Source organism: Seriola aureovittata, chromosome 8 (assembly GCF_021018895.1).
Source record: "Seriola aureovittata isolate HTS-2021-v1 ecotype China chromosome 8, ASM2101889v1, whole genome shotgun sequence".
In the NCBI taxonomy this organism is placed as follows: domain Eukaryota; kingdom Metazoa; phylum Chordata; class Actinopteri; order Carangiformes; family Carangidae; genus Seriola; species Seriola aureovittata.
In genome coordinates, this window is record NC_079371.1 from 15,977,622 (window position 1) to 16,099,517 (window position 121,896).

The 121,896-nt window shown below is 41.2% G+C and overlaps 2 protein-coding genes across 5 annotated transcripts; one reads left to right on the forward strand and one right to left on the reverse strand.

The window, feature by feature from the left end:
- The first annotated feature begins 17,528 nt into the window (after positions 1-17,528).
- Positions 17,529-105,788, forward strand: LOC130173718 (testican-1-like). Of its 3 annotated transcripts, none has more exons than XM_056383174.1 (12): positions 17,529-17,707; positions 18,319-18,453; positions 63,411-63,456; positions 72,968-73,048; positions 83,353-83,467; positions 85,874-86,006; positions 88,568-88,688; positions 100,034-100,153; positions 100,544-100,765; positions 101,889-101,951; positions 102,641-102,778; positions 104,350-105,788. In XM_056383174.1, exons 2-12 carry the CDS (start codon positions 18,322-18,324, stop codon positions 104,544-104,546), a joined length of 1,368 nt encoding a protein of 455 aa, XP_056239149.1. In that variant the 5' UTR covers positions 17,529-17,707; positions 18,319-18,321; the 3' UTR covers positions 104,547-105,788. The 3 variants fall into 3 exon arrangements, with proteins under 3 accessions (XP_056239149.1, XP_056239150.1, XP_056239151.1); XM_056383175.1 differs by having other exon boundaries at positions 18,322-18,453; XM_056383176.1 differs by lacking the exon at positions 72,968-73,048.
- A 3,761-nt stretch (positions 105,789-109,549) lies between these two features.
- On the reverse strand, positions 109,550-121,166 carry bicc2 (bicaudal C homolog 2). 2 transcript variants are annotated; one of them, XM_056383177.1, is made up of 19 exons: positions 120,361-121,166; positions 119,175-119,221; positions 118,697-118,766; positions 118,466-118,545; positions 118,122-118,283; positions 117,962-118,015; positions 117,481-117,696; positions 117,117-117,368; positions 116,767-116,898; positions 116,281-116,470; positions 115,384-115,517; positions 115,068-115,276; positions 114,344-114,449; positions 113,707-113,746; positions 111,893-112,062; positions 110,888-111,107; positions 110,630-110,787; positions 110,305-110,404; positions 109,550-110,190 (listed from the first exon to the last, which is right to left on the reverse strand). In XM_056383177.1, exons 1-19 carry the CDS (start codon positions 120,638-120,640, stop codon positions 110,060-110,062), a joined length of 2,751 nt encoding a protein of 916 aa, XP_056239152.1. In that variant the 5' UTR covers positions 120,641-121,166; the 3' UTR covers positions 109,550-110,059. The 2 variants fall into 2 exon arrangements, with proteins under 2 accessions (XP_056239152.1, XP_056239154.1); XM_056383179.1 differs by having other exon boundaries at positions 111,899-112,062; positions 120,361-121,159.
- Positions 121,167-121,896: the final 730 nt, after the last annotated feature.

Genomic DNA, 121,896 nt, shown 5'->3' on the forward strand with positions numbered 1-121,896 from the left:
TGTTGAGTGATGCAGAGATGATGAGCCAAATTTCCCCATGGGGATTATGAACAATTCATGTTGTTTTATCTATATTCATATTATTTCATCTTTTCTTATTTTTATCTTATAAGCTCATGAATATGTATTCTGTTTTGATAGGATGTTCTCTGCATTTTAAGGACATCTATCTATCTATCTATCTATCTATCTATCAAGTGTATTCCCCTCCTCCTAGACATTTCGATGCAAATGACAACAATACATGATCCTCATTTTTAAAAAGTTGGTGCAATATGATTGAATTACATTACATCTTTAATAAAATAGATTTTATTTAAAAAATGTATTATCTCCTTTTTATTTCACATACTCAATATGAAACCCCTCAGAAATGTATGTCTTCTGTCACACAAACAATAGTAAACATGGGCAGCTATGCAGCGCATAACATTTTGGCCAGCTTTGTACACAGCAGTCCCAACATTTCTTTCAGTGTGGGATTTTTTTTTTTCATTGGACAGCTAGAAACAGCGTGTGATTGGACAATGTATATCTGCCATTAACTAAATCACAATCGCTTAACTTCAATGTGTCAATACTTATGATATTTAGGGAATCTGAGATTAATAAATACAGCAAAGGGGCTATTAAAAGCATGTTAATGTTATGTTGGGATACAGCAATTACTAATCCAACACCATATGTGGCTGAGATTCAACACACACACACACACACACACACAATGTCACACTGGTATTCTGCCCAGAAGGGTCTTTTCTAATAACCCTCTGATAAGAAAGCGTTTATATGGATCCTGAAGTTCATCGACACGTTTAATACAAAAGAAAAGCCTCTGCCAACTAATGACAACTGCCTCTTGATCTAATCCACTCCTTCATTAGTTAAGGGCTGAATGAAGGAGGAAACAGAGAGCGACACTGTAATGGAGAAGTGTTTTACCAACTTGACTGATGCCTAATTAATTTCTCCCCATCTTTGTTCAATAGAAACTATAATTATGTGTTTGGTTTATTAAGAGCTCGGCCGTGGGAGTTAAGGGAGTGGATGAGTGTGTATGGAGAGAATCAAGATGTATTTTCAGATCTTAGGACTGTGTCGACAGCTTTACACTGATTTCCATTATTGGCTCTCTGTTTCCTGTTTGTGTCAAATATACGAAAGCATTTCTCTCTATCCATGTCTTTTTTTCAAGTATCAATGTATTTAAAAACAACTTCCTCTGCTGACTTGAGAGTGTACCTATTGGGTGGTTGTATCACCGTGTGCATCTAATGAATATCTTTGTTTCTCTTCTATTCAACCACCCATCTTCTGCCCCTTTTCGATGCTTTACGGTCATCTTTGATAAGAAGTTAAAGTTAAAATGCCCCACAATGTCCAGTATGCTCTCTCTTAACTTTCACTCTGTAACTTTTTCCTTTTTTTTACCCTCCGTTTTGACTGCATGTCTACTGCAAATAAACTTCATATAATGCACAGGGATGCAGGATTTCTCAGGGCAGAGCTGATGCTGTCAAATATCATGCAGATTAGGTATTTCTGCCTCACGCTTGCTGACAACACCAATTTTCTTATTGTCTGTGTGTGTGTGCGTGTGTTTGTATGTCTGTGTGTGTGTGTGTGTGTGTGTGTGTGTGTGTGTGTGTGTCTGTGTGTCTGTGTGTGTGTGTCTTATATCTTATCTTTTACACGCACTTCTCTCTCTTTGCTCTATCTCTCACCCATATTATGTGCTGTCAACAACCTTCATATCCATCATTGCCCAGTCCAACTATCTCCCTTTCTGGCTCCTCTGCCTTTCTCCTATTTCTTTTGTTTACCTTGCCTTCTTCAGGCTGGCTGTCACAGGAGAATATGCAAAGATGACCCGCTGACCTTTAAAGGAAGGCATGCCAAATTCATTGAATGACCATAAACTAGGCCTTGGCAATATGGCTAAAATTGTTATGACGGTAAAAACTACATATCAGCCGTTAATGATAATTATTGATAATATTTAATGACCTATCATTAAACTAAATTATATAACAATACAATTAGCCCAGGACGAAATGGTTGAAATCCATACCACAATGTAAATAAAAATATGTTCTGTTCTGAAATTGATGCAATAGGACTAATGAGGCAACATTACATATAAAATACTCAATTGTTAGACATGTAATATACTCTCTGCTATATTTCATATATTATTCTGTTTCCTCTATTCTCTCCAGCTTCTTCCTCATAATGGAAGTCTTAAACTCATGAAGTTTAACCTCATCACACACACAAGCTGCAGAAATGTACCAGTCAAAACACACACACACACACACACTCACTCTCTCACACTCACACACACACACACACACACACACACACACACACACACACACACACACACCTCAAGGAAATACAGATGCATGGGAGGGAGAAAGTTGGAGGCCACCAACAACAGCATGATAGAGCTACACACAAAAAATAATGAGGCTGTGTTAAGGACAGAACAAATGAAGGGGTGTGAAGGCTAGAAAGATTTGAATCGATGAAAGACACTGTGGGACAACACAGCTGAAACTGCAGCCAGTGGCTGAATAGGCAGTGGCTGCTATGCCAGATTTCCTCCCAAATGTTGATTGATAACTCGATGATTTTGATACAGAATGCTGCCACTTACAGTTATAGCTTATACTGAGAAAAAAAATCTATACAGTCTATTCTGTGTGATACATAATAATGCATAACAAGTCTTGCTGAAAAATAGCAAGCTGTTACATTTATTGCCAGAAGTTTCCCCAAAACAGCAAGAAAATGAGAAAAATGGCTCCTTTACAGGCAAATGCCTCCTTTAAAGACCAAAAATTATAATAGCATATATCATGTACAACATATTATGGATTTCCTTTCCAATTACTTAATCTCTAAATAATTAGATGACCCTGGTTCAATCAATATGCTATGGACACACTGTCACAAGCATTTGGGCTAAACAGACTGCAGACTATAAATAAACATATGGTATAATGTGAATAAAAGTTCTTCACTTTGTAGTTGGCCCACTGCGAAGAGCTACATGACTTCACTACAAATTGATTTATCCATATGCATCATATCACATCCAGATAATGACAACACAGTGCTATAGTGTGTCGGAGGCTAATCACAACAGACTCTGTAAGCACTGAATTACAGAGCAGTGTCACACGTTTTGGAGGTCACAGCTTTAGGCACGGTACATTAATGTGGCAACACAACTTAAATGCGAAACCGCGACAGCAAAACCATGCAAATGAAGAATGATTTGCACTTACCGTTTGTACTTGAAAGTCATTTTCGTCCGTGTTGGGCTGAGAGTCGTCCTTGACGAATCTTATTCCGACTGTAAGGATGAAAAATGTCCTGCCTACTTGTCACAGTATCCGGCTTCAGTGGAGAGGCCGCTGCTGGTGGAGAACAGCGGCTAAAGCTAAGCAGTGAAGCTAAGCAGGCTAACGCTGACACAACGGCGTGTCCCTCAAAAGTTAACTTTATGTCACAGTAATTTGCTTCTTCTTATGCAGGTGACTCCTGATGATGAGGGTGTTTCCTCTATTTCGAAAACGAAGTTTTTCCACTTGTCTTTCAGTTTTGCAACCACGGCATTAATGCAATGTAGCCAGAAGGTTACAGGTGTGTCGATGTCTGTTTCCCTCGGGGGCCAGTGTTTCCCGTCACGCCCTCCTCCGCTGCTGGGGTCTGAGTTGGCTTGGTTAAACCATGGACGGATTATGAGACGATGGTCGCCTGAGCACAAACAGGTAGGCCCCTCACCCTTCCTGTAGGACCCCCAAACTGAAAGAAAAACAAAGTTGTTGTTAGTTTTTTTTGTGGTGGTTTTGCATCTCTTCTGGATTGTTATGCATCACTTTGTGGTCACTTTGTCTTTTAACTGAGCTCTGTGACTTCAGTCGTCACTTCATATGAGGCACTGGTTCAGAGGCCCCCTGTCCTCTCAGGCCCCTGGGCCTGGCCGTGGTATGCCCGTTCGCTACTCCAACAACAGGTCAGGCGCAGCAGAGATAACAGGTTGGGGTTACAGTAAGGTGAAGGGAATAAGGCATTGACAGGGAAATTGATTTTGACACAACTCCTGGTTTCATAGCAACAACATATTCAGGTTCAAATGCAGAGAAGGGGCAAGAAAAGCACAATGGCATGCTGGGAGCTCTCCTCTTGTGTAAATTTGGGAACATATCATTTCAGCATAAAGTATATTCATTATTTCTATCATGCACTTTTCTTTCAGATACACTTCCCAATCAGACACTGTGCAGCGTCCCATGAGGCTGACAGTTACCTATGGTTTGAAAGAGGACGCTTTTACTGGAATTGCTTGCTATGATTTTCCCAAAAAAAAGAACAAAGCAAAGATTGCTGATATCAGAATACAAAGTTTGCAAGTTTATGCAATAAATATCATCAGGACTGTTGGATTCTGTGATATCCTTCGGACTCATTGAAAACACACAGTTCACATATTTCCATGAGAAATAATGAGACAATTTAATTTCACTGTTCTACACCGAAACCTAATGGGACCATCTGATCTTACCAAACTTGTCTTTTTAATTTCTTCCAAAAACAACAGGTTACCAGGGCAACAGCTGCAGGAGTATTTGATTCTTTCCGAAATGCCTGACTATGGTAACACTTAAAAACATAAGATTTTAGGCTACATATCTATACATCATTTTCTTCAAATGTCTTTTACAAGTTTGAAATCCAAGCAAAGTCAATTTTGATGTTTACCAAGCGGGGGACTGTGTGAGGGACAGTGTTGTTATCAAGGCTGGATTACCAACCACTCAATGTTGGCAAGGACAGAATCAACTAAAATGGATCCAGTTTTAAATCCTCATGTCTTATCCCTGTCTTGTGGAGGGACCCTGTTTCATCTAGTTTTAAAACCCTAATGTGGTAACATGTTTCAAAATGCAACTATGTTCAGTCAAATTACTGTAGTATATTTAACACAACATGATTCCAGCATTGAGTACTGCTCAGTCTTTGGAGTATAATTATGCTGCAACAGGATACAATACGCAGAAAGAACACAATGTACTTTAGTACAGTACAATGAGTACTGTAGGTGTAGTGAGTGGTTAGTAGGGGCCCAACAATGACGTTTTTGCCCCAGGTCCTCCTAATAGTTTACTGTAATCCAGCAGTGGTTGTTGAGCCGTAACAGTTCTTCTCAGCAGAATACCCAGGTGACAATGTCTTCATTATTATTCTGTCTGAGAACAGTGCAACATGTCATGATAAACCCGAATCATACAGTAGCATAATCAGACACACATCGCCTCTGTTGACAATATTATCTATCTTGTCACTTCAGTGTTTTCTGAGTGTCTCTGAAAAACTGATGACCTTTATGATTTTTTTTTCTACTCTGTCATTCTAATTGAATCTGAATTAAACATAATCCAGTGTTTGATATTTGACCTATGGCCCAGATCAATCTGCTGAGACACACACACACACACACATACGACAATACAGAATAGCCTTTATGTCAGGCCTTAAATTTTAGTTTTGCCACTTTGTGCTCAGTCTACCAAATCAAAGATAAAGAGTGGACAGTGAAATTTGTCTACAAAGTCAGAATTCGACATCAGTCCCAATCTATATATGTTGACTTGTTCAAGCTCAGCCGATGGATCCACTCTCTATGGTTTACCATGTATTCAAACGTGGCCTTGACTTTCTCATAAGCACCACCATTAAGCGTCTGTTATGGGTTTAAAAGTGATAAGTCTCTACTCTCTCTTTCTGCTTCTGAAACTATTGACAAGGCCAGCAACACATTGATCAAGGATATCTCAATGGTAATTTTTTAAATGAGATTTCATTCACCATCACAATCCAAATCCAGAGAATTTGAACAAACTCCTTGTCAAAAACTTTATAGACTTCTGAAGCTCTATCCCCTGATGTTGTAGCCTGACCCTATTCCTCTAGTGAGTGCTGTTGCAGCCTCCCTGTCAGACGCTCGCTTTTTCGTCCTTCATGCTGCTTGCTTTTTATTACCCACTCTTATGGCCACTGCCTTTATGGGTAGAATCATTATTTCATTTGAGTTACAGAAACACCTCCAGTGTAGATTGCAATAACTTCTTTCAAAAGCCATTGAAAGGTGATTGGAAATGATGACCTTCCAGTTACAGTCTTATTTCTTTAGCCTTTCACATTCCAACAATTCATTCTGTAATGTAGTTTATATTTAAACTGCAGGTTTGCTTTAGTTATAGGCTGTTTTACTGCAGTTTGATCTGTGCAGCCATCCACCACTATATTCCAAGGGTGATAAACCCACCTTGTACTTGTGTTGAAACCACCGTGGTTTGTGGTAATTTGTTGTTTTTTATCAGTTTGACCTGTTGCATTAGGTTTCTGTACCTCCCTGCAAAAGGGTTAGTGATATTTACTCCATTTATTGGATTAATTTATTACTATATATGACATTGTTAGATCTTTAACACTGATGCATCAGTGGGTATGTAGCCCTCCTGCCTCCTCCAAAGGGTCAGACAATAAATCTGAGGGGTCATGATAAGACTAATAAAGAACAGAAGAAAAATAAGGTACTGCAAAAGTTCTAAATTTCTGTCTGAAGTGTTGTGCGGTAGAAGTATTAAGTTGTACAAAACTGAAATACTTGAGTAGTGTAAAGTACAATCATCTGAAAATAACAGTACTTGACTTCATGTGCTGAGTTACTTTCCACCTGCCTTGTATGAACTACTGTGTAGCTTCTACAGTGTTTCCTACATAACAGTCACACTTGTTTGTCTTTGTTTTAACAGTTGCTTTACTATCATATGTATTGTCTTTTTCCTGCCTCATGTGTTGTTTTGAAGTTACTAGATGCTCATAAACCGCCAGTGTGGCACCCCTGGCTGTGTTTCATTTGTTTTCCTCTACTCTCCTTTTCTCTCCTCTCCCTTCACCGGTGATTCATTTGTTTTTCTGGTGAAAGAGATGAGGGCAGGAGAGGAAGGCGTCTTCACGGGTGGCTGCTGTGGTAACAGAAGTTGGGGATTAGATTTCACACTGTGTGTGTTTGCACATGTGTAAAAAGTTATTTCCAGGTGTGTGTGATAAGAGAATGTGAAAGATCTAAGTCAGGGCCCCAGGTAGAGTTTATCACTGCCTCTACGTCTGGCTAACACACGATATTCATAGAGCATAACAGATCCTGTCAGGCTCCACTCCTCACCTGGTCAATTATTTCTCTGTTTGTCATTGAGCTTCTTTATCTTTTATTACTTTAACCAGGTCATACACATTTTATCCCAGAGAAATCTAATCTTTCATTTTGCCATGAGACCCTGCTGTTTGCTAATTTCAAAAATAATCAGAAAACTATCTGAGCTTTTTACTATTCAGGGATGTTTTCTTTGCTGACAGCACCAGTATAACTGAAGTGCTGCTGTAACCATGCAAACCATTTAACCTGTCCAATGCCCTTGTAGAGAGGCTTTGATGCTGTTTGTGTCTGTGTGACATGTAATGTATAAACCTGCCTGACCCTGCTGCGGAGCTCCTAGAGAGACAGTTAACAGGCTGTGTTGTCTTCCGATGTTGTATCCCTCTATCTGCGTGCCTCTCAGTGCGTGAATGTTTTCAACTTACAGCTTTCTGAATCGTTGCCCAACAAAAGGACCTCTGGCAGAAGCAGCCATGTTGTGCCTGTCCAAAACAATTTGGGTCACACCCAGAGAAACAGATAAGAAGGGTGCTCTGAGACTCATCCTGAGCTCATGATGCAAAGTCTGAAGAGAGTTGAGGAGGAGCAACCGAGTGAAGGGGCAGTAGAAGTGATATAAAGTCAGAGGATGAATAAGTGCAGGGACTGAACTAGAGATGTAATTCAGCATTTTAAAGCTGTAAGGGAAGTGAAGAGTGGGATGAGAGAGGAAGCTTGCAGTCACAACAGGTTTGGGTTGTGGGAGCAAGAAAAAATGAGAAAATCTGACAAAGACAGAAAGCGCCAAAGAGAAAGAATAAAGTAAAAGAAGAGCGAGAGTGAGCATGACAGGCTGGATGAGCAGACCCTGGGATGAATTGAGCCCAAGTAAGACCAAGTGAGAAGTGGGAGCAAAACTGAAGTTTGTGTAGGTTTACATGTGGAGGGAAAGTGAGAAAATATATTAGTAACACGTGACTTGGTCAAAGAAGGGATGGGAGAAAGTCAGAAAGAGACATAATGACACTGCCTGCAGAGACCCTACAAAATATCATGCACCTTTAAATTTGATGTTTTTTTTAGTTCTCAATAAGTTGAAAACTTTAGGGGTTGAGCTGACCCCCAATTTCAATTCTATGCAAATTAGTATGGTAGTGATAAAGTATAAACAAAGGTGTTCCACCACTAAAAATACACCGGAGTGGAATCTGCTATCACTCCCAAACTTGTTGATTAAATGTTTTACACTGTAAAAGGGAGATTATATTATTGAATAGGCCGAAAAGCAGTTGATGAGCTTAGCAAAAGTTCAATCAGGAAAACTATCTTTATGCTTACTCTATTTATTACATGTTTTTCTCTCTCTATTTCCATCTCTGCTACCAATCTTATCATCTGACTTATATGGGGCGATTACACTTTTCAATTCAAGCATTCAGATTTTGCCTCGACCTCAGAGAGCCAGTCATCTCCTTGCTGTCAAACCGTTCCTGTCTCTGCTGCTGTCTGCTGTCACTTTAGTGTCAGACTGATGCAACCGCCTCCACCAGTTTCCATTAGAACCAGCTGTTCAATGGTTCCTTCCAGTGGGTTTATCAGAAACGCTGCTCCACATGACATCCATCCAGATATTCAGCTGTTCTTCAAGACACCATCCGCAGTATATTCCTTTACAGCTCATGGCGAGACTCCCCCTGTGAAACGATGGTGTCACAATGGCGTCTAATCGCCACCATCTTGTAGTCCTGTTGCGCACTCTGAGTCAAATGTATTCATTTAATTACCCCTGTTATAGAAATATAATTATATGATGTGAAAAGAGCAGAGACTCATTTGCCAGAATTGTGGACAATTACAAGCTGCTGGGCAGGCAGCAAAGACAACTGAGTTTCCTGTGTGGTTCAGCTGTATGCAGCAGGACTCAGGCATGAATCTACAACACTAACCATCCCCTGAAACCTGAATTTGAGTTTTCTCCTCTCTCTCTATTGCTGCAAAATTCAAAAAGAAAGCAAAAGATTCTGTCTCCCTTGTGCAAAAGACCTCCTCAAGTAGACTTAGTGGGCTCTTTATATGTGCACCTTTTTTATATGTTGGATTTTCCTTGTGTGTTGTATTTCTTATATCATACTCGAGTTCAAGGGCGGTTTTCAAGCCTTGGGTAAAGCTTTTACACAGGGATCAATCTTCTCTACAGGCTCATTCTACTAAATAACTCACATACTGACAATTGTTGCCTCTTTTATCGTTGAAGTGCCAATCATTCCAAATACTGTAAAATATAGTTTTGTAGAAATATACATACCAGTTGTCTTGGCATAACAATTGGTGTGTCAGGCTGCACTTGAACTTTAAGAAGCTGCCGGCTGAATGCTAAATGCTTCCTTGTGGAATATTAATACATTTTTGATCAGGCATGCCAAGAATCCATCTTTTAGATTGACTGTTTTGGTATGAGGCAGGGTGTGCTCTTTGGGGATTATTTTGACCTGCACCAAAGAAAATGAAGGGAACACATATAGAGATGGATTGATAGATAGAGAGGGGGGAGTCTTCTTAATTGGCAGTCAGAGACTGTCAGTGTCAAATGTTTGAAAGAATGAGTGATTTGTTCAGGAGAGAAAGAGACTGATTTAGACTGACAGTATCCGCAAATATGAGACAAATTTTGAGGAGCTGTGTTGGAGCATTAATTTGATCATATTAAACCGTCTCGCTGCAGGGTTAATGTGTTGGCTGCTCACACTTTGGGAACCTTATGTCCTCCATTCTTTACTTACCTTCTTTCTTCCTGTTATAATGGGGGGTAAGAGCACTAAATCCATTATAATGTCCCCAAATTTTGCTCTTAGTATATATGAAGGCGACATATACAGTACATGCTACCACAGACCACATAATATGATCACAGGCAAAATAGAACAACAAGTAACAATTTGTGCACATATACCTGTCAGCAAAGTTCAGAGATAATAAAATGTAAGGGATGAGTGGGTTTTTTTTTTATAGTCATTCTCTGCGGATCCAAAGTGTAATTAGCTTTCATGGCTTCAACTTCCCTTTGAGAAAACCTCGATAAGGGTAATCTATTTCCTCCCATTCTGAGGCAGCTGCGAGCCCACCACTGTGGTCATTTAAAGAATTTCCTCTCTGTCACCGTGGGTAGAGAAGGCCCTGTATCTTATCAAGCTGGGAAGCAGTAATGACCATGGATACGTTCACACCTTTACTCTGGATCATCCGCCAAAACAGAAAATAACACCCTGGCATCATTTTATGTCCTTATGTCTTCACTCTGCCTTATTACAACAAACAAACAAACAAACAAACAAACTGACTCGCCATTGATTCCTGATTGGACAGTTTCAGTGACCTATCATCCTTCTACCTTGGCACCAAATCATGTGCTCAATATGTTTTTCTTCTCTGCTGAACTAAGAAGCAAAGAAAAAAAGACACACTTATATGTGATCATTGGTCAAGGCTGAAACATGGTTTCTTCTATCATAAAAAAACAGACGCTTGTGTTCAATTTTTGCTGGCTTTGGCAGTAAAATCAGACAAAAGTATATAGTTTAGCTTTGTGTCCAAACAAATGTCTCATGCCCAAATCGCACAACCCTGTGGTTACCCGAGATTGTATTCACACCATAAAGAAAGCACAATGTAGTTAATTGAAAATGACTTAAACTGTCTCAGGGTACCGGCTTGCTCAGTATCTGAGTGTGATTGGCCACATTTTTCAGCACCTCAACTGCTCTGCTTCATTGCACATAATGACCCCGACACAGTGTCAAACATCCCCCCCATGGGGGGCTTTTGTTTCTGGTCCTGGTCTCTGGTGAGGAACTCCTCCTGAGAGAGCCTCTCGAACTGCCTGAGTCAAGAAACCTCTGTGACCTTGCATGTTGCCTCTTCACAGCTACCCTAGAGGGAGGCCAAGCAGCTCATGGCGCTCTGCTGCATTGCAGTGCATCTCTCTTTTTGTGGTGTCCTCTCTAACAGTGGGCTGCCATAGGGAGATAACCTCTCTGTGTCATTGCCAGTCTATAACATTAAACTGTTTCCTCTGGAATATCTACTTGAACACTTGGGAATCTTAAGACCCTGAACACAACACTAGCAGCAAAGTGCAGTGTTGTTAGAGCCTCTCAAATGTTTTTTTCTGCACTACGGGTCTATGCTACGAAGTAACTCTTTTTTTTTTTTTTTTTATAAATATATATATATATTTCTATATAATATTTTTTTTCTATTCATTACTATCTTTCCTGTCCTTGGCTGTAACCTAACTGTCCGTCTTAAGCTTTGTGACTTGTCTGTCTTTCTAGACGAATGGATTGCATCACACTGTAGGAAAATTTATCAAACTTTTACTTCTGCTGACTACACTTTCTCTTTTTCCTCTCTCCCTTCTGATCTATCTCTAATTCTGTCTGTCTTCTCTTTATCTACAATATGTGTGTCAGTCTCAGACACTCTGACTTTGATGTACTTTTTCCAGAAAGCCTGTATTCTGAATTATGTTCGCTGTGTTCTTCCAATTTCATCTTGTGTGCTCAATTGCTGCGTTTCCCTGAGAGGTCTGTGATGTGTCAAGGTTCTGAGAAGGAGGAGTAGTACTCTACATTATTTACTTGAGGATCTTTGATTAGAAAGAAGAAGATATTCTAATGTATCTGGGAAGTTTTGCTACTCCCCACCGTTTTCCTGCGGTAGAGGTTTCAAAGTGGTTCCCTACATTTGGGTATTAATGTTGTTTGTCCTAATTTCAAGACAAAGATCAGCCAAAAGTCAGTCAGTCTCTGAGTTGTTAGGTAACGTTCTTTAGTTTTGAAGTGTGGTGAATGGCAACTATCAGCACCATGGACAGCTCCTCTGCCTGCAGCGTTTACTTGCTTCATTAAACCTCACAGAAGGCACCGCAAGACACCAAAATACTGGCAAGGCTTCTACATGTTAATGTGCTGAACACGCAGGTTAACTAATTACAAATTAGAGGTGGAAATAACGATTCCCTTCTAATTGTTTTATTCAGTTCACTTCACAGATTTGTCATTCACTGTGTAATTTGTTACAGAATCTGACGGTCTTCAGTTCAATTGTACGTTAAGTCAGTTGCTGGTTCAACCTGTTGAATTCAGTTCAGTACAAAACTGTTTCTGTGGCTTTTGTGGTCTTTCAGCAAGCTTTTAACAGGAAGTATTCATGGTATTCATTCAGTCACTAGTGAAAAGCTAAATGACTAAAAGCTTCTGATTCATGCAGAGACAGTGGTGATTCAGTGTAGTCAGCAGTCAGTCAGTGCTATCAGTATCATGTCCTCCAGTGATATCTCAGTGGAGAGAAAATCAAATCTAGCTGATTGTATAAATACATACACTTTGTATCATACATGATTGTTTTTTTTGTTTTTTTTTCAAATGCTGTGGTGATTTAGAACTTTTCCAAACCTTGACAACTCTGCTTCTCACACAGACATTAAGGAAAATGACAGAAAAAAAGGGGCACCCATCTCTTCACTTTGATATAAATGCAGTAGTGCCCGAACAACAGAGGAAAACATCAAAGCTGGATGGGGGTTGCTTTTAAAAGAGTCAGATATCTGTAGTGATTTAATGTGTTTACATGCTGAACGTTATCCCATTATTATTTGGATGCTAAATTAGTCCTTTTTTAGATTGGGCATGTCAACAACATATTCTGTTTACTGTCACTAAAGTCCTTGATGAGGAACTGATTAGGATATGTATCCGGCGTATAAAACCATCTGTCGGGATGCTGAGACATTTATACTCTTTATCCCATTTGCTGGTGGGTTTCATGCTCAGTGAGTTTTCTCTTTTCATCCTGTGTGGAACGTCAGATGTGTGATTGGATTTACGAATGCCCCCAAGAGCACCAAGCAGAAATCGGGAATTGTTGTGTGATGGAAATGCTACAGTTTGCAACATTTTTGCACCTTTCACAGTGGGACAGCCGAGGCAGATATAGGTAGATATCATCTCAGAGGCTGATGTGGTTTATGATCACCGTCCGTTCTCAGGCAGATTGACTGAGCTGTTCTCCGGAGTCGCTCGAGCAGAACTGAAGTTCTCGTGCACAAGTTAAGTTGGAGGTGCAAAGCTCATTAAGAAACAGTCTATCACACCCCACTGCTCACTTTCAAACATCTGCCGCACACTTCCCCTTCCTCTTCTCTTTCTCACTTGTTTCCAACACGCCTACACACACACGCACACACACACACACACACACACACACACACACACAAACACAACCACACAACTTTAATCTTGTTTCATAATTTTTTTTTCCATCTCTCCCCCACTCCTTCTTTTCCTTTCACCATCTGCACTTGCAGTGTGGGGGATGTATGACTGTAAATTTACTGCTGAGACACTGCTCCATTTTGCTTTGTTTCATATATTTTGATCTTTACTATTCAAAATTGGAGCCCCTGCAGCTGCTCTTATCCTCCATCTCTCAGAGCCCCCCTGGTGGATGCTGGGATTTAGAGAAAGAGAGGGAGAGGAAATCAGGAGAATAACTGCCTGAAGTGGGCCTGGATTGGATCCTTTGAGCTCAGAGAGTGGTGAGTCTCTGGCTAAGCTGCTATACACAATAAAAATGATGTTTGAAAGCACAGGCTTTCGTATCATTTGAAAAGAAAAAAGTAAAAAAGAAAAAATTTCCCTACCTCCGATGCTCTCTGTCATACATTTATCCATCCAACCACGCTGTCTGTTACAGTTTACATTATGGGGATAGATCGCTTTGCTACATCAAGTTTCTGTCTAGTATTTTCAAGTTTGTAGCGCTGATTAATCCATTAATACTTAAAATATACTCCCAGTGTCTTCAATTACACCTAAGGATATCTTGTTCCATCTCACCAGCTGCTTGGAGCAATTCAAGGAAAATGTATCTTTACTGGTGTTGTGCATATTGATCGCTCTCGCTCAAGTCTAAATGTAAATCAAAATGTAAATGTAAATAAGGCATTTGGCAGTAGCCGAAGGACAAATGATCGATCTCATTTCCAGGACTTGTCCCAACTTTGCCCAGATTTGCTGTAAATGTCAGGGGACCCGTTTAACACAGGCTACAAAACTATTAACATATACTGCATATAAACATCGTGTAAGAGCTCCTAAATGTCAAAATCAAGTGTCTCATAGTCATTCAGCTCATAAGCTGCTTATGAGCTGAATTCCACCACTCGCCCAGTGCGCCCTTTTACAAGATGGCACAGTGAGAGATGTGCTTTTAAACCTGGAAGCCTCATTATTTGCAGATGTTCTGCAGACTTTCACTTCTTTCCTTTATAAGGTTGTTGTGACTGTTTATTCCAGGATAAGATAAGAGGTTTTTCTTTCTTTCTCCTTTTTTATGCAATAAACATGTAAATATGGAAACAAAAATAAGCCCTTAAATGCAACTATTCTCAATTTGTGGCCCTCAAATCCCCATATGGCTTCATGGGCTGCCAGAGTAGTAGCTACTCTTTTGTCTTTTTCATAGCCTATAAAAACTGCAAACATGAGCTTAAGTCCGGAAGACACCTACAGAGTTTTCTCACTAAATAATATATTGTTGCAGGAGTGCAATTGCAAATGTAACAGCAAAGTAGAGCTCAATACAAAACTTAAATGTCAGCAACTTTTCCTGTAAAAAAAAAAAAAAAAAAAAAAGTACAAGTCTGGAATTCCAATCTGTTAGACCTTTAAAATGTGAGTTAAAGCATAGCATAAACTACAAAATAGAACTTTTCATTGGCTTCATTTGTTTTCTTTCTTCTATAATGTCATTTTTGGTTTGCAATGACTAAAATGAAAAAAGCTGGAGGTTATGAAAATGTATAATTTTTGTATTGTTTGTTAGTCCCACTAATTAGACTCTGCCTTAAAAGTGTCAGTCAGCGCAATGCTGAAAAGTGATTGGTGCCACCTGTGAATGTATAATATCAAGCCATAGCTAAAGTAGATTTCATGGACGTTGACAGTCACGTACAAAAGAGTAAGTGTTTTCCGCTAGTGGCCTTGGAACAGCTCACATCATTTTGTCACTTTCTGTATCACAAAACACTGAATAGAAAAGTTAGACAACTGCAGGGATCAGGATTGAATACCACAGGTCACGGTCACTAAGCCACAAATATCTTGACACAATAAAGTAGGAACTAGATGGTAAGTGTTAATAATAAAGATAATATCTGTGTATAAATCTGCAGAAAGACCAATTTCTTAATGGACTGGACTGATAAATTCTGAACCAGCTGCTACTGTAAATGACAAATGAAACAATTATTTTTATATTATGCACAAATTAGCTACAGTTTTTACCCTCTCAGGTAAAGTAAAAGCATCATACTGATTTTTTTTTTACTGCGAATGAACCATTACTTTATGATTAACTTGGAATTTATTACCATTTTTTGTCCTCAAGCAATGTAGAGTGTAATCCTATCCACCTGACAAATAGCTACTGAGGTTTTATTTGCTTTCACTTGGTTTGTATTATTACCACTTAGGGAGAGACGACAGAAATCTTAAAATTGATTTAATTAATTCACCATTCATCCATTTCATTCATTTGCCCACCCTGAGCCCGGTTCTGTTGGAGGTTTCTCCCTGTTAAAAGGGAGTTTTTCCTCCCCCCTGTCGCCAAGTGCTCGCTCTTTGTGTGAACTGTCTGGTTTTTCTCTATAATAAAGGTCTTGACCTTACCTTGTAAAGTGCTGTGAGATCATGTATATTATGATTTGGCACTATACAAATAAAATTAAATTGAATTGAATTATGACATTCAGAGCAAATTTGTAGAGACATACATGCAAAGGGAAAGTGATCCTAGATGGATTCAAGCACCAGATCTTCACCCAAGTTGTAATTTTATGTTCTCTGGTGTTCACCTGCTTCATTAAACCACACAGGTCTGCTGGAACAATCCTGATGTGTGTGTGTGTGTGTGTGTGTGTGTGTGTGTGTGTGTGTGTGTGTGTGTGTTTTAAGGGCATCACCAGACACAAAACACTGGCAAGGCTGCCACCTGTTCTTGTGACAACCATCCTCCACCCAGTTAATGCTTTAAACTTTGACTTTACATAATGTAGACAAACATGAGACACACACACACACACACACACACACACACACACACACACACACACACACACACACAAGTTCAAGCACTTGATATTTATTTTCTTCACACTTCCCCACTGCAGAAAACACAGTTGCAATGTAAAACTTGTCTTTGTGTTTAACCTGTTTCATTTTTAATGAGATTTGACTCTGGTCCGGGAAACAGAAAATACAAAGAACAACTTGCAGTGGGCCTGTAATGTATAGGGCTTAATTTTCCTGTAAGGAAAAAAAACATTTTAGCACTGAACCTTTGGTGACAAAACAATCCAGACTCATTAAATAGTACAATAAAGTATAGATGTACAATACAATGCTAGGTAAAAACAAAACCTACATTGCTCAGGCAGTGCAAAGCAGCAGGTCAAGAGGACTACAGAAATGCTGTTCTTGACTACATTAACCCTGGTCAGAGTTTGAGGCAACTGAAAAATATACTTTTTAGAGAACTGTGATGAAAAGCTATTTATGTGAAACTGGGGGCGATAAGGAGCTGCGCCAGTCTCCTGCGTGGCTTCCTTTGTGCAGAAACAGGTCAATAAAACAGACTCGAATTGAACCACAAAGAATAAAGGACAGTGTTTCCACCAGACAGCCGCACTCACCACAGACACCAACACGGACAGCTGTCTTCTGGCTGACCTACACTCAGACAAGAGACTTTCCAAAGTGAACAAAACTCCATCTCCATCTTTATACTCCCCCAAATTGAACTAGTTGTGACAGATCTGCGGGACGTTTCAGGCACCAAAACTGCGCTGATCTTACAGTTTATGTAACTTCATTGTGTTTACTGTGGTGGACACAGGAGCTTGAATTCCACAACAGAGGTGCGTGACTAAAATGAAATTTGTGTTTGTACACCCTGAACAGCGCTTCTTCGACACGGCTCCCAAATCCTGTCTGCGCTCTGGTGTGAGCATAAAAAAAAAAAAATCCCCCTGCTGAAAATCAATGACACGGTTAGTGCGTACTGGGAGAGAGAGAGAGAGAGAGAGAGAGAGAGAGAGAGAGAGAGAGAGAGAGAGAGAGAGAGAGAGAGAGAGAGAGAGAGAGAGAGAGAGAGAGAGAGAGAGAGAGAGAGAGAGAGAGAGAGAGAGAGAGAGAGAGAGAGAGAGAGAGAGAGAGAGAGAGAGAGAGAGAGAGAGAGAGAGAGAGAGAGAGAGAAAGAAAAAAAAGGAGGCGGTGTCTGGTGACCGAGGAGGAGGAGAAAACTCCCGGTCCGCTCGTCCTCGCTTCTCCCTTTTTGCCGTCAATCCTACAAGCAGTCGGGTGCTACCGGAGTGCCCGGGGCCGTGGACTTATTCTCCCCCGGGAATCATCAGCATTGGACACCAACGAACTCTCCCAGGTGGGTAAAAGCACTGTTTGACAGAGAGAAATATTAATTGGAAATGAAAGTCAAGTCGACTTTCGTGGTGGTGGTGGCGGTGCTGCTGCTGGATGGAGAAGAAAGCAGAAGAAAGCCAAGACAAAAGCTCCGGTGGTGGTGGTGGAGGAGGAGTGGGGGGTCGGCAATTGTGTTGACGCCACTAATTGCTTTTTAAATTGGCGGATGGGAAGCTGGAAAGCTAATCGTTTCGCGGTGCCCCCATCTGCCGCGGTGACAACTCTCCAATGTTTATAATCCGATTAGAAGAAGGATCAGCAATTTGATAAAACGAGCGCTCTCTCCACACTCTGTGAACAGACACAGTGGTTCCTGTGCCCCCCCCCTTCCACCCCCCTCTGTTCTATGTTCTGTGATGACACTCTGACCCACTCTGCGTCACAGTGTGAGAGTTATGTGTTCTGTAAAGTGTGGATCCCACTTCATCCTGCTCTTCACACACTTCGCAGCAACCCTCTCCTCACTGTGTCAGGCAGGTTCCCCCATCACTCTGAATGGCTCTATCCGTCTTACAGCCCTCTGCTTTTTTTCTTTCTCCCTCTCCCTCTTCTCTCTGTCTTTTTGCTTTTCAGAAGATGTTCTTCTTTCTGCTACCTGTCGTGGCTCTCTTGCTGAGCAGAGAAACGGCGGTCTCCGGTAACAGTAACGACAAATGGCTGAGCACCGTGGCTCAGTACAAGGACAGATCCTGGAACAGATTCAGAGATGTGAGTCGCATTGAGAGACACAACATGTAGCCAAAAGGGGCTCTTTAATTAGCTTCATAGTGTGTGTGTGTGTGTGTGTGTGTGTGTGTGTGTGTGTGTCTCTTTATGTGTGTATGCCTTATTGTGTGTGTGTGTGAGGGAGAGGGAGCGCACTACGCCCTTGATACACCCTGTGAGTACTTGAGCACTTGCCAGAAGGCATAATCCACCTTGTAGAAACTCAGCAGGTTCAAACCCCGGTTGAAGACAGTCAGACTCATAAACAGAGAACATTAGATTTCTGCACGTGATGGGAGATTTATTTGACTGACTGATTGATTTCCCGGCTGGATTGCCCGTTTCTTTCTCAAGTAGCCACACCATAGCAGTGGGCTTTCATCTCTTGATAAGTGAACGGCTGTATTCTCATGATCTCTCTGAAATCGAACACACTGTAAGGGTGCAGTCTACAAAGGAGACAGTGCACTTAGTGTGTGTAGAGGCATGTGCGTAGTTCAGATGTAGGCTACATCACTAAATCCATTAAGGAGAATCACTGAGGCTTGTTTCTTCAGGGATATCAGGCATATTTTTTTCCCAAGTAGCCATGTTAGCGCTACAGTTGACTGCAGGCCAGCTGACTCAATTCAACACAGATGCATCTGGGTGCATAAACATTTGTGTATTACTCTCGCCACGATTGACTGACAGCGATTGAGACGACCGAGACGTTTCGAAAGATGTATTTAAAACTTATATGAAATGCTCCCAAGAATCGTCTCAAGCTTTGCCAGAAGGAGGACCTGGTGTGTAAAGTAGGTGCTTTGTATTCTGAAGTGCTAACTGCAGTCATACTGAGATGTAGCTCCAATTATTGTTCAAAAAAAAAAAAAAAGAGAGAACAGAATCTGTCAGTCTTTTTTTTAATATAGATCCCCAGGTTTTTACAACATACCAAATATCAGGCTGAATTTTGGGGAAATGTGTATAAAACTGCACAATACATCCAGAGTATTTCCATTTGATGGAAAGATTCAGCGATAAAAACATGCAGTCTTGTGTTTGAATATTTCACTCAGTATAAACATCATGTATCTTTGATGAAGAACTGGGAAAAAGCATGTGATGCTGCTAAACAATGTGACCTTAAAGCCACAGCCAAAAATCTTATCGTTGTAAAGTGCACAACCTCCTCCTCTGTGTGAAACAAAGTCAACTGCTGGTAAATTCAGGAGGTTATTATACCTCTCGAGCGCCCTTAAATAATTTACTAACTGAGACCAAACCTTACCCACAAACATTTAAGCATGCCATTTGTTCTTTGAAGAATTAGGACAAACTTGTGTTCTTTATCCTCAACACCAAAATTTTACCCCCAAGCCCTGGCCTCACCTGGAGAGTACTGACAATGCATAACCAACACACTCTCCTGCCTAACCAGTCGTCTTCTGGCAGATTGTGACAGTAGTGTAACCACTGGCGTTGTATTTCATATACCATACTCTTTCATTGTGATGTCTTTCGCTGCCTGCTAACATGTTTTCCAGAGATTTCAGTAGACAGTGGGCTAACTTTGGCCTTATTAGAGCTGGCCCTCCCTATATACTGTACTGGAGCCATGATGTGAGAGCTAGTATTAGTCATGTCTGTATACACTCAGTCAGGGCTCTACTACCTGCAGTGTGTGTGTGTGTGTGTGTGTGTGTCTGTGTCTGTGTCTGTGCTGCCCACTCTTTATTTCTCTCTGTGGTCTCCCTGTGCAGATGAAACTCATTAACAGGAAACTGTCAGTGGAGGGCGGAGGACAGGAGTGGAGAGGAGGTGCAGTGGATGGGGGGGTGGGGTGGGGTGGAGGGGTGACATTTATGTGTAATATTTCAAGCAATACTACCAACCGAATGCAGGAGCTGTGTGTGTGTGTGTGTGTGTGTGTGTGTGTGTGTGTGTGTGTGTGTGTGTGTGTGTGTGTGTGTGTGTGTATTGTTTGCCCTATCACATAGGGAAACCTGCTGGTCATAATTTGTCTCTTGCGACATTTCCTGTCTTTTGTCCCACTGTGTCTTCGTTCCTCTGCCATTCTTTCTTTTATTCATTTCTCCCCTTCTCTCTCTGGCACCAAACCCTTTAATATCACAGACAGCAAGACCTTAGATTAGGAAAAATGTGGTTCTGTATGAATCGATTTTGAAAACTACAAAGCAACCATTCCCACAACCATCTAAATTTTTCTGATTGGTGAAAGCCTGATCTTGAGATAGCTACTGTCGTTTTGATCATGGTGTGCTGAGAGGCCCACTTTAGACTGTGCAGTATTTGGCTGGCCCAGATGAAAAGACTGGTGAAATCATTGGTCATCAGTGAAAAATGGTGGTCCTAAATCATACTGTGAGACTCATCCATGACCAACAACAGGCTGCTTCAGAATTGAAGAAAATGTCAGATTAAAGCTCCACAATGTGACTGCTGCTATGACTCACATTTACAAACCAGCCAGTCGTAGGTTGTAAAGTAGGTGATTAGTTGATTTGATGTCATCATTTTAATCCTTTTATTATCCTTAACATCCTGAACACGTGTATGTACCAGTGTTTCATGTCCGTCACTCAGACAACCTCACCCACCTCCTCTCAGTTCTCACCGATCATGAACTCCACGCTCTTTCCTTCCGTGCTTCTCCTTTCCTCCCATTTTCTTCCTCTGTCTCTGGAGCAGTGAATGACCCTGTGCTTCCTCAACCATAGCCCCTCTCCATCTATCTCCTCCTCCCGCTCCCTCTGCCCTCACCCGTGACTCCTCCTCTCTGCTGTTCTCCTCCGCCTGCCATGTTTCACTCTGCATCCCTGTTGATGAGCCACTTGCTCCCTCCTGCATAATGTATGAGCGTCCGTTTGGTGGCAGGGGAGCTGGTGCAATAGTTTAACAGTCAGAGTTCAGGTGGCTTGTTTTGAAAGCATAAGGAAAATGGGATTGGATTTTTACATTTACCTGGTTCTATTCCTAATAACTGGAGTGTAATGTGTTGGAAGAGAAGCGTAGTGCAGACAGAGGCAGTTTTATTCTAGTTCACTTCTGCTGAAGGAAGGATTTGCTGTACAAATTAAAACTATCTTTTCTCAGTTTGAAAACATCTTTTCCTCAATCAAAAGAGAAAAACAAAACATCACTTGCTTGCATACCTCCTGCAGCCATGAATTTCAGCTGGTTTGCGGAGACAAAAGGACACATTTGTTGAGTAAGTGGCCTCAGACTGAAGCGCATGGACAGGCTTGCTTGTCACACACCAGCCATTGTCATGTAAAATGTCTGGATTTGGTCTAAGAATTATGGTTAGTTGAGTTTTATTTTTGTTTTCCCAGTGCAGTGTCTTTGTTTCCATATGGATGGTTTGGAGCTCAGCTTGTTAGAGGATATCTAAATGTTTACGACCAATTAAATTGTTTCTTAATCCTTAAATTTGCTAAACCACCTTTATTGCTCCTTTGTCAAATCACTTGTTGTTGTTATTTATATCAACGCTATTTCAATTTTCCTAAGGGTACAATCACCACTTTAATTTTCATGAGCTTTTATGCAAATAAAGTATAGCTGCAGCGAATGCACACACATTTGTATGCAGCAGTGAGTCGGACTGTGTTTCTGTTTCAGGCAGGTCAACTTTGTTGTGAGTCTGCAGCTGCCTCGTGTTGCTGGCTACATCAAAGTATTCTGGTCAGGACAGAAGTGAGTATGCAGTGTCCAGCTGGAACAGCGGTAGAACTAGCTTCGGCAGTAACAACAGAAAATCTTAATTTGCAATCCAACTCTGGTAATGGCAGCACATAGGGTTGGATCCATGAAGCAGCTCCGGCTCTCCACGGACAGACATGCAGTCAATATATTTGAAGAGTTGAGTGAATCTGATGACACTAAAGTGTTCTTAATAAAGAATTTTAGTGGATAATTATGGTCCTTCACTGTTTCTAAATTATGTGTCTAATTACTTCACCTTATGTGTCGAAACCGCTCACCTCAATTTTATATGCCCTCTGCTGCCAACGGAGGAAATCCTTTATGATAATAATTTGGGTTATTTTTGGAACTATTTTCTACACTGCAGAGACAATACAATACTGGTATTTATTCTTTAGATAACAACCGTTTGAAAAGCTCTGTGTATAATAACTTTTTATACAGTAGTGAAGTCTATGAGCTAATACACATTGTGGTCTGTGGATTGCTGAGCAGGCTGGTTAAAGCCAGTTCTGCTACTCTGGCCTCAGGGAGCCTATTATTGGTGGATTTATGTTGTGCAATGGAAATTACTGGGCAGTTTGTGTTGAGGTAAATGTACAGTAAGCATTAGTGTCAGAGAGTCCGTGTATAATACGAGCAGAAGTTTGGTCAGTGTTAAATGTGTGTGTAGAGAAGTCATCATCAGACCATGAGCCTGATAGAGGAGATAACAGATCATAGCAATGTGTGTATGCTGGCAGTGATGTACTCACATCTAACCTCAGCAGTTTTTAGGAGCAGCCTAAATCTGTATGTAGTGTTGTATCGAAAACTATCAAGTGCCCGAAGTTGCCATCCGAAGCCTGGTCACATTTGAAGTCTGGTTTACTTAACCTTAGATCAGATATTCACCCATATACGTCTTAATTTTGCAAATTTCAGGATGGAATTCATTAAGACAAAATGAAGCTTTCTGCTTGTTTTTAGACACTGTTTGACATTTGAGAGCTTTGGCGTCTTTTGTTAAATGTCACAGGCCCTTGTCTTGTCTCATGTTCTCTCCTCTCCTCTCCTCTCCTCTCCTCTCCTCTCCTCTCCTCTCCTCTCCTGTGTCTCTTGTCAGATTCTTTGTCTGCAAAGAGGGACAAAAAAGCTGTCATTCAGGCAGCCCCACTTTTATCCTCAAGAGGTGGAAAAGTTGTTTCCACTCTTCTGAGCGTGTTGTTTGTTTCTCCTAAAAGAGGCTTTTCTTGTCCCAATCCTCCTTCTCCTACTTTCTCTCCTTTCTTACAGAAATCCTGTCTTCCGCCCTGTTTGCATGCTGTCATATACAGAAATGTTATTTGTGAGGGACATCGGTTGTCTGCTTCATATTTCCTCATATATTTTTGTGTAAATGCCGTCTCCAGACTGTCTATTCATTAGCTGGTGGACCTGGTGGCAGGTTGAAAATCTTAGCAAGTTGCAAGGTGCTGTGTGTGTGTGTGTGTGTGTGTGTGTGTGTGTGTGTGTGTGTGTGTGTGTGTGTGTGTGTGTGTGTGTGTGTGTGTGTGTGTGTGTGTGTGTGTGAGTGTGTATGTGCATGCACTTGCAATATAACGATGTGTGATTGAGCATGCGGCCTGTCTCAGCTCTGTGTCATAGTGAGAATTAAATGTTGTCATCTTTTATCAGCAGTATTCTCTTTTCCAACACGACAGTCTCTCCGGGGCTGCCAGTCACAGACCCCCGCTGTCTCTCTTTATCAAAACAAGAGATATGTGTGTGCGTGTGTGTGTGTGTGACTGTGCGTGTGTGACTGTGTGCATGCGTGTGTATGCAGGTGTGGATGTGCAAGAATTTCTGAGTTACATTGTGTTTATCAGCTCTGGAACTGTCTGCAGTGGTACTATTATTTCTCAGTTCAAACCTGGTTGCTCTGGTAGCTTGTATTACATGTTTTTCCTCCTTGCATTTATGAAAGAAAGTGTTTTGCTGACCATGCATGTTCTTCCTCAGCTCCGCTCCACCTCACAGCAAACACATTCACACCTGGGAGCTTCCCACTGCATCTAAATTAACTGGTGGTCTTCTGTTATATCTATGTTTGTGCTGGTGTGTGTGTGGGTGTGTGTGTGTGCTCTGATCGGTTGGTTGTACAGCTGAGGGGGAAGGGTGGGGTGTGGTTTAGAGAAGCAGCTTAGACAAGATGAACCCTGGAGTCACCTTCACCTTCCCTCTTAGACACACACACACACACACACACACACACACACACACACACACACACACACACACCCTCTGAGTGAATATTCCCCAGCAGACTCACAGTATTTCCATCAATTAAGTGAAGACTTGGATGAACAGCTGTGAGTCTTTCTTATCGCTCTCCTGCTCTGTCCTCCATTTCTCTTTCTCCTCTTAAGCTGCCTCTATACCTTCTCTTCATACCCTTTATCATCTCCTCTGTCTCCTGGCTCTTCTGTCTCTCGTTTTATACTCGACTTATTCCTGATGAAACGGTGCCCTTCAAAATAAACCTTCTCTCTCACGCTTTCTGCTCCTTTCATCCCTTCTCGCTTTGCATGCTCCCCTTCTGCATGCATATTTCTCACTGAGCTATTGATTTCAAATGAGAAAATGCTGATTCCAATCTTTGCACTAAGGATCGTGTGTGTGTGTGTGTGTGTGTGTGTGTGTGTGTGTGTGTGTGTGTACGCAAACACCTTATACATATTGAGGGACAATTGTATTTTTCTGTGTCAGGTTGTACCTCTTTAAACTGACTGGTGGAAAAATGTCATGTCTTTCTCTAACCTCTGTCTCTGCACACACACACACACACACACACACACACACACACACACACACACACACACACACACACACACACACACACACACACACACACACACACACACACACAGCTTTCCATCCACCCTGAGGCTCTTGGGGAGATTGATCAGTAAATTTACAAGGCCTGGTAACCCTGATTGGAACCCTGATATAATCAACGAGTGTGTGAAAAGGCAGGAAGAACACACGCGAACACACATATGCATGCACACACACACAAACACGCTGGAGGACAATTTGGTTGCAGGGTTGACAAAGGTCACTGTCCCCTATGACCGGGATGAATAGGTTATGAGAGGTGTGTGTGTGTGTGTGTGTGTGCGCGTGTGCAAAGCATCTAAAGGACTAACAGCTAAAGGATTGCCAGTGTAATTCTGGCTGACGATAAGAAACACAAAATGGAAAAAAAGAAGAGAGGAGGAGCTTTAATGTGAGGCCTATCAAGACTGTGGGCATAACAGATGGACAGACGGAGAAATGTGGAATCCATCATCAATACAACATGTGTGTGTGTGTGTGTGTGTGTGTGTGTTTCAGTCAGCTTTTCCATGGCGGGCCCACCACACTCCCTTCTCTCTCTGTGGGGATTGTCTTTCTGTTAGTCTATTTGGTGCTGATATGAAGCTCTCCTGCTAAGCTGTTGAGTCTTTCTGAAGAGATGCTGTCTGATTCTCTGCTTTCATTTTAAAGATTTGCCAAGACAGAGAAACGTACCGTGGTCCTGAGAGCTCAGTGTGGTGCAACTCAAGAAACCACATTCAAATAGCCAAACACAAGCAAATTAAGGAAACTTCTTGATTTGAAAACACATGCGCAGGTGAGAAAACACAACCAAATACAGAAACAAATTGTCTGTATTTACAGAAAACACAACCAAATAGCAAGTGAAACGCTGCAGGGCTAACAGCAGATATCTGGAATAATATCCGAATTATGCAAACACAATGTTAAAAGAAAGGTGGTGAAAGCCCAAAACTGACATTTTGGCTGATTTTCCACAGACAGATTGTCGACTTCAATAACTTCATGAATAACCATGGCAACAACACACATGTTCCAGCTGTGTTCATCAATTTTTAAGTGTCCCCTGGAAATGTGTCTGTTGTAGTCCGCTACTTGCAGCATTCCAGCATTGGGTTGGGATTTCTGTATTTGTTTGTGTTTCCTCAATTTGCAGCATTTGTTTTCTAAATGCAGCATGTGTTGTCAAATTGGTGAGAGAGTTTGCTTGTGTTTTTTTCTATTTGCATGTTTTTTCTTCTGATGCAGTGTGTTGAGCTCCCTGGGCCCCTGAAATACCTTTTTATCATTATTTCAGTATTTGGATCTCTTAATCTGAGCAATAGTCTATCAGAAGTCAGATACATTTTTTATACACATACCATTATTATTAAAGCACTTCATGACAAGATGAATTGGATCACCTATACTGCACATGCCTTCAGTAACATACAGTTGGTGATATGATGATATATACCATGAGATGTATACATTTGTGGAACATTTGCCTACCATTTGAGTTTTTGCCATGTCATTTATGCTGCTAATCTCTCTGGATGTGTTAGATCATTGTGGAAAATGTTGCAAATCAATGAGTGGAAAAGGCTTATAGCAATATTGGTCTTTTAGTCGTATCGTTGCATGAGCTAGAGCCGACAGTATCAGTCCGATGGCCAGACATTTTAACTATTACATTTATTGTCATGAATTTTTGTTCAGGGATTTATGGTCCCCGAGAGAGGAATCTCACTTTGGTGATTCCTTGACTTTTTTCTGACTTTTCCATATTTGGGTTTGGGTTTGGATTTTATGCCTCTGCATCAGCAACAGCCAGGGCCAGTGGCATTATGTTTTCAGGTCTGCCCTCTGTCTCATTGTCGTGATCCGAATGTGATATCTCAATAAAGGACTGAGTGAATTTCTTGAAAACATTCCCTTGGACACGAGGATGAACTCATTAGAATTTGGTGGTCAAAGATCAAAAGTCAAGGACACTGTGATCTCACAAAACAAATTTTTGGCCAGAACTCACAATAAACACACATAACTAATAGGATAAACTGAAGAAGTGATAATATTTTATATCCGAATGGCCAAAGGTCAACTTCACTGTGACATCATACTGTTCTGCAAAAACACTTCTGGCCATTATTCAGTGCTGTAACTCAGAGGCATACAGCTGCGAGGCAGTAATTCTTGAATATAAAATGTCAACAACTATCATGTCATATAGAGGCAGTCATGTCCCCCTCAGGACAAACTGTAATAACAATTGAAAAGTTAATGCATCACACTTTTCATATATTGCCTTTAACAGGTCAAACTTTTGTTTTGATCAAAACTCAAATTTATGACCAAATACTTATACCAGTACTAACGACACTCCCATCAAACCTCAGCTGTGCTTTGTGTTCAGAGCTCAGTAGAGCTCAAGGATTTTATCTATATCACTTACCCTTACCCACAGTATTCTTTGTTCATCTGTAGGGATTCTGTTAATGATGAAATCTCAACACATACTATATTCAGCATATAACTATAATGGGCAACAACTAATTATTTTCATTATAGATAAATATGTTAACCAATCATGAATGAATGAATGAATTTTCCCAAATGAATTGATCAAATAGTTTAGTTTATAAAATGTCAGAACCAAAGAGGCTGAGGTGCTGTGTACACATTTCTTCTATTATCTGAGCAACAGTCACATACCCAAAGATATTCAGTCTACAATTATGTTTAAAAGTCATTTTAAAGTGAGCAACCAGAGAAAGTTCTTGTCTGCCGATAATCTGATTGATTAACTGACTAATCATTTCAGCATTAAAACAAATTCATTCTGGATTTAATTTCCAGCATTAATATGCCATTACCCTGCATGTGGTTCTGATCCATATGGCTTCAAGCTGTCCTCCCTGTACTTCTATCATATTCCATCTTCATGGATGTCTGCCAGCGTTGTTAGAAAATCCACTTTACACTAATGACAGGCAGCCAGCTTTCTGTCAACATATGTCTATAATAATGTAGGATTTCCACAGTTTGTAGCAGCTGTAGTTTTGATTGAAGTGGGAGGATATGTGTGTGTGTGTGTGTGTGTGTGTGTACGTGTGTCAAAATGTCAGTACGAGCAAAACTGTATAGTTTCATGCATAAAACATGCATAGCTTGTTTTGATCATCATTTCTGAATGTCAGAGTAAAAATATAGACGTATATATGTCAGAGCAGTTTTGTGTGTGTGAGTGTTTCTGTTGCCATTGCTATTAATGAAGCTGTAACCCCCACTGTGTGCAAGTTCTGATGTGTGATCGGATGTTTCTTCCTTGAGGTTTGGCTCCCGCTACATCTCTCCATATGCCAGTGTTAGATTTGTCTTCTTGTAAGTTCTTTTCTAAGTTCATCTCCATGAATGGAGATGAACCGTAGCAGCCTTATTTGCCCGCTTGTTACTCCGCCAAACAGGGAGTCGCTTTATGACACTCATAGTATTGTTGCGTTTGGAGTGTGAGGTCTTGGGTTCACGCCTGCTCTTCATTCTCTTGATGACCCTGGAATATAACGTTATCGACATCATATAGTGACTGCGAAAAGGGATGAGCTGTGCAGTGGTGCTTACAAGTGCTTAGAAGTGAGACATGCAAAAGAATCTTTTTGGCGAGTCTGAATTGAATTTATTTATATTTTTATTTATTTGAACTCTATCACGTCTTCTCTTCCTTTGGTTGGGTGTTTCTTTCTTTTATTCTCCTTCTTTGGTGCGTTCAGCTAAATGCTAATATCAGCATGCTAACATGGTCACAATGTTAATGTTTAGCAAGTATAATGTCTAACATGTTCACCATCTTAGTTTAGCGATTTAGAAAGATGGGAATGTCATTACTTTTATAGATATTTGGTTGCAAACAAAGTATTGGATAAAAATGTTGACCAAATGTGCTTAATAAAAAGTCAGGGGGAACAAAGTTATTACCATTAATTTGTTGACCATAATGTACAAAATGTACAAAAATTGCACAGCAATCCATCCAATAGATATTTCTGTCTTGACCAAAGTGGGGAACAGGCTAAACATTCATTTCTTGATTAAGGTTAAATAAATCTTATTTGTTGTTCTATCTATTTTAGTCATGTTACCATGTTAATCCAAACAGTGCTTTTGCAAAGAAGCTTAATGATTGTGCATCTTAGAAAGAAGTGCTCTGTTAAAATAGTAAACATATTGACAAAACTATGCACAGACTGTATATTGCAATAGGTAAGGGTTAATCGACATGAATAAAGGAAGGATATAATCAGGTATTTATTAGTGTTGTTCATTTTGTTTTGGTCACAATAGTCATTATTTTCCTTCTTGTGTCTTGTTACATGCTGCTGCCACACTTGGACCAACACTTTCCTCTTTTCACTGTCATCTAATGAGGTTATATCTTTTGATTTATAAAGCAGCTTCATGCTTTGATTGATTGTATGTGTCTGCCTCTGCTTGTTCCCTGTAATCATAGTAGCTGTTACTGAGATGATGGACGCAATCATTGCTTTGCCAATGGAGATAGTTGCTGCAGATGATTATACGAAACGCATTCAAACCACACATCACTACGTATTGTGTTTTGAAGGCGGTCTAATGTATTTTGTAATGCAGTGGATTTTTTTTTTTTTTTTTTTTTTTTTTTTACGAGCTGGCTGTCTTGCTCAGATCACATGTGAAAGTAGCCTTACCAGCCCTGAGTGTCACCATGTGAAATAAATCAGGGGCAGGCTGTTCCTCTTTCTCACACATCCAAGAGTCCGCCTTTCGATCAGTGTCAGCATCTCTCCTCTTCCTCCCTCTCCTTTTCCCTCCTTCTCACACTCTGATGTTTATGGTCTCTAAAACCATGTCAGATTGAATTCGTCATTATCTCATTTTCCCCCTGAGGGCAGGGATACAGTTACTGTTTGTGTGTGAGAGTGTGTGTGGGTTTGAGAGATGTCTTGTCTGCTTCAATAATTCAGGAGGTTTCTGCTTCTGCAGCTCATGTGATGCTCCTGGGAGACAGTGACAGAGACAGAGAGAGAGAAAGAGGAGAGAAGGGAAGGGAGAGATTGACGCAAAGATGTGGCAGATCTGTTCCTTGTAGCTTTTAGTGCCTTTCCATATTCCTTACTGCATCATTTTGTCATTCTCTGCAGCTAAGTAACTCCCTGCTGCACTCTTGTTTATGACAGTCAAACCTTTTGGGAATTGTAGGTAATGGCAACGAATAGTTGAGCCCTGAGGGGTTGAATGAATACTGCATGTACAGTCGTGGTCTCTCTGTATGTGTTTGCGTACAGTTAAACCAATAGCCCTATGGGTAATATAGCCACACTATTAGTTTCTCTAAAGACAAACTGGATCTGCTACCAAGAGATTCCCTTTCTTTAAAGACTTTGTGTATGAAGAGTTGTTTATATTGGGGTTTCTCTTATCATGCATATCATTGCAGCAACCTTGGTTCGACTGGCTCATTAGCATTAAACATGGACTAGAGCTGAGGCTGATGGGAGATGTCATTAGTTCTGAAGGTCCTTGGCCATCATCACATTGGACGTATTAAAATTTTGACCTAATGATGGAAGTTAAAGGAATAAAAAGTTATTATAATTAATTCTGAAGGAGACATGAATGACAGTACCACATTTCTTGGCAGTTGGTGTCAAGACATGTTACTAAAAAACGAAAATGTCAAGCAGGTGGTGGCACTTGAGGAAAAATGAGTGAATCACCAAAGTCAATAGGATTCATCCTCTGGACTATCTATATCCGTACCAAACTTTATCTTAATCCATCCAATAGCTGTTGAGATATTTAAGAGGTGGACCAACCAACCAACAGATCGACAATGCTGTACATAGAGCCATACTGCTAACACGGCTGAGAACAAAATGCAAGGAAGATACATTGAAAAATAATTTGAATTACATAAGATTTCCTCTTATGTAATGTATATCATTTTAGGGTGGCAAGGTAGAAAAGAGATTTTATTTTCCATTGCCACTGTATGTGAGTCCATCAGCTGTAATCCAAGCATTCAGTTTCAGCACCATGGCCAGCACCACATTGTTGCTGTTCACTTTTAATGGAGAAGAATCCAGATTATTGTTAGGCTCTGTGTTGGTGTGTTTCTGCTGTCAGAGTGGTGAGCGGGTACTTTCTGCCGTGTGTCAAAGGTCAGAAATGAAAGGTTCAAGTGGATGAAAACAATATTGGACACGGTGTTCTGCTTTAAGGATGGACTTCTGTTGAGCTGGATGACGGTGGTGGTGTTGCTGTTGGCGTTGGTTGTAGCCTGTCACTGCCAATTTTACACCCATTTTCACTGGCACTGCACAACCAGTCTCCAGTCAGATGCCACAGTGTTGTCAGTGTAACAGCTGGCTGGACGTCCTGTTTCAGGCTGACTTTCAAATCCAGAGAGACATGAGATTTAAGCCAGATGGTGTTTTTATCCCTTATATCCTATTTAAACTTTTTAATTTTGAACACATAAATGATACAGGTTGAAGGAGAAACTCTGATTTAAAAGTCAATTTAAAATTGATTAGGATTCATAAATGGACTTAGAGCACAATTTAACTGGGCTTTTCTCTTTTGTACCTCAATACTTAAATACATGAACAGTAAGCCACCAGCATCAGCTACTTCAGCATCCACCACTGATACTAAGCCTGTATCTCCATTCAGCTGCAGATACTTTCATAACACAATCGGCAGAGCAAACACACACAAATCTTGGAGGATTTGGAATCTGATAACGTTTGTTTTATTCAGAGTCATAATCCAGATAAATGACATTCCACACCAGGGGATATCAGGTGGTTTGTTTACAGGTAAATGACACACAAATTCATAAATACGACAAACAGAATAAGGTTACCTGAATCATATGAAATAAAATAACACAAGCTAACTTAACTACAGGGATTTGAGTCACTGTTTGTACTTGAAGCACCATTTCACAAAGCCTGACATTCATACACTTTTATACACTAATGTGAAGCTATTATATTTATATGACACAATATAGTCACTAGGCTTTTTACAGCTACAGCTTTACATTCACTCTGTGTCTGCTGCAGATGAAAGCAGCTACAGGCTTGAGTTTGGTATATGCCAAGTGTTTTGTTAAAGGCAAAAAAATGTTATTCTATACTTTATGTTTTATTCCATTAAGGTCATTGGTCATAAGCCTAAAGAAATCTAATTTCTCTGAAACTACTGCATTGGCATAGAGGGGCTGCAGACACTGAAGAATGAAAATATGAAGCCATGTACCATAGTAATAACAATTGTTTGTCACAAATGTTAACATAATTAGGTGCACTGTAGAACAGCTCATTGTTCATGTTCTAGCTTTTTAGCAGTTCAATGTTATTTTCTGTGAGAAAAATGGCAAAGGTCTGGAGCTCTGGGTCTTTTCTGATGACTGGAAACCCTCCCACTTAATAACAACCAGAGTGATGAACTCACCTTCCTCATTTTATTCACTCTGTCACCCCTCTCTCCATCTCCCATTTCTGTACGGTCGTGGTGAAACAGTCACGTTGCATGTTTCAACAAGGGCAGTCCCGGTGATCGAGCAGTGGGCGGGGGAAAGACATGGGAAGAATAATGAGGCCAAATGGCCAGTCATGTCTTTGGGATGAATAAAGAGAGATTGGTTATGTGAATGTCCTACTTTTAATTTATGGGGGAGAGAGAGCGACAGAGTCAGATAGGTGTGGGGGCGTGGAAATGAATACATTTATGCATATGCATGTTGGAGGGTGACACAAGAATTGTTTGACAGATTTAATTAAACTCATCTGAGTCAGCCTCTGAGCTGCAGCTTCAATCACACTTTAATGAGCCTCGCACTCAGCAGGCCACATGGAATAAAGTCCGACTCTTTAAACCTCCCCTCTTCTCTCTGTCTGCCTCTGGTTCGTGTGTGTGTGTGTGTGTGTTTGTGTGTGTGTAGACTTCTAACCTTGAAAGCACCAGCCTTTGGCAGGTTCCCAGTGACTTTCTCATGGATTCTGAGTTGGATAATAAGGTGAACTGGGATGCTGCTGATCAATAGTGGGAGCTTCTTTTATCTGGAACTGACAGATAAAACTGGTCCACTCCTGCCAATACTGGCAGTTGTGGCTTCACTTTGGGTGGTGCCATTTTAATTGGTGCCGTTATGGGCTTCATCTAGCCAGAACTTTTCATTTGAACTGCTGTAGAGCCTGACTGATACACTGATGGGCCAATATTATCAATCAATGTTGCCTTATTATACATTTTAATCAACATATATGGTAGAAGATATGCAAAATGAAATGGCTTAAGATTGGTTCAGATTTGAGCCTATGATAAAATGATAAAGAATGATTAAAAAAAGTTCTTGTACTTTTTTCACATTATGGACTGGTTGGGAAAATCGTTATGCTTTACTTTTAGAAGAGATTGAAAACAGTGAATACAAGAATCTAGGGGACGTTGATTTTCACAACAGACATTTGCACCATCAGTTTGACTCGAGCTACTCATTATGAAGGCAGATTGTAGCTCACTGCTGTAGCAGCAGTAGTAGCAGCTGCTGGTGCATTTAGTAATGCAACATTAATAAGGTCTTTCCTGCTATGAGTAGGTCTAATGTTAGCTCAATTAGGCTACTCTTGGTCTGCATTTAGTACTGGCTGGGTAGGATTTGAAAATTGAAAGTTGAATGGAAGTTGTGTGTCTGTTCCAGGGATGTAACAACTAATTTCCCTGTCAGTTAAACAGAAATTTAAATTTAGACTGGGCGGCTAGTTTAAGAAAACAGTAAAAACTGATGACACATTCTACATACAACCTTATTTTCAGTTTTTAGATCAAAATATTGCCAAACTGTGCTGGTTTTACAAGATGTTATCAATCCCACTTTCCACTTTTTTCCCAAGAAACATATGAACATATGGGCATGTGAGTATTGTTATATACTTATATATATTGGACCTGACATTTCATTCATATAGTTCAAGTGGTCTTCTGTTGCATTTTAAGTAATCAACAACACTGTGAACTTGCATTTGCACTAACATCATCCCACCCTAGACGATTTATACACACACACACAAACACACGCACACACACACACACACACACACACACACACACACACACACACTCAATTAAAAAAGTTCATGACTCCTTACTTGTATGTGTTCTTACTTTTATTACTGCAGCTTTTCATGGTGAGAACTCTGACATTTAGATGGAAACAGCCAGGACAAACCCACTCTCACTCTCTCTGTCTGGCATCTCAGAGCGAGAGAGTGGGTGAGAGTTTCTGCGACTCACTTCCAGGGAAAGTACTTTTTACTTTTTATCATTACGTGTACCAGTGTTTGTGTATGTGTTCGGTGTGTGTGTGTGTGTAGTATGTGTGTGCACCCATATGGCACCCAGCATGCTGTTTGCTAGAGCTGAAATTCTGTCAGCCGAGCTTTAGTCGTTTCACTTCCTGGCACACAGGAACTACTCTACCTTCCCATGATGACTGTAGGATCCCTGGGGAGAGTAGTGTTGTGAGGCTGTGAACAGTCCTGATGAAAGCTGGGAGCCTGCTTTGACTGGACCACCATAACTTATACCACGTCTGCCCCAGTCTGGCAGAATAATGATGATTGGCTCATTTGCTAAAAGAAAAAGGAGGGTGATGGCTAACTGTTTCACCTAAGACTGTTTCACCTGTTCAAACCCAGATATGTGGTATTGGCAAAAGCAGCATTTGTGGTCGACTAAAGAGGTTAATGGGAGCCCCGCAATATAAGATTGTTTTTAGTTCAGTGTCAGATTTCTCTCTTTGATAACACGGCCACAACATTAGACTGATGTATTGTATGTGATCAGGTTGTATCCTGTTTTAATTGTATTCTGTATTCTCCACAGTAACTTTACAACAAGTCCTCCATATTAAACCACAGATAATGTAGTAGTTGTGTTACTGAAAAGAATGTGTGTGAGTGTGTGTGCCTTATTCACATTTCTCACACTTCCTCCCCCTTCCTGGTTTAACAAGGACACTCAGCGGGAGTGAGAAAGGGTCAGAATTTCTAGGCTGTGATATTCCTGACTCAGATTTTAAGGTCTAGTTACAACATTTTGTGAAAGTGTGTGTGTAGCATATGTGTGCATGTGTGTAATATAGCCTACTTTTCCCTGAAAGCTAACATTTTTCCATCAGAGAATGTTCTTTTTAAGCAGAAAGAGGTGTGGTCTGATTACTTTAATGCTATAGCCTGATAACTTAGCCAACAACTTCTTTCAGACCACACACACACACACATATATATACGCACACATTTGATCACAGCTCTCATAAAACGCTGGTGTGTTAAATGTGTGTGTGCATTTGGAGAGTTTGGATTTAATTATTTGATGTTAGAATGGGGATAAAAGCAAAGGAATACTTAATATCTTTGTACCAGATGGTGATTTGATGGAAACGCACATTTTAACATTTCTCTGCAGCCATGCAGTGATTTTGTGAGCATTTACTTGTGCGCAAAACAAGCCTGTGCTTTTGTGTGTCTGTGTGCCTGTGAGTTTACCACCCAACTTATTATTCTGTTGCTTTCCTTTGTCCTACCCGATCCCTGTCTTCCACTATTGATACAACGGGTAAGTCTGTATTAAAATATGGTAAGGTCGCTGTAAAGACACTAAACCTGAGCCAATTTGTAGTCTTTATAGCGTTTTGAACAAAAGTAAACATAGCACTTTTGAATTTTTAATAATTAATGTTTGAGTACTTGTTATATCCACCTCTCAGCAGCACAATGCGGAACTCAGGAATACAGTCAGAACTAGCAGGCTGTAAATGTTTTTCTCAAGTTTTTATTTACCTTTTGTAAAAACCTCATCTTTATTTCCTGGACGGATGTTATCTAAGTAACAGAAAGTCGCTATCGTGGCGACAGGTTACTCTTGGTGCATAAAGTCTCACTTTGCATGCATCCTCTGCTGCATTCATGACATAGAAATATAATATTCTAGAGCAAATTTCCTGCTTAATTATCATTTCTTATGCCAGAAAAGAATGCTCAGGTGGTAGAGTAATTTGGCCAGTAATAGTCAGGTTTGTGGTTTGGTCCCTGCCTCCTCTTGTCTACGTGTCAAAAAGTCATTGAGTGAGACACTGAACCCCAGACTGCTCCCAATTTCTGTGTATGGAAAACATGTAGCTGTAGTTGCTAAAACATTAAATGAATTGGATAAAAGTGTTTGCCAAAGAAATGGAGTGTAAATGGCTGAGAGAATCTGAAGGCGTCATCTTACTTTTACAAGAATATTTGCTTTGTTTACCTTCCTGCTAGGAAATATCATTATGTTATCTTTGAGAAAGGTTAATACCAGTGGCTTATGGCTGCTACACAACAAAGCCATGTGCCTCATTATTTTTATTTTTATTTTTTACTAACTCCACATTTTCAGTACCTGAACTTTACAAAGAACACCACTTCACGTCAACACCTGTTAGGGCTGCAGATATCCTTCACCGTTACCACCATCAAATTAGATACCAGTGACTCTTGACACAAGCCTATTTAAGCTCATGCACATGCACAAAGGGCGGATGGTGCTTTTTAAACCCGAAACAAATATAGCTGTTATGGTGGAGCCACACTATGAAGTCTACTGGTCTAGTGCACCACAGGAAATAATGCTTTGTTTATGGTGCTCGTATTGTTTTAGTAACGGCACCACAAGCAGGAATAGGCCTAGCTCTAGTAGCTGGATGTATATGTGCATGCATGCATCCCTGAGAATGTCCAGCAAAGCATGACAGATAGTAGTGAAATATTGATGTGACTATGTACATTACAGCGTACAAAGGAGCAGAATAGACAGAAGTGAAGGGAATGGTAGAACATAGAGGAGAGGAACTAAACAGAAGAATACGAGTTTTGAAAGTGACAGCTCCATTACTACTATCATCCATTAATAACCAGCCGGGTCGTTAGTGTGAGAAATGAATCCAGGCACTCGCAGAGACAAATAAACACAATGCTAATCTCTACTCTCAAACAGAGTGTCAACAGCCTGACATAAATGAGGGGAATGGAAATTGAGCAGAGAGGTCAGGGTGGAGAGAATGAGGGAAGGAGACGGAGAGGATGACGAGGGGAGAGAGATTGCGACTGACAAATGAAAAGCTGACGGGCGATGACAACGTTTGGTGGATGTGATGAATGGAAATCGATCTGGAAGATATCAAAACGTGGGTAATGGAAGTGAGAGAAAGGATGGAGAAGAAGTGAAGTGACTGTGATTTCTGTTAGAGGACTTTCTTTAAGTTTGGACAGTGACAGCCCCATTATTCGCATCATCTGTGAAGAGCCAGCTAAGTCATTAGTGGTAGAAATGAGCAGCACAGAGACAAACAAACACAGCGCTCATCTCAGGCCTCAAACAGAATGCCAATCAAAAGCCATATGTGCTTGTGATGAATGGTAATTACACTGCGAGAGGGACAGAAAGAGAAAGAAGTTGTCTGTGGGCTGTCCTACGTGTTTTACTGTTGCATCATTACCACAGTGGAGTCAGCAAATTACATTTCAGGAAGAAAAGCTTGTTTCCTCACTCTCCGTCACCCACTCTTTTCTTTTTACTACTTAGCCTTTTGTTCATTTGTGTACCTGCTTTTTTTTATTTGATCCATTCCCCTTTTAATGTTATGCCTGTCACTTTTCTAGTCGCCTTTTTTCTTAATGTAATTCCTCTATTATCCCCCCCCCCTTGCTTTACACACTTCTCACAGGTCCTTCGCTCTCTGTCTTCCTCTGAAAAGGAGAATCATACAATGGTTTTTGATGTTTTTATTTTTAAATAAACCAACAGATTTCCTGCTGATGGGCAAGAACACAATCAACAAATGCGCTTGTGTGCGCCTGCAGGGAAGCTATTTGGGTTTGTTGATGTCCACATGCCAGTAGATGACAGTAAAATGGACAACAACTCCAGGCCAAGTCTGCAGATGCTGCTGACTTTATAAGATGAGATAAGACGATACGAAACATTATTGATCCTCATGAGGACAGCAGATCTTTGCTGTATCTAAGTATTTTACTGTAGGATAGGCTTTACACACATAAAATATAAAGCAATAAATGCAACAATAATACAAAAGGAAATTGGAATATAAAATTTCATGATCATATGTAAGTATAGAAGCGCATACAATCAAAAATATTCAACACATCAACTGTCCTAATGGGAATTCTTTTTACATTTTGTTTGGGTTTATTGCTTATTTTGTTCCCAGAAAATCCCAATTTCTAAGCCTCTAATTCTTCTATGTGTGTAAAAAAACAAACAAAACCCCTTTTAATTTCCTGCCTTGATGCAAATGCAGCATAACAATAGTTAGTGTGCTGATTTGTTTAAAGGACCAGATAAATGTGGTTCTCCGATAGCTTCAGAGTAATTAGAGTTTCTGATTTGAAGATCTCCATGCGGCGGGGAGTGTTTCGTTCCTTTGAGTCTAAGAGCTTAAAATGAATCTGTGATGTTGGAAAACAAATGAAAACATGTCTGTACATTTTTACCTTGGATTACCTTTTACCAAAAATCCTGTTATGTGTGTGTCGTTGGTAACATTAGTATCTCATCAGGACTAGACACACGAGCCGAGCAGTATCAGGACTTGGAGTCTCCTCCACAGGCACAATAACAGTAACCTGTGTGTCATTGTTAGGTTCTGCATATTTTGTTTGATAAAGTGATTAATAGAGAGAGGTTGCTTTCAGTTATCTGGGAATACCAATAGTTCCGCATAAGTAGTTCAATTTATAGGTCAGAAAATATGTTTTTTGTTTTTTTTGTCCAGAGGACAAAGTGTTTTATTTTAACATGTATAAATATTCATTTCACATCTCTGATCGAGGTCAGGATGCAACCTCGGGATGCATCCAGTGCTGCAAATGATTTGGCACTTACATCTTAGATCTGCATGGAAGAGCTCCCCTGTTGTGTAGAAATACACACAAGTTCTTGTACCTATTTTGTTAGATGTTGGCGCATTAATTATCAATGTACACATGCTGTTTGACACATGTACACTCAAATCACAAGCTGCAGATGGAAAGGTGCCTTGCTGCTGTATAACGGCTACAGGATTCAAGCAACTCAGGAAAGGAAAGACCTGAGAACAAAACCTTACGGATGACATTATTTGTACAAATCGACCATTATTCAATGTAGTGAAGCTTCAGTTGCATTAGATATTGAGAATTTCAATAAGTTTATTTACATGTACTAAAATGGATGAAATGTGGAAATTAAAGTGAAAGCGACAAAACTCACCTATACTAAGGACATCTATTTTGTGGTGGCCTCTGTGTGCGCTAAAGAAGCAAAGAACTGCTCTTTCTGCTTGCGCTTGTGATAAGAGGTAGTCTAAATGGGTGGCAACGCAACCGCAATTTCATGCCAAGAGGAGTGCTGCAAATGCACCTCACTGCCTAATTTACATAAGCACAACCAGTGCAAAGCGTTTTACATGGAGGCACAATTTTACCAAACAGACACATGCACAAAAGAACGGACTTGCATGCTATGAAACTGCAATGAATTGCAACTGGGTTGTGCTACTGTCGTGTAAGATACTTTCCTCTTTGAGTGTATCGCAGCGCTGCTTCTGTTTGCTGCATTTTTTTTATTCTGCTGTATATTTATTAGACAGGTGATCTGACTATTTTCCATTTAGGAGCTCTCTGTCATCTGTATGTTTGCCTGCTTGCTGTGATGCGCCCAGATTTGACTGTGTGTCATCGGGGAGCCTGAGGCCCTGATGAAAAAATTATTTAATCATGTTGTTTTGTATGTGTGTGCGTGTGTGTGTGCACGCGTGTGCATACTGGTGTCCTTTGCTGTCCTTTATTTTCAGATGAAATGCGTGTTGCTTCAATCGTAAATTTCAAAAAGAAATGGAAATAGAAGGATGGAAAGTGGTAGAAAAAAAATCCTACTGTGAATAAAGGAACCTTGAAATTACAGTATTACACAGTAGATACCCAATTCAGCCCCTACAGGCATTGTTCCTTAGCTATTTCACTAGGAGCGCTGCTATTTAACGTTGCCTTGATCTCTGACCTCATGTGACACTTGCCCTGAGCCGCACTTTGATTTGTTTACTGTTTGTCTGACGCTGTGCTCTCTGACTCTGAACTACAGCAGTGAAACACATCCATCCTGGTAGATCTGAGAACAAAAGAAACATTGAGGGAGTGCAACTTAACAGCTGTCTTGTGTCTTGTCCAGATGAAACGTGAAGATGAAGCTGTCTCGCTGTGCTAATGGAGAGTGGAGTTTCCACTGCTGTGTTTGTTGTCAAACTGATGAAAGTAGGGTTTGTTTTTAGGTTTCCCTGTGTTTTACTTATAGCTTGTTTTTTAAAGTAGAAATTAAAATGCCAGTTCGGTGATATTTTGCTTTGTATTTTCTTCTGTTTTGTCCATTTAATTGTGTTTTATTACTGTCGCACCACAGATATCTCTGGTAAAATGATTTGTTGTTAGGTGTTGGGGTATAGGTCAGGTCCTCTCTCTTTCCTCTGTTCTCTCACGGCGTCTGCCTGCTGACCGGCTCGTATCGACCTTCTTGACAATTGGTAACCAATCTAAGTGACATGTGACAACTCGAGATCATAACGTTACTGTCACATAGTAATGGCACATGGGGTGCGTTCAGGCACAGAGTTGGGTGTAGGACATTGGACACAATCACTGTAGTTACAGGGAAAAAAAAAACACTCAGCCTGTGTAGACAGCTGTACTGATTAAAATAGATGTGGAGACAAGCCTTTAGTTGCAGTGGGCTGTCTCAGCTATTGTAGAATCATGTTTATTTGCAAATACACATCAAGTACAGAAGCACACTGGTGGCAATAAAACACACACTTGAGGTACTGTTAGGTGGGCTGTAACATCACATGACTCCGTTACATGAAAGGCTGTTTCTTCAAGGGTGAGGGCAGAAATTAGACCTAATATCTTTTGTAATCATGACCATCGGCACCTACGTTTCTTTTTCTATGACAAAAATGTTTATTTGTTGTCATGGCAACGATTCTTGGCCACAATGATTAAATGTTATACTTACTTATATATATTCATATACTTAAGATTATTTTACAAATAAAGGTGCCTGATGTCTGGAATAATTATTATTAGAATTGGTGCAGATAAGTGGAAATTATTAGCGCTGTAGCTGCACTCCATGACAGAAAGGCCACATTTATTTACATAACATAAGATTGGCAATGAAAGTCATTGAAATCGGTATTCTTATTCTATTTTTCATTTATTGTTTTTACTGTCATTTATCACTGGCCTCTCAGTTTTTGTGCTGCCCTGAAGTGCTTAACAGGGAAGTGAAGGCATTTGTCTATAATTGAGGTATCAAAGTGAATTGTTTCTACCAGACGTTGCTGTTGCTTTGTAAATATGATGATTTGCTGGCTGTACGTTAGGGAACTCAAATCTGTATTTGAAACAGGCCTCAAAACAGGAGAAGTTGCCCATGAATGTTTGTTGTCAGCCTGAAGACACAGGGGCTTATGTTGTCATCCAGAGAGACAAAATAGAGCTCACTGACTTATCTGCACTTTTAACAAGAGCACTCCAGAGAAATTATGGGCTCCTTTTCATCCCCATGCAATTATCTCTCACACACAATACACACTTAGATTTTGCCGTTTTTGGTGAGTTCTTGACACCTTTTTTTTTTTTTTTTAAAGCAGTGTATTATTGCATAATTCAGTGTCTTCAATTTGTAAAACAAACTAGCTGCCACTGTGCACTCTTTAACCTCTCTTGTCAAGCCTTGTTTTCTCCACTGTTGCAGGGTCTGATCCTGCGTTTCCCCAGCTTGATACTGAATTTGTTTGTGTTTCACACAGACACCTTGGGTCACAGATTTATTGAGACTAAAGAAGAAGCAAGGCAACAATGTCTCAGTTATGTTTTTATACAGCTAAACTGCAACCGCAATTACATTTCATACAAAACATAATCAATGGAATGTTCAAGGGCAACCCAGTTTTTGAAAGAATAAAGCGCTACATTTAATAAGGGCAGTGGAGTGGGGGATGACTGTCACTCCAGAGAGACTGCGGTTCACATCCATGAGCCATGATTTTTGAATGATGGTTTGAATAATACATAATGCTGCAGTCACTACACATGGATATTGTACTGCAAAATCAGATATTTTAGCAGAAGAATTTAAATAATGTGCAACTTGCCAAATAGGTTAATAACCAGGCTGCAAAATCCACTTCTGAACTTTGTTTAAATTTAGGGTTTTTACCAGCTAGAGGGAAATTACAGTAGTCAAGATAGGCGACGGTATGAGCTTGGATATGTCGGCTGTAGGTTGATTAACACTGCACCGAGACACTAGGCAGACTGGCCAGGACTCACTGCCACGTTATCAGCGGTGATGGAAGAAGAATGCAAGACTCACATAGGAAAAGAGCTACTCAGTTTTGGCAGTCCAGGCCAAGCTTCAGGTGGTGGGAAGTCGCCCAGCTCAGCTCAAAATGTCACTGACGCAAGCAGAAATTCCACCTAATGAACCAGAGAGTCAGCAGCAGAACTTCAGAATAGGCATATACAGTGGATGGCCTCTTCTCACCCACCTGCCTTTTAAGGAAAACTGGTATTTTTTTTATTGTGCAATATTTCCTCATAAATGTGATCATTCATTGTGCTAACTTGCACTCGCGACTATTGACATGGATGTCGATGCTTAACGCAGTCAGCTGATGTGGTCTTTCCAGGGAACTTCTTTCTGTGTTTCATTTTGGTTAGACGAGATAAGCATTTCAAATGAGTCATAGAGTTTGCATGGTCCACAGAATCACAATGGTCACACAGTTTATGGGAAATAATGTACTTCAGGATTCTCCTTTTTAAAAGCCTGGCGTATGTTTGGTCAATTACTGTACTGATTACGATCAGCAGATATTTATTCAGGAATCATTTTTTTGATCAAAAGATCAAAAACCTCTCTCTTCTTAGTCTTCTGTGACACTGACAACACTTATCACTCTAATTATTCTAATAACTCCACAGCTGTCACACGTCCTATCAATACAGCAACACTTCAGCTTCCTCCCACGTCTGACCTTTAACTTCTCTCTCTATTTCCAGCTCGTCATCCCCCTTTCTCTCAGCCCAGCGCAATAATTAACTCCCCCTATTATATCTCTCCTTTTATTCTATTTCCCCTGGAACTTTTCAGCCAGAACAGTTTCCAACATCGGCTCTCAATATTGACGACAACTCTCTCCTCTCCCTGCTGCATTGACAAACATGTTCTCTGCCCTGCACAATCACACACACACACACACACACACACACACACATACATGCTCAGATGCACAGCTACAAACGCAGCAGCATGCAGTCTCACAGGCACACAAAATGTAGAACAGGCTCCCTCGCTTCAGTCATGTTTGTAAGTCTTGAAGTCAAGAGGAAAAAAAAAAAAAAACAGCTTTAAAATGGAGATAAATACCTTCACATCCATTTCAATTATTTTTCCACTCTACTATCAGTATTTTGATTAGCGTCCCCTGTCAGCTTTATGATTATGATGCTGATTATGGTGATCATAACTGTTGTGATGATGGTGATGATGATTGTGTTTGTGATTACACTGCTTATTGACTGTGGCCGTGTCACTGACGCAATCTTTCATCCGCTCAGCTCATTCTGTGTGGAATTTACAGTCCGGAGGAGAGAGGGAGGACCTTGAACGGCTCCAGATCTGCTCCAGAGAGAGCGGATACTGGCTCTGCAGGACATTTTTTGAAAAGAAGGATTTCAATTTTCGAGGGTGGATAGATGTGAAGGACTTGAAATTTGGCGTAGAATATAATTTTGAAATGATTATAAAATATAAATATAACACAAACCTCTCAGATGTAGGCCATTGTGGGAGAAATACAATGCGGGCAAAATTAAACATGCCATTATGGTTACAAAAAAAAAAAAAAGAAGAATTTCATCAATGAAAATGAATAAAAAATGATAACTGTTTTAAAAAATAGTGTAGCAAGGGCAGCAGAATGGCCTTGGTATTGCATATTTCACATCACATAGATCATATAGTCTCACACGTTCAGCATCATCACCTTCTGTCCTTAATTTGCAGAGTTTTTTCCTGCTCAGATAGTTTATTATGTTCATTTAGCTGCAATGAAAACTGAATTTGCATTGCTCTAATTTATATGTCTAAGTTCAAAACCTCCATGCCCCTACACCCACCATGTACACCCCTTCAATGTGGGAACAGGCTTTTCTTATATAATAGTATTTTCAACACTTACAAATGTTTTTTGTTTTTTTTTTTGTTATTCTTTATAATCCTTTAGAGAACAGAACCTTTTGCTGAAAAGGTAAAATATAACACAGTGTGATGGAAGCACAAGAGAAGAGAAAAGTGGATTTTTTTTTATTGCTTATGAATTTAAAATTTTATGTGTTATAGCCTCTTTCAAAAGTTCCCTTGTCCTGTTTTAATGTGTTCATGTAGGTTTTTATTCTTCAGTGCACATTTACCACCATGCTTATTGTTCGGTATAATGGGAGTGATTCAGAAATGGAGAAAGTCAAAGACGGGGCACCAGGGGATGAGTGGTGAGAGAAAGCAGAGAACAAAGCAAAGAGAGCAATAATAGGAAAACAGCAACTCTTCTAGAGAAAATGTTCCTCTTGTTTCACACTTGATCCTTTGTGAATTGGGTGTGAATAGCTATAAGTGCACTCCTGCAAGAAAAAGGTTTATATGCACACACGCTAACATGCAGACACGCTGAGGTTAAGGCCTATAACCACAACAATAATTTGTGGCGGAAAGGAAGAGCACGGTGCAGGAAAACTAAAAGGAAAAATTCCATAGGTTTGTAAATGTCGCCTCTGCATGCAGAGGCTCAGATCTCGTTTAACAGCTGTTAGGAAGGAGATGGAAAGAAATGATATCGTGATAAGTAGACGCTTGTGGGGTTTCCGTTGGCTTTCCAGAGGGGACAAGAGGAGAAAATCAGTAGTGAAGGGGAGAAAATGACAATAATGACAACGAGCAGCAGAAATGTGTCTCTCGTCGCTTCCTTTATTGGTGAATCGTGTAACAAATGAAAATGATGAAAAACAGAGCATAACTTCGTCTTGCATTCCTCGTAGGTTGTATTTGATGAAGGGTCTGCAGATAAATCACCTGACAGGCCTCCACAGCACGTTTCATTCTCAAAGTGAATGATGTAGCTCTCGTTGGCTATTCACAGCAGCTCTCTAAACACAGAGGACCTCGCAGAGGGGCTCCTGACTTACAGAGCCTCAACCAAAACAAATCTGCATTTACAGCAGGGTTTCTGCAAGTGTTATTAAGCCCCTCTGTCACCCTGACTGAATCACTGTATCCACAGCATGACAACGAAGAGCCTGTGAGAGGATTGGGAGTTCTCCACATCTCAGTCCAGAGAGATATTTGAATAAAAGCTTTAAGCACAGATGACCTGAGTGCTCCTCAGAGGGGTCACTGTTGTTTTAAGAGCGGATTGCTTCAAGCCTCCCGTCTACTCGGTATCTTTAGCATCACCCTCATGTTTTCAGTCTAATTATACTGATCTTATAATTACACCGCTAGCCAGAAGAATTTTAAAAGAAGCATTAAGGCTGACTAGACTGATCTAAGTGGATATAAAATGGTGAGTAAGCCACTGAACTCTGTTGCTGCCGAGTGTAGAAATACATCGCTTTCCAGTGAGCAGCTGGAGAGACTCAAATTGATGGTGCGTGTAAAAGCACCTCCTCTGGAGCACGGCTGAGAGACGAGTTAGTAGACTGATATTGTGGTTCAGAACTAAGCGCAGAGAGAGAGAGAAAGAGAGCAATAACAGCTTTTACTCACCCCAGTATGTTCACTTTCACTGTTTGAGAGCGCATGTAAAATTCAGTGTAATTATCATCATGAATGAATCATGAATTACAAGATTTCCAGATGATAGTACAGGGTTTAGCTGTTGAACGACCAGCTGGAGAAAGTGTAAAGGCAACTTCTGTGTTTGGAAGGTGTCTGTGACATCTGTGTTAGACAGGATTAGAGGAACCAGCAGGACAGTCGCAAAGAATTAGAACACAACATGTTTTGGTCTATACACCTACACACTGGATCTGAAATGAAACCAAAGCCACAAGTTTGTGAACTGCTGACTCAGAACTTAAGCAACCCTCCCATGCTAAGGCTGACAAAGAAACCACATTACTCAAGGTTAATATACTTTATAGATAGCCTGTCATCATCACCTGGGGATGCCTTCAAGGAACCAATCATGGCACCGGTCGGCCATCAGTCAAGTTTCAGTTTCGATCTGTAGGAGGTCAAGACAGGTTTTTTTTTTAAAAAACAATCACCTCAGTATTTCTCTATGTATTTTCAGTGTTCTGAGCTCACTGTATTTCTTTCTTTCTTTATTTTTGGCATTTCTGCCTTTTTTATATTTTTGACAGCTACAGAGGAGAGTGACAGGAAAGGCGGGAGAGAGAGGAGATGACATGCAGCTAACAGGATTCAATTTATGTTCAAGTGGGACTGAACATAAACACGTATGTTGTTCTCAAATTAACAACAGACCCAGAGCGTCATTCCAGCAGTTTAGTAGCAGCAGTTATGGATGGAAGGATGGAAGGTAAAACTAGGCATGAAGGCCAGTGTGCACTGCAGACATGCTACCGTAAAAAACACCCAGGATGCAGAAACACTGATTTATAAGTGTGTCAGTGAAGATATGGTTTAACCACACTGTCTTGCTTGTGTATTAGAGATCTCTTGTGGTGTGCAGAGGATACAGAATGCTCCCCAAATTTTGACGAGTGCTTGCAAACCATGTGCACAGCTGTTCGTGTTCATTGTTGCTGGATAACATGTACGGCAACATATGAATTTGGCAGTAGATTTAGATGAAGACCTGTTTGGCCACTGTTTGGATTGCTTTGTCTGTAGGTTTGATATGGGGGGAATATGTATAAAAAGAGCAAGTTCTACACTAGTCACCCAAAACGTAAACTTTAAGTCAGAACTGTAACCTCATAGGGGTTTTCAAAGTAAATGTGCTGGAGTCGAACGAAAACAATGAAAAAATATATGACTTTCTTAATGCTTTCTGACTGTGCTATATATCATCATAAGAAGAAGGTAAGAGGGTGAAGAACAGAATGGAGGTTGTGTATGATCAGGAACTGTTGCAAATCCTTGTGTGACCTCCAAAGGTGAACTCTACTGTTACAATCAACCAGTGGATTCAGTGGGCGGGCACTTCTCCCAGGAGGGCTCATTAAATTTGATTGTTTTTGTTAACTCAAAATAAAGAAAAAAAAACTTTCTCTATGTCATTTCAGACATGGCTGGTAGAATACAATAAATAATAATTGCACAAGATCATTGTATTACCCCTGCAGAGTCAAGGAACATCCTTCAGCCAATCAGTGCAGAGATCACCCAGTTGGAAGGGGCCAATCCCCATGTGGGGTTGTTAGGGCCCTGGTGTTGTTTGTTTGTCTAGAAGAGAGAGAGAGAGTTGAGATAATAGCAGGTTAGAATGATAGAGGCGATGAGGAAAACACAGCAATTTGTGTTTGTGTGTGTGTTTGTGCATGTGTGCTGTGTGTGTCCTTCTGTCTGTGTCTGAAGAAGATAATGCATTTGGTTCCATGTTGCTCTAGTCCAATGCGTGAAATGGTTCGTTGACAGTAAAAGAAGAAATGGCAAAGAAAAATTGGCCAGGAAGTCACCATCTCCTCATCCCACTGAAATCTTTCAATCCTATATTGCCAACTCCATATCTGAGTTTTGGTATTCATACGAAATTGGTACTCTATCCATACCTTACTTAACATAATATAAACACGTTTTTCTGTAGACTCTGTAAACCTTCATGTAAGAACACAAACCAGAGCTCTTAAATATGTATTCCTGCCCAACCGAAGAAGCTGCAAATGAACTTTACCTAAATAAAGCAGCCAAAAACTGGCAAAAAGCAACTGCGTGAATCAGTAAACAACATTATGGACTTTACCAGACATTAACTTCCAGCCTTGACAGTTTTGACGGTTTTCAATACTCGACGGCGACGGAAACATTTTGTTTGTTACCACAAAATATGGAGGTTCGATACCCGGCTCCATCCATGTGGCTGGTAAAGTTTAAAGGATATATAGGGGTGTAATTGCATGTGTGATAACGATAATGTTTTGCTTGCCCCTTGGTCAAGTGTGATGGGTAGGAAATTGAAGAGTTGGGAATTCTGCCCCATCCTGAAACTGGAGTTTGGGGCTATTGTGGTCCAGCAGAGACTGGCCCCTGGAAAGAGATCTGACAGGATTAACCACTCAGACTAGAAGAAGGTCAAACACCATCTGGGCTCATGTGTCCCACTGATCCTAAAAGAGCTTTGTTCATCTGTTGGTTGCTTCTCTCTCCTTAGTGAACAACTACTGGACCACATCAACAGTCATTATTACTATGGACATTATGGAAAGTCTGTTTCTCCTCATAACACTTGAACATGAACTGAAGCAGCACACAAATAACAGTTCTTTTCTAGTAAGTCCATAATTAAGGTAAATTGTTCACGATTTTTCTAAATATTATTTTTAATATCTGACTAACAAGTAAGTGATGATTACTTCATGTTTGTCATTAATTGGCAATGACAATGTGTGTATTCATCATCATTAGCGTCATTTTGATGAATAATTTATGCATTATGCTGTATCCTGACTGCTGTGAATTTCCAATGTTAGCTGCACACCTTTGATGATGTGTGAAACATATGTTTTGAAAGTCACATTTAAACTGTGTTTGCAGGTATAGGCTAGTATAATATGAGAAACTCCTAACTAAACTCTACGGTCACAAACTTAGTTGTAAGGTAACAAAACATGAATAATATCTGTGCTGTTCGTCTTGAAGCATAAAAAGGATTTTGTGCATTGTTTGAGCAGGCTTTACTTTTGTGCTTATTTGGATAAAGATGTCTCTCAGTTGTGCCCGCAGCTGCATTTCGCTGCTACAACATTTTAAAATCTGCCATCTTTGCTTCATCTCTCTCCTCAGTGCTCGTCTCCTTTTCTCCTTCTCTGTGGTTTTTACCCTGCATTCACCTTTCCAATTCATTCCCCTTCTTATTTTCCTACATCAGCACCTTTACCTCTTTTGTCTTTGTTTCCCTCACTAACTCTGCTCCTGAGTAAGCCTTTTAAACTCCCATGAGACTGTGTGAAATTAGCTCCTGGCTGCTGTGGGTGGGTTGTAGAGCTGTGTGTGTGTGTGTGTGTGTGTGTGTGTGGTGGTGGTGGTGGTGGTGGTGGGGTGGGGGTGGGGGGGTGGGGGGTTCAGTTAGCAGTCTTTACCACTAACTTTGATCAGACACAGTGCAGACTGCTGTTGTTGTGTTTAGAAGACAGTGGATGTAACAGTGAAGGAGAACAATATTTGTCCTGCTTAAAGTCATCTTTCCTTCCCTTGAGCGATGGCAGTGCTGTTTTTGTCTAAGAATATCCACTTTATTTGTCCATCTGTGTGTGTGTGTGTCTGTGTGTGAGATCTGTTGTTATGGCCCAGCTGACTCACTGTGGGTCAAATCCTGACTTGTGCCCTGTGTGCAGTGCTGTTTCCTAAGATGCACCCTCAGGTGATAAATATGGAATGAAGGAAAGTTCACAGTAGTCTTGCTGACATTTGCTGGCTCTAATTTAAAACATAGCCCTTTGATTTTTTTGTCTAGCTTTTGTGTTTGCCTTGGAGACACAAAATGGGAAACTAATTGGGGATTCTCAGTATAAAGGGGTCAGTATTAGTCAGTATCAGTGTTTTTCGGATCATTGAACAGTAACATGTTCCTTGGTCAGTTGTTATCCTCAAAAACAAAAGTTGCAGAGTAAAAAGCTGTGCTTGAGCAGAAATACATTGTTTTACTATCATTCCTCTGAGATGGTCAGAGATAACCGAGAAAGGATGTGAATAACGTTTAATTGATTACTCAAAAATTTAAAAATTATTTGTTTTTAAGCACAAATGCTAAACATATGATGGTCCCAGATTCTCCATTGTGAAGATTTGCTACTTTCCTACGTCATACGTTACATGAAATTGAATCTCTTTGGATGTCGAATAGTAAGTTGATCATTGATAATGAAGATAAGATGATAGTTGTAGCCCTAAAACCTGCAAACCTTTCAGGGAGCACAATAAATGAAGCTCTTTATCTCTTGTAGACCCATAAGTATTATATATGTGGTGCTGGTTTAGAGTCAGACACAGTATCTTAGTTAGGTGATATCTGATCTCACCAGGATTTTTAGATTGACCTTAAATATCAGCATTTTTCCTCATGCATTGGCCTGCTGTGATATCAGACTCTCTGTTCATGAAGCACACTATAAGCTCTAACAATAAATCACTGTCTTAGAACATGGACCAGTAAATTGGGGGATATGTGGACTAGTTTAGATTATGGCTGAGCTCAGCTTTTACTATAAATATAGTTTGGGTGACCTCCAGAAAAACCCACATGGTGGGAATAAAAAAAAAGAACAGACTATAATTTTAACATTTTTTTAAACCAACAAATGTTCCATTCACATGCGGCGAACATGAAAACACTCGGGGAATAGTCTAGTGTGCGAGCTTGTCTTGGGCCTGGTGTGGATGTTTTGTCTGCATTCATTTGACTTGCATTTAGTTTGACAAAGCCTTAGAGACAGCTAGGTATCAGCACAAAGACACATACGCACATAAACACACACACACACACACACACACACACACACACACACACACACACACACAAACAGTGAAATGCAGGAGCCTCTTCCCACAGGCTTCCTTTGAACTTTCTACTGGCATTTACTCTGTGAACACACAGGCAAACAAGAAGAAAGACAAAAAGTGTCAGGGCAGAATGAAGGCGAATGAGGAAGAGTTGGGGGGAGCCGGTAAGGAGAAGCTAAGTGCAAGACTGCTCTGACTGGTTCAGGACAGCTCTACTAACATGCTGAGGGGGAGAGGAAACTCTGCAAACTTACTGAGGGGAACTGAGGTGGAGGGAAGAGAGGAGCGAGAGAAGAAGATTAAACAGAGCAGAGTAATGTACTTGGAGTAAAGAAAGAACATTTATCTCTCCATCCTCCTGAGCTCTTCCCTTGTTTCCCCAGTGGAGCAGGCAGATAAGAGAGCCTGTGTATGATTGGCTTACCACTTGGCCTGTCGCCACGTCTGCACTATCACCGTGGGATAACGACAGGAGCAGAGGGATTCTATCAGATAGGATGGTATTTAAAGATAAAGGACATTTTTTTTCAGCGGAAGTAAAATGACTGAATTTAAATCAGTGTATTTGAATTCTGCATGTGAACTTGTACTTGAACAAGAACTGCCCAAAACACGCTGCTGTAAACCAACTATCATCGTCCCTTTCACGCTCTTTTTGCATAATTTCAACCACTTTTCATGTATTTTCATGGTGAGACTCAATAGATCTCTGTTTAGGGTCCTAACTCACACCGAGAGAGAGACAAACACAGTTGCCTTATGAATATATAATGTCTGTTGTGAACTTTTCCATCCTTTGCCCTTATTTTCTGTGCTTGACTGATCTGTGCTTCCATTTATCTCCATTCTGGAGCTTTCTCACAGCTCATCAATGCAAATATATGGATTCGTTTACAGCCAATGTGTCTTTTTATCAGCAGAAGTTCCCACTAATGTGACAAATTGAAGATCTAGTCGCCAGTTAGAAAGCAAAAAGAGAAATAGAGATGTCTTTCTCTCTTTGATTTCCACTGTTTCTTTCCAAATATCACTAAATTATTTCGCTCTGGGTATTTAGATGTAGTGTAGACAACACTAGCAGAAGCGGGTGGGCTATTAACAGACCACAATTTCCTTTCTTACAATCTATATCCTGCTCAACAGTGACAATTGAACAACATCTGTCAGGTATAGAGCGGAGAGAGTGAAAAGGAAACTGAAATGTGTTGAGCAAGCTGTTGCGTTTTCTTCCAGGAGCAGAGAAAGAGACAACTACGGCTTTGTTTTTCTCACCAAGGAGAGGTTATGGAAGCATGGCAGCCACCTGAAAGCACTGTGTGAGAGCCGAGGCTGTTAGCAGCCAGCAGCAGAGTCTATTCTTCATCATCTAGCTCATGGCTGCACAGTCACAGGTGGAGCTCGCCTCACAGATAAGAGAATCAAGGATCCACACTCAGAGTACAGTGTGCTTTACTGACAGACCTGTAGTCATTCTTTTCTTCCTGTTTCCTCAACCTATCGGGCAGCTGGGGTCAGCAGGCAGCAGACGTGTAGCCATCTCAAGCTAATCTCATGACATCTTGTGTTATTTATTACACTGTATTCAACAGACTGCGTCCTCCTCAGCTTTAGATCTAGGTTACCTCGACGCGCCTGTGAGCTACTGTGAGGCTTACACGGTGAAGAAACATGAGACTTAGCTAGGTGTGTGGAGAAAATATAAAAAATCACAAGAGACTTTTGTCTGGACTGCAACAGCAAGGCCAACCAAGTGTTGGGAGTAAGCATTGGTTGTTTCTCTTTCAAAATGGTTTGGATCAAGCAAGCAGTGTTGAAAACTTAGACCTTTTGTCTCTAGATTAACCAATTTTCAGGTTCCTTTAGTGTCTTTTTTTCGAAGAAGCTCCTGGCAACAAATTTTGCGATTTCTTCAAATCTTAGCTACTTGACAGTAATTGCCCTGAGAGCGCGAGGTCGGGCTCTCCATCCGGAGACACACCTCTCTATTCTGATCACACAGCAGATGACGTGAATGAGCTTCTAACTTTCTCTCTGAGGGATCATTTTACATGTAAATATAGCCAAAATCACAACACAGCCATTGTCTTTAACTTCTGTGTCGGTGTTTGTCAGACAAGATCACGGTTATAAATCAGGATGTTAGCAATTTAGAGCAGCAGCTTGGATTTGGCTTGGGAGTTAACATCTTGTATTAATGGGCCGCGTTTCAAGTCACTATTTCATACTTGGTCTATTGCCTGACAACAGAAACAGCACAACATATACATGAGAAACAGCTTTATTGGGAATTCATCTGTGTTAAAACACTGTATATATGACCAGTAAGGGCAGGAGAGAAGTAAACAGATAAAGAGTTGAAACCGGCTGACACTAGGCAGAACGCAAATATACAAGGTTTTGACCTAGTCATGTTTCCTTGTCAGTTTCTGTCTGTCTTCGCTTTGATCTCATTCTCTTCAGTTCCTCCTCTGTCACTGTGTTTAACTCAAACATGTGGCTGGGTTTTCTTCAACTTTTTTCCCCCTTTATCCTCATCTCTTACTGACTTGGTCACTTTTTCAGGCAGTCAGTCAGTTGTTCACTCATTTGTTAACTAATTGTTGGTGTGGCACTAAAATCCGCATTTCTCACTGCAGACATGTATTCTTGACGAATCTTTATGGGCATGGTCACAGAGAATAACTGACAAAAATAAGTATGATAGTATTTATAATAATATTTTAGGCAGTGGTGAAGTGATTATAGGAGAAATGATGGAAACGTTTACTGTTTTCTGAAATGTGAGAATCTGCTGCTTTTTTTTGTTATGTATCATTGTAAATGAGAACAGAAATGGAATCTCTTTGGGTTTTGAACAGTTCATGAGACAGTACAAACAAATATCACTGGCTGGGGAATTGTGGCATTTTTCACCATTTTCTGACATTTTAAAGATTAAACGTACATCTCTGCGATGTAATCGTTTTTGGTTTAGTTTCATGTTGCATTTGTTATTAGATTAGATTTCAAGTATGTACATTTCCACCTACTACATAATTTTGACAACAATGATTACGGAGGGGTAAAGGAACCAGTATACTCCAACTGGTTAGTGTGTGTTCAACCACTTTTCACCCTGCCTTTGAGTGCGGCCATTCAGAGCAGCTAGAAAAACACTTTTGCCTTCAGGCGAGGTCGGACGGCATGTCCTGCAGACCAGTTCTACTGGAGCATAATCCCCCAGCCTTTAGTGTAACATCAGATCAGATGAGGCAGCTGAGTCATTTAATTTCTGATTTATGAATCCACAAATTTACAAATTGGGGTGAGCCCAAACAATGAGGCTTTTTATTACTCATTATCCTCTTTTTTCTGTCATTAGCTGGCTTCTATCCATATGCTATTATGTAAAAAAAAAGAGAGAGACTGAATTGACATTGGGATGGAAATATAACTCCAGATGCCCTGACAACCAGTCGTTTTGATGAGTCCAAAACGTCATTCATCCAGACCAACTCTCTTCCTCGCGACACCTGCTATTTCTGTGATTGTGCAAATATCTTCGTGTGTCAGAGCTTCATCATCAGCCTCATCCTTTGTCCTTTCCTTTCTCTTTGTTTCTTCAACCTCTAGTTTTCCTCCCAGTTCCCCTTCTCTGCTACACTTTTTATTAAAACTCACGCTTAACTATCAATCGCCTCTTTCCACCACTCCACTTCTCTCGTAATTGATTGAATTTCATGTTGAATGTCCTGAAACTGAGGGGAAATAGAAGAAAAAGGAAAGGAAGCCAGTTTGGAGAGGGTATTAGAAAGAGAAAGAAGTCGGAAGAGTGGGAAGATGGCAAGATATTTTGAATAACAGACTGCTCAGTGAAGGTTTTTCCCTCATTAACGTGAAAAGAGAGAACAGAATGAAGAGGAAGCAGATTTTTGAGGTTCAGCTTTGAGCCACATTGTTCAGTTTCTGGATCAGTTGAGGGATGTTTTCAGCAGTGGAAAAAATGAGGAGAAGAGGAGAGAAGAGAGTTGATGAATGAGGGTGACTATAAAAATAGAAAGCCAAGGGGAGATGGGGGGGGGGGAGTAAGCAGAAAGAAAAGAAGTCGTTTGTCTCAGTTTAGAGAGGCTGGATTGGCTGTGAATGCAAATGTTCTCATTGGTTAGCCAGATCCTTACGTAACTTTACAGTCTGGACCGAAATCACTGTCGTAATGATCAAGCCATGTTTATTTTTAGCTTAATTGTGTGTGTGTGTGTGTGTGTGTGTGTGTGTGTGTGTGTGTATGTGTGTGTGTGTTTGTGTGTGTGCGCGTACCTGCATACGTGCGTGTGTTTGTGATTGAGAGCGAGAGCAGGCGAGGAAGTTTGAGTACCTTTCAAAAACCTATTTATTTGAGTTTGTACAGATATCCTTAAAAGCAGGTGAGTGTGTGTGTGTGTGCGTGTGTGTGCATGTGTTCATGCATGTCTACAATATGTAGAGATGTGTGTGGTAGTGTTCTGCTTCATCTTCTCGGCACCACATGTAATATTCTGTGTTACTTCTCTGTTCGTATGAATGAGATGCTGCCTGTCAGTCTTCAGGATGTAGACACGAATACTGGATAGACTCCAGTGGAGCTGCACTACAGGAAAAGCAGACTCCCATCTCTGTTCTCCCTCTCTCCTCTTTCTTATTTCTCACTGTATTGTCTGTGCCCCTCACCCCCTCTCCCTATTCTGTCCATGTCTTCTCATCATCTCCTCCTCTCTACCTTACCCACCTTCTTTCCTATTTCCTCTCTGCTCTGCTCCTACAACACATTCCTTCGTTTCCAGCTTCTTTACTCGTCCCTCATGCTCTTGATATCCTCTATCTATCCAGTACATTTTTCTTCTCCTCCCTCTGTTTTACCATATAGCGCCATTCCCTTTCTCAATCTATTCTCCTTTGTATATCATAGTTCGACTGTATACAATGTGTAAGTAAATAAGCCACAATTACAGCAGTGACATGCACACGCAGCAGTAACACTGTTACATATTCAACAATTTTACTTTTTAACCTGCAAAAGCATGTTGAAAGTGTAGCCATCAAATACCACTGAAACAAAGGGTATAAAGAAGTTTATATATATATTAAAAAAAACATATTATAAAACCTCCTAACGCCTACACATCTAGACTTCTTCATCAACATGTCAACAAAACCAGACTAAACTGTTCTGTGTAATTATTAACTGGTTTGGTCCAAAGATGGAGAAAAAAAATAGGATATAAAACCCACAGTCCTCTGCTGCACGACTTCAATTTCACTTTTAATAATCTCTAATAAACTTCAGCTCCATGCTGACAATAGGCTCTAAAAACGAATGTTTCCTGGCCGAAGTTCCACTTTTACAAGTTCAGGTGCTTTGAAACTGTAGTTAGATGATGTATTTCTTCTGATTTACGTATAATCATAAGATATACCAGCTATAGGGTTACACAGCAGTTTCACATCCATGCGGTGGAGGTCAGACAAAAAATTGTACTCATAATGCTCAGCCAGTTAAGGCAAACCCACAGGACCTCACATTGCTGTGGGTTTGAGCGCTGGTCATAACGTTAATAGCATGTAATGCCCTAAAAGTCACTTAGAAAACTACTGATCCAAGTAATTTGTCAAGTGTTTGACAGTTAATGAGTTTCCATATTAAATTCTGCCTATTATGATAATGGCCAGGAAGTCTTCATAAGCCCTAATAATCCTGTTACCTTCATCAATATAATGGCCTTAACTGCTCTTGTAAAGGCTGTATAAATTTCTAATAGAGGATCATGTGGCATTCTATTAAAAAGCACAGTTTTTTATATTGTATATGAGAAGTGACAGGCCTGAGTTTTCTCAGGGTAGTTCAAATTATTTTGGTTAAAATTATTCTAGGGTTTTGATGATGATTTTGCTTAATTTTGAGAACACGACAGGCCTGGTTGACTTCACACAGTGTACAATTTCCTACTAATGAGTACAAAGTTTCTTGTGAGAACAGGCTCATCAGTACTATTCCCCTCTCTGAATATGTGTGCGTTGCTTTTCTTAATACTTGAAGCAAAACTGTGTCCACTGGTCCCACTCAGCATTCTTCACTTCTGCAGAGGCCTAACAGTAATCTGATGCAGTGTATCTCTGAAATCCACTCTCTGCTCTGTTATGCTATCTGCTCACAAAGCTCATATATCAGCTTCACAGGGTGCTGATCAGATCCCAGACTGGTGCTTGTCTATAAGCAGGATGTAGCCTAAAGAGGAGAGCAGAGACTCGGTGGAGAGGGAAGGAAGGAGAGGAGGAGGAGGAGGGGGGAATGAATTAGAGACTATGGGGAAAAAGATGAGGGTGGGAAGGAATTCGGCAAGGTTCCAGACCCATGAATAAAATGCATAAAGTACACAGTAAATTTTTAATGCTGTTTAGTTTCCACCAAGAGGCCAGATTTGCATCCCCATCCCCTGATTATGACATCTTCAGTCAGCACTCCAGGCATGGCTTTGCCAATTTTAATGTTAGCGTGCGTATTTGTGCAAACTCACAAATACCCACTTGTGAGTTTAAGCACGTGCACGCACGCACGTACACACAGACACAGACACACACACACACACACACACATGCACGTTCAGTGGAGGTTACCTCTGCTGAGGGAAGCTAATCGGGCTGAAGCCATTCCCACTTTGATTTCCTTCTGAATCAATTCTGGTCCTTTCCTGTCACAGGCTTCCTCAGGGATCTGCTATCAGATGAAATCTCAGGGCCATCACTTTAAACTGGAGAGGGAAAAAAAAAAAGCTGATTTGGTGGAGACTCGGGAGACAGCCTGACTGTGAAGAGTCCATCAGAGAAACTGAAGACTTTTTAAAACTGTTCTCACAAGTAAAATAAAAGCACAGATTATTAGTTCATACAGCATGAACAAATAATTCTCTTGAGGAGTGACCTCTTGCTGATGTGTAAGTCATTAGTATGTTGACATGCACACTGGTATGGTTTTGATCTTATTCAGGATATGTTTTTTTTCAATGAATAAGAAGAACCAGGTTATGAATCCCCTTGTATACATGATTATAAAAGTTTTTATCCAGCAAACAGGTCAACACACGTTGGTTTCTGGCTTCAGCTGGATTTAGCTTTTCCATCAGACCATCAGTAATTGGAGATGAAAGCAACAATAACATTTATCTTCTGCATTAGGAATGCATTAATCCATCTTTTTCTCTCCTGATATCAATTCCAACACCTCAGCTTAGGGTATCTGCTGATCTACTGATCTGATACCCATTCCTCCTTTGTTCCTATTTTAAAATCTGTAACCCTTATTACATGGAATACATTAATATTAGCATTAGTCCAGCTAATTCCTTTGGCCCTAAAAATTGAATTCAGCAGCCCCCCCCCCATGACAGAATGAATGTACAGTAACTGTAAACACTGAATTTTATGAGGACATCGGTAAAGGAAATATTTTAATGTGGATCATCACATCTGGTGGAAACCCAGTCCACTTATTAAAGTCAGTATCTGTTGGCGATTCGGCATACAGGACTGCTGTATCCCTAATTACCACTGTCAGACTTTTATATCAGCATGTAGATAGGGAAGATAGGGAAGCACCTGCTAATATGACAGAGAATAATCAGAAATCTGGATAAGGTGTTTACATGCCACAGTATCCTGGATTCTGATAAAGTACTATAGTTAGCATGCCAGGTTTCTGAAAACTGGAATATTTGGTTTACATGTGACTGCAATGACTGCCCTCTACAGAAAAGCAAGATCTTTGGTTATTTGCTTATAGAACAACCCATGTTTCTGTTGGGCCGTAAAACAGAAACTATTAAAGTATTAAACTATTAAAGTATTTAGGTACCAAAGTATTGTTTACCACAGCAAAAATCTGATTTCTGACTGAAAATCTGAATTTGACACTAGAGCCCGGGGTTCACAATGAGCGCAACACAGCCAAGTAACCATATTACCAAGCATACAGGATATGCTGAGTTGAAGTTTTCGGCAAGTTGTTTTCGGCCTTTCCCACTGCGTTCCTCATTGACATGTCTGCCCCTTTTTCTACCTCAGGGGAGACTGAACACTGCAGCCTAGTTTAGCTTGACTAGATGTTGCTGTTTAGCAGCTTAACTGCAACGTCTAATGGAATTACTCAGTGCGACACGAAGGTGTTTACACAGACATGCAGTCAATTAACCGTAATTAAAATGGAGGCACTGCTAAATAAACTGCATCATGTACAGTTTTATAATAAAGGAATCTCATCAGCTGTTGTGTTACATTTTAAACAGATTTTAATTAAACCCGAAAAAAGACTTAATTAAACAATTTTTTTTTTTTGCTTGCAACTTTGAATGGACACGAGTGAAAGACTTCCTTCACTGTGAATCACGAATGAAAATTCCAGCACCACCTCCAACGCAGATGATATGATAATAAAGTCAGAGTTTTATCTCCTTGTAATCACTTTGAAGGGTTTGAATGACATTGGGGCAGTGTCGCAGCGAGCTAAAATAGCCAGTTAATGCTTTTGAGATGAGCACACTAAAATATTAATGGAGGTCCTGGGAAAGGAAAGGTCATCCCTGAGACTTAGACTGAATAATAAGACGGCCAGTGGCAACTGCTCTGAACCTAAAGCAACACTAGCTAGTTAAAAAAAAAAAATAGCTGAACTACATGTCAGGCAGCAGCACCTCAACTGCAGTCCTCTGCTGGTCACAGCCAATACTGATGAGAACAGATGATACATTTTCTCTTGTACACACAACATGTTTGTATCTGCAGGTCAAAATGAACTCAGAAGAAAATATCAACAAGTTGCAAATTGTCCAGATGGTATAAAAATCAACAAACATATTCACACCACAGAATCTTGTGCGAATATGGCCATACAGACTAATTCACTGTTTACCAGACTACCAGACTAAAGAGTACCTCAAATGAGCTCTAACTATGGACATTAGACCAGCGCAAGTTCATAGGGTTTAGGCTTTAATATCTGTTTTTATCTGTCTACTATCATTACACTAAAGTCCATAACAAATCAGTACAAAAATGTAATACACGTGAATATGCGCTAAGTAGTTTAACCACACGTAATTGCATGAATTACACTATGGAAGTACTCTCCTGTCTCCTTGTCTGTTTGTGACAATGTTACATACTGGTATCACAGAAACTTTCTTGAAGTTTAAAGAAATTTTTGCATGGTAAACGAGCTGCTAAAAAGTCAGACTTCTGTTGTAACTCCAATTTGACCAAACACTTATGTATATGACATAACATAACCTATCCTCCAATTTACCACCATCCATGTTCATTCAGTTCATTTTAGCACAATGTTCTACTCCTGCCTCTACATTTGCACAACTTCCCTGCCTCTCCGTCTTTCTGTCTCCCCCCTCTCTCTCTCTCTCCTCCCTTTATGCTGTGCCTCTGCTCCAAGCCTATACAGTTTGCCCTCACTGTGTTTCAAATTACATGCCACATCAAATGAGGCTATCTCGTAATGCTGTTAGCGCAAGCGCAAGCGTATGTATGTGTGAGTCCTTTGGTATTCTATCACCTTCGGAATCAGATTTCTATTAAATGAATGTCTAGAGTTGAGCTCAGTATTCAGAATGAGTAACACAGTAATAGATCTGATAGACATCGCATACTGTGTCATTATTACTGACCTTTCTTTCTTTCTTTCTCCCTTCTCTCCCCTCTATTACTCTGCCTGGCTCCCCCTGCAAACATTTAAAGGAAGCCGAGGTAAGTAAATCCATTGTGTTTGTAACTTGATAACACTACTTTGAAACATACTGCGGTACCTTCCTGGCAGCCGCAGACATTGTAATGTGTGTCTGGCACTCGCTTTAAGGCATTGTTGCCGAGCAGGGGTTGTGTTGCTGATTTAAATGCTCAGCAGGTTGGGTGGCTGGTCAGCCGTAATGTGGTATATAGTTCAGAATATTAAAATGTTGCAGTAGTGGTTTGATAGTGTTCTTACTCTAAAAGCAAATGTAGCAGTTTCTACAAGTAGTATTGTATCAGTTAGTGCACAGCAGTTTTATGTAGGCTAATGTTAACCTCACAAAAAAACCTGTCTCCTGGTGTCCCACTGCTCTGGGAAGACTTTCCGCAAGGTTTGAGAACCTATCTGCCTGGATTTATTCCCAATCAGCCACAAGAGCATCAGCAAGGGTGGAGGATAAGGTGTGGCTCACAGTCTGCATTCAAGTGATGGAAGGGTTTAGGGTCGGGACTCTGTGCTGGCCGGTCACCTTCATCCACAACAAACTGGGAAAACTGTTTCTTTAGGGAGCTGGCTTTGTGAATGGGGACATTGTCATTTTTTTAACAGGACAGCATTATCCTGTGAAAAATGTCTAAAATGTAAAAAAAAAAAAAAAATTACATGTAGTATTAGAATTTCATTAGTCCAAATCATGCACATTTGGTCTGAAGCCTGATAAATAATATAACAACAACAATAATAATAATAATAATAATAATAATAATGACTCAGAGTAAATTGATTGTTTAGGGGAAGACACAAGTCTCACATTTCTCTAAACAGTTCAGGCTGTAGTCAGGAGTCTGCAGAAATTAACTTTGCCACAGTAAGACCTTACTTTGCACTTTCACTGCCATAAAGTTAATTTTATAATAAAGACAGAGCAGGAGAGGTGGACATAAAGTAAAAGAAAAAAGAAGTGAGGACATGAGTGAAATAAGGACCTGAGGGAGAAGCTAATTAGGTTTCATCTCCTCATTTCAAACTTTTGTGTTGGCTTGAATGCCGGCAGTTGTCATTTATAGAACAAGGACTGGATGAGTGGGTCAACTGTCCATTTTCTGTGGACTGTTTCACACGACTGCCTAATTTAGACCTCTTTCTCCTATCTCTATATCTGTCTTTCTCTCTCTCTCTCTCTCTCTCTCTCACTCTCTCACTCTCTCTCTTCCTTCATTAATAAAGGAGGTAGAGATCCTGTGTTCAGACCCAGCAGGTTTTCTCTGCCTGGTTCACATACTGTCACTGACACAGGCTCACTCCCTGCTGACACACATATGGTTCACTCTGGTTACTGCTTCAGATGCAGACACCACCACTGCGTATGTATGTGTGTGTGGGTGTGTGTGGGTGTGTGTCTGTGTGCAGATTACTTCCACCGCAAACCCACTTTGGTAACACTTTACCTCACCCTGTCTAGAATTTCTAAGCACTGTATAAACATTTCACAAAGGGTTGGGAACACACTATAATGTGTTTGTAAGCAAATATAGATAATTACCAACTCCTCTTGTTGCCACTGTGGAGGCTGGATTAAACAGAAAATGAATGACACTATTTCAAAACACTGCTTAGATAATCTTAAATGCATCTTCAAAGGGCAGGTTGACAAACACTGCACCTTGGTAAACACTTAAAATGTTCGAATATCTGCTTACAACTACGTAAGAGTGTTATAAATCCCTTATAGTGTTTTTAAACGCTCAAAATGGGGGATTTGATGGAAGGAAGAAGGTCTCATGAGCTCACAGTGATGAAGTTGAGCTTCAACCTGTGCACATAACAGAGAGATCTATTGAAATGCACAGTAACTTTTCCTGCTGCTCTTCTTACTGGTGGCTGCTGCTGCTGCACTCGCTGCAAGCTGCAGCAACTCTCCACCTGTGCCCCTCCTGCCTTCATCTGTATATTAGTTTTAAAGGGTTATTTATGGATTATTAACCTTTTTTTCCACTTATATGCATGATATACACATACAACACTAAATAGCAGTGTTTAAGCCCAGGCTCTTTTCATAATGGGCTTTTTAATTGCTTTACACAATAGAAGATGTCTCTAACTGAGCAGGGAATAAGCTCTGAATGGAGCTGTTGAACCAAAGTGTATGTGGCTTAACAAATCCAAACCTCTTCTCAACTGAGCTAAGCTGAGAAAAGCCAATTATTTTCAGATTTAATATTTTCAGTTGATGAGGCTTTCTTCATGACTGTAGACTTTGCTGTATGTGAGCAATAAGAATCATTTGTGCGTCTTCACATATAATTATGGAAACATCGTAACAGCTAAAAGGCAAACTATGGAACTATGCTACGCTATGTTACAACATCTCTCAACCATAGCAATGCTTTCTGAATTGTTTTTGTTTGTTGAAATCCATGTTGACCTTGACATTAAATAGTTTTGCCCTAGTTCAAGTCCTCCTTACTAGATCCTGTAACTTTCTTTACTCCCCAGCGGGTCTCCTGCTGGTTTCTCTGTATATTTGTGTCCTATATTCTCACGCCCAAACACTCTTTTGCCTCTCACGCTTTTTTTGTTTTTCTATGGCAATCGTTCATTTTTTTTTTTTTTTTTTTACAAAACACGAGTATGAAAGAACATAAGGAGAGAAGAATGAGGACAGGGTTTCTCAGTAGTTCAGTTTAGTATTTGAGCTGTTCCCTCTTGTCTACAAAATAATTCAAAGATATTCTCAGCATGGTGTTTCTTCTTTTTTTATATATATATATATATATAACCCAGTTTCTTGTGTTGTGTTTCCACTCAGGATGACTACTTCAAAAGCTGGGCTCCTGCCAAGTCTTTAGACCAAGGTGAGTCCTGTTTATTTTTTTGTGACCTAATGTTTATGTTATTATTAATGCTAACTATGGGAGCCAGGGTGGATATCAAACCACGGTACTGAATATCAACGAAAATGTGTCTGTAGAATTCAAAACATTTTTACAGAATAAAACAGAGAAAAGAAGGAAGTACTCAAATGCACATATGGTGCATCCGTAACACTCATTGACTTTTTAATCAAATCTTGTAATGCACTTATCCTCACTTAAGTCAAAAGAGCAATTTGCCTGAGCTAAAAAAAACATTTCCCACACAGAGGCCAATGTGGCCATCATTACCACAGGTCAAAATCCTGAAAGGCCTGGCCATGTTTTACATTTGCTGTTGTAGCAGCCTTTAATAGTTACAACTGAAGACATTATTAATAAGTTTTGCCAAACATATCGGGCCCATTCACACCCATTCAACTTCAAACAACACTTAGAATTACTTTGAGGGCCTTTAATTCAGTTGTTAAAAGTTATCAATCTTTGTTAACTTTATATGTCACACATACATTAATGTTAGGACCTGCGTCCTGTCAGTCACAACCAATGCAAGGCAACCGACAAACAAGAATTGAACACATAACATTCAACAGAAAACAATGCTGGATTTGACACAGTTGTGTGTTGAAATTGCAGCCTCTTGCTTTAAGGGAGTTAATCATATAGGCAGTATTATAAAAATCAGTGGTGTGTATCATGGGGTGATAGAGGTAGTGCAAAACCATCGACTGAAAAGTGATTACCAGTAACTTAATATAGTTTTATAGAAAATACATTAAGCCTTCAAGAATTTTCAGCAGGTATTTAAGAAATTAAAAATAACTTTGCTTCTTTCAAACTGCGCCAGTGTTAATATAGTGAGGCCTGAGTGTGTTGTTTTGCTTAGTTACTTGCTGTTTACTTCACACCTTCAATCTCACTGTTTTAATGGTACAGTTTACAGCTTATAAATTAGATGGACGCCAAATGAACTAATTGCGTTGTTCAGTGAACTGCTGCCAAAAATCCAGTCATCTCTTTAAACATACTGTGGGTGTGTTTGGGTGTGTGTGTGCCTGTGCCTGTGCACATACGCGTACGTGTGTGTGTGTGTGTGTGTGCTTGTGTGTGTGTGTGTGTGTGTGTGCTTGTGTGTGTGTGTGTGTGTGTGTGTGCGCGCACGTCTTTTTCCAAGGCCAAAGGCTGCTCCTCTCCACAGTTATGTCCTGCTTGTGGACTTACTATGGAAACAATGCCAAGTCCACTTTATCAATCACACTCAAGTGTGTAATGCTCTTAGACCCCTAGTAACTCTTGACTAAACTCAATTATTACAAACACTCGCTCAGTCACACTCTCAGTCTCATTGTCTCACACACACACACACATGCATACACAGTGTGGGGGCTTGATTGGACTAGAGCTCTCTGAACAGCACACCAGACCTTAAATCTTCCTACCACCGAGTTTGTCCTGTTCTGTGCTGGCTTGGTTTTGCATATCTAGCGCAGTAACTGTAACTCTTCAGGGAAAGACTTGCTGAGCAGGTTTATCTGGGCCAGCTCCTCGTGGATACCGAGCCTAATGAGAACAGCCTCGCCTCAGTGCATCAAATTCTGGAGCTCCTCTCTAGTTTCTCAGCGACGACTAAAGACAAAAAATAAACAGAGCCTCATTCTCCTAACCAGGGACTAAATACATGAGATGTTATGGAGAAATCCTCTGTGCCGAACTCCAGGGGAAGCACGTGTACTAGCCTGATTTAGATGCCAAAAGCGATGATGTACTACTGAACTATATCTGTGCCCTGTTCTCCAAACATGGAGGCTCTGCTTTTGATTCCCACTAAGAACAAAGTTTGGTATCTGTCAACTACAGTATATTCCTTATCTTACTAATATTTCATTCAACTAGACCAGAGACCAGACGGAGTGCTTCACTGTTGATGTCATCAGCAGCTACAGAGAGTAACCAGAGGGAAAAGATACTCACTGCGCTGGCTTACTGTGTGGTTCTCTGCACACACTCAGACAAAAAGTCACCCTTCACTTGCCAGTTTAATGCTCCTCTGTGGTGACGTATTGTCCTTCGGGGGAAAATTCAGGTTTTCAGAATTTATTTTTGTTGCTCTAGATGCTTTGGCATCAGGGTGAGGGCCAGGTGAAGAACTAATGTGACATGATTTTTATAAAAATCTGTGTTCAGATTAGAGAAATCACATTGAAATGACAAGTGTGTTCACAGAATTTGATTGGAGGTCAAAAAAGCCGTAAGGATAGTGATAGCATCAATCACCACCTGCTGATCTCAGTTTGAATAATAAATCACTGGTCGCCCTTGGAGACTAATCAGCAGCAGGAAGGGTGACGGAGCAAAATCCAGTTCCCTTGATGAATCACTGGGCGATTAATGCCTCTGTAGCATCTAATGAATGAAATCAGTGGGATCACAAATGACTTGTTGGTGATGCTGAACATTGAGCAATCAAATCCCTCAGTGGTAAATCTGTTTTCTAGACTTCTTGTGGTTTAATGAGTTCCAGAAGTTGATTTGAAGCTTATCGTGGAGCTGCGGTAAACATGTATTTTGAATCCAAACTAAACCTCCTGAATTTCAGAAAACTTAAGTCTGCAAAGCCAGTTGGCTGCTTTACCTCAGTGAAATGAACACATGATCCAGCTCATCAGTGTACCAGTATTATAAACATGTCAGGATTGTGCTGTTGATTTAGTTTTGCATGTCCTAGTTGTACTATGATTCTGTTTTCCCCTATCTGTTTGGCAACAGCAGGCCAGATAAAATTTAATTTAATAAACAGATTTTAATTTAATAATTGATTTATTTAATAATGTTTTTTGTCTTCTATTTGTTGGTAGTGCTTATGTTTTGCGAGAATGAATGGCTCGATAAATGGATGATGAGGGCTTTCGTGAGACTAAAGAACATTTCACTGCGTTAGAGCTTTATTTTACACTGGGCCTCTGCAACAGATGTTGTTGTTCTGAAATAATGTGCTGTTATGTGTATTTTAATCCAATACAAGTTGCAAGGCAATTAGCATTTTACAGTAATTCTGATAATTGCCTTGGGGCAATGAATCCTGTTTTGTTTTTGGTTTGTAAAATTTGGCTTTAATGTGATATATTTGATCATGAGTTTTTGCTCCACCCTTCAAATTAAAGCTATCAGCGGTTGTATATGTCACAGTTTGCCACCAGTTAAACTAAAGAATGAATTATGTGGAGGAGGTAGAATTAGTCAGCAATTTACAGCAGAGAATGCAAAGATAAGTAGAAAGTTTGAAAATAAACCGAATTTGCTGCAGCAGACATTTATTTTTTGAGCTCTCCCATCATCTGGTGTCCCTTCAGGTTTATCAAGTGATCCATTTTGGGGGTCATAACACTCAGGTTGGGAACCGGTGATGTAGGTGATACTGCAAGTGCAGAGCAGGATGTAGACCAATAACGTTCTGACTCAAACAGTCATCATGGTTTACAGCATGTGGTCTTTTAATGCTCAGAAATAGAAGAATAGCATAGAATAGAATATAGTGTAGTATGGGTAGGTCTCGCTGTAACTTATATGGGTACATTTTGTTTTGATTCTGTGACATTTACGAACCATTTCCCTTTGTTGTCTCCATATGTCCCTCGTTTATATAAAGTTTAGGTAGCAGCCCGAGAGAGAACATTTTCTACACTGAAAAACTTCACATTCAACTTTTCTGGAAGTGAAAAAGTCACAAATCTAACATGCTGTGGAGGTGAAGTTTTGCAAAAGTTTTCTCTGGCAGTCAATTTACTAAACCAACAGACTCTTATATAAAATACTTCTCCCCACAAAATATTTCCACGCAACAATATACCCGGAAACCCGCCTCACTGTTTTCTCTCGCTCCCCTCAGCCTTTTCTCTCTTTGTCGCCCTAATTTTCTCTAAAGTCTCTCATCACTTTCATTTGTTCTTCATACTTTAAGGCCTTTCTCTCAGCTCCACTTCACCTCATAGGCCCATGCTTCTGCTCATTGTTTCAGAGCTTTCCATTACTTCTGACTTATTGAGTTCATCAGATGGAAATTACATAACGATGAACAACGGATGACTGTGAATCAACATACCACAGTGACGTAAACAAACACACTCACTGAAAGCCTGTGAGAATTAGTTGGTAGAGGTTTTCATACATATTTGATGAATATATGAAGATGTTTGGTTATTATTGTCATTGTAGTTGTCTCTTCTCTCTTTTCTTTCATCAGCTCGTTTTGCCTTGCAGGAAATATTAAGTAGAAACACTCACAGACATGCTGTCCCTTCCTTCACCACATACACAGTCTTCATTTTGATTGGTATTTTTGAGTCGCAGATGGACCACACTCCAGCAGCTCAGTAGGGATCTTTTCACATGTTCACAGTCCACGCTGTAACTTGCCTCACTCAGATCTAACGCTGACAGTTTGGACGGTAGCCTTCACTCAAGTTTCTAGCAGGTTATTGTCAGATCTCCGTGGCTAAGATGGGAAATAAATATTTCATTAAAGTATTTTGTACTACATTTGCCTAGATTAGGAAAATATGATGATATTCCTGAAGGCAGAGTTTTTACTTTTCAAAATATTCATATTTCAGTTTTTGGAACAGATTGATAAATAGCATAGACTAATTATTAATAGAATAATTTCATCTCCTGTGTATTTCAGTAAGAACAAGAGAGGTTCTGTGAAGTTTACTTTTCCCGTACTTCCTTTTGGCTCTTCATTAAACTTCATGAAACGCAGCTCTCCAGTGAGATGAGAAATGCAAATATTAATTTGTATTTCAGATGTTGTTAATTTGGTCACAATGCACAGAGTGTGATATTAATAGATCTGCGGTTAACTTACTCTGTTGACTGAAAGCATAAAGAAGAGAGAGTCCTAGAAATCCCACAAAACACTCACTGTAAATGTCACAACCCTCTTGTCTCCGTCATGTAGACAGGTAGGAGTATCCTTCGCAATGCCACACAAACTTGTTTCCGTGGTGACAGCTCATTGACCTGTCTATTTGCCAGTCTTGGAGGGTTAACCTGTTAGGCCTCCGTACATGTTATGCTTAGAGCTGAGTTCTATTGCTGTGGAAGGAGGTCAGTGTGTGTGGTTGACACTGGCCTGTGTCCCAGACAGTCCAGCTTGCCCTGTGAGTGGATTACACAGACATCTGTTGTACAGATCTGGGCTTTATGCTTTCACAGTGTGCCCAAAGCTGACCCAGGACCAGTGTGAGTGACAACTGACATCATTTGGAACAAGGTCAAAGATAAAGCAGTTCCTGAGGCTGATGTCAATAAAACAACAGAGGACACAAACTCCTCTTTTTCATCAGATTGATGTTTTATTTGTTAATAGAAAAACAGTGAAAAAATGCCCAATGTGACATCTTCAGATGTCTTGTTTTGTCTGACCAACAGGCCACAACCCAAATATATTCAGTTTATTATAATGTAAGACAAAGAAATGCATCAAATCCTCACATTGAAAGGTGTAATATGTCTACAAACGACTAGACTTACTGTATGTTATATTTTTTGTTGAGTTGCATACTTGTGTTATCCCAAATGTTTACACCAAGAGAAATCTGTGATTTTAATCACTGACACTGAAGGAATCCTAAGTGGGAGTAGTTGACTGCAGTGATGGCAATGATGGTGACAACTACAACTCCCATGTTCCCACACTACTTCACGACATCACTAGATTTTCAAAATAGTTGCTTTAAAATAGTTAATTTTCCATATTGATTATTCGAGTAATCACTTCAGCTCTCAGTCATATCTCACATTCTTCATCAGTGGATGGAGTTTGTTCCATTGTCATGGCTCAGTAGTATTCACATGATCAGTTCAGTTCAGTACTGTCTGCTTTTGAAGAAGGTGAGATGTGGTTGAAAACTCACCAAAAAGGCTCATAAGAGGACCTTATGTTAAGATTTCCAAGGTCAAGAATGAACAGAGACCACATTTTTAAGACTGGAGGAACATTTTTCGAAGGGTTTGTGCCTAATGAAAAGGATGAGACATGGGTTAATTGCTTCTCCTCAGTTGCTAACAGCTCAGTAAACTTCTTGTGGAAAACTTTCACACGAAAACCTGCTTTGATGTTTATTTTAAACTTTTAAAAATGAGTTTCATTGTCGAAGCAAAATCCAATATCTTGTCTCTCATAACCAGGCAGAGTAATATGAGAATACACACCCACATAAGATTTTTTACACACTCACACACTTGTTGGTTGTTGCTTTCACTCTCCGCCCACCTTTGACTGACTGCAGCAATCTTGAGTGAGAGAGGCTGCCTTGTAGTCATTAAAATATCCACCATGTCCTGACATTTACTTTTACTTTTCACATTTCAAAGAAGCAAAAAATACCTGCGGTCAAACACCCTCATACACTCGCTCGCAGTCTTTTGTTGACAAATGGTGAGTGGATCACCATTTATTCATTTTGGCTACATGATTTTAAAGATGGCTTTCACTTCTTTAATTTGATTGTGACACCATAACAACCGACTAGTTTCAAACACGCTGTATGTCATGTTGCAACGTCATCCCCTCTCAGCATTCAGCCGGAAATCTGTTATGCCCTCCAGGTCAGCTCAGCCGTCTTCCAAAATCAAACCGAATTTGTATTTATTACTGGTTTTCTGCATCTGCACTATTTTCTGCTCAGTCCCATCTGTAATGGTTGGAGAGTTTCCCTGAAAAGGCCTTTAAGCCCAAGCAGAGAGACAAGAGGGGAGGAAGAGTCCTTGGCAGCAGATAACAGTTGTACTGTCAACAAGACCAATGTTATACTCAGTATTCTGGCTATTTCATTCTGGGTTCTTGTATATGGACATGCCCAGCAGATTTGTGAGGCTGTGATTGCAATGCATTATCCAGAGATGGGAGTCAAAGGGAGGATTACAAATGGCAGGCAGCGCCCCATTATCACAGCCGGTCCAGAGGAGCACAGGAGAGTCGAACTGGCACCGAGACACAACTGGAGAACACAATGCAGACAAAGACGGAGAAAAGACAATACAAGTTCAAAAATTTTCAGGTGTTCACTACTCCTGTCTGTTTGCTTAATTAGATTACACAGTGAATACGTGGTTGCTATGGGAACAGTTTTGGCAGCAGAAAACAGAAGTCATTTGTGATGCACTCTGGTTTGGCAGTAGCAGCCACAAACAAAGCCGCGAAAAATCTGGAGCTTCCAAATTGCCAATCAGCCTGATTAGACGTGACATTGTGTTTTCCCAGCAGAGTGTTCGTCGTTGTTATATATTTCATCAGCTATATTTCTCCAACTCACTAAGCCTCTGTCTCTCTGAAGATATGCTGTCTGTCTGCTTCCATTTCTCATCGGCCCATCTTTAATCTCCCCTAACTCTGTCACTGCCTCTCAATACATTCTCATATAACCATCTCTGATCTGCGCCTGGAGGAGCTAAAAGAATTAGAAAGAGCCAAACTGATAAGGAAAGAGACAGATAGGACAACAAACAACAGCGAGCACCTCAGGTCTGTGTATTAAATGGAGTGTGAGTTGGAGCAAGAACAAATATCTCATTTCAGTGTAATGTGCTAAGGGTTTGTAGCTCGCTCTCCAGGCGTTCTTTAAACATTGTTTACTGCTCTGATTTTAATGGCTTGTTGGCCACATCATAAAAAGTGACTCACTATCCACGACCCTCGGCTCAGCTCTTATCTCCCTCTTTCAGGGGGGTGAGTGCTCGCAGTGTTAAGTCTTACCACATAAACGGGACTATCAGCTGAAATGCACACGTACATGCTACAGTGATTTCAAGCGTATGCGGTAAATTAACCAGTCACACACACACACACACACACACACACACACACATACACACACGGAGCCAGTAATGATACCTGGAGCCTGCTGACACGCAGGGGAAGGAAATTTACACAGTCACAGCGAGGGTATTGTTAATTTAATGAACAGATGAAACCAATCATATCAGCAAAGCATTTAAATTTCTGTTTAGGCTGGAAAAGAAGGGATGGTATGAAAGAAGAGGAACTGAGGACCTAGTGAAAAATGGTGATTAGGAAATGCAGGCAGACCCACGGTGAGGCGAGTGAATTGTTACTGCCCTGGACCTCCAGTTTACAAAGGCAGAGCCAAAATCAACAACAAACTCAAAGCAAAATGAAGTTGTGACTCAATGGACAGCAAGCAGTGAAGCCACTGCTGAACAGGCTGTTTCCAAGGGGAGATACACACAACAGTGAATCACATTGGGAGAAGTGTGTGTGTGTGTGTATGTGTGTGTGTGTGTGTGTATGTGTTTGAGTGTGTGTGTGTTTATGTGCCCTTTGTGCCCTGTGGCCAATAGAGCCTCCAATCATCATCATAAATTAGGATAAATAAACTTGAAAGGATGTGAGCAGACAGCTGTTGCTAGCGATCATAGCAGAAGCCCCCAGGCAAAATGCCAGCACGCGAAAGGGACAGTAGCATAAGAGAGTCTCGAGGGAGGAAGACAGAGGGAGATATACAAAGATATACAGGCACGAGGCCTACAAAGAGCACTTGAGAGAGATTGCCTGTAGAGAGGATAAGTCAGAGATAAGAAAGACGTACTATAATGAGCAGAGGTGGGGTCTTGGCAGAAGAGAGGGAGTGGAAGAATAATGGAAAGAGGACGTATTGTCAAGAAAATGTTGGACCAACTTTTCCCTCATATGCACACACATCTCCTTACTTCATCCTGGTCATTATACACAGTCCACGGTCGGAAGCCTCAACCAGTAAATACAGGCGATGGATGAGTGTGAGTTAATCATCTCAGGGTGTTAATGTCACAGCCTACAGACAGACATGACAAACTCCCTGTACCTCAGTGCTTGGCTGCTCTGCTCCCTCCCTGAGGCTCTGCTGGCCTGCTTCCCTGTGGGATGCTGTAGCTTCTGCAGTGTTAGTGTAAGAGAGAGGCCGGATTAGTGTTTTTCTATCTAGATGGATAGGTGCATTGCTTTCCCTTGGCTGTGTTTACTTGTCTTTGTTGTTCGGCAATGATGCTACAATGATTATTCCTGTCAGATTGCTAGTTCAAAAAACGAACAGGCATTTCTGAAGCTTAGTAACGAACATGTTCTAACTGGTTTGTTTAATCTGTACAAAAACGGTAACATGAAAACAACAATTTGAGGTTTTAGGGGAGTAGTTGTGTTAGCGCAGTGGTGCCAGGCAACCAGCAGATAGAGATGTGACATGTCAATGCTGGTACTGTTGGTGTATTTTTGTACTTTGGATGGAGCCAGGCTAGCTGTCTTCCCCTGCCTCCAGTCTTTATGCTACACCTCAGCTCACTGACTCAGTCGACACAAATGAAATACGTTGATCTTCCCTTCCAGTGCAATAACTAAATCTCACAAAATGTTGACCTATTCCTTTAAGCATGTAAGAACATTTCTAATTATTCAGTTTTTTGTTTTGTTTGCTTCGTTTTTTTTTGGCTTTTTTAGAGCGAGAGGCCGAACCTGATAGATATGGAGACCCGGGAACTAAAGCCCACCCCGGCTTAGCCAAGAAGACAGTACAGGACGGTGAGTTCAGACACCACCATTTTCATCAGGGTGGGGAGGGTTTTTTTTTTTCTCCATCATCATTTCCACTGAGTTGAGGAAATCCCTTCAGCAAACATGCAGTCAAACGTCGGTTGATACTGTAACCATCCTGTTCTACAGTAGCGCAGTAGCTAATATACTGTATGTGTTGTTGGGCTGTAATGATCACTGTGCTGATCTACTTGTCTTATAGTGAAATCTGGATTATTAGGTTTAATGAGCAATGAATGTCTTGATAGACGGTGGTTGTTCACAACAGACTGTGCCAATACTTGTCACTGAGCTTAAATCTTTCTGCTTTGCCATCTCACTTGCATTTCCCATAAAACAGTGGTTATAATACAGCAGTGTTTAATACAATTAGTTCTCCACCCCATCTCAGGTTGTGTGCAGAGATGTCAGCATGGGGAAGAGAGATAACCAAGCTCACAGCTCGTCCTCTCAACTAGATAGAGCATGGCTAATTCACGCACAGGATGATCAAAGCCAGCCCCTTCAGAAACATGGAGCTATTTCCAGGGTTAGCTCCACTACTAACATTATGGTGTGTTAGTGCAGGCTAACATCATAATTTGAGACTTAACAAGTGGGCCGTAATATACTGGAGTACAGATTTCCCTTCTCAGAGGACCGTGGCATACCTGTCAGTTCTGGTGTTTGTGCTTGTAGCCGAGCAGAGCTCAACAGGCTAATGTGGGTGTAGTGGGCTGAAATCCTTTGTAATGCTGTTTGTTTGACTTTACCAAAGGCAACATCCAGTACATTTAAGATACTTATTCCCCATAATCATACAGAGACATGTGCGGTGTGAAAAGAAATGCAGCAATGTACCAGCAAAGGCATAGAAGAAGAAGCCTGCAAGCTAATACATTTGGGTGTAAACAATGAAAGTTTCAAACATTTAGTAAATTTATAAGGAGAGACATGTATGCAACACATTTATTAGTAATAAAATACAATAACAGGTAATCCAAGATCTGATGTCCACTCACCTGAAGTTGGTGATATGGCATGCCCACAAAGAGCGTGCACGTGGGGCGAAGTGACAGGCAATGAGAGAACTTGTTCCACTACAGGTCAAATAAGTTCCGCCACAGTAAGGCTCCAGAGTTCTGCTTAAATGATAACAGAGGCAAATGGAAAACTAAATGGGGAACCAATTGGTAAATCAAAATGCAAATTGAAATGACACTGATGCCGTCAGCAGCAGCACATTGTTATCGGTTCTATAATCAATTACATGTGTTTTGATCTAATTCAATGTGAGATAAGATGCTTGGTAACATGGTAATCCACAGTATCGAAAATCCCAGATAAATCCACAAAAAGAGCCGAAGCCACATTGTGAGCGTCAGCCTCAATAAATTGTGTTATTTACATCTTGTTTTTGATGTTATCTTGATGAGCTCTGATGAAGCCAGTTACAACATTCTAGCGTTGCACATCCTGTGTTGCAGGTCTCTCATTGAAAGCCCCAATTCAAAGATTTAAATCAAAGCACATGCTGTGATTGGGAATGCATTTGTTCCAAACCAGAGTGAACATGTCAGTAGCTCATGTAGGAATGTAAGTGAGTCACTGATGTTGACCCCTCGTGTGCTGAAAAACCCTGCTCATTTTCCCTTTTTAAATTAAGCAAAATATGATTTTTTTTTTGTTTTTTTTTTAATTACATATCAAATCATCTCACTCTTCATTCTACCCTTGTCTGCTGTGTGGTGAGTCACTGTGTGGTGCAGTAATCTGGCTGGGGGCATGATGTGTCAGTTCAGCACATGAGCTTCGCCATCGAGATACAGTGTAAAGAAAGAAGAGATTAAAAAGGTGTTTTAAATATAGATTAATTTAACAGTCTGGTATTCCACCTGTTTGTGACTTTACTACATGCTCTAGGTGAAATGATGATTTAATGGACATACAGAGCTTTAGTATCAGGTACTGTTGTCTTGTATAATTTTTTGACAAACATTGATAAAATGGTAAACATGAGTGGATAATAGCACACGAGGAGACTAGATGGAGGTAGAGGATATAGAGGGCTATCTACTCTTACTCATTCATGCTCACACACACACGATGAGACACCCTTCAGCTGCAGATTAATGAATGCCTCAGTCTAGGACAGTGCAAAAACATTTAATTATCATTGACACTGAAGGTGAGGCAAGAGGCCAGATCTGTCATCCGCCTGTGTGTGTGTGTGTGTGTGTGTGTGTGTGTGTGTGTGTGTGTGTGTGTGTGTGTGTGTGTGTGTGTGTGTGTGTGTGTGAGGAAGAAGAGGAAAAAGTGGAACAGATCACATTGCGTCAGTGAAGAATCAAGCTATAAGTCAAGAGTGCAGTCTTTCATTGTGACCGCTCCCGAAATTGACTAAAGGTCAAACTGCCACAAAATGCTTGTCTGGCAGCAACACATGGCCAGTTAAGAGTCTAGGGGATCTTTTTTAAGGCAGAAGAAGAGACCACTTGACATTGTACAAGTGTAAAGAAGTGAATAAAAATAAAGCCTTTTCTTGCTGCACGGATGCTAACATTCCCTTCTGACCTTGCCACAGTCAACCAGACAAAAATAAAGTGGCTTTGACTTTGATTCTAATACAAAAGATTTTCATTCTGCATTAAAATGTAAATTATGAGAAATATAAAACATGGACAGTGATGTTGATTGAAGTAACTTCAAGCTCTGCACTTATAGTTCTGTCTGTTTTGTAGACGCTGTAGGAGTGATGGCAATGTCTCTGTCGGCCACCACATGGTCCAGCATGAAAAACTCAACAACTCAACTACTTTCTGCATCAAATTTCTCACAGGCGTTCATGGGTTCATGAGTCCTATTGACTTTGATCCTGAGTTTTCCATGGTCCAAGTTTGGTTTTTGACCAAATATCTTTAAAAAAAAAAAAAAAGACTTTCCCATCAGCCTCAGCTGTGGTTTGTGTTTAGTGCTAATAAATGTTAGCATGCTAAAACACTAAAGTAAGAACATATTAATGTAAATATTATCCCCGCTAAACATCAGCATGTTAGCATTGTCATTGTTAGCATTTAGCTCAAAGCACCGCTGTGCATTAGTAGTTTTCTCTCCTAACAGTTTGAAATGAAGCCCTTCATAAACCACATACACTGACCTGTTAGCCTTTACAACTTGGTTTTAAGAAGGTGGATACAGCTCGAGACTTAAGCATCTACATCAACCGTTGTTTGTATTTCTCTGCGGGTGTGTGTGTTCCCTCGAACCAAAGAAATTTCATGCATATTCTATTTTATTTCTACTCTCTCAGTTTTCCCTAATGATGGTTAGAATTGTAAACACACTTAAAGCAGAAAAGGTTATGCATAACTTTCTTTAGCTGTGACAATTAGCAACTTCCACCTGAATTTAATGCCCTCTTGTGAGCACATGCTCCTTTGCTTTGAAGCCATCTTCAAAGACTTTGATTATTTGCTTCCATAGTGTTCTTTTAAAAATGCTTTGCTGCCAGCAACAGCCTCACAAAACATCCTCTTACGGGGCTTTTTTGCGACAATGTGTGTGTATGCGTGTGTGTGTGTGTGTGTGTGTGTGTGTGTGTGTGTGTGTGTGTGTGTGTGTTTGTGTGTGTGTGTGATTGAATGTGTGTATAATGGTTGTGTGGCAGGGATGAATATTCAGTTTGTAAGCGATAGTCAATAGCCTCCCTTTCTCTCTCCAGATATTTTTCTCCTGTAAGCCACTGTGGTTTCTTCTCTGACATTCAAACTGAAACAGCCTGTTTATCTTCTCCATTCCACAGTTACATCCACAATGATATGATTTACCCATGTTTTCAATAATTAATTTTCTGGATGGTGAATCTGTTCTATCACTGCGTTCTCCCATAGGCCTCTGTGTGCGTTCATGCCTTCATCATTCCTCTCTGTCATCCCTCGCACCAATGCCTCTCACAGGGCAAACAGTCAGACCCCGAGGAACACTCACAAAGCAGAGAGAGAAGGAGGTTTTATCTCCTCCTGATCTGTTTGTCTTTCTGTTTTCTCTCTCTCCCCATTTCTTGCTCTACTCTGCAGCCCCCCAGGTGAAGGAGGAGAAACACCTTTTTAATTAGTTTATCAGGGCCTGAAAGTGATGCTCATTTTTCTAATAACAGTCAGAAATGTATCCTTGGGGAATGGTTGTTGAAGCTCTTGTTTATTTAATTTCATACTTGTTTATTTGCTATTAGAAACAGTAGCTGGGGAGAGCAAACAATGGAGAGCAATGGAGCACAGTGTCGATAAAGGAGCACACACCCACACGCACAGACTACAAAAAACCTCATTGACCCACGTCCAGCTCAGCAGCAATTAATTTAAGGTCATCCTTTACTCCCTGACAGGGCTTGTTGGTGATGTGGCCTCTTCTATTGGACTATGACTATCTTTATTATCCAATCACTGCACTCTGTTCTGGACACCGTCCAGTATTAGAGGACACAGGAACAATGTTAAATCTTACCCTTCTCCTCTATAGCCACTTTTTCTTGTCTCTTAAGGAACATTAAGGGGAAGGAAATAGGGAGAGGAAATCTTGAGGAGACAAAAAAGTGGAAGAATGGGACAATTTCCTGTCAACTTTAATTGTAATAAAATTTTACAGCTTCAAGTATAATGTGCTTTTCTGCCAGGAACCCACTTGGAAATGTTGCAGCAATTAAATAGCTGGAAGATATGTTCAGGGTTGAATCATCCAAGAGCTTTTTAAAGAAGTATTTTTTTGCACACTGTAGACAATAAATTGCCGGATTTGCAGCTTGCCTTCATGAATAACAGTGCAACAAACAGTGCCACAATAAACAACACAATCTTTCATGAAGAAAAATGATGATTTTCATTCTAAAATTGAATTCCCTCTGTTTTAAAGCTTGGTATATACACTCAGCTGGCAGTTTATTAGGTACACCGTGCTAAAACTAATAACTAAGTCTGTTACAGCAGGTAAATCCTACCTTCATGGAGGTTATAATGTTCAGTTTGCGCTGCACCTGTTCTAGAGAGGTGTTGATTCAACTTTATGGTCATTCTGGAAGCTGCACTTTGTGGTTTTAATTGCATTGCATTATACGAACAGGTGTTTCTATGATTTTTTTCCACCTCCTTTATATCAGTGAGGGTGGGCTAAATAACAGAAACCCCTCTCCGTGTAATGCAGTACAATTCAACGGCACCACAAGTGACATTCTTCAAAGTTGAATCAGCACCTCTCCAAAACAGTTTCAATAAAAACTGAACATTACAACCTTCATGAAGCAGGACTTATTGTAGCATGTGCCTTACTTTGAACTACCACCTGAGTGTACACAAATAAAAGTTGCATTGGAAATGGAACACCCTCTAATGTTTGATGTAAAGAAATAGCGGATTAGTTTTTCATTCACTAAGCTGAATAAGAATAGGTGTCTTAATTTTTCTGTGCTGTTTCTAGCTCTTCTCTAGCTGGCCGTGTTTGCCCTGTGGCTCCCTGATGGCTCTGAGCTGCCGACGTTGAGAGAGGGAGGGACAGAGGGAAGTGATGGAAGTCAGTCCATGAACCTTTTCTAATGGATGGACACACAATGTGCACAAGAGAGCACTGTAACTGCGCTGATGGCAGGAATGTAGAGCGAGGGCAGAATGATGGTACTGTAGATATATTGCAACACCGCCACACCTACACACACAGAGGAACAAAGCAATGATTGCTGGGACATGAGCAGGTCGGTGAGGAGAGCTCTTGTAAAATGACTTGTGAGACCTTTGTTAAAACTACAGCGTAGATAAAAAGACAAATGTTGTCAAAGGAACTTGCAAAAGCAAAACATAACATTCACATATTCCTTTACATGTTTGCAGAGAGCTTATGGATCCCTCATAGAAAATATAGCCACACTAATAATGGGCATAATTTTCACATGGGCTTATTGAAGATGACTTTCATCTTCATGTTCAGTCAGATGAAGCTTTTTGTTACTGTAATTTTTCTCTCAGATGCAGCACAACTTTTGAGTTCAGCAGGGAATATGTTTTCTTTTATGTATTTGCTGTGCTCTCTGAGCATGAGCTACCAACCAAGGACTATATCGATCCCCTCCAGTATATAAAAGCAGATCTGACCAGATGGTAGCTGGGATGATTCTGGGTCTGCAGCAACAGCACAGCTTTCAAAGCATGCAGCAGCACAGCAGTGAAATAAACAACAGCCACTAGGTGTCCATGGTGTCAACACATTTTTAAAGTCAGATTGTAAAGGTCTTACAACTCCATGAACAGGAGTATTCACATCATAGGGCTACAACTTTTTAAAATAAAATATAAAAAAAATGTATGGTGTAGATACTGTACATTATAGATTATACTGTATATACACAGAAATATTGGATCACTTCAATTTAATATTATACGATTCATTTAGACTATGAATTCACGAATGGAGAATATAATTGGCTCAGCCACTGAACTCACACTTGCTGATTAGCATCAACTGCTTCACCAGCTGCTTGGTTGTCAGCTGACTAGTAACGTCCAGTCATATCCATGCACTGATGCAGACATGCCAAGGCTGTTTGCTGCAGCAGCTGCCTTCACCACCGCAACCTCTTCCCATAACGGTCCCTTAACACTGTACAATTTCGGTCCCAGACAAAAGATGACAGTCGTGAGAGAAACATGATGAAATCAATGGTCATAAGTAAAAAAAAAAATGTTTTTAATGTTTTAAATCACACTGTTCACTAGCGGCCAATTTAGAGCTTTAGCGACCAAGGACCAAAGGCGGCATCAAAATTCTGACTGTCAGAAATCACAACCCCACAATGTGACTGCTGCTACAGCTTTTTGTTCACAAGCCAAGACATCAAAATGCAACAGGAAATGACAGCACTGCTACTACCACTCTTTAGAGGTTTGCAAAGAAGGGACAGTGTTATGGCTATGTAAATTTTTTTTGTTTTGCTACATGAGAGCCAATGGTGATGGATTACACAGTGGTTACACGTCTCTGCTTGCATCAGTGTTTTTTTGGGGGTTTTCTTCTAATGCCAAGAGTCATCGCCATCTGACACACCTCAACATTAATATTTGAAAGTCTGACCAAGACTTACCGATCTAACACATCCAATAATGTTAGATGGTGTTGTTTATGTATGTGTAAGCGGGATTAGGTCTCCAAGCAAGAATAATCATTGCTGCTTACATTGTTTGGGGTTGAGCCAAGTTATAGAGCAGAGCCTTTTCCACTAAATGTAACTACATGGCCACTTGCTATAATTGGTAATATCCCTGAATGTGAGTGCCTCTAATTGAAATACACATTATTTTAAAGAATTTTACACAACAATGCCGTGTTCATATCCAAGAAAATGTTTGGAATCAACAGTCAACACCATGTGTCAGTCTCAAACTAAGTGTAAATGTGCCTAACTTTATTTCAAACTGAGGAGATTTGTGTCTATTTGTTAATCATCTGCCATTGTCTTGTGCCCTCACTGCTCTCAGCCACAGCTCTGCCAGCTCTTCCATCTGTCTCACCCCTACAGACTGGTAACCCAGCACCCGGGGGTCAACAGTCAACCTTACACAGGCCGAGGACGATGGCCAGACAAATAAGTAGTGGCGTCTGTGTGTACAGCTGCTGCTCTTGCTCACAAACTGTACCTATAACATTATAAAGAAAACACACACGACTTAACTTCTCCCTGTTTATTCCTCCCTCGTTAGATACCGGTTTCATAGCACAGTCTACACACTTTCCCCGTTCAGCAGTGTCTGATGAAGAATCATAATATTTACTTCACGCACTCTCTCTCTCTCTCTCTCTCACACACACACACACACGGGCACATATCCTTTACACTTGTTCATTTGGCAAAGTCTTATCAGCAGCAGGCGACCTTGTTCATTTACATAAATCAATAACATTTTCAAGGTAAAAATGTGGTTTAGGGTGTGAAAAGGAGTTTTACGTGGCACTTTGGAATGAATGGATATGCAATAAGGCATGTCAAGTGCTCATGCAAATTAACTTATTCACACACACAAGGATGAGAATAAAGTCATACTTAAGATTAGAGAGAAGAGAGAGGAATAAAAGGAGATGAGAGACACGTATTGAGGAAAGTGAAAGCGAGGTGGCGAGAGTGTGCTGCAGTGCTCCTGCATTACAATTGATTGGCTGGTTTAACCGCCAATGCTGCTCACTCAAGCTTTAAATAGATGGATAAAACTCTCTTTTACCCAGCACTCCTCCTCCTCTTCATCCTGTCATTTTCTCCTTTCCTTTCCTTTCCTTTCCTTTCCTTTCCTTTGCTTTGCTTTGCTTTACTTTCTTTTCCTTCCCTTTCTTTTCCTTTCCTTTCCACTATTCTTCCCTCTTTTTTCTCTTCGCCTTTGCTTTCTGTTTTCCTCTCCTTTCTTCTCCTGTCCTCTCCTCGCCTTGCCTCACCTCGCCTCTCCTCTCCTCTCCTTTCCTGTCCTTTCCTCTCCTCTCCTCTCCTCTCCTCTCCTTTCCTCTCCTTTCCTCTCCTGTCTTTACACCATAAATATTAAAATCGCATCATCTGAGAATGATTTCACATTCACAGCATCATTGTCTCTCCAAATTAACTGTTTTACTGTTGATGAGAAAATTTTATCTGTGTAATGCTCTACACGTAATGCTTTGCATATTTGTGTGTGTGTGTGTGTGTATGTGTGGGTGGATAAACTGACTCGCTCATTTGTATGTGTGTGTCTGATTTCCAATTTGTCCGAGAGGGGAGGTCACACACTGATCTGAAATTGTCCTCCAATCCTCTGTTCACCAGATACGTTCCCCCTTCTTTCTTTTTTTTCCTCCGGTCCTTCCTCTCTCCCTCTCTCCTCTCTTCCATTCATCTCTCACTTCCTCGCAGTGATAAGTCGTTTTAAAGCAAAGTGAAATAAGATGAGTTTCCTCCAGCGCTGATAGATTTAGGTGAGGGCAGGTCCAAATAAGCAGGCGAGAGGAAAACTTGTTGCAGAACAGACAGCTATCTCTCTACATTTTGGAGAATATGAGAGGGCACGCAGGCTTGTAAATGTGTTTATGCATCTGTGTATGTGTTTCAAAGGAAGCTAGTGTGTTGCTCATTTTTGACGGATGTGTGCCGCGTACTATGAATCTCCTCCCTTGAGACTATCTAAACCTCACCATCTTATACCTTGAAGATAAAGAAAGCTCTCCTAATATCCTCTGGCAGAGTTACGTATGTTTACAGGTGGTGTGTGTAGCTATTCATTCACTCTTACATTTGGTTGTAGAGATTACAGCGTTACCGCCAGCGGAGAGAAGAAATACTCCCGTCATGTCTGAGTCTCTGGCTGATTTAACGCTGATAAACCAGCATGTACACAGCAGTGCATTGTGCCATCAGGTCAGAAACTAGTTGATGTTCGCATCAGACACCAGCTGTGGCTCAAACATTACCCATTAGGGCCCTAATGGAGACAAGGCCAGTCTCGTTCTATGATGTTAGCAGCCACATGCTAATGACTTGTACATAACACAGGGCTTTGATCTATACACTCTGTAGTCATTCTTAATTAACTTGGGATTTGAAACCATTTTTAGTCCATTTACCATGACGACAGCATGTGGTCTCTGTATGTGGTTTAAAACCCACTTTGTCTTTGATCTCATTTTATTAGCTTTGTCCTTTTTGTTGGTTTTGTTCATTATAAATTCTTTAATCCAAATCTAGCACAGCCGGTGTGATTGACAGGGTCACCATGAGCACCAGTCCAGAGTCCACCGCCTGATGTTGGCTTGTCTCTCACTTCATTTGTACTAAAACCTCTCATTTCTCTCTCTCTTTTACTGCCACTGCGTCTTTTTTTCACCCCCTCCGCCCTCCGTTTTTCTCTTTTCTTCTATCTGTCAAATGAAAGTGGGTTTGTGCTGTTAGCCTAGTGTGAAACGACACAATGCTCAGAGTCAATGAGCTGCTTTGATCTTTTGTCACCTTGGACACCAGCCAGCTGTGCCTGGCTGCCACGGCGATAATGTCACTGTGGAGATTGATTTGGCAGAAGATGGGGTCGTCGCTCAGAGAGAATAGTCTTCATTAAGAGCGGGTCACACCACGGAAAACTCGACGTTTACTTCATACTTTTTACCATTCTTCCTCGCTGTATTTTTCTCCAACTCATTATTTTTTCTCCCTGCTTCACTTAGTAGAGTGTAAGAATCTACCAGCTGGAAAAAAACAAAAGAACAGCTGCATCACCAATTTTTGCAGCTCAGACATGAAGTTTGTACCTGCTCTCTCCCTGTAGGCCCAGATGCCACCAAGGATCCATGTCTGAAGGTGCGCTGTCCTCCTCACAAGGTGTGTGTCAGCCATGACTACCAGACAGCCGTCTGCACCAATCACAAGCAGCCAGCTCACAGGTAAGAACCAAGTTATGTGACATTTATTTCTCAGCATCAGTGTTATCTCCAAAAAACAACAAACACGTTGAACTTTAATATGCTACAGACCCTCAGGTTACACCCAGCAGGAAGCATGAAGTAGTATTTAGTGTTTTCAGTGTTAACACTACGTAAGAATCTGCATCAGTGACAGACATAATGACGCACATTCTCAACACCAATTAATTTCAATAAAACTATCTGTTTGCTCTTTGGACTCTGTCAGCACACAATTTGTTTGTGTTTTCAACCTTGTCATGTTGCCAATTTTAAGGCTTTTCAATTTTTCAGTTCAAGAAGCATTTCACCCGAAAGACATCCCAATGTGTTTTGTCTGCGTCTTGAGTTTAATTGATTTCCTCAAGTCATTAGCTCCTAAGATATTCTTTTTTAATGCTTTTGCTTGTATTGCATTAATTGCAACTCTTATTTGCAACTTAATATGTCAGATGATTCACTTGAAATCCCAATAGCATCACTCACTGAAGCTTTGGACCATGATGTCATTTTATCTCGTTAAAGTAGTTGCAACAATTAGCATAACACAGATTCATTGACCTCTCAGAAGGCAAATCCAAACTTTGTTGCTGTCAATATATCTGAAAACAGTACTTTACACTATGGTTGCAGCATGTCCAGTTTATCCAGGAGATGAGTCAACAAGCAAATTCATTTTGTTCTCTACAAGGCAGCGGTCAAACCAAATGTCCCAAGCAGAGTTTTTTCTCCTTCTTCTTGAAATTGATATAGTTCTGCAAAGACCTGACTTCCCTTCTTGATTGATAATGTTCGGCTGCAGGCGTGTACATTTAAATTAACAGCAAGTATAATTGAGGAACCTTTACGGAGGCTTGCCCTGTTCATTTGTGAGCGCCTGCTGTGAAGGGGCTGTAGTGCCGTCAAAAACCAGATTAGAGCTACATGGAATCTCTCAGTAGGGGGCTGAAGTACAGCAGTATATGAGGCAGAGAGAGGTGACTTTCTTGTTCCTGTTTGAGATTAATATGTCTATAGATTGTCTTTCAACTCCGCTTTCTGTAGCTGTCTCTGTCAGGGAATATTTGCCATGCGTACTCTAATTTCCCTGGCCAAGAAAATCCCGCCTTTCAAATCACACTAATAACTTGAACACAGTCTTGTGCTTCACTGCATTTATGCAAAGAGAGCTTGATCGGAGAGGATGAGAGGCATTGGGTTTGATTGGGAGGCAGATGAGGGCAAGCATCTCAGACAATGTTTATCAACTCACAGATTCCATTTTACCTCTGTCTTGCCTTGTCTGCCAGCACTTTTTTGTTTATCAGTGCAGTGTGCATGTCTAATCTGCTGTGGCAATCACTGTGGCTCGGTGTAATGAGTGTGATAGTGGCTGATAGGCTGCTTGGGATTTAAATGTTCAGGTATCAAAAGCAACCAGCTCTGATTACACTTGTTTTGCTGTGCCTTTGTTCTGATGTTTATATCTCATATTTCAGTTCTCTCAGATAGTGGGGGTATGTGATGGAAAAATATAAGCATTTATGAAATTAAGAGTAGTGATCTTTTGTATTTGTTCATACTCATGTGTAGGTTGGTTAAACTGTAAGATTTATGATGAATGGTGGCTCTTTTAACTGTATTTACTTTTATCATTTTCTAATGCTTTGCCAGTCTTATATAAAAACCTTTGCCTGATTACCTGGATGGCTGTGTGTGTTCGCTCAGGGTGTTCCATTTGTCACACCAAAATACATAAATATTAAATAAATATTCCAGCAGTAAGATGGACAGTGTGCAGAAGTATTTTTAGATTTTGGTTCAAGTTGTGCTTTCCTGTGACGCACCTGCTACATATTCACATGTGCAGAGATTTTCTTGCTGTGAAACAGGTTATACGTATGACCGTGGAATCTCCACCCGATCACTTCAGTAGCTGATTTTCACTTTGCACCATTTGTTGTCATCACATTCGTTTTTCTGTAGAGTCTCTCTGGCTCTAATTCCATCTCTGCTCGATGGATCACAAGGCAGCAGGGTGTTCAGTGAGAGCACTTAGATAGAAAATTGCTGCGAGATTTGGATCAAGCGTAATTACACTGGTTATTGAAAAGGCCACGGTGGACCAATCAGGACTCGCTCTGCTTCAGCTGACCCTGAAAACCAGAAACACTTTTCAAACTTTCTGCTCAGTAGAAAACCGATTTTGCTAGTTTCGAGAATATTCCTGCCTGGAAAGTTATGACCACACGTTTCCCTCGCACACGAGAGCAGTGTTTGTGAAAATGCAATATGTACACTAGAAAGGTTGTGGAGAGCCTCATCGTTGTTTTACTTAAGATTGACAAAAAATGTGATTCATGACTTTCTGACATTAAGAAATCTTCTTCTTGGTTCTATTTTCCTCAGTGTGAAACCCAGGAAAGGTAGTGTGGGCCACAAGCAAAGGCTTGAAGCCGGTCCTCATGGGAAATGTAGGCTCTGCTCGGCCCTCCACTCAACTCCTGTGTGTGGATCTGATGGGCACACCTACTCCTCTAAGGTGAGATGTCTCTTTTCCATTTATCTCTCTTTAGTTTTTCACATTCTTTACCCATGTTGATTATCAACCATGTATAATATTAAACATAAATGTTACCCCCCTCCATGTTGATCTCAGTAGGACTTTTTCTCACAGTCTGTTGGGCAAATGGCTGAGAACAGGGTCGGCTCTCAGAGGTAAAAAATCACCTCTGGATGATTTGGGAAAGCTCTCTAACCGACACCATCTCATCTGACTCTATAGCCACTCACTCTCGGCTACATTAAATCACGCAGAAATCACAATGCCATCACAGAGAAGAAGTTTAACCTTTGTGATTAGTCAAGAAGGAAATGAAATAAAGAAAGATCAGACTGAGGAACTGTGAAGAGTGAAATCAGCTGAAAGAGACTGTGGATTCTTATTGACATCCACATTCATATCTTATTGTTGCCGTGTTCAGCCTCTGGTTGCCAGGGGTGAAGCACAATCTAATACACAGGAAGCTCATACAAATGGGCGATATAAGACATTTCTTGATTGTCTTGCACTGCCGAATAAAGTCTCTGTGACAGGAATATTGAAAAAGTGGAGAGAGCTACAAGCTTTCAGGACCCCTATATACTGTTGTCATTTGCTCTGTATTATTCATTAATTGCAGTGTTTCAGTCAGGGATATAATGGTGTCTGAGGAGACAGAATCAATATAAGTAAACATTTGAGAGAGGCAATTGTGTTTTCTTTCCCATGAAGTCTGTTGTTGATCCAAACATCAGCCATGTTTCTGAAGTCAGTTCTGCAGGAAATGAATGGACAACCAGACATTTGGTGATCGTGTGGTTTTCAGTTTAAACGCAGGGTTAAACCTGAGAGTTGGAGTTTCACCTCCCCATGTATGAGGAAGTCAGGATATTGGCTTTCCTAATGACCTACCTACTGTGTGTGTAAGCTGAGGCTGTGCTGAGGAGGAGAGGTGTGGAAGGAGAAACAAGAGGAAGAACAAAAGGAGGCGGAGGGCTGGGGAGTCCCTCTGCTCTCTGCGGTAATTTAGTTGGAGGGGTTCAGTTAGCTGGTGGAGTGATGGGTCCCTGTGGCCCAACTTAAACTCTGCTCACCAGTGAGCTGCTGGTCTCAAGCTTATTCATGTTTTATTATTACATTACATGCCTCCCTCATCGTAACCACACACACACACTCACACACACACACACACACACACACACACACACACACACACACACACACACACACTCAATATCCTATTAAGAGGACACTGCTCTTATCTCCTGAGAGGCTTCAGCCCACTAAGTTAAGTCCATTACTTCCCTCCTTTTAAATCATCCCTCCTCTCCTCTCCCCTTTTTACTCCACCAAGTCAGGTGTTAAAGCACTGTTTCATCAAAACCACATTAACCCCTAGAGAGAGACAAACATAAAGATTCATGGGGCCTCTCCTTGTGCTGACAGTGACTGGGGGAGGTCATCCATTTCCTGGGCTTTCTCTCTCTCTCTCTCTCTCTCTCTCTCTCTCTCTCTCTCTCTCTCTCCCTCCCTCCCCAGACAACTAATTCAATATCTTGAGAACAGGACAGAGCGCTGTTCCTTTGTCAACAAATTTTATTAAGCAACATTAGCAGGGCTATCAAAGAGGTGACAGGGAGGAAATGATGGATTTGAATTAGAATGTGGGAAATGAAAGTGCTGGCGGGATAAGGCTAAGCCTGTGTATGGCATGATATGTGTATAAATGTTTATGCACAGTCATGGTCCCACCCTGACAAAACCTGTCGTCATCATCTCGCAAACAGAATTTACATAACTCATCTCAGTTTTCATTATTCCTCTTGAAAGGATCTTGTAATTGGATTTCCCCCCCCCCCCCAACTAGTCCAAACAATTTCTTACCCCTCACTTACCTGAAATGAGATTTATACTGTTAAATTACATTCTGAAGTAGTCCATCTTGCTTTTTGCATTGCATTATGTTTGTACTGCAGTGAATAATAGAAAATCGTTGGGCATCTCTGTATCTAATGGTGTGTCTACATGGCTGCCTAATGGACATATCTGTTCACTGAAGATTAATGACCAATGCTGTCTCAGCAAATCTTTCCCTTAATCAGCTTGACAATAAAAAAAAGTTTGATTGTAAAAGTTTTGGTTTGGTTGGAATTTACATACCTGTAAACACAGTTACACATCCTGGATATGAATGGTCAAGAATTTGGGATTCCTCCTTATTTGTTCTATTGTATAGTTTCATTTCTTTTAAAGGAATACCCAGTGAATCAACTACTTCCATGAAGAAAAATAGATTTGATTAAGAACAGTCAAAAATCGGTGCAGTGAAGCTCAAAATATCCGGACTCTTCATTAGACCTTCTATACCTGGTCATTGCCTGCTTGGTTGTAGTCCACAGGAAGGTAGTTCTTCTTCTAGTCAGGTCAGGTGCGAGAGATTAGATTCAATGAAAAAGTTCCCAGCCCTTGAGACTGGGAAATAAAGTCTATTACCTTTTTTTACCGTTTTTTGTTCATTTTTAAAATTTTTATTTATTTATTTATTTATTTATTTTTAACAGTGTAAGCTGGAGTTCCACAGCTGCCTCTCTGGAAAGACGATCTCAGTAAAATGTGATGGGCTGTGTCCCTGTCTGCCTGGTCTGGAGTTCGGCAGTCCACCACACAAGACTGAGAAGGCTGGTGAGTACAGTACTAAAGCTCTCTGTTCAGATGAACACATTTGTGAGTAACCTTCTGCTCAGCTATCCATCCATCTACCGTCGCTACAAACACAACCACATCTGCGGATTTCGGTTGTTAGATATTAAGTCATTTCATCTGTTGTGAGCTTAATAGTCATAGATATAAAGCGTAGGCTGAAGTTGGGCCAGTTAAACCACTTCTTTGTCTTTTACTGACGTGTGTATGTGTGTGTACAGCATGGATGGACGTTTCTATGCACATGCTTGTATGGGTAGACAGAGGGAAGGAAATGGATAGACAAAGAGACGAATGTACAGAGAGAGAGAAGTTTATCTGTATCTTAGCCATTTCTAAGTTCAGCAGGATGCCTCAGAAACACACCACTATAACTCTACACCGCATGCACACACACACACACACACACACACACACACACAGGCAAAAAAACTCTTTCACTGGTAATCTCTCAAATTCTCCGGTGATTCACAGTGTTTCCATTCCTTTCCTGTCACCTCTCCCCTTACTTGTGTTATTTTCTTCCATTCGCATCCCATCACCAACCCTCACACACCACACCCTCCCGTCTTCCCCCACCCGTTCTCTGACAGCTACAGGCAGCAGTGATGGAGTGAGTGTGTGTGTCTTATTGTTTGTCATGAAAATAGGATTTCAGCAGATGGATGGAGAGATTCGGGAGGAGAAATGCAATCTAAAGGAAAGCAGCAGAGAAAAGGATGGATTGTTATCGTTACGGGCTTCCTCTCTCCCAAACGGGGGAGTAGTGAGATGGTTTTACTTTGTGTGTGTGTGTGTCTATCTATCTATCTATCTATCTATCTATCTATCTATCTATCTATCCATCTATCCATCTTATACCTTTCATACACACGACACATGCAACACACACATTCTCTGCCCTCATAGGTCTTTCCTAATCACTCTCTGATTAGGAAGCATTTATAAGGATCCCAAGATTCATCAAGCACATTTAATACAAAAAGGAAACTGCCTGCTCATTATGTAATGATGACTCTCTCTCTCTTTATCTTACACTAATGGAGAAATGTTTGACCAACTTGACTGCTGTCTAATTAATTCTCCTGCATCTTTTCTCAGTAGAAAGTATAATTATGTGTTTGGTCTGCTGAGAGTTTGGCTGGGGGAGGAAAATGGATGAGAATATGTGAAGAGCAAGGAAATCTATTTCCAGATCTTAGACTTAATCAACACGCAGTATTACTCATTTTCACTATCTGGCTCTCTGCTTCGATTCTTGTCTGTTTAAACCTGTTTCTATGTGTGATAGAGGTCATCCTCTCCGTCACTGTACTGTCTTTCAGTACAGTCTGTCCACAGAGCATCATGAGATAACGGTGTATTCAGAGCTAGGCTGAGAAGAGTGAAGTGTGTGCTTCTCGTCTTCCAGATTGATATAATCTCTCATTAGATCAGCCACACAAAACGGTTGACAGATGGAGATGGCAGTAGGTGAGGAAAACACTGTGTGTCTGTGTGTCAGATTGTGTTCCTATGGTAACAGTCAAAAGATTGCAGCAGTTCAGCATGTGTGATCACTCCTGTGTGTTTACTGATAGCCACAGGTTCAAACTGGGTTTAACATTCATGCCAGACTAGTAAATATCTCTGTTCACACAACACGTGTAGTTACATAAGTTAAGTCACTTGTACAGTAAACCAAGGTGTCGGTTTGTGGAAATGTTGCCCTCACACACTGGAGGCTATGAATAATAGATGGAGTGGACAATATGCAAATGTGTAACTACAGGGATGAGACAATTTACTATATAACCTGATAAGAAACAGATACTATGTATACAGATTTACATTATTGCCATTAATATCACAATAACCGGTACAAAGACCAATTAGGATACTGGTTAATTCACATTTCTCATGACTAAAATTAGGGAAAATAATGTTTTAAAGACAGGAAAAGACACACAGGTTTCATATTTACCATCTGTAAAAAGTTTGAACTTGTTTGTGTTCTCATAAAAGAGGAGATTTCAAATCTAAAAATGTCTTTTGACACATTTCAAAAAATATTTTGTCTTCATTTTGAGAGTATTCCCAGTCTGCTCATGAAATGCCATCTTTGTCAAGCACAATCAAGATGAGTGAGATTTGTTAGCATCATTATTAGTATTACCATTTGGTGTGAAAGTCATATGATACAGGAGAGCTGGACTTAAAGAAAAAATGCAAGAACGTGTGTGTGTGTGTGTGTGTGTGTGTGTGTGTGTGTGTGTGTGTGTGTGTGTGTGTGTGTGTGTGTGTGTGTGTGTGTGTGTGTGTGTGTGAGTGTGTGTGCGTGTGTGCGCGTGTGTGTGTGTGTGTGTGCGTGGGTGTGTGTCTGTATCGGTGTGGAAGCTCATCTGTGCCAAGAGTAGATGAGGTATGTGTCATGGTGAGTTGACATCAGGGGAAGTAAGGTGGACAGGCATAACTAAGCTAATTAAAGTGGAAATGAGCTCCACTGTTTAAATCAAGCTAAAGCAATCATATAGAGGAGGTTTTGTTTGACATTCGTATGTGCTGTACCGCCATGTACTCGCAGCAGTGTTAATGGATTTGCTGAGGCAACTGAGCTCACTGTGCTTTGATTAACGTTAAAACAAACACTGAATCATTGATGGCATGTCATGTCTGTTCTGACTTCACTGATTAGTGTGTAGCCGAAACTCACTACTTTATGAGCAGAGAAGAAGAGGAGGAAAAAGTAAATTAGGATTTCAGACACTTATTAATCATTGTGATTACTCTGACAGGTGTTGTTTAGCACCACTGCAATTTTCCCATCAAAATGTGAAGCACTGCATCATGGGATTCTTAGCAGGAGGTATAATACAATGTGTTCGGATGGACAAATATAATAAAGTCTGGTTTATTTTCATACAGGCTTATTTAAAACAGCACATTAACAGAAATTAACTTTTTGTTTAAAGCGCAGAGATGAAAGGAGGTTAGTGAGAGGTGCAGCAGAGTAGTTAAAAAGTAGGCTTATTGTGTTATTTCTCAATTATTATAAGAAAAGGCTAACCGATGAAGCCTTGTGTGTCTGCAGAGAGATACTAACCCATGAGACAGTTAGTTAGCATGGCTCACGACTGTGCGTCAAATATTGAGCACACAATAAAAAGCGATTTGACAAGTTGAAAAGAGCTGATGCTCTTATAATTGAGGAAGAAGTGGAGGAAGAGACAGAAGGTATCAAGCACCTTGTGTGGGTGAATCTTCGTCTTTCCATCTTCTCTTTCGTTCACTCCCGGGATTTTGATTGATAGCTGCAGATGAGAAGTGTGTGCTGTAGTCCAGGCCGCTGTTTATTTGGAGTGCCGGCGGGCCAATATTGTTTCTTATCTGACGAGGCAGAGTGGAAGGCTTCAAATATGAGTACCTTTGCCTCAACCGCACTAATAACCTTTATTTTTCTCTGAGTGTGGGGAACATGTCAGTCACACTGTCTCTCTTCACTCTCCCATCTATGTCTGTCGCTCATTTATTTTCCGTCTCGAGTCTCCAGTCCATCATTTTGTAGGGAGTTCAAGTTCCACCTCAACTTATTGCCGCTCACCTTTTTCTGTCCTTTTATTTTATTGTAGAGAGGACTGTGAAAATGATGCACCTTTGTATGTTACAAATAGAGGTGAACGCTTCCCTTCCCTTTTGATATTGGGTCAAATAGTGTAATGGATGCAACAAAGGCAGAAGCTATCTGGAGCTGAAAAATCAGAAAACATGTCAAGGCAATGATTACAGGCTCTCTCTCTTTATTTATACAGTATATCTATAGATATATATATATCTATATATATACATATAAGTGCATATTTTTTCTGTAATCTTTCTTTTAATTAATTATTCAGATGTTTCAATGAACATTTGAACCTGATGTGCTAAGAAATCCATTACTGCTCTTTGCTGTGTTTGTCAGTTGAGGTTAAAACATTGACACAGAGGCTCTGAGATTTCTTTTGATCTGCCATCCGCCCCTGAGGCAGCACTGTTGAGACATTGGACATCGTCACTCTCATATAAAACAACCACTCAGCTGACACAAAACGATACTGCTAGTGATAAAGGCCTGAGTCAGTACTGGTTTTGGTCAATGTTTTTTCCAACAACAGTAGTTAATTTTCTCTCAGATACTGTTCTGCAAAGCTACTGACAAAACAAAGAGAACTGTTAGAGGCTGAATGAGCTAAATCCTCTCGCTAAATTAAAATTTCCATGGCAATTCTGTCTCGCAGCTCCGCAGCGAGCGCGCAGGAGGACAGATTGTGTTCTCCTCTCTTCTGCCTCCACACTTCCTATCCTCTCCGAACACATGCCAATAGTTTGGGGATTTTGTTTTCCAGAGTGCTGACCAGTAGAACATTTTTTATAAGTCCTGTTGAGACTGTCCTCGCTTGATCATTTGCTCAAACACTTCAAACAAATTATGTTTCAGTCTCCCGACAACCTACTCCTGTGTCCAGGATGTTGTTAATGGTGATGCAAAACCTCTTAGCGAGGGTGTCAGGAGGTTTGGTTGGACAAACCACATTTGCATCCCGGCTGCGACCAGCAGTCAATGTTTTTAAACTGTGACACGTTCATATCACAGCTGAGTCAGAAAAATATGATTAACAACGAGACATCTGGAAGTTGTCACGGCTGTGATACGTCCCACTTGGTGAAAAGAATGACAGAGATGTCAACAATCTGGTGCTAAACAGTCTACAAAGCCGCCATTATTAACAGGGAAGTAAAATCCAGTCTTAATGCTAATACAACCAGTTCAAAAGTTTAAAAGCAACTATACAACTACTGTTTGTTTATATCTGGTTGTTGGCGAACTGCTCCGAATATGCAGCACAGCAAAAGTAGCAAAGTTTGGCTATTTGTCTGGTTTGATTCACACTCCTCTCAGGACTGTTGGAGTGAGTCAAACCTAAACCAAAATCCAATCCTTCTAGCAAATGATTAAAGAAATCCTTTTTAAAATTACTTCACTTTTCAAAAATAGTCATTTTCCTCAGGTTTAAAGTGGTTCTGTCTCTGGCTCTCCCTTAGTACATGTCTCTCTTCTAACTCTACCTGTCTCCCTCTCCGTGCAGACAGTGTATTATGATCATTATCTGGGCTAACCTTAACTCACTGCCAGTGAGATTGTTCTTCGCCGCTGGCAGCTTGGGGCAAAGAAAATCAAACATACCCTTGTATCTTTTTAATGAATCTGACCTTCTATCTTCCTCATATCTCCTATCTGACTGTCTCAGTCCATTTCTTTCTCCTTCTGTTACCTTGTTAAGAAGTGTCACCTCACTCCACCGCCTCCCATCTCCCCTCTCTCCCTTTCCATCTGCCTTTCATCTTGACCTGATCAGATCACGCTCGTCATGTCTCAAGGTGATCACCGCACACACCTTTCCTCTGTCTGGATTTAGAGTCTCTCCTTCTCTTTTACATGACCGACATAGTTAATCATTTAAATGTGATAATGGAGACCCGTGGAGGCATTCAACGCCTAACGTCTCCAGGAGTTATATATTCAGAAGTTCGGAGAACACATTTATCTCATGACGTAAACAGGCATGGAGGGATTGTCACCATATGTAATTTGGGAAGGTCGCACTCCATCACTTCCTTATGACAGTCACAACCACAGCATCTGGCGATGATGCGGGACTGTTGCGTATTTGTGCCGAGCTAAAAGGGAACAAAGAAGATGCATCTCTGGTACAGAAGATGGACAGAATGTGTTAATGAAACTGACGGTTGTGACAAACATTTAAATGAATCAGTGATTGTTATGTGGCAAGGTATGGCATATTTTTATGCCATTTTATGCCTCGTCAGACAAGGAGTTTTCATTGCATGAGAGACATTTAAAGTAAAATGAAAAAAAAACCCAAATGCAAGAAACAGCTGGATGTATATGTAATAATAGAAAAAGATGCACCTTTGAATTCCCAAACTTCCTTGAGAATCATCACATTTTTCTTCAGTGTCAAAGTCATCCACATCCACTACACTGCAAACAGGAACTGTAAATAGCTTATTCGGCATACTTTTAAATGTGCTAATTTGCCAAAATGTAAGCGAGGCTGAAAAAAAAAAGTAATAAAATAAAGAATTAGGGCTCAAATTGTAGATCACACCATAACTCATTGAAACCATGACAACATTGTAGCTCATTTTGTGACTCATTGTGGTGACTTTATTTTCCCCCTACTGTCCACAACTTCCTCTCAATACAAGTGAAAGCTTCTTCTCCATGCGACCCAACAAAGACGCTCTCCTCTGGCCTCTCTTATATGTGCTCTTTGTCCTGAAATGATCAGATTGGTGTCTATTAGTGTTTGTCTCTTAGGAGAAGGTCATCACAGCAAATGGGAAGAAAATGCCCTGTCTGGTATTAACCAAGGAGTTCTTGTATTGGGTTTTTTTGTTTTTTTTTGTCAGACAGGTAGAGGGAAAACTGGTTTCTATTATATCTTTTGTGCTGGATGCAATTTAGCCGTACCTCACCACATACAGCAGATCATTTGTGCCTGAGCCAGTCTGTGAAAAACTGATGGCTTGTAGTTTTATTTCTTTTTTTCTTTTTTTTTTGGCTGCCAGTTTCTACTGATCTGATTCGCAGGCATCAGAAACAAGGAAGCGTTGGGTCAGAGGGAAAGAGGGAGGAAGGAAGAAGGATAAGAAGGACAGCTTCCAACCATGATTCAGTGTTTTTTTATTTGACCTGCGGCCCTGATCGATAGCTTCTCCTAACTGAAAGTGTGTCTGGCGGGCTGTCTACTACCACTTCATCCTGTGTAACAGTTTGCTGTCATAGAATCTGTGATGGGTAGGAAGTGGGGCAAACAGAATAAGCTTTGGCAAATCTCCCCCTACAGTATATCTCTCTCTGTGCACACGAGTGTCTCCACTGTAACAATTAGGAAGTAGCTGTTTGGCTTGAGGATACAGCAGCGTTCATACCTGAGGATCTGTAGTTCTGACATGCAAACTTATTAGCCAAAGGCTTCTACCTGTTCCAGCTGCTGCCAAAATTATCATCATCATCTATTGTAGCTTTTCTTACATTTAAGAATTAAATTTGCTGCTGAAAATATATAAACCACATGTTCCTATCCATATCTTTTTCCTGAGAAACCCAAGCTTTGTTTCTCTCTCCTCTTTCCTCAGTGGAAATTTTTGTTCATTTCTTTAACACAGGAAGCTGAGTCATGAGTTGTTACAGGTGGTTTCCATGGTGAACTGCTCAGTATTTGCACTTAGTTTCACACACCAGTTGGACCAGTTATGATTTCACAGGAACTGTTACCACCACTTGGTCATAATTTGTTTTGCAGTAATAACAGATAAAAAGTAATGTATCTGTTCAGGGTCCACTTTACTGCATTATTAAGCCCTGGAAAATAACTCTAAGTTGGAAAATAACCAAATTAATTAAGAGCCCCGCAAAATTAACATCTGCTACACTGACCATGGGCATATTTCTACAAAAAGTTAATTAACGATGGAAAAACATTTTTGTCAAGTGAATAATGACGGGCTTCGTATGATCAGCCAGACAAATAGTTAATTTAGCGCAGTCGTCCCCAGCCTTTTGCCATATGAATTCTTTAGAGGCTTGATGAAGTAAAACATTTTTTTTTTCTTTAAATAAACTGCTGGAGGAACATAAAAAGAAAATGGTTTCTCTCGAGGAATTTGCAAACAAAGCTGACTCGCAGCTCGTGGAGCAGAAAGAGGCTAAAGGAAGAGAGGATCCCTATAACAAAAGGTCAGTTTTGCAAATTTAATGTAAGTTACGGGATTGAGGGGTAGGGTCCAGTGACCCAACAAGATTTATGGAAGAGGGCATTGCACACTGCGCCGGTAATCACAACAGCAAGCCATGCTGTCTGATTGTGCGCCTACACAGTGTTCAGATCAGGGAGAGGCTGAGGTTTGGCTGCAAGAAGATCCACAGTTTTCCTGATCTTTCTGTGGAATCTGTGGAAGAAGAAAGAAGAAGAAAGAAGATCATTCAGTCACATAAAAACTTCCTTTTATGAACTGAACTGCAGATTTATTCATCTGGCCACCTTTGTGATCAAGGGAATGAAAAAGATTAGAGAAAAGTTTCATTTATATCAAGTAAATTTGGGCAGTCTGAAATATTTTTCCAAAATATCTGTACATAGACGTGGGCTGAAATATAATTTTTTTTAAAGATGTTAGTGACCAAATGTGAATCTACTTTTAGGCTTAGGAATAAAAGCAACCCTGAGTCCAGCTCTGAGATAAGTCTACTTTGTTGTCTGAGTTAAATTTTGTTTCCTTTGAGGTGACTGAGACTCTTGATCAGGTTTTTCTAATGACAGCAGCAATGCTGAATCCATTTCTTTGTGACCACCTGTAGAAAGCCACTGGTGTTAGTTGTATGTTTGACATCTTTAAGCCTGCCTGAGTCTGATGTAGCTCAGACAGAGAGAGAAGTGGTTAGCATGCCGTTTTATCTCTATGCTTTGCCCTTGAGTGTGTGAATGTTTTCAGTTCCAGCTTTCTGACTCATTGCCCAACAAAAGGAGTCCTAACACAGGCAGCGGTGTCAGGGCTGTCTGAGATAATTTGGGTCGCAGTGAGAAGAAGAGATAAGAGGGGTCCACCGAGACTGATTGTGGGCCGAAGTGCAAAGTCCAAGAGACTTGAGAGGAAAAGATGGAGAGAGCAGTGGAGTCAAAAGTAGTAAAAGTGGAGGAACGAGGAGAAGAACAGAGGGAGTGGATATCAAAGGGAAAAACAGGAACATCTTTGTGGTCTGTAGGGGGATATGCAAGGAGAGAGATTGGGAAAATCAAGCACTCAAAGCAATTTAGGTAAGAGAAAGAAATAGGAGAGCAGGCCATTTCAAAGTGGTCTTCTAAGTCTAAGAGAGAAACTGAGTTAGGTAGAGCCAGGTGTGATAAGTGGCCTTTGCTGAATCTCAGAAAATTGACAGTTAGAGGAGAAAGAAGAGGTAATAAAGGGAAATGAGCAGGAAACCAACAAAAGAATCATGAAAAGCAGAGAGTGTCTGAAATGGCAATAAGTGGGAACAGAAAGGAAGACAATGAAGGGAGAATTTAGTGCAGGGATGAAGAATTGACATATAAATGAACTGAGGGATAAAACCTCCCAGAGGTTTGTGTTCAGAAAAGTGCGACATGCAACAGATCTACTTCTGCCTGTGGGAGAATATTTATTTAGGAGGTGAAGACAGATAATGTTTAGCTGTTGGTATTTTGCTCTCTTTCTCTGCTCCAGACCGTGGAAATGAGGAGCAGTCTGAAATGTTATCTATCTGGTCCTGAAGGGTTATATCGCACACGCACGCACGCTCGCACACACAAACACACACACACACACACACACACACACAAACACACACACACACACACACACACAGAGACCACCTTGGGATTCCACAGTTAATGTCACATGGACGCCTGGCCAGATAAATGTTATTTGTCCTGTGCTCAGCTCCAGTCTGTTACCGGGGGCGTCCATGGTTTTATAGCAGCTGCATAATGACACAATCCCAAACTATAACCATAGAATACTGTATGTAGCCTACTGTGTGTGTGTGTGTGTGTGTGTGTGTGTGTGTGTGTGTGTGTGTGTGTGTGTGTGTGTGTGTGTGTGTGTGTGTACATGGATGCAGGATATGATTCACCCACAGCATGGAGAGTATGACTCAACAAAAACAGAAACTCTTCTAATAAGAGAGATAACGACATCTCTCAGCCCAGAATGGAAATACCTGCTTAAAATGCGTAAGTGTGTGTGTGTGTGTGTGACATGCTCCTTTGATGTCAAACTGCAGACGTCTCTATCCACTGACAGCAAAATGTGATCCGGGTCTTCACACAGGGACCAATCTGTTCTGTTCTCTCTATTAGAATAAAAACCTGTGTATAACAGTATGTGTGACAGAGGGGACTTTGATGAGATGATATTTGTCTCTGCCTGATGTGTGTATAGGATTCAGTGCATCTGCATGCGAGTGATAGCAGAATTTTTTTTTTTTCTGTGATTTCTCGCAGTATATCCAAGAATTAGAAGTCAAAACTCAGACAAAATTCCTCGTGATTTGTATTTAGACGTGACTCTTTGAACACTCAAAACCTTTGCATGTTTCGCAGGAAAATTGCCTCAATTTTGAAACTGGAGTGCCACAGGAATGTTAACAGCCTCCTCCTGCATTTTGTATCCCCCACGACAAAGCTGGAGGGCTTAGATTGGCAGCCTCGGTACGTGGTGGAGAATGGCTCTTGTCCTTCAGGCACATTATCAAGCTCTCAGAAGAAACTGAATGGGGCGAAAAAAAATATGTCAATCATATGCAGGAGGGAAAGTGAAAGAAAGATGGAGATTGACAGACAGAGACGCAGAGGGAGACAGGCAGAGGCAGAGGTCTGCTTGAATTGCCGACAGACCCTGTCAGTCCCACAGGGCTGATGGAACCAGGGCTTTGTGAGGCAGCAACAGAGGCTGGTTTATACTTTTAATTAGGGATATCTATTGTTCTGTTTGTGCTGTCTTTGGGTAGTTGCATGGAGAGCAGCATGAGCTTGCTTCACAATGTTGGATGTGGATCAGCATTTTCTTTTTTTTTTTTTTTTTTACATGCGCAGGGGAGTGTGACCATGCATAAAAACACAAACACAGATTCATCTCCACCATGGATTAAATGCAACGATCAAGTGGCCTCTCACTGCAAGACATGTTTATTTTTCCTTTGAGGGCAAGATGACATTTGGGATTTCAAACAAACCTTTGTCCATTGGCTTTGTGTGTGTGTGTGTGTGTGTGTGTGTGTGTGTGTGTGTGTGTGTGTGTGTGTGTGTGTGTGTGTGTGTGTGTGTGTGTGTGTGTGTGTGTGTGTGTGTGTGTGTCTGTGTGTGTGTGTGTGTGCGTGTGCATGTGTGTAGTTTCCCCACACAAAGATAAACCATTCATCTGAGCAGCAGCACTAAATAGTAAACAGAGAGGGATGTGTGTGCACGTGCGTGTGTGTGTGTGTTTGTGTGTGTCAGATTGGGTTCCTTTGGTAACTGTCAAGAGATATTGACAATTCAGTATGTGTTATCACTCCATTGTGTTTACTCAAGGAGAAGAGTTGGACGAGAAAAAGAAAAGGACGAACACAGATAGAAAAAGCACACAGCAGAAATGAAATGAAAGTTTGATAAGGAGCAAGAAAGGAATTGTTTTTTTTTTCTCTCTGATGACAGCAGTAGATTGACAGCTTCGTCTCTCATTATTTTGTGTTTGTTTGTGTGTGTGTGTGTGTGTGTGTGTAGCCTGCACTGACACAGAGCTTCACAGTCTGGCTGCCAGACTGAAGGACTGGTTTGGAGTTCTCCACCTCGACGCCAACAGAGATCTGAAATCCTCTGACAGCTTTGACTCTGCCACTGGACGTGAGTACATCCCCCCACAATGTGTGTGTGTGTGTGTGTGTGTGTGTGTGTGTGTGTGTGTGTGTGTGTGTGTGTGTGTGTGTGTGTGTGTACAGCTCTTTCCTGTTGAACAGCCATGCTTTCCAGCTCTCATGAGGGCTGGCAGTGATGTTGACAGCGACCCTGCTCTGTTCTCTGTAATGTCAACATGTCTGAACACATCTCTGCTCTGCTATAACACACACACGCACACACACACAAAAAAAATCTCAGTGTGCTACTTGAAAAAGATAGAAATGAAAAGTGATGTGGTCATGTTCTGTAGTTTCAGAAATATTCACGTCATTGATTTTTTTTTTTTTTCTCTATATTTTTTTTTTTTTTTGTCTCTCTGTCTCTTTCTTCCTCTAGACTTTGACACCAGCATTTTGCCCATCTGTAAGGACTCGCTGGGCTGGATGTTCAACAAGCTAGACATGAACTTTGACCTCCTGCTGGACCAATCAGAGCTGAGCGCCATCTACCTTGACAAGTATGAGCTGTGCATGAAGCCCCTCTTCAACTCCTGTGACTCCTTCAAGGACAGCAAGCTGTCGAACAACGAGTGGTGTTACTGCTTCCAGAAACCTGAGGGTGAGAGGGGAGGGGGTGAGGATGGAGGTCAAACACAGTGATTGTGGGAAATAGGAGCAGGGAAGAAGAGTTAAGAAGTATGAGGTGATACTACATCACTGAGGGTTACTGGACTGTACACATTTCACACACACACACAAAAAAAAAAAAGGTAACGTTTTTGTTACCGGAAACAAACTGATGGCCCCGAAAACAGGACATTTGTCTTCAAGAAAAAGTTTTGCTACAGCGTGGATTTTATTCCTCTGTTTTTGGCCATTATTCCTATCTATTATGATGACATTTTACTACCTAACTTCATAGCAGATATCAGGGGACATGGTGACGTCAGGGTGAAAGCAGGCAGTAAAAAGATCAAACAGGCTGTAAACAAACTATAAATCTTACTATATTTGGAAGAGAAAATGAAAGACAACCTTAAAACTGTTACCTCATTTTTTAAATTCTAAATGTTAGTAGATCTTGCATATGATTTATGAGTTTTACGCTGACCTACTGTAGCTACCACACCCAGTTTTTCTAGTCAGTGAGGAATTATTCATTTATGTCTGGTGTGCTCATCTTCAACTCCACCTCTGATTGTTTGTTATAGAGGATATGTGTAAATCTTGGCGTCTGTTTACAGCCAGTGTGATCATCTGATGGGTCATGTTCCTTGTCCTTTTGGGCTGTGCTGTAGTGACATCACTGCATCTCCAGATCTCACTCATCAACTCTGAGCCGGGAGAAATTTTATCATAATATCCAGAATTCAATCTGGGGTGTAAAACAATTACATTTTCCTTTTAAGGGTAATGGTGCTGCATGATTTGGGAAACTGACGGCAGTGATGTCCGGCATGCTCAAATGGTAGTTAATGGGCTAAATCAAGCAAGCAAAACCAAGACTGCAGTGCTTTAAGGGAATGATGGATTTAGAGAATAGATTCAGGCAAAGACTGAATGAAAATCTGCAGGAAATGTTTGGACAGAGCCTTCTCCCCAAAGGAGGGGGGGGGGGGGTAAGAAGATGGAGTAACCATAAAGTAAAGCAGATGGTCAGACAGAGAAAGAGCCTTTCTCTGTTAAATGATGTCGCAAGCACTTTTAATGGCTTAACTGTTTCGTTTGTTCTCTGGTTGCAGGACTGCCTTGCCAAACCGAGAAGAGCAGGATCCAGAATCAGAGTCGAAGGAAGAGCCTCATAGGTCAGTATGGATGATTGACAGCTGTCGGTCATTTAGTCCTGTTCAAGAAACAAACATGCCCACCTTGGATGCTAACGAACACACACACACACACATACAAATACTCACGTGGTAAATTGACTCTAGTAGACATTAAACATGCAATACACACGTAGAATAAAGCACATCCTGACATTTTGAACACACGTCACCTGTCCCCTACGGCAGAATGTTCATTGTTCCAGCTCACAACAGAAAGGCTTGAAGAATGAGCGTGAGCTGGGTCAAATGAAGGTAACAGAAAATAGGTGTGTGTGTGTGTGTGTGTGTGTGTGTGTGTGTGTGTGTGTGTGTGTGTGTGTGTGTGTGTGTGTGTGTGTGTGTGTGTGTGTGTGTGTGTGTGTGTGTGTATGTGTGTGTTTTATTGAAAGTGACTGCTTCCCCTTAAACAGGATGTATGGTTGTTGTCCTGCAACCTTCCCAGCAGTAATTGATTGTTGATCTCCCTCTGTGAATACACAAGAACTTTGGTTGCAACCGCAGGACACGTACATGTAACTTCTGCTGAGCAGGGATCAGATTTCACCTCCTTGCCTTTGTTGTTCTCCATACTTCCCCGCTATTCATATCACTTCCTGTCTCTAACCTTGTCTTTCTCATCCCTCCTTTCTCTCTTCTTTTCCTCCCCTCCCTCTCCTTTGTTCCTATAGGCTCTTATATCCCTCGTTGCACTGAGGAGGGCTACTTCAAACCAACCCAGTGTCATGGCAGCACTGGCCAGTGTTGGTGTGTGGACAAATATGGCAACGAGATCGCCGGCTCTAGAAAACAAGGCAACCCTAACTGCGGTAAGACCACAACACACACACACACACACCACAGCAACACATGCAAACACCCACAAGTTCAGTTCAGCAAAACAAGGGGTTCGGTTGTGTTGTATCTGTCTTTATTGGCTCCCATTTGTCTAACTGTCTTTGTGAATTAGTGCTTTGATCCAGGTGGACTGCTGTGAGTCTGTCTTGTCTCTCCCTTTATAATCTGCTGCAGACGAGAGAGACAGCAGAGCCTCTCTTTAATTGCGAGTTTGTTCTGTTTCTTTGCTTAGTTTCTGTCCCTGTCTCTCTTTATCTTCAGCGGTATCTACCCATCAGTGATCATTTAGGAAATAGATAACATTAGGCATGCCTCCGGAGCCAGTCTGGCTGGTTCACAATTACTCATATGTCTGATTCTATCCTCTATGCCTCAGATATTTAGCACATGTAGTGTTGATGAAACTCCATTGTCTTGCAAGTCAAGTATGAAGATCTGTCACACTTGTCAGCGGAAAGCACAGTCAGAAGATTTGTTATAAATATGAATTTGTGGCAGTGACTGAGCACTTAAACTGCAGCTGATGGTGGCATCTGTGAAGATGCATTTAGGCAAAGAATGTATATAATTAAGCACTTTGATATGTAAAAGTAGTTAACAAGCCAGCAGTGGAAATTCAAAGGGAATGGTCAAAAAGCCAATAGAGGCACTTTGCTGCAAATCAATGGCAGTGGGATTTCATAGTGGAAAAAAAAGAACAATAATTAGCAAGAAAGAATCCAGGCAGACATACTGATTACCAATCAAACAGCCAACTCACAGTCACAGATTAGGCCTCACTCGAATGCCAGTCCAGTCCAAAGCCAGTAATTGCAGCTTCCAATATTGATGAGTTCTCTCTCTGGCCACCAGACGCGCACACACACACACACACACACACACACACACACACACACTGACAGCAGCAGCTCTTTGTCTCTAGTCTAACAAGCTCAAGTCTAACTCTGGCTGAGTGGCCTCGGGCTGGAGTAGCTTGGACTTCTTCCATTCGGCCCTGCGCAGAACGAGCAGGCAACAATACAGAAGCACTCCACAAGCTTGTGTCTAAACACACAGACACCAAACTGGTTTTAACACTCTTAAGGGCTATTCAATCACAGTACACTTGTAGCCATGTGTAAATAGGCTATTTTAAACCAAAGGATTTCTTTCAGAAAATGCTGGCAGCTGCAGCTGAGTTAATGACTCACTGTAGCTGCACAAGATTCAACATTTGTGTCAAAGAGCGCTTTTTTACCATAATGTTTGCAGTTGTAACTTGGTGTAACTGATCTCAGCCACGAACCAGCCTGGAACCAACCTCATGACTATATGTTTGTGTTGAGGATCGAGAGGCGACACTTTTGTCTCTGTTTTTGTGCTGCTGTTCAGAAACAGAATGTATATTCTGGTCAGTCCCACAGTTGACTTACCTGCGTGACTACCAAAATGATACCTGTTATATGGCAGGTGAAATCACATGCTACGCAGAGTCTGCTACTCAGGGATCTCTCTGTGTTTCTAACATGTCTGTTTGTCTATCTTTTTGTGCACCTCCTCACAGACGAGGACCAGGAGACATCAGGGGATTTTGGCAGCGGCGGTGCAGTCATTCTCCTCGACGACCAGGAGGAGGAGCCATCGCAGAGCGTCCGGAGCCGGCAGAAGAAGAGACGGGGCCGGATCCACCCAAGAGGAGCCATCGAGGACGACGAGGATGAGGAAGACGACAAGGATGACGAGATCGGCTATGTTTGGTAGCTCCGCTTCATTTTACTCTGCCATCAGCCGACCAGGAAACTCCGTTAACTCAGCACAGATCTGAAGCCATTCCAATGTCTCCTCCTCCAGTTACCTTGGCAGCAGTCCATTTTTTGGCTCCAGAACTTGCTCCTGTAATCCCTGTCCCTTATCCAAATCTCTCTCTTCAGTGAACCTCGCCGACCTCTTCCTTTTCAAGTGTTTCCTCAGACAGAAAACAGAGAGCCTATTAGATTTCAACAACAACTGTCAAGCCCCAGTTAGATTCTGCTCAAGCTGTCCACGTTCTGCTTCCACCTTCCCTCAAACCTGCAATCTTTAACCTCTTCTCCCATGGACACTTCTCTGTTTTCTCTACTACTCCCTCTATCTCCTTTCACTTATTCCGTCCCTCCTCTATCTCTGTATGTCCATGTCAGAGCCTCTGGTCAGTCTGTGAGCCCAGATACATTAGCTGATGTATTGGATGTAAATATGTTTCCTCCAGGAAGGCCAGAATGGGGATTACATTCCCCGTATCTAAGTCAGTGGTTCATTCTCATGGTCTGTGTCCCACCGTCGGGCTCCTTCCAGTGTTCATCAATGTTTCCACAAATCACCGCCACGCGCCCAGGCTCTGAGATGCTCCCTCTCTCTCTCTCTGTTATTTCATGGAGGATTGTAAATTATTTAATCGTTGATCTTGAATGTCCCAGAAAGCCCAGGAAGCAATGAGATTAATGATGTATTGTCGTTGTTGTTGCATGTTTCTCATCGTGTTTCTGTAAAAGAGAGATTTTACTTGGCCAGGTCTAGCTCTATGCATCTCAAACAGAAAGTGATGCCTATTTGGCTGCTACAATACTTTGTTGCTATGTTGATGCTGTCTAGTGTCTTTTTTGGTTCTTCTCCCAATCTCAGGAGGTAGGAAGTTGCATTGCAGAGCGATAGCAGTGTAGAAAAGCGAACTGCAAGGCCTTCAGTCCAAATCTGCGGCGTCTCAGCCAGCTATTCTTTTACTAATTGATCGGTAGGGCTGCTCAGGCTGTTTGACTGTGCATGGACACTAGAGGAAGAAGCTGCTCCTGAGCTGGGAGGACACATGAAGCCGGGGGAGCAGAGAAGAGGCTCTGTTCTGCCTCCCAACATCGGATATGTTCAGTGATTTGAAATTGAAATCTTCACCATGTCAACTAAGTGAACTTTTATTTGTAACTTTGAAAATTTAAGTAAAGTGGCACTTTGGGTGTCTTTTGAACCTTACAGGTCTGTGTCCATGTGTCTGTTGTTCTCCTGATGTACAATTTACAGCGCAAGCCTCACATATTTTATATTATTTTACCAAACCATGATGAAATAAAAAAAAAGAAAAAAAAACATATTTTTCTCACTTTGAAACCACAAACACATTTATGTGAGTTTTCATGCTTTATGGTTTTATTTTTTTTTCCCGCAGCTCAGATTTCTCTGCAGTACAACAATCAAAGCCCTTCATCAGTTCTGACCTTTTCCCACCTTGAGAAAGCAGCTCCCCCAGTTAGAAGCAGACATAAATAGTAGCAGCAGAAAATACTCTTATCACTTTCCTTTGAGAGAGGAGAACCACAAAGCGAGCGGTACAGAAAAGAACATAAAAGCTTAATTAGTGTTTTTGTAATATCACTGGCTAATGGGACAGCTGACCTCATTGGCTTGAAACAGCCCGCTCAGCACTTTGAAAACACATTGTACCAACAATCAGAGGCTAACAGGACAACTGAATCTACTGGTTTGAAACAGCCTAATCAGCAGTTCACAACACACTCTGTCAGATACAATAGACAATGGGCTTAACTATGTGCATCAAATTATGCCAGGAGCTGTCGAGGCTGTATAATCACCCAATTCTGGGGCCCTGGCTAGTGCAGCATCTTTTACTGTCCTGAGGCTACATGACAAAAGCTGTAAAGAAAATGTCTCACTTGTTCATCTTTCATCACAAGCAGTGTCTGCTGCTTTTTTTCTGCATTGTATCCACCTTATTCTTAGCACCATAATACCTTATGTGAATTATGCGTGCAATTTTTGGTTATTCCTCTCATTGAACCAGAATCTTCAAGATTCAGCGGCATGCTACAGGTGTCCTCTGGGAAATAAGTGATGTTGGAGCACAGCCTAACACATCTTACATTTCAACATTTTGGGAAATAGTCTTATTCTCTTTCCCATCGAGAGTTAGATGACAAAAAAAACACTGATCTCTGTACAGTATATGTGAAGCCGTTGCCAGCAACTGTCTAACTTGTCTTGGCACAAAGACGGGACATTGCAGGACACCGCTAGCCTACCTCTGTCTAAAGGGAACAAAAATCAACCTCCTATAACTTCTAAAGTCAACGAATACACTCATGTCTCCGTTATATAACCACGGGTCTATTTGTGCTACAATAAGCTGGCTTGCTTCTGGCAGTAGCTTTAGGTTATATTGTGCACAGACATAAGAGTGGTATCATTCTTCTGATCTAACGATGCAGGACAGTGATTAAGCTTTCCTAAAATGTCAAACCTTTTTTTTCTGTAACAGGAATGAGTGTTCATTCCTCTGCCTTCTACTACTGAGAAACAGGAGAATGACCTGAAGAAGTGATAGCAATAACAAACTAAGTAAGCTTAGCATTAACCTACTGATGTGGATGCGTGATTGCTTCATTGCGTCAGTAGCAACAGAATCAGAAGTGGATAAATACGCTCTAAGGCCACTACTTCAGTTCGTCCTCCCATCCTTCAGTAATAGGAAGTAGAGCTGTGACACGCTGTCTTCCCACATCATTTACTCCCTCAAACCTCTTGGGAAGACACCTGTAGCCTACTCCCAGCTCTTGCAGATGCCGGTTCAGTTAAATGAATAACCAATCATGTTCATTATTCAAGCAAGGTTTTATGGGCAAGGAATAAGGTGGATATGTTCAACTAATCACAAGCACAAAGTATTCACACTCCTAACCACAAGACACATCTATTACACACCAGCGCCCACTTTCAACCCTCGTCATCACACACACACACACACACACACACACATACACACACACACACACACACACACACACACACACACACACACAGTCTCATTATTGTTTCTTTTCCCTTCCGCACTCCCACTCACTCTCCTGGAGTGAGTTCCATCTTCATCTCAGTGAGGGAGATGCATGGTTGTGTTTTATCCCCAGGGCACTCTGTTTCTCTTTTTCAATTCTCTATTGCCTGCTTTTTGATTATCCACAGATGGGTTCCATGTCAGGTGGATACTCCCATTGTTCTGGGGTCTCTGTGGGACCTAGGGATTGGTTACAAGCATGGGGGCTTTAAGCAAATGTTGGTCTTTTTTGGGGGGGTGGGGGGGTGGGGGGTTTGATGTAGGTTGTCATTTAACATGAGCTGTTGATATGTGGGTTATTATTTAGTTAGTTATTAGTGTTCTACCTTTAATTCTGATCATTGGTATCATACAGTCTTTACCTTTGAGAACACATGCACAGTGACGTACAGAACTGTGTGAGTTTCAGTGGAATATTTACTGTAGATCTAGCACCATGCTTAATGCAGCAAATGTTTTAAGTTATCCTTCCTTCATCATGGTGGTGTATGAAGTTGTTTCTGGTTTCTTTATATGTTGTCCACCAATTAGCCATGTGGTAGTCTATATTTCTATTAATAATTCATGTTATATCTGGGTTGCTTTCATGTGGACTAAACAAGAGATACAGTGTAATGTGTTAGAAGAAATAGCTACAAACCCCACCATGATCAGATCAAATCCATATCCTATACTATAAAGCTCTAACTTGTACTGCATCTTCTTTATATTGAGCAGTTTAAGAGGAAGAACAGGCTGCAGGTGGAGTCTGCTCAGTGTCGTTTTGCACACCCACCATGTAACTAGGCCATGTGCCAAGATTGCCACTTCAGCAGGTGAAAAGTCCAAGTGGCTCTCCAAAGTCCTCAGGGTCCAGAGCACTGCTGGTTCTTCCAGGTAGCTTGCATTCTAGCTGTGTGATCAAGGACCCGACTTAGACCTGCGACCATAGGGGACTGCAATTAACTACCTGACAGAATAGAAATCCAGCACTGCTCCAGGGCCCGAGGACCAGATTTGAGGATCACTGGTCTAAAGCCTGTCTATGTAATTGGCAGAGACATTGTAATAAGTAGGGATCATCTCTCCCTAATCTGTAACAGCCCACCACTTCCACTCATACTCTCTGTCATGCGTAACTGCCACTGCACCAGCCAGCTTCTGGAGCGTCTGAACAGATCAGACCCCCTCATGCCCCCCGGTGGAGGTTTTCTTGGATCTGACGCTCGGATGTGGTAACCGACAGCGATATTCCAAATTTGCAAATTCAGAGAGAGATCATACTGTTCTCGTTAACATTCTGTCAGTGAGGTTCTTCTGATAGCACTAAATTGCAGGGTGTAGCCCTCTGCTAAATAAATTAAACAGGAAACAATTCATAAGCAGTTCCAGTGGCTTCACTTCTGGCAACAGTGATAAATTAAATTGGAACTTTCAGGTGAGCAGTCAGGCGAGACCAAACCACATTAAAAAGGAATGTCACATTGCCTTCCCACCAATAAATGTATTTACCTATAAAGGTTTTCTAATTATATTTTATTATTATCGGATTGTTGCCACTGTATATTTCAAAGCTAACCCCACCTTGTCCATCTGTAGCTCTAATGCTATTGTCACTATGTTTCCTCCTGAAACAAAGCTATTATTTTTCATGCAACACAAATGTGATTTGAATTTTTAAACACAATGTGTGTTACCAGTGCCCTCTGGTGGTCTGACACCAGCGTTCAGTTGATGGCAAGTGAAAATACATTCTTGAGGGATGCCCTGTGTCGTCTCGGGGTTTAAGGCACAGCCCATATAACTGCTGTGTTTGGCCATCGACCATTTTTTGCATGTCACTTGTCATTTTTCTGTCTCTCTTTGCGCATGTAAACACTAATAAACAATACATTCCCAAACAATATGGTGTTGATGGGTAAACCTTGACAGCAGATTTTTATTTTAACATCTCTATCATATTGCAATGTAATTTTCTTTTGTAAATATCTATGTACAATTACATAAATGTAGTGGTTAACATGGTCAAAGCACAGAAATAAGGACGTTTGCAGTTTACATAAGGAAGGCACTTTATAACAATAAAAGATGCCCTAAAAGAGAAATACAATCAGCATCTTCACATGTACATTTGTGTTTCATATAGTTTCTTGCAGAATCAGAGGATTGGAAGAAAAGACCTCCTTGTCTTGATTTTTTATATATAAAAAAAAAGCTTTGGGGTATGGCTGTAGATGAAAGGCACTGCATTTAAACGTTCACATAATGTTTGCTGCTCTCCCAGGCAATTTCATGCTTAATCATTTATAGAAAATAATTAGCAGATACCTTGCACTGGCAACAGCATCTTTGCATACTTTTAGATGTTTAATAGCTCCATGCTGCTCAGATAGAGCTCAGAGCTGGTTGGCGTTTCCTCTCACCAGCGGTTACTCTGAGCAGCAACTTCTAGATCCACGATTCGTGGCAGTCGACCACTAGCACCGCCCTCCAGGTATCCAGGCTTCACAGCAGGTGTATCCGAGAGCCTCCTCTTGCTCTTGTTCAGGTCTGGATTAAAAAACAAACATGTTAATCATTCTCACAAGAGGAGGCGAGCGACACCTTCCACCTAAACAGATGGAAAAGCAGATATGAATTCAAGCTAGGACATCAGATTCTCACCTGAGATTGCCAGTAACATCTTGCGTCTGGCTCCAAAGGTGGAAACACCCACTTCCTTCAGATCTTCATCAGACAGAGTGAGGAATGTCTGGTAGTCAATCTGGATGAGTACAGATAGCAATTGCATCATGATGCTCATTCATAATGTATAACGCATTTGGCTAGGAGACAAGAGTGTGCTTGTTTGTGTGTTTGGAGCTCTGTGGTAAGCAAAACCAGCATGTTGCATGTGGAAGTGATGATGAAAATGTATTGCCACACTCTAATAAGTTTTTTTTTATAACACTCAGAAAATGATTGCTTGCAACTCTCTGCATGCATTTACCTCTTGTTGCTCAAACACATCAATGTACTTGATTAGGCCAAGTTGACTGAGCAGCTCAGGTAGGTCGTCGGTCATTTGGGGGGATGGGCTCCGCTGGCTGCAGGTAGACGCCCTCCTCGATGAACACACGCCCTCAAAGTAGCTGCTGAAGCTCTCCGCTAGACATCAAAGGTCAAAGGTCAGTGGAGAAGGACATGTGGACATGAGAAAGTGACACCCGCCACCCCCACCCCAAAAAGCACGCGTGTAACAACTTACAAGGTTTTTCGTTTCTGTTTCTGTTCACCGATGATGCAAATGCAGGGAAGGAGGAGGTGGAAGAGGAGAGAGTAGAGGGAGGTGAGGAGGGGGAAGATGAAGCGGAGGAGGAGGAGGAAGAGGAAGAGATAGGCAGTGTTGAAGATGTAGAGCCACGTCTGTCCCGCCAGTTCTCTGAGTCGCTCCCGTTACACATCTTCCCTGTTGGAGCAGCCCATGACTAGAAAGAGAGAGAAATTGAGACGCCATTAAATATTGATTGGAGTTAGTGTCACACAAACAGCAGAACGTTGCACTTCTGTCACTCACTATCCCCTTCTTTCATCTGTCTTTGCCAGAGGTCATGAGACAAACATCGTTAAGCAATTAAAAATTCTCTTTCGTGCTGAAGGTTTCAGTGGACATAATACCCACAGGTCAAAAGATTTAATCAGAGAAGCTATTAATCATTTATCTAAACTAGTCTGTTGACTGACCTGTGATAAGAGTACTCTCTCGAATTATCAATGCAGTGAGCGTAGCGAATGCTTCCTCAAAGCTTCCAGGGTCTCAACAGAAAATTGAACTTGTTCGAGAAAAGCCTCTTGCTCTGATTAATCTAAATGAGTCCGCTTCTCCATCACTGGAGACTGAGCAGTCAGTGAGCAGCCGTTCAGGAGGCTTTTAAAAAGCCAGGGAGATGAGCTGAAACAGGCTCAGGTAAACAGGTTGCCCAGGAGTGGCTGTGTTGACCAAGGCGATGCTATCAGACCCCAGGAAATCGAGCATACAAATTGGCGGTACTTACTACGCAGTGAGATAAATGCTTCAAACTGTTAGAGGGCAATACCAATAAATGAGACTGTGTTAGTGGCGCCACAATGGGGGTGCCTGTTTCACCACACTGCAACAAAAGACAGCTTTGGCAGCTCAAAAGAATCCAGCACATTTAGCAAAAGTATGTACGTCAAGCCAGCTAAAGATGAATTTGTGTTAAAGCAGAGTTGAAGTTCATATTAAACTCACTGGTACCTGTTGCTGGCTGGCACCGGTGCTCAGGTACGGTTTGTAGCTGCGGCGGCTGATGTTGCGCAGCTCTTTTACAGCCTCGGCTGGCATGGACTTGGAAAAGCCGAGGCCACTCCAGGTGTCTGTGGGGGTCCGGACCTCAGTGACCACAGGCTTCCTCTGCATGGCTGACATAACATGCACAGCAGACGGAGGTAAAACACAAGCTTAAACCTGCCTTAATTACTTTTTAGGCCAACTGGAGTGCAACTGATATATTATCTGCATAATATTGTGTTAAAACTGACATGACAAAACTGTGACTGATTAAATATTTAGTGGATAAGAGCAACATTAGCCTGACAAATGTAAGTTCAATATTCACTTTTCTTTTAATCCTGTTTTGCTCTCCACCAACTCCTGAGGGAAATATCTGCAGAGCTGATGGGAACTGCAGAGCTGGTGATAATGTCTGTGGTACTGTCGTTACCAATGATGCCTTTCACAGAAACATAATCACTTGTAAAAGTATTGATTATAGCAGCTTGAAGGAGAAAGATTTGAAAGCGCACACATGTGTAAATCACACTTCCAGACAGAAATATCCACTCGGTACAGTGATTTCAAATTCACATTGATTCTCTCTGTAGCATTCAAATATGCTCACGCCTCCTGTCTGTCCATCATGAAAAGGCACTACAGGTTTTCCTCGTCTTCTCTGATGTTCTGAATTGAACAAGCTGGGTTCAGGTGTTAAATAATGCATCTCAAACAGAGCTTCTTCCTGCCAGCATGTGGCACGATTAATAAAGCTCAAATTGCTGAGACTGAGACAGACACACACACACTCATATGACAAACAAGTGACCCTGGGCCTCCTCTGGCAACAAAACCGGTTCCATGTGTGAATGTGTGATAAAATATTGTACCAGCACTCGACAAAGAGTGCGATATCAACAGGATTATAACTGGTGGGTTTGTCATTTGTGTGCGAGTGTGTGTGTTTGTGTTTTGAGTAAATGTCCCATTCATATACTGGCATATGGGTGTCTTAATGACTGCGAGGCAGATGGCCCATTCAAACTGCTAATTCATAATCCCATAAAGCAACACTGAGGGAGTTTAGTACCATTTGGCTGCAGATCTTCCCAGTATCTCTCATTCTGCATGATGGATGAGGTGGTGCTTCCTGCGTGTTTGTGTGTGTCCGTGCATGTGTGCACACACACAGCTGTCTGGATACATGTGTGCGTTGTCTGCATTGTGTTCTGCCCCGTGTGAATTAAGTGGGAGTGCCAGTGCTACTCTATTATAACTTTGGCACAGTGCAGCCCATAAACAGGTCCCCTTCATCAGTTGTCTTGGCAGTGAGCAGCACTGAAATGGCCCCCCTCTATCAAACCCCTGCCTCTGCTCAGGATATTAATGTGTTGCCTCTAAAACATACTTGAATAAACCAAAAAGGCTACTTCATCCTGCCCAATCATATGACATTAAATCACTATTTTAACAAGAATATTACCAAAACGGGTACTTTCTTTGATCTAGTGTTGTTTGAGGAGATATAAAGTAGTTTTCCAATCTGTGCTCTCCTACGCTCCCAAGACAACAACTGGGTGTGTAAAAAGGTGGATGAAAACAGCAATTAATTTGTGCCAAATTCGCTTGCAAAATGGGTTTGAATATATCTATCTGAAGTATAAAACAACTATATATCAATAAAAACAGAAATAGTTGCGTAGCAGTGCTTAATTGTTGCTGCAGAAAGCTGTGCAGAGCTCCTGAAACCACAGTACAACAGGAAGAAATATTAAACATGAAGGAGCACTAACCTCTGGTTGCCAGTAGTTTCTTCTTCTCATAGTCATAATCCTACAAAGCACAAACAGGAAATAGAGTAGGTAAATAATGCATGAAATTGAATTATTTTTTTTCTCTGGTTGCTGAGGAGAGGCAGGGGGAACCTAATTTACAGCAGGAGCAAACACTTGCATAAAACAACATTTCCTGCTGCTGTGGCGGTAAACTTGTTAATCCTCTGTGCAGTAACCTTTGAGAGGGAGAGATGACAAATAAGAGGGGAAGCAAACAAACACAAAAATCGATTCTCAGAATCAAATCTTACTGAGGTCAGGGATGTGCAAATCAGCAGGTTAGATAACACCACAAATAAAATGTTCCTTGCTGTTTTCAATCTATTTTGTCATCTACAGCTGGCTTGAGATGATAAGGAGTTAATCTTGTCTCCACTCTCTCTCACTCATACCTTTTGTCCCTCTAGTAATTATCTCTAGAACACTATTACACCTTCAGTGTCATCTTCATCAGGTCTTTCAGAGGGTCACAGAGATTTAATCGTCTGTCTACTGAGGATAAGTTGTAGACAAATAAGGTTCTTCATAGATGCAGTGTATGATTTTGTGAGAATACTGGGGAAAAAAGAGACCTGTGATTCCTGTTTTTCCTCACCTCAGCCTTGGATGAGTCAGCGCGAACATCCTGAGCCAGCATCACGTCTCTCCTCAGGCTGTTCCTCTGCTCATTCCTCCCTCCCTCAATCTCTGCATTCAGCAATCTGGCACATTCAGAACAGACACATGCATGTGCACACACACACACACACACACACACACACACACACACATACACACACACACACACACACACACACACACACACACACACACACACACACACACACACACACACACACACACACACAAGGTTAGGTTAAACTGTGATGGCTGTGTGCAACATTTGAGAGCTAGTCGACTCTTTTTCTCCCCGGAGCAACAACAGTGATATTATGGGAGGATTTCAGTGTCAAAATGCTATATGATTATGTATTGTATGAAGGCAGAGCTGCAGCCTTGAAAACTTTTTTTTATATTATCCTGAGAATCATAAAGGGACAGAATAAGTTACTCAGAGAGTCAGTGTGTGTGTGTGTGTGTGTGTGTGTGTGTGTGTGTGTGCGCACGTGTGTATTTATCACGCTGTAGGGCGTTGCTCACAGTCATTTTGAAGACTCACCTTCCATCTGGGGACAAACCCTGAGTCTCCAGAAGGTTAATCACTTATTTTTAGGTTATCATACTTGATTTTTTTGGTTCAGGTTGGAATAATACTCAGGTTGACATTAGGGTAAGCACTCAGTAGGGCAACACAATCCCCTACATCTATGAATGTTCACCTGTAGGTCAACGCCTGCCCTGTTGAATGTCGTCTGCCCTGGCCAAAGACCTTGGCAATTTCGGGACCCTGGAGACTCCCCCTGCGACCCATCAATCCCAACCTGCAGATGTTGTTGTTTACTGCATCACAAAACTCAGATGATGAAATCACCACGATCTTAGCGCTCTCATCCTCTGATTGGCCAGACTGGTCCTCATTTTCTAGGATCTGAGGAGAAGGAGAGGATACAGTGCTTTTGGTTTTCGTAGAGGTTTATCTGTCAGGCAGGATTTATCGTGTGCTCATAACAGCTGGACTGTGAACACTACACATACCTTCTCCAGTGGCCGGCTGTCTGTTCCCTTCAGTCCTGTCCTCCCCTCATCAGTGGAGGTGGTGAGGCCTGGTGGAAGTGAGGGGCGGTGCTTGGTACCAGTCAGCATGTCTGGAGCATGATCAGGCCCAGGGCCTAATCAAAATGAAGGGCACATGATGATAATATATATTCCCACACACCTGTTTTTCTGCATATTTTAAATGTGTGCATAAAAGACAGCCTGAATAAAAATGCAAGAATTTTTTTAAAAAAAGGACACGTAAAGATTTACAAAAATTATCAGCTGAGATATGTAGAAATGTTGCCATACCGATAAACAGAAATTGAACGAGACAGTGATGGAAACTGAATCTATAATTGTGTTGTCAGCATGATTCTGCAGCTTCTTCTCTTCTATTTCCATCAGTGTTGATACAATGTGAGAGTACTTCACACCGCCCACTTGTCTCCATGTCTCACTCACCAGATAACCCAACATCCAAAAATAGTGCTGGATCAAACCACCACACAGAAGTAAAACATCATGAGGGACCTTTACTGACAGGAAAGTTAAAATTGCTGTTTGTTTGCCGTTGTCTCAGGATGCTCACATTAATGTAGATTAAGTTATTTTTTTCCTTTTGCCAAACCAAGATGTTAATGTGAATGTAACATCTTTCAAATGTTTCTCATGCTGTAACTTTGTTGTGGAAAAGTGACATAATCCAAATAAAATCTGGTGCAGTGTGTGTGTTTCAGCTCCTTCATCTGGCAGGGCAACAGTGTACTGTCAGCTACAATGTCTTTTTTGACCAAAACTTTAAAATTCTAAGCATAAAATACTGTCTTTCCAATTGCCATGACATTTGAATGGAAACACACCTACACAGATACATGCATGTGTGTGAATCCTCACCTTGCTCCGACAGACGAAGTTGCTGCAGCAACATGTTGAGCCAATAATTGGTCAGCCCGCTGCCGACTAGCATGGGGTCAGGGGTCACCTCAATTACCTTGGCAATCTCACAGGAATCGAGCCCCAGGAGCAGTCGGCGGGCTTCATAAAGACAGGAGATGTTCCTTTCCAGACCCTTCACCACCACTGACTGACAAATACACACCAACACAGAGTTGTACATCAGAATTCAACTCACAACAGCAGGGGAAAGTGGTTTTACATAAGAAATCAAAGTGAATATTCAAGAAATATTTCAGCAGACATTTCTTATTTAATCAAGTGCATATGAAATAAGCAATGACAAACTCTATAGTGTAGCTCTACATTGAGAATCAATTTTAAAAGATTGGACTGGTAGCTAACAAAACAACAAAATGACTACCTCTATTCAGATGGTGACTGAGACAATGAGAAAGCAGCAACGCTACGTGGGTAAAACTGTACCTTGCTGGTCTGCTTTACTTTGGGCTTGATACTAATGAAGACTCCCAGGTTTTGCATCATCTGAGCCAGTTTACAGGGATCTGCCTCTCCATCTTCACGCATGTCAAACATCAAGCACACAGGCAAACAGTCCTACACGTGCACACAACAGATGAAGAAAACTTTTGTTATTATATCAGCAACAAAACATGTTGTAGATCATACTGTAAATTATAGAAACACAAGGGCAGAGAAACAAGAGCAAAAAATACATCTTGACATGCAGGCAAACAGGAACACGTGCACCTGCAAACTCTCAACAACGTTCTTTATTATAATTCTGCCTAAACAAAAAGAACGCCCCACTGTACCATGAGCTGCTGCCGAGCCAGACACACGCCGTCAGGGCTGCCCTGGATGAGCAGCGAGGGAGGGCTCTGAGGAGCACTGAGGTCTGGTAAGATGATCTGGGTCTGGGTCTGGTGCATGACGCTCAGGAAGTGAGCTCCGTTCTGACCCAACAGGAACAGATGCTGCTGGGATGTCACATCCAGCTGGCTGCTCACTATACCTCCTGTGACCTCTGACCCCAGCAGCAGGTCCATTAGGATGCAAGTGGCCTTCTGTCAGGTGATGGTATGTACATACATAACATGATATACAGTATAGTAGGTACATTGTATTCAAATGTGCATCAACTGGATTCAGTTTCTCTCTAAAATGTTTGATGCTAACCTTGACAGCAGCTGCGTTGCCCTGCAGGCCCCAGACGGTGCAACAGCTTCCGTAAAAGGGGGGCTGAGCCTGAGGTTGGGCTGGCACGGCCCTGAAGTTCACACTGACCCCCAAAGTCTGCACTACCTGCTGGATGAGCGGGGAGCCTGCATCTGGTAGAGCCTGGGGGACCAGACTCACTGGGAGGTCAAAGGTCAAGGACAGCGGCTGCAGGTCCTAGCACAAGATCGTGCGGACAACAAAAGAAAGAGCATGAGATGGAGAAGAAACAGAGAGACAGAGGGGCGGGGCAAATGAAGAGATGTGAAAGACGAAGACAGGCAGAGGCTTTTTGACAAATATACCTGTCTTCTTTGTGTCAGTCATGCTATTAATCATTCTATTGATCTCTGTGTCTGACAGCAGTGAAGACTCTGAGTTTTGAGACAAATAAAAATATATATTGGGTTGTCTCTCCTCAGATTACATATTGACCACTTACTCTTATCTTCCTCCTAGCTTCCTCCACTCCCTCTATGGGACCAGCTATGGAGACCTGGTAGGAGTGGAAAAAATAAATGACATTTAAATGAAGTTGTTTTCAGTTTCTCCTCAAAGCAGCAGTCGGTGGCACATTAAAATGCCACTTCAGAGATGGTTACCTGATTGCTTTTATCTCCCGTAGCACTGTGGCGGTTGGAGTCAGGGAAATGGATGTGACAGGATGTTACCTCCATCACTTTTTTTATGTTTCCACCACCTTTCCCAATAACGTGGGAGTGCTCTGTGTAGGCCACGTCCATCTTTAGAGTCACCTTGTTCACCTGGATTTTATATAAACAGATTTGGTGTCATTTGTGCAGATTACAAGCTACTTTTACATTCAAACAAAGTGATTTCTGAAATAACTTATTTGCGGTGAACCAGTAAAAATGTTGTAAAGATGTACAAGTATGTCTGCATCTGTACATTACTGACTGTCCAGACAAATGGCACGACCCCTCACCCTGGTTTCCAGCACTTCTAGTATCTTCTTTTTGGCTTCCAAAACATTGTCTCTCTTCCCCTCCACCTTAACATGTGGATCTGGATGAAAATAAAAGCTCAGTTTAACTGTAAAGTCCCAAAGGGCTGATTTACTGTATTTAACAGCAAATGAATTCATTTGTGGGAAGAATAAAAGAGAAAAAAACAAACACTGATATGGCATGTGCCTGACATATCGAGGGTTTGCCACCTTTCTTTGACTTTGCTCCAATCTTCAGCTTGGATGGCCATTTCACCTGAGTGTTAGTTTCTCTCATCACCTGTGGAAGCACAAACAATAGGAGAGAGTGAGAAAGAAAAACGGAGCCGTCATTGTATGCAACAAAGATACGCACACACACACACACACACACACACACACACACACACACACACACACACAGTCGGGACACACACATCCAGACACAACAGATCTGCTCATCTAAGAATACAAAGCCTCATTTGCATTTCAAAGGCTGCAATCATCACCTCCATGAAACCAGTAATCACCGGATGCAGAGTATGGAACAAATGTGACGGATGCTCTCGCTGAACTCTAAGCTACATTTAACCAGGAGGCTTTCTGCTCTGATGATTACAGGTGGCTGTCACAGAGGAACCTAGCTGAAGTCTCTTTGTTATTTCATCATTTATGAATAAAATGTTTCCAAGTGTGGAGTTTTACTTACTCTCTCAAAAAACTCCTCGCCTGTCTCAGCATCGCCACGCTTCGGAGCTGAAAGACACAGCGCAAGCAAACAAGAAGATATAGATAAAGATAAACAGTGTGATTTGTCTCATTGTGCTGGTCAAAACACCATACTCTTCTGTTTACAGCACAATAACGTTCAACATCAAGCATATGTGCAGTAAACATTTAAATGTTTACTTGGCTGAAATTTGCTAAGGGACTGGAACAAGAGGTTGCCTGGAACATAAACAATTTTAAAAGGCCATCGCTCCACAGTGACATTTACAGGGTACGGGGGGAGCCCAGGAACGCCCTTACCCCCCTCATCACTATGGGTTACGCTGGCCAGAGCTGAGGAATGGGAAGAGAACAGTATGGGGTGGAGAGAGAAGGTGGTGGTTGGGTGGGGGGCAACCACAAATTAACCTAGAGACAGCTAATCACATCGATGGCATTTGCTGACGCAAAGACCTCCCACTTGACCAAAAAATGAAATAACAACTCCAGTAATCAACAAGCAATGTACAAAAAAAAACAAAAAAAACAAAGAGATCCTCAGCTCATCAGAGTGACATCTCAAGTGCAGTGTGACGGATACAGATACAATATTTACTGCCTGACAGAGGCTGCTCAAACAGCCACAATAGCACAGTCCCAGCTGCACACACATTAAAACGACCCACGGTTATCAGAGCTGAACCTGCTCGAGCGCTTTCCCATCAAGGGCCCATGTGAGGACAAACAGACAAACATCAGCCTCTATCTGCAGCAGTAGCACACTGTCAGAAAGAGTTTCCCCAGTAACACAGGGGAGGCATTTGTCATAAACCTGCCAAGCAGTGATAACTAACAGAGGCAGTTACCTCTGCTTCCCAGACAGGAATGATAATAGCTAAAAAGACTCCTGAATGCATAAGCTGTTACAGGTCATAAATCATGATGATACAGCAACAGGAGTTTAGTGGATGGCAGTTATACTGATGGTGACAACAAGGGAGCAGCCAGCTGCAGGCCAGGACAGACACACAGGGTCAGGTAGATAACAAGGGCTGTGAGGAGGAGAACACAGGGAGGCCTTCATTGGCGTAAGCAACAGAATAAGTTTCTGAAAAAAAACAGTGCCAGTGGAAAACCAAGGAGTTCAGGTGCATGTAATATAACATTCAACATCTCATCTCACTCACCATACAACATGTTCTCCAGCTTCTTCCTGTCAATCCTGAACCTCTCCTCCACCCACTCCGGGTCCAGACTCTGACCTCTTGCATTCTCCTGCACCGGCACAGAGCTTCCTCCTGCGTCCTCCTCTTCCTCGTCCTCTTTTTCCTCTCTGTCACATTGGGCCTCACTGGGCTCAGGCTTTGCCGCTGAGCCGGGTTCTACGCTAGTTTCCAAGTCAGGCTGCTGGGGTGCTACAGTGGCCAGGACCGGAGAGCTCTCCTCGGTGGTGGTGGTGGTGGCCATAGCAGGACTGAGCCCTCGTCAATGTTTGTGTGTGTGCGAGTAGTTTGTGTGCATGTGTGTGACCAAGGAGACCGGCAGGGAGAGAAAAAAGGGGGGAGAGGGGCAAGAAACACCCCCCTGTGCCTTTTCTTTAAATCCCCCGCCCCCTTCACTTAATTTAGTACACAAATCTGACTCTTTCTCTCTCCCTGCAAGCTGTTTGAAGCTTGAAGGATTTGCTGCTATGGCCTTGAATCGCCCAGAAGGAAAGTCACTTCTTTACTACAACACAGGCCATGTCTTCTCTATCTGAAGGGCTCCGGACAGACAAACAAAATCTAAAACTTCAACTGAGGCTCACTCAGCTCTGAACAAATCCTCTGTAATCCTCAGTTCAACGTCCACAGATTATGTGGCTAGATAGTCAAGGCCTATGATAAGACAAGATACACATCTCACCCACACACACACACACACACACACATCCTGCAAACCACCCTCACACCAGCACACACAGCTAACAAAATAAACGGGTCATCCAGTTGGGTTCCACTGCACGTCCATCCATGTTTGCTCTCCCTCCCCTTCCTCTGAATGAGACCTACAAGGGCTTGAGATTCCAGAGGTCGGGGTGAAGGGGAGTGGAGGGGTGTATCGCAGCAGTGAGTGTGTGTGCAGCATTTGTGTGGAGGGGGAGGTTGTAATAATAGTCCAAACAGAAGAATTACTCCGAACAGTGGTGGAAGATGAAGAAGTGCTCCGGTTCCATTACTTGAGTAAAAATACCAATACAACAATGTACAAATGCTCCACTACAAGTAAAAGTCCATTCAACAGTATTATCAGCAAAATGTACTTAAGGTAGTAAAAGTAGTTATTCTGCTGCTGAAAAACTGCCACTGTGACTGATACACTGAGGTAATATAAAGTACCTTATTAGATTTAATACCAATGCATCAATGTGCAAGTAGCATTTTACTGTAGTAGATGGTCGAGGGAGAGACTACATAATTAAGTCTAGTGGTTCCCAACCTAGAGGTCGCGCCCCGCCACAGGATCATAAGACTGTGATATTATTAATTGTGTAGGGGAAAAAAAACAGACAAAAGTTTAGGCACTTTTTGGTCTTCTCTCTTCTCTTTGCTTTTTTTATGAAATTTGACATCTGAAACATGACAAAGACAAACAGCCTTTTTGTAAGCCAATAAATGATCGGAACTGCTGGTTCCTGGTCACATTTAACAACATATTGTATTTTATTAACTTATCGTGTATTT

Coding starts and splice junctions, on each gene's coding strand:
- LOC130173718 (XM_056383174.1), top strand. CDS start 18,322: ATGTTCTTCTTTCTGCTACCTGTCGTGGCTCTCTTGCTGAGCAGAGAA. Junction 100,766..101,888: donor CTGCTTCCAGAAACCTGAGG/GTGAGAGGGGAG, acceptor CTCTGGTTGCAG/GACTGCCTTGCCAAACCGAG. Junction 102,779..104,349: donor ACAAGGCAACCCTAACTGCG/GTAAGACCACAA, acceptor ACCTCCTCACAG/ACGAGGACCAGGAGACATCA.
- bicc2 (XM_056383177.1), bottom strand. CDS start 120,640: ATGGCCACCACCACCACCACCGAGGAGAGCTCTCCGGTCCTGGCCACT. Junction 116,471..116,766: donor AAGTAAAGCAGACCAGCAAG/GTACAGTTTTAC, acceptor TGTATTTGTCAG/TCAGTGGTGGTGAAGGGTCT. Junction 110,191..110,304: donor GATGTTACTGGCAATCTCAG/GTGAGAATCTGA, acceptor TTTTTAATCCAG/ACCTGAACAAGAGCAAGAGG.